The sequence below is a fragment of the Oryzias latipes genome, chromosome 7 (assembly GCF_002234675.1).
Source record: "Oryzias latipes chromosome 7, ASM223467v1".
NCBI lineage: Eukaryota > Metazoa > Chordata > Actinopteri > Beloniformes > Adrianichthyidae > Oryzias > Oryzias latipes.
In genome coordinates, this window is record NC_019865.2 from 22,044,932 (window position 1) to 22,184,089 (window position 139,158).

The 139,158-nt window shown below is 38.7% G+C and overlaps 12 protein-coding genes across 26 annotated transcripts; 6 read left to right on the forward strand and 6 right to left on the reverse strand.

Annotated features, from left to right (window-relative positions):
- The first annotated feature begins 716 nt into the window (after positions 1–716).
- On the forward strand, positions 717–7,703 carry LOC101156325 (transmembrane protein 198). Of its 5 annotated transcripts, none has more exons than XM_011477524.3 (6): positions 717–945; positions 1,178–1,296; positions 2,047–2,343; positions 5,982–6,557; positions 6,655–6,776; positions 6,851–7,703. In XM_011477524.3, exons 3-6 carry the CDS (start codon positions 2,190–2,192, stop codon positions 7,019–7,021), a joined length of 1,023 nt encoding a protein of 340 aa, XP_011475826.1. In that variant the 5' UTR covers positions 717–945; positions 1,178–1,296; positions 2,047–2,189; the 3' UTR covers positions 7,022–7,703. The 5 variants fall into 5 exon arrangements, with proteins under 5 accessions (XP_011475826.1, XP_011475824.1, XP_011475822.1 ...); XM_011477522.3 differs by having other exon boundaries at positions 718–990; positions 6,652–6,776; XM_011477520.3 differs by having other exon boundaries at positions 718–945; positions 6,652–6,776.
- A 156-nt stretch (positions 7,704–7,859) lies between these two features.
- On the reverse strand, positions 7,860–11,707 carry LOC101156575 (matrix metalloproteinase-19-like). Its single transcript, XM_011477527.3, has 9 exons — positions 10,878–11,707; positions 10,331–10,419; positions 10,115–10,245; positions 9,830–10,042; positions 9,492–9,737; positions 9,308–9,409; positions 9,036–9,200; positions 8,773–8,900; positions 7,860–8,689 (listed from the first exon to the last, which is right to left on the reverse strand). Exons 1-9 carry the CDS (start codon positions 10,968–10,970, stop codon positions 8,450–8,452), a joined length of 1,407 nt encoding a protein of 468 aa, XP_011475829.1. The 5' UTR covers positions 10,971–11,707; the 3' UTR covers positions 7,860–8,449.
- A 5,286-nt stretch (positions 11,708–16,993) lies between these two features.
- pym1 (PYM homolog 1, exon junction complex associated factor) lies at positions 16,994–20,908 on the reverse strand. Its single transcript, XM_004070873.4, has 3 exons — positions 20,652–20,908; positions 19,262–19,355; positions 16,994–17,962 (listed from the first exon to the last, which is right to left on the reverse strand). The coding sequence occupies exons 1-3, from the start codon at positions 20,680–20,682 to the stop codon at positions 17,464–17,466; spliced, it is 624 nt and encodes a 207-aa protein (XP_004070921.1). The 5' UTR covers positions 20,683–20,908; the 3' UTR covers positions 16,994–17,463.
- A 779-nt stretch (positions 20,909–21,687) lies between these two features.
- On the forward strand, positions 21,688–38,947 carry LOC101156818 (spermatogenesis-associated serine-rich protein 2). Of its 4 annotated transcripts, none has more exons than XM_020704858.2 (14): positions 21,688–21,803; positions 24,010–24,284; positions 25,004–25,065; positions 25,152–25,231; positions 25,796–25,904; positions 26,295–26,344; positions 26,542–26,764; positions 28,302–28,478; positions 28,670–28,805; positions 32,407–32,465; positions 33,825–33,934; positions 34,054–34,156; positions 35,410–35,555; positions 35,644–38,947. In XM_020704858.2, the coding sequence occupies exons 4-14, from the start codon at positions 25,187–25,189 to the stop codon at positions 35,896–35,898; spliced, it is 1,413 nt and encodes a 470-aa protein (XP_020560517.1). In that variant the 5' UTR covers positions 21,688–21,803; positions 24,010–24,284; positions 25,004–25,065; positions 25,152–25,186; the 3' UTR covers positions 35,899–38,947. The 4 variants fall into 4 exon arrangements, with proteins under 4 accessions (XP_020560517.1, XP_020560516.1, XP_011475830.1 ...); XM_020704857.2 differs by lacking the exon at positions 25,004–25,065 and having other exon boundaries at positions 24,010–24,105; positions 24,222–24,284; XM_011477528.2 differs by lacking the exon at positions 25,004–25,065 and having other exon boundaries at positions 21,688–21,807.
- Positions 38,948–43,386: 4,439 nt separating this feature from the next.
- pan2 (PAN2 poly(A) specific ribonuclease subunit) lies at positions 43,387–56,691 on the reverse strand. The gene is made up of 26 exons (XM_004070974.4): positions 56,606–56,691; positions 55,888–56,197; positions 55,628–55,797; positions 55,362–55,482; positions 53,379–53,456; positions 53,023–53,293; positions 52,584–52,929; positions 51,468–51,564; positions 51,193–51,312; positions 50,974–51,093; positions 50,773–50,901; positions 50,489–50,688; positions 50,262–50,410; positions 50,052–50,158; positions 49,870–49,968; positions 49,678–49,769; positions 49,455–49,599; positions 49,252–49,389; positions 49,110–49,169; positions 48,938–49,028; positions 48,688–48,845; positions 47,082–47,225; positions 46,581–46,760; positions 46,401–46,494; positions 44,198–44,389; positions 43,387–43,756 (listed from the first exon to the last, which is right to left on the reverse strand). Exons 2-26 carry the CDS (start codon positions 56,170–56,172, stop codon positions 43,722–43,724), a joined length of 3,621 nt encoding a protein of 1,206 aa, XP_004071022.1. The 5' UTR covers positions 56,173–56,197; positions 56,606–56,691; the 3' UTR covers positions 43,387–43,721.
- A 6,753-nt stretch (positions 56,692–63,444) lies between these two features.
- Positions 63,445–74,685, forward strand: LOC101173704 (ORM1-like protein 2). 2 transcript variants are annotated; one of them, XM_004070874.3, is made up of 4 exons: positions 63,445–63,568; positions 65,462–65,635; positions 67,237–67,388; positions 74,291–74,685. In XM_004070874.3, exons 2-4 carry the CDS (start codon positions 65,462–65,464, stop codon positions 74,424–74,426), a joined length of 462 nt encoding a protein of 153 aa, XP_004070922.1. In that variant the 5' UTR covers positions 63,445–63,568; the 3' UTR covers positions 74,427–74,685. The 2 variants fall into 2 exon arrangements, with proteins under 2 accessions (XP_004070922.1, XP_023812588.1); XM_023956820.1 differs by lacking the exon at positions 63,445–63,568 and adding an exon at positions 63,635–63,727.
- Positions 74,686–75,838: 1,153 nt separating this feature from the next.
- LOC101173940 (nuclear envelope integral membrane protein 1) lies at positions 75,839–81,611 on the reverse strand. Of its 2 annotated transcripts, none has more exons than XM_011477530.3 (9): positions 81,460–81,609; positions 79,907–80,028; positions 78,331–78,547; positions 78,043–78,115; positions 77,858–77,951; positions 77,649–77,763; positions 77,174–77,399; positions 76,776–76,964; positions 75,839–76,459 (listed from the first exon to the last, which is right to left on the reverse strand). In XM_011477530.3, the coding sequence occupies exons 1-9, from the start codon at positions 81,566–81,568 to the stop codon at positions 76,318–76,320; spliced, it is 1,287 nt and encodes a 428-aa protein (XP_011475832.1). In that variant the 5' UTR covers positions 81,569–81,609; the 3' UTR covers positions 75,839–76,317. The 2 variants fall into 2 exon arrangements, with proteins under 2 accessions (XP_011475832.1, XP_023812587.1); XM_023956819.1 differs by lacking the exon at positions 75,839–76,459 and adding an exon at positions 76,466–76,650 and having other exon boundaries at positions 81,460–81,611.
- A 4,630-nt stretch (positions 81,612–86,241) lies between these two features.
- cd63 (CD63 molecule) lies at positions 86,242–94,794 on the forward strand. The gene is made up of 8 exons (XM_004070876.3): positions 86,242–86,383; positions 86,991–87,067; positions 92,285–92,473; positions 92,566–92,640; positions 92,725–92,823; positions 92,998–93,141; positions 93,945–94,028; positions 94,257–94,794. Exons 2-8 carry the CDS (start codon positions 87,002–87,004, stop codon positions 94,320–94,322), a joined length of 723 nt encoding a protein of 240 aa, XP_004070924.1. The 5' UTR covers positions 86,242–86,383; positions 86,991–87,001; the 3' UTR covers positions 94,323–94,794.
- letmd1 (LETM1 domain containing 1) lies at positions 94,678–105,811 on the reverse strand. The gene is made up of 9 exons (XM_004070975.4): positions 105,670–105,811; positions 105,237–105,403; positions 103,844–103,959; positions 100,805–100,887; positions 97,700–97,886; positions 96,414–96,515; positions 96,157–96,309; positions 95,974–96,070; positions 94,678–95,671 (listed from the first exon to the last, which is right to left on the reverse strand). Exons 1-9 carry the CDS (start codon positions 105,783–105,785, stop codon positions 95,595–95,597), a joined length of 1,098 nt encoding a protein of 365 aa, XP_004071023.1. The 5' UTR covers positions 105,786–105,811; the 3' UTR covers positions 94,678–95,594.
- Positions 105,812–109,514: 3,703 nt separating this feature from the next.
- Positions 109,515–114,982, forward strand: LOC101174426 (gametocyte-specific factor 1). 4 transcript variants are annotated; one of them, XM_020704860.2, is made up of 7 exons: positions 109,515–109,601; positions 110,856–110,959; positions 111,211–111,317; positions 113,229–113,352; positions 113,544–113,627; positions 113,787–113,844; positions 114,663–114,982. In XM_020704860.2, exons 2-7 carry the CDS (start codon positions 110,887–110,889, stop codon positions 114,742–114,744), a joined length of 528 nt encoding a protein of 175 aa, XP_020560519.1. In that variant the 5' UTR covers positions 109,515–109,601; positions 110,856–110,886; the 3' UTR covers positions 114,745–114,982. The 4 variants fall into 4 exon arrangements, with proteins under 4 accessions (XP_020560519.1, XP_004070927.1, XP_004070925.1 ...); XM_004070879.3 differs by having other exon boundaries at positions 109,516–109,637; positions 114,005–114,982; XM_004070877.4 differs by having other exon boundaries at positions 109,517–109,637.
- A 6,552-nt stretch (positions 114,983–121,534) lies between these two features.
- On the forward strand, positions 121,535–124,579 carry LOC101175159 (gametocyte-specific factor 1). Of its 2 annotated transcripts, none has more exons than XM_004070881.4 (7): positions 121,535–121,640; positions 122,100–122,208; positions 122,277–122,374; positions 123,432–123,552; positions 123,629–123,712; positions 123,914–123,971; positions 124,053–124,579. In XM_004070881.4, the coding sequence occupies exons 2-7, from the start codon at positions 122,118–122,120 to the stop codon at positions 124,120–124,122; spliced, it is 522 nt and encodes a 173-aa protein (XP_004070929.1). In that variant the 5' UTR covers positions 121,535–121,640; positions 122,100–122,117; the 3' UTR covers positions 124,123–124,579. The 2 variants fall into 2 exon arrangements, with proteins under 2 accessions (XP_004070929.1, XP_020560520.1); XM_020704861.2 differs by having other exon boundaries at positions 121,548–121,640; positions 122,086–122,208.
- Positions 124,580–133,116: 8,537 nt separating this feature from the next.
- On the reverse strand, positions 133,117–137,699 carry nr4a1 (nuclear receptor subfamily 4 group A member 1). Of its 2 annotated transcripts, XM_004070882.4 has the most exons (7): positions 137,587–137,699; positions 136,071–136,863; positions 135,838–135,967; positions 135,431–135,594; positions 135,137–135,339; positions 134,867–135,045; positions 134,221–134,477 (listed from the first exon to the last, which is right to left on the reverse strand). In XM_004070882.4, the coding sequence occupies exons 2-7, from the start codon at positions 136,851–136,853 to the stop codon at positions 134,221–134,223; spliced, it is 1,716 nt and encodes a 571-aa protein (XP_004070930.1). In that variant the 5' UTR covers positions 136,854–136,863; positions 137,587–137,699. The 2 variants fall into 2 exon arrangements, with proteins under 2 accessions (XP_020560521.1, XP_004070930.1); XM_020704862.1 differs by lacking the exon at positions 137,587–137,699 and having other exon boundaries at positions 133,117–134,477; positions 136,071–136,853.
- Positions 137,700–139,158: the final 1,459 nt, after the last annotated feature.

Below are 139,158 nucleotides of genomic sequence, written 5' to 3' on the forward strand. Positions count from 1 at the left end.
CCTTCACCCAACTGCCTACCTATGTAGCCACAAAGGGGCCAGAGTCTGGGTCCCCCTGTGTCTGTCCCCAGCCTGGATAAAATACAGGGTTGTGTCAGGAAGGACATTCGGCGTAAAAATCTCTGCAGAAGCAAACGTGTGAATCAGCTCTGATTTGTTGTGGCAACCACTGAAGGGATATGTCAAAAGGTGGACAATGTTCAGAGTGACGGCCTGACTGATAATGGTATGTAGAGTGAAACAACAACCCAGTGTACCTGGAAGTAGATTCCTGGATTGAAACTGCACCAAACCTTCACTTACTGTATCTGCCCTTACAACACTTTGGATCCACATATGAAGGGGGAAAAAAACTGCAAAATACAGAGAAGCTACAAAAGCTACAGCTTTTTTTGTTAATTTTCTGCAGCTGTGATCAAAAAGTCACATCAAATATGTATATATGTTTTTGAATGTATTTTTGGGATTTTAGCTCACACTTTCTTTATTTTTGAAGCTGAGACGTTCATTTATTATGAACAGAAGACCTCAATAAAGTAATTAAAGGATCAAGTATTTGTGCTGCACCTCAGAGGTCAGACAGCAAACCCAAGCTTGAAAATGAGATAATCAGTTTAAACTGTATCCTGTTACTTTAAGCTAAACGAAATTAGGCTAAAAAAAAGTGCCAGCAGGCTTCAACAAGGTCATAGGCGTAGGGAGAGTTAAACTCGGCTGACTCGGCCTTTGGACTTGACCGACGCTGGGGGCAGATGGCCGATCTCTCAGGCGTCAGCTGTTTACAAGCACGGATGAAAGACTCGGTGTGTTGGACACTGAGTCTCACGCACAGCTCACAGAGAGGAACTACACTGTCCACAGAAGATCCTCAACAACTCCTCACTCATAGGAATTTGTGGACTTTTGAAATTTGACGTCATTTTTCGGAGATATGAATCGCTGGAGGTAGACCACAACTGTTCTTGCTGCATTGCAAGCTCATATGTAAAGGTGTTGCTGCCTTTCAAGTTTTGGTATATTTATAGGGTGTTAATCCAGTTGCAGCTGCAAAAGAAAATTACAGAAATGATTTTATTTGATAGAAAAATAGTCTATTTCTGTACTATAAGAAGCATTTATACCACATAGTCTAAAATGTCTAAATCTAAAAAGGCTGTGTTGATTAACTGACTTACAGGGAGAATATCGAGTTCTCAGGAGAATCACTCTCCTGCTAAAGCTCCTCTAATGCCATTTGCTGACTATGGGATCCACCTTGAACAGCTTAAAATGTCGCAACAGTAGCACATGCTGCAGGTAAACAGTTCTCCTATCATCTAAGATCAGCTCTGTATTTAAACGTAGTTTCTGCCTATATGCAGATGAGTATTTCAAATTTAGTCAAGATCAATAGTTGAACTTTATGCTGCTTCAGTATTTAGTTTAAAACTGATTTAACTTCTTTCATTTAACTCTTCTTAGGTTTTCTTTTCTATTTCTTTGGGATGAAATTCTTGTTTTTCTAAATTCTATCTTTATATTTTAGTCAATAAAATTATAGGTTCATGTTAAAAAATGTGAATTTTACATGTCAAATAGTAAATTTACTTAAATGAGGCAACAGTAAATAGTTCCCTGGTAAAATCCCTACATACTTTTTTTCTCTCTCTATATATATGGGAACTTTTGAAAAGTTTTATTGCTCGCTTCATTTTTGTTTTCATCATTTTTATATTTTCTTCGAAAATGATGCAATCTGTTTTTAACTTTTTGTCTGGATGCCGATGATGTAGAGTCAATAGGTTGTTTCCTCATCTGCATCCTGTTCTGGAATCAAAAGAGAAATTTGGAGGAGATCCCGAATTTCCTTTAGATGTTCCTGAACAGGGAAATTCGTTTTTTGTATCCTGTCATGTTTCCTGCTAAATGTCAACCAATGAAATTCTAAGTGGCACGTCTTTGGGAGGAAAAGCTAAAAATGCCATCAGAAAATGAGAATCCTGGCAAATAAGGTAATATAATTTCTTTTCTTTTTTATCTTTTGAAAGTGTCTTTTTCTCTTTCCAGGTGCAAAACAGGAAACATTTCAATGCATACTTCCTCTTTTCCTGGTCCTCACATGAGGGACGTTCCAGTGTTTCTCGTCCAGTAAACTGAGCAGGCTCATGAGCAAATCACCTGCCCAGCGAAAAAAGCAATAATCCTGTGAGATGGCAGTCACTTCATTTTACGTTGCTGAGGAGACAGGAGCTGGCTCAACGGAATTGGACATCTGCACTTCTGGGATTAATATACAACATGAAGCCCTCCCCTCTTTTGTCGCCTCCTTTTGCCTTTCATTTGGCCTCATCTATTGCTTTTTTGGTACGTATGAACAACCCCACCGGGTGCCAGAGCGCTTCAATTCAGTTCTGTTACACCTAACTGCACCAACTGCTTCTAGTGTTTATTGAGTCATCTAATGGCTTAAATCCTCAGTGACAGGTGTCTGCAGGCTGCCAAGAGTTTAGTGTAGATAAGCTCAAAGCTGGAGGTGGCAGGCGGGCTCTGTGTCTTCATTCGACAGCATGTATGAAACACCACCTGCTACTGGGAGCTTTTCTCATTGATGTCATCGTTTCATAGCTGACAGCCCCTCAAAGTGGTTCAGATGGGGTTTTTAAGACACTACATTGGAAACACAAAATTATTTATGCAAAATAAGTGTTTTTTTCTGATGGAATATGTTATGGTGAGATAAATTCAGAAACTTCTAATCAACTTCAAAAATCGATGTTTATCATGAGGAATTTGAAAGTAAACAGCAAATTCTGAGGTGAATGTTAAACCAAGGCACACAGGAGTGAATAATGTGTAAACATAGTCAATTAAATATAGGTAAAGGCAGAAGCATTTAATAGATCCTTGTGCTTATTATGTCTGCCAGGCAAGGCTGCAAGACATTTTTTCTTCTACTGTCCAAAAGATGGAGTTATCCCAGAGTGTTTCCAGCACATCTGTGGGGAAAATGTTGCTTGTCCAGCTGTGAGACAACTGTTAAATGATTGGACAAACCCAAATGCAAAAAGAGAGGGGCTAACAGAACCTGGATCAAATTGATATTTAGTGACTTTCCTTTTTAATTTTCTCTGAAACCACTTAATTAATAAATAACAAATGCTTAACATCTGGTTATCTCTGCCATCTCAATCCCTGCCATTGTTCCTGCACTCCTCTTATAATGTTGTTGCGCTGCTTATAGTGCGATTAGCACCAGGACTTCAATACATGAGCTCAGTGTGAAGCAGGAAACATCCTGGACAGACAGTTAATTGCTCTCATTGGCCTGTGCCGGCAAGAAAAGGAGCTTCAGTCCCACACCTTCTTCTATCTTTGGGAGTCTGAAGTGATATTGTTTGAGGCAGGTTTGAAAAGTAAAGTTACTGGAGATGGGTCAGTTCACTTAGTTACTATGTGTCTTGTCAAACATCCAAGTCAGTCCATCTGAACCTCAATGCAAATCTTTGTGACAGAAATAAGTATCCGTGTTGGCGAGATGTAACCTCCATGACAGCTGTGTTCAGCACATGAACAGTTCAGAGCTAAAAAGAAGTGTGGGAACTACAAGCTTGGGTCTTCAGGATAAAAGTGAGGTTTATTCTGTCTCACAGCTGTACAGAAAACATTTGTTCTTCTATTAGAGGATGAACACGCCTTTACTAAGGCAGGTTCCACATGGTAACTGAAGCAATATCCCAGCTTGTGATGCTTGTCAGATTATATTGACAGGCAGAGAGTCATGGAGGGGCTGCATAGTTAGACAGAAGTTAGTGGTGTCTCTCTCTCTGGAGCTTTTATGAATTACGGTTGGATCAGGCTTTTTTAATTTTTTTTTCAAATAAATGTATATTTATAATAATAATAATACATTTTATTTATAAGGCGCCTTTCTGGGCACTTAAGGTCGCTGAACAACATGTATACAGTATAAGAAATACAATAAACAGTTAAAACAAAAGCAATTTTTTTTTTACTTGTTCTGTCCAACAACTGAGCAAACAGATGAAAGCTGAAGGCCTTTTGTGTTGGACAGGTTTTACTGTCACAAAAAGAGGTTTTATTTCTTCGAAAACCAGAGTGTAAATCTGTATAAACCCCTTTTTGTTTTTTGTTATTTTTTATTTTTTGTTACATTTAGTGTGTGTGGGGCGGGAGAGGGAAAGAATGTGAGGGGGGGATGGGGGGTGGAAGAGAATAAAACGAAGAGAGGTGGAGAAAGTGGGGGATACAAGCGCTGATTTGAATAAGTTATTATTTGAAGCTGTGTAACAATTATACCAGATCTGCTGAGACGACAAATATTACATCTGAAGCAATTTAAATACATACACAATTGAATAAAATGTATATAAAAACATGAAAAATGTACTGTTACAGTGAATAGGCCATTTGGAAAAGATGAGTTTTTAGTTTTGATTTGAAATGTGGGAGTATGTCAGTGTTGGGAGGGAAGGGACAGAAAACTGGATAGAGGAAGGGGAGTGGAGAGAGTGAGCAGGTATGGCGACATGAAGGAGGTCAGAGAGATATGGAGGTGCAAGTTTGTGAAAGGCTTTGAATGTGTAGAGCAAGACTTTGTATTGAATGTGGTATGGAATGGGGAGCCAGTGAAGCTGTTGAAGAAAAGGTGTGATATGGTCGATGGACTGAGTGTGTGGGATGATACAAACAGCTGAATTTTGAATCAGTTGAAGTTTATGGAGGGTTTTTTGTGGGAGACCAAACAGAAGTGAATTACAGTAGTCCAGGCGGGAAGTGACAAGGCTGTGTACGAGTACAGCAGTGGACTGAGGAGTGAGGGAGGGCCGGAGGCGTTGTATGTTGCGTAGATGGAAGTAGGCTGAGCGGGAGTTACGTTGTTCATGTGAGAAGTGAAAAGAGAGACTACTGTCGAGGATGACACCCAAACTCTTTACCTGAGGGGAGGGAGAGATGGTGGAGCCGTCAATGGAATGAGGGAAATGGTTGGTCTTGCTCAGGGTGGATTTGGTGCCTTTCAGAAGAAGTTCAGTGTTATTGCTATTGAGTTTTAAAAAGTTTGAGGTCAACCATGATTTGACTTCATTGATGCAGTCAACCAGCGCTAATGGAGGCAGTGTGGAGTTGGTTTGGTTTTTAACATGTTAATACTTACAGTACAGTTAATATGATACAAACTTGTGAATATTAAAGTTATAACAAAAATCACAATAACATAATACTAATTACAATGCTCATTGAGGCAGAAATTTAACTCATTGAAATAAGTCCCTTAAAAACAAACTGTAAATTGTTAAAAGGAGGAAAACCTTTTGCTTCATTGACTAAGCTAAAAAAAAAAAAAATTCTTAATGGGCCCCTTTTTTGCATTAGTATACTGTTATTTAAAATGAATGAATTTAAATGTCCTTTTTTGAATGTTTCCAGCACAGCCAACATCAGAATGCTGCTAACTGTCCACCTCTTTCTTGATTTGAACATAAGTTGTTGACAAAAAGCTGAGGTTGTCTAATAGAAACTCTCTGAAGCACCAAAAACAAAAGAAATATCAAGTTCTAAGGAAAACATTCATGTCTTGTTATAAATATAAGTCAAACTGTAGTTAAAACGTTTTTTTTTTTTTTTCATTTTTACCATGTATTCACAGTTTAATTGTTGTGGAAATAAAGTACTTTATAATTGATGTGATGCTCAAAACCTTTCAACCCTACCTTATCAGCCTGTCATTGAGAAAGCACACCTGATTTAAATAATCAGCAGCAGGTAGAACAGGGAAATCAGAGAAAGGACACCGGATCTCAAGGACTGCATATTTGTGCTTAAAATGCTTCATGAAAGACAATACTTTTTGTTATGACAAAGATTTAGAGACTAATGGAGCTCCGGAAAGACCAAAACCACAAACGTTTTAGTCTTACAGCAGACCATGTTGGACTTGAAAGCTGATCAGAAAACTGAACCTCTGTTCTTCTCACACTTCTCAGGATACAGATGCTTCAAGATGGTCATGTTCCTCTCGGGCTTTATGTCTGGCTCAGCAGCTGTGCTCCTCGCCTATTACATTGAGCCTGGATTAAACCCCCAGCTGGGGGAGGAGACGAAGGCCAGCATTGGCCTGGGAGTGGGGGGGCTGTGCGGACTGGTGACCATGATGGTGCCCACGCTCGGACTCCTCCTCTGCGGCCTGCAGCTGGGGAGCCTCCTCTCCCTGTCCATCCTGGTGGTCATCGCTCAGTTTCACAGCTTCACCCCGGTGTGGGTGCCTCTCGCCGTGGTCCTTTCTGCTTCCATCCCCACTGCCTTGTTCACGCTGCAGTGGCAGAAACTGTTCGGCATCATCTACACATCTGTGCTGGGAGCGACAGTTGTCATGCTGTGTGTGGACTACATGGTCGGTACATTTATGCTGCCAGATCAGGTGGATGAGATTTTCTGTCAAGCTGCCCCACGTCCACTCTGCTGGTACAACTGGGCCATCACTGGAATCAGTCCAGTTTTGAGTCTCATGGGTGTGTTGGTGCAATGCTGGTTGACAGCAAAAGGAGTGTCCCACAAAGCAAGTGAGTTTCAGTCGTTCTCATGAAGCTTGTGTTTTTATTCTTTATATTAAAATTGCACCAAAAACGTAATTGGTCAACCTTGGTTGTCTTTCAGCAGTGCATAAAAAACAGAAGAAAAACAACAAAAAGAACAAATACAGAGAGTCGGGAAAACCTCATCCGTACCGGCGTCGCAGGCCTCCAGTGCTGAAGCGTTACACAGGGGACGTCCTGGCTCCGGTGAGTCCCTGAATCTAAAATTTTGATCCTTTTGGTCAGTTTATGATTTGTTTGTGTGTGATTCTCGAATACAGAAGATCTTGTCTGTCCTCCAGAGTTATCTCCAGAGCCTTCAGGAGCGTCAGATGGGAACAGGCTCCTCCACCAGCAGCGTCAGCACCATCGCACACACTTTAATTGACTTTGACTTTGACACGGGTTCCTTGGTGCCTCTGACAGCTGCTTCACCCGTCTTCTCAGTCTGAGCATCAAGTTACTGTAAACTGAAAGTATCCATACAGCATTCTGTGACCTTTGAGGGATGAAATGGTCGTTCTGACATTTTCTCACAATTTGAATGTTATTTGTTAGAAAATTTCAATGTGAAAAGTTACAAGAAGAAAAAAGTCAAGCAAACCCAGTCATTAACTGCCTTTTTACATAATTATTCGAGCAGATTATCGTAGACTTCTTCTTAGACAGACTGGTTTACTTGACTACACTATGAAGAATGCGTTTTTATTCTTTGAATAGCTTTTAAGTTACTGGATACTCTCAGGGATTTAATGCATTTACATTTTTTTTGGCACTAATCAGCATTCAACCCAGCCGTACACAACACATAGTACAACACAATTGTTTGCAAGTCTTTAATTTTTAGGAAAGCATAGGTTTTCACTCTTTCATTTTCTTATACAAGTAAAGTCAGAATTCACATGACTGAATATTTCTACCACTGATGGTTCAGGTTTCCAGTAATCCAGTGGTCATTCTCTTCAAAAAAGGACTTTAAAATGTCATCAACCTTAAAGAAAACAATGAAGTTTTATACTAAAATTGCAAACTATTTCCTGTTTGCAGGTTCATTTTTAGATGTATTTAGCTGATGAACAGATTCAGTGATTCAGATTCAGAGATTTGATTGAAAATAAAGGTGCTTGGAAATTTTCAAAAGCACAGTTTTTGCCTAAATATGTTGGTAAATCTGTATTTGCTGTAGAAACAAAAGTCTTTACATACATGAAATTAACATGAGGATTGCTGTCCTACTAAAAAAGCAAACCGAAAGCAAAGAAAAAAAAAAGACAAATGCATGAAAAGGTACAACTTTTTATACTTCTTTTTTTTTATGATTCCATAACAGTAAACAAAGAAAATGCTACGTGTATATTCCTGGATCACCAGCTGACTGATCTAATCTGCCTGCAGGTTTGTTTACGCTCACGTGCCTGACTTTCTCAGCAGCTAATCCTCATCCTTTAAAGACTCTCAAGCTTCCCTTTTTTCACCTGTTTAGGCCTTTCCAGACACAACCCAAAGCAAAACACGGGTTATTGCTCTTGATTAACTCATAAAAAACTAGAAATGATTCTATTTGCAGGGATAAACACTTTCTGTAAACATCAGGAATACACTCATTGTATTTAATAAAGTAAGGAGTGTGGGCACAATGGCGCAGAACAACCAAGAAACGGGATAAAAACATATTTGTCACATTTCTGATGTCGTCAAATTCTCTTAAATAATCCTGAAAGTGTGGAGCAGTGAAATATCCTGACAGTCCAAAATTCTGTTAGCTAAATTTGATCAAAAGTGACAACTGTGAAAGCTTCTAAACTGAACACCTCCTTGAGGGACGTGAAGGAAGCTTTTTTTCCCCCAGATCTGGTAAGTCCCTAGTGGCCTCTGGTGGCTCAGTCGTCACACTGCATCCAGTGTGAGGCAGTGTCTTGAGGAGAGTCCTCGTCCACAGTCTGCCGCTGCAGATTCACGCGCCAGTGCTGTCTGCCTTTAAACAGATACAAGTAGCCATCAGTCCATGCCACAGCAGCATCGATGTTGCTGGGAACTCCTTGGAAGAGATGACCTATTGGTTTTGGGAATGAGTTGAGGTTTGTTGAACCAATTTCATCCCACTGCCAGTATCCAGAACCCTAAAAAGAAATACGTGTTTTACTAGAAGCTTGATGTTCATCTACTTTTACGGTAAATAAAGATATATTTTTTTGTTTCTTACTTTGAAAAATACAAGTTTTTTGTCTTTAGCGAAGTAAAAGGCTGAGTCGATATTTCCAGGTATGTTGGTCAAAAGTCTCGGGAAGCCACTGTCAAGCTTAAAGTCTGTGTATCTCCACACTTTTTCTCCTGTGAGAGGACACATGCAGAGAATAAATACTCCTGACACAGTGGAGTAAAAAAAATAACCTCCTGAACTGTGTTCATGCATCCATCAAGTGTTTTCTGGCTGGATTCATGTCAGCAACTGCAAAACAGATCTACCTTTCAAAAAGTAGGATTTGCCCGTCCGCTGAGAGTGAACAACTGCGTCCAGGCTGCCTGGCAGCTCCCTCCACAGTGCAGAAATTACAGTGGGAGAGCTATAGCTGGAGCTGGAAACTGTCCACACGTACTGCCCACTGAAAACATATGTCCTTCTAGATGGACCTGCAGACACAAATTCCAGTGGAATAGAGAAAACACTCAATATTCTATGAGGAAAACACAAAAACTATTATTTTTTTAGCTTTCTAAAAGCATCTGTGCTGTTATACCCAACATGACCGCATCCATAGAGGCCTTGCAAGGATCAGGCCTAACCCCTGCTGGCACTGGCTGATGAAGGGTTCCAGATGACAGGATCTTCTTTGGCTTTCCTGGAAGGAAACCATCCTTCAGCTGCATGAACAATACTTCACAGAGAAGTCATATTCTCATGTGCTAATATCCCAGCATTACCATACAGAGACTGAATCCCGTTTATGTCATCTGGATGCAGCTTGAAGTCAGAGCGGTATCCACTGTAGATTGGTCCCATCAGTGCACTGTAGTACTGGGAATGGGCCAGGCCCAGAGCATGGCCGATCTCATGAGCTGCCACAATCCTCAAGCTGAAGCCATGGCTCTTCCCCTCCGTCCATAGTTCATCTGCATCAAAGTGCACGATGCCTGACTCAGGGGCATCAGCGTGAGCTAAAACACGGCCTTAGGACAGAGCAACAATTCAACTTTAATATTAGAGGTTCACTTTTGGTTTAAATTTCCCTTCACAGCAATGGTCCCAGCTCTTCTCCTACCTCGGCCATCAAACGGCACGGGGCATGACTTGTCTTTTCTGTGAAAGGAGATCTTGATGTCAGGTCGTCCTTGTTGAAGCTCCTTGAATCTCAAAGGTGACACGTCACTCCATAATTTAAAAGCACTCTGGATGGCCTGACGGGTCTTTTCGAGACCCAGGTGAGGAGTGTAGTTGTAAATGCGGTACGTTAGCATTTTCTTGCGCCAGTAGCCTGTACAAGAAGACCTTAGGTTTACATGTTTCATCCCACAGTGAAGATACGCTATTACACAAAGGCACCCACCCATGACTCTGTAACTGAGAGAGTTGTCAATGAATGAATCCTCTAAGCCACATCGAGCTCTATTCATCATTGCCAGGGTGGCTGAATCCAGGTTTCCTGACATCTGCATGTTTGTCACTTTCTGAAAGATTCTGGTTTGAAATTTAGTCCAACTTAATTCAAGAAAACTATAAATGTTGCATAAAAAAGCTTTGATAACAGAATAAATGTGGTTACCTCAGAGCTTCAGCTATTTTTTCAGGTGGATAGTTAACATCTTTACTGTCCAGTGGGATATGAAGATACCCAAACTTTTGTAGATACTCCTGAAGGATGAGAAATCATTGTAAGGCAGGGTGAAATGACCGCTTTCTTTATACAAACTCTCCATTTTGTAAGGTTAATATTTATTCAAAAGAGTTGGAATTGCTGGTGAGCATTAATGTAAACTCTTGGTGTCACAGGTTTAATCCCACAGCTTGATCTCACTTAAACAACTCCAACGAGTTTTAAAAATAATCTGCTGATGCAGAAATGTCATTACCTATCCAGGTCAAACATTAAAATACACCATAAAATACAGCATTAAAAACACAGCACTACATCTATAACATTTTCTTTTCTCACAAGCAGTCCAGTTTCTATCATACTCATCGACGACTATAACCAGCATTTTCTAAAAACTTTTAGATTTAAAAAGTAGTCCTAAGAAATTACAATGATGCATAGAAATATCTGTGTAAACCTGTCCAAATTGTTTGAATCTGGGCTTTTTCTTTCTTACCACTGCTTCTGTGAAGCCCCTGCTGCTCAGGGCAACCGATGAGCCTGTTGACACCAAAATAAGAAGCACCATTAATTCCAGCTTCAACTCCATTCTCAAATCAGGCTTGTTTTCCAAAATTAAAAAATTCAAGAAATTAGCATCCAGCACAGTAAGTAGACATGCTCCTTTTCTATCTGATAAGCCAATCTCCTATCTTTGCAGGCGTTGGTACGTCCATCCTTTGTGTATTAAACCAAATATGCCTGTGCTGAAGCTGGTCTCTTGGTTTAGGCATTCAGTTTTTATAGTAAGTATTTAAGGCCATGCCTCAAAAACCACACAAATAACACTGTCGTGGAATGTGATATGTGGACCATAGGAAAAAAAAACTTCTGAACTTGCATACCAACTTTAGAGTGAATAAAAATAACTTTAAAGAAAGTACATTGATTAGGATTTAAGTCTGCAAGAAAAAGAGAAAAAAGGACTTTTAGGCTGTAATTTAAAGCATCTTTTTTGGGGTCTTTTTTGTTGTTCTGATGTGTTACTTGAAATATCATTGCTTCCTTTTGATTTACATTTGTTAACTTTGCAGTTTATTCTTAACATTCTTCGTTTTATTGTTTCCACTCTGGGAAGAAAACAAGTAACCGCATAGCCTCGATGGGACAACAGCAGTTAATTATGCTGTTTTTAATGTACTGCATGAGCCCATACAAAAAAACCAACAACGCCCCCGCGCAGGCATTTCAATGCAACAAATCATTTTGGAGTGGGGACAGGGGGGCGGCTCTCTTTCCTGCACTCCTACAGCCTGATAAAAACTGAATCAGTCACACGGCTCGTGTCTTTTTATGAGTTCAACTTAAAGATGAGGAACTCAATCGCCTGGTTCCGACCACTAGAGGGTGTCTCTTTTGAAACTTTAATTTTTTTTACTTCTAACAACGTATTGACTTGCTTTACTAAAAAAAGAACATTAAAATCCTCCTAATGATTACCATAAAAATGATCAAACCAAACACATCTACTTCAGTCTGTGAAGAGTCAAAGAGGAACAAAACAATGAGATCAACTCACACGACATAAGTTTGACAAGAGAAAAAGGCTTGCATGTTTAGAATGACTTAACACAGCAATCCATCTAACATGTTTTAAAACAGTGTGCCCACAGAGGAAACACACAGCGAAAGGCATTACAGACCAGGAATTTCCTGAAACCCAAAGAACAACACGAACAAAGCAATAATTCTGAGTTGTTTCTAAAAAAAAAAGCTCTAGTTTGTTGCTTTCTTTAATAAAATTGTTTTTAAAACTAACAGGTACACAGCAGACCAAATAGTTTACTAACGTTTTTGAATTTTTGCAAAGAAAAGAAAAATAAAACTTTCCACATCTAAAAGAAGATAAATCATGATTGAATAGCATATTCAAAACACAAAAATATGGACCATTGCAGATCTCAGTTTTTGTTTTTTGAAATGAATCTAAACAGTATTAGGTGAGTGAGGTGTGATGTGTTTTTTTCTATTTACTGCTGGGAAAACTGGGCTGCATGGTTGTGCAGTGGTTAGCGCTCTTGCCTTACAGGAAGAAGGTCCCAGTTCCAGTCCCAGCTGGAACCCTTCCGTTTGGAGTTTGCATGTTCTTCCTGTGCATGTGTGCAGTTTTTCTGGGCCCTCCGGTTTCTTCCCACTGTCCAAAGAGATGTTTCATAGGTTGATTGAGTAGTCTAAATTTTGCCTAGGCGTGACAGTAAGTGTGTAATTTTTGTGTGGGGGTGTGCCCCGCCTTCGCCCAACAATAGCCAGGTTAGGGTCTGGCAGCCCTGTGACCCCAAAAGAGATACAACATGGAAAGAAAATGGGTTGAAAAGGAGAGTAAAACCCCACATTGTTACTGTTGACATTGGGATTAAGGCTAATCCATTTTGTTTTTCAAATGTGGTGAAAATATTTTTTTAAATGTGTTTTCATTTTTTCTTCCAGATTTTAATGTTTCTAAGATAAAGTCATGTCAGTTGTCTAAGGTGGAAAGTACAAAACTTGAGAAAGGTTTTTTGTTTTCATTTTATTTCTATCTCAGACATTCTTCTGACTGGTTAGATGGTTAGGAGTTACTTTTTTAATGGTCCATTCCATTATTTTATTTTTACAAAACTCCAAATCCTGCCGAGTTTGAATCAGTCCATAAGGAATGGGTTTCTCTCTCCCTGACCCAAATTTCCGTAGGAGAGGAAGTCAGTCGTGATAAGAGGTGTAAGATTTTATGTTTTCCAACCATCCAGGGACATTCCAGTCCAGTGAGTTGGAGGAAGACAAAAAAAGCTGCAAAATCATCCATAAGGTTCTCTCTGGGATGTCTTTTTCTGCTTCCCTCTACCATATTTCTGTTATAAACCGAGTTTAAGTATTTTTTCCTATGGAAGAGATTATTGCCATGGCTCATGTTTTTACCACCATTCTGTTTGATTACAGTTGAAATACTTATTTTCACATTGTATTGTATATGTTTGAGTATTTTCTGTTCTTAACCTTTTCTTGATTAAATTTACTAAAAATGTACCAAAGATAAGAGACAAAATTATTCTACGAATCTCCGTATTTCCCACCTCGGAGATCATATTGTTTCGGTTTTTTTTAGACAGAGACGTTTTCTAGACCTTTTTCCTGGTATCTCCAGAATCCTTTACCCAGCATCATTACTGTTTCTCCTCTCAATATGTCTAAACCATCTCAATCTGCTTTCCTGCATTTTTCTTCCAAACGTCTACCATGACCTGATCCTCTGACGGATTCCTTCCTGATCCCATCCATCCTGGTCACTCCCATAGAGACGCTCACCATCTTCATCTCTGCCTCTCTTCTTTCCCAGAGCTGCTCTCACCATAGTTTTCCTCATCTTTCCTTTCATTCCTCTGAAAACGTTTTTGTCACACATCTCTTCTTCTCCTCTTCCCACATTCTCTATTGCTCTAAACTGTTGACCCTAAGTAATCAACTCCCACCAGTTGCTCTACCCTTTTCCTCTTCATCTTCCTTAGCACTAGAGTCATCTTCACACCATCATACTATGCAGTCAATCTATGTTCTCCACATGGTTTTGCAGTTGCTTATCTCTTGAAGATTAGATTGCACAAGATGTAATTAACTTTGTGCTTCTCCCTCCACGCTTGTACTTTATATTATCATAAGTATTCACTCACCTGCCTTGACTTACATTTAAACCGCGGTGCCATCCCATTCGTAGAGTTCAATATGATGTTGGTCCACCTTTTGCAGCTATTACAGCTTCAACTCTTCTGGGAAGGCTGTCCACAAATGTGTTCATAGGATTTTTTGACCATCCTTCCAAAAGTGTATTGGTTACGTCATACTGATGTAGGTGGAGAAGGCCTGGCTCTCAGTCTTTGCTCTGTGCAGGCCAGTCAAGTTCATCCACACCAAACTCTGTCGTCCATATCTTTAAGGGCCTTGCTTTGTGCTCTAGTGCACAGTCATGTAGGAAGAAGAAGTGGCCCACTCCAAACTGTTCCCACAAGATTGGGAGCTTGGAATTGTCCAAAATGTTTGGGCAGGCTGAAGCATTCAGAGTTCCTTTCACTGAAAATGAGCGACCAAGCCCAATTCCTAAAAACAAGCCCACACCATAATACCTCCTCCACCAAATTTCACACTCAACACAATACAGTCCAAAATGTACCGTTCTCCTGGAAACCTCCAAATCCAGACCCATCCAGCAGACTGCCAGATGGAAACTTGTGATTTATCAATCAATCAACCAAACTTTATTTATAAAGCACTTTTCATATAAGACATAACACAAAGTGCTTTACATTAAAACAAAACAAATAACAAAAAAAATAGCTTGAAAATTAAAATAAACAAGCATAAAAAATAAAAATAGAGCCCCCCTCCCCATACTCACATACAACCCCCCACTCCTTTCACACCTGAGCACGAAAACAAGATGTTGGAAACACTAATAATTGGAACCTCCCTCTCTGTAAATAAATGCATAGGCTGCCAGATGCAGCATCACAGGCGGGGACCAGCCTTGCCACAGCAAGGCGGGGATGCAGGTCCCCATCTAGAGCTGCAGCGGCTGCTGACCCAAAGGGAGAGGTTCCAGCTGAGGAAGCACCGGAAATAAAAATGAAAATAAAAGTGGGAATGCAAAAATCACTTTCATAAAAGCAAGTTTACTTCGCACAGTAGAAAAACAATAATGATTAATCTTCAGATTTGTCAGGAAAAACAAAGAAATAATTTCTAAAACCACCATTACAGCTCATGTTAAAAAACACCCCTTTAGTTTTAGATGGATTTATAGAAAATGTTGACACAAATAACAGACAGTGGTGCAGCGGTAGGGCGGTCGAGCCATGATCGTAAGATTGCAGGTTCGATTCCCGCCTTGCACGCCCATGAGTCGAAGTGTCCTTGGCAAGACACTGAACCCCACCTTGCCTCTGGTGGTAGGCAGGCGACTGTGTTTGGCAGCGGAGCCACCACCAGTGTGTGAATGTGTGAGTGAATGTGTGTGTGACTGGGTGAATGGGTCTGTGACTGTAAAGCGCTTTGGGCCTTGTAGGAAGAAAGGCGCTATATAAGTATACGCCATTTACAGTGCTGTTTATTAGTATCATGATGTGGGTCACTATACTTCTTCTTCAAAAAGAAAGTAAAGTTATGAATCTAAACTAAAAATAACTAAATATGCCTCACTTAATCCTCTATTTTCATATAAAGGAAAAAGCATTCTATGAATGTAAAAAAAAAAGTTTTATACACAATTATTTGGTTTGTGTCTTTTGTATTAGCTGATTCATTGTAAACATATGTGTAAAGTTTTAGTATTTGAATTTTTTAAACAAAGACAAGTTGTTCTTTTATTAACAGCAGAACAGTTGACCAATGTCACTGTGTGATGGCAGCATACCCTGCCACACCCACAAACAACATGGCGGTAACCTCCCTTCAGCATTGCACACTTTCTTTTTAATTTTATTATTTCAGATTCTTTATTCTTAAATAAATGCACACATTTGAGTTAAAATATACATTTATTTATTTTCAATAATTTCTAGCACATGGACACTTGTTTAGTTTACTTATTTTGGTTTGTTTAATTAATGTCACCTGTTTTTGAGTTGCCAGTGCTGAGGGGGCTACTGGTCGCTACGGGTGTGGCTGAGGTTCTGTTCCTGGAGCTGTGCTGTGAGGACTGGCAAAGGAGGAGCTCAAGTCTTCACAGCCTTTAAATACTCCAGCCAGGCAATTAGGAAGGCACCATCTACTGAAGCCTCCAGGGGAGAAACCAATGGACTTATTTAATGTTTATTTGCTTTGCTTCTGTTCATTATTCATTTTGTTCCACTTTTGATGAATTTTCTCTTCCACTAAGAGGCCAAGTTTTGTGTATAGTCTTGTCTTTATAGTCTTTGTTAAATGTCTTTTGTAGTCATGTTAGTTCCCCCCCATGTTTCTCAAGTGGTCTGATCAGCCACTATATATGTTCCCCTGTTGTGTCTTTGGGGAGGTCAGTTTGTTTCTGTTACTTGGTCTGTTTAGTTGGTTAAGTTAAAGTTATTGCCTGAGTTAATTATGTTTCTGTTGACCTCTTTTACGGGCCCAGTTTGTTCATCTTTTTACATTTTTTGAGAAAATTAAAATTTTCATTTTTGATAAACTTCTGTTGTCCTCTTTGGCTGCTCGATCCCTCACACACTGAAACAGATGAAATATTGCATTTAATAAATATTTTAAATAACAGATTACAGCTAAATCTGAAAACAAAACTAAACCACTTGGACACAATTTTTAAAGTCAGCATCCATGATGGAAGTAAACATTGATACGTCCCATTTTCTTACTAGTGTTTTCTCATTTGAAAAGCACAATAACAGTAATAAAGATCTGCTCAAACACTAATCCTTCAGTTATAAATCATACCATTAAAAACAGTATTTTATTAACAGTGTCTTAATGCATTTGTATCCAAGTGTCTTTTCGTATCAAGATCTAGTAATTAATCATTACTAGATTAATTACAGAAATAGGAGTTGAAATGGAAATTCTTTCCTTTCATGTTTGGCAATCTTGAATTTTTCATTTACAATCATGTCAAAGACCTTTATGGTGGAGTAGGTTTTATTAGGAAGAACTAGAAACACATGAAGTAGGGTGTGTCATGGTTAATAAAAATAGACATTTCTAAATACAGATGGGTAAAATAAGCCATTTTCGCTGAAACAGAATTTGTCTTTATTTTTTTACTTTGTGAGTCTATTTTACACGATAGGTAAAAAATAGGAAGAACAAACGAGCACAAAACTAATTACAATTTAAAATGCATTTATAAAAGATGGGCCTGGCTGCTGCAGCTGCAGAGATCACAATACTTCTCGGGTGTCTTAAAAAAAACAAAGTATTTTTTTTTTGTACTGTGCAGATGTGAAACTTCACGCAGATGTTCTAAGATGTTTGCGTCCAGTCTTCATGAGTGCTGAGAGGTGTAGAGGCATGTTAGGTGTCAAGCAAAGGTCCTTCTCCGGTTTGAAGTCTTTCTGCTCGGCCTGACTCGTCTCTCGTCCTGTACTGCTTTAAGAGTCACACTCCAGCTGCTCGAGCTCCTCTCGTAATGCCTCCGCCCGGCCCAGCTTTTCCAGCTGATCCTTTGTTGGCTGCTTTATTTCTCCAGAGTCCACTTTTTGCTGCAACTCCTCAACTTGTCGCAGCTTTTTTTTCAGGTTTTTAATCTTCTTGACCCTCTCAGCTGCTGTTTCTGGGGAGTCATGGAGAGACGGCACAGGGACTGCTGGCTCTGCTTTGCTTGACGGCTCATCTCTCTCCGAAATGGAGACATTTTCCACAGCGTTGCTCACAGCTTCCACTTCCGCCTCCCCATCCTGGTCCTGGTGCTGCTGTTTTCGCTTTTCTTTGCGCTTCATGTTGCGTTTGGCAGACTTGGACAGACCTGCTGCTTCGCTTTCCGCACTGGCGGGAGTCGTCTTCTGCTGCTGCTGAGCCGCTTCAGAGGAACTGAGTCCTGGAGGCAGGTCTGGTTTGCTCTTAAAAAACTTGACATACTTGTTTTCATACCTAAAATAACAGAAAGACAATAAAACGACAAATTTATTCACTTTGGATTATACAAGTATTTTCATGAACATACATTTGTTTTTCTTTCCGTTCTTACTTTGTGGACTTGTTTTACAGGCTTAAGGTCTGTACAATGAACACATGAGCCATGAAATGTGAGGAAAAGCCCACAGAGGGAAAGTTTTTAAAGTCCCAAATGCACCAGGATCCCTATGGTGTGCTCTTAGAAATGCCTGTGCAACATTCAAATGACTTCTGCTCTGAAAACTGGAAGTTTGCAAACTATGCACAGGCTGTGTGTGTCTGCACTAAAGTGAGAATGTCTTCTTTAAGTCTGATTGACGTCTTTGACCTATCCCAGCACATCTGAATAGTTTGATTGATTGCTTAAGATTGAATTCATAAATGGACATAGACACTCAGCATCTGCACCACGACTAAACACTGCAAGAAACCAACAGAAAGCAGGAAGCTTCACATTTTAAAACTAACAAAACATCTTTTTTTATTATTATTATAATTATTAGTTGGGAGTTTGATTATGTACCATTTAAAAACTGTTTGATTTAAGCAAAAAAACAAAAATAAAGACTGTGGGAATGATGAGAATAGAGAAAAACATTTCTAGCATTCAGACTTAATAATAAATAAAATAAAATAATAAAAAAAACAAAAAGTGTCAACGAAATGATCTGTGTTAATACTGGCGATGTATTTACAGTATGTCAACTGCAAACAAACACAACATGGGAATATCTCCCTGAAAAAATGCTTTTAAATATACAAATAAGGACTTTTTTGAAAATTGACCAATGAATGGAATGAGTTATGTATGAGATTTCTTCCATTTCTTTTCAATTTACTTTCTTTAAACATTCTCCCTTTTTTACATTAGCTTAAACACTCAAAAAGATTAGTTTTAAGGATATTTTGAGAAGATTTTCATTACATTTTTTACTGTATAAACATCAGTACAAATTTAGGAAAAGCTTTTAGGATCATTTCTTTTTCTGTGTCTTTAAATGATGGGGGAGGGAATATTTCTTGTTTCTTGTCTATTTGAATAAATGCTAAGACATCTAATAAAATCTAGGGAAACAATGTCTCTCCATATATTGAACTTTAGTCTCTCCAAGAGGCTACTTACATTAAACCACCAAGTTATGCATCAAATATGCAGCTTGAATACAAATTCTCATATCAACCTACACTAAATGATCAGCTCTTGGTATGAGACAGTTTCTGGCTTGGTCTGAAATCAGTCAACATGACTGCCACTTTTAGGGAAAATACACTTACACGGGGACCTCCTCCTGGGGAACGTAACCCTCTTTGACCCGTCTTGGCTTCCTCCATGTTCCATCGGGACGCTGGGTAGCAGCAATGTATTTTCCTGGACAGCAGTAGGTAGAACATCAGATACTCGCTCTGCTTTAGAGCTCCAGTTCCATTTAAGCATTGCCTCATAAAGCTTATGTCCATATGTTTTGCAGTTTCTCAAATCTACATCTAAAATCAATACAGATTTGCACCCAAATTGCTTATTAACTTGAAAATACTTGCAAGATTTTTTTTTTAAATTGCAAGGGCCAATAAAAATGTGAAACTCCAACCACAAAAAATATTTACATTGAGGTGTATAATCTGTTTTTTTAAGTCCTTAGTTAAGTTTTACAGGTCAGATGAGGACTGTGGGTTCCTTATTCTGCGTCAAGCCTAAAGTAACAATTTACGGCACGTCTCCATGGTAACGGAAACCCATTTCAACCAGCAGAGGGCAGCAATCTCAAATGTTTCAAACTTACCACAAAAAACTGCAGTTAAATATAGCATAATTTGCAAGGGGGAAGATTTGCGGGGGAAATAAAGATTTATTTCTAAAAACAATTTTACAATAAAAGAATTGTGTTGTAATATATATCTATATGTAGTTGTAGTAGACGCCTAATTTAATACATAAAAAGGAATAATATCAAGGGAAATTTTTATTTATAAAAGTTATTTTTGGTAAAGTAATTGCATTTGTTTTCTTATAAATAAAAGGCCACTTAACAAAGCCCTAAAAACATACTAATAAAAAATAACTCAATTTAAAACTATAATTGGAAGCAGAACACGAAAAGGCAATTATTTTTTCATTTAGAATCCAGCGAACCTCAATGCGTTCATGTACAGACGCAGAGAGAGAGGAAAAAATAAAGGGGTTTGCTTAAAAATAATAGGTTTGATGGAGCTCTAGCGGTAGTAAAATGTCGTCATAGTTTGTTTGCTGTCGCTTTCGTCACATTAGTGACAATGCTAATGCTAGCCTGCTAATGCAGAATCAGGCAAATAACTGCACATAAATAAAGGCGAAAACTACGCTTTAAAAACAAACAAAAACACATCTGTGGCCACAAAAGTCTTTCTTTTGAGTCACTAATGGTTATACAAAGCGTTCAGTTATATGTAATAAACCTCGAGAGCGACAGCAACAAGCTAACTGTCGCTCGATGAGAAATGTTAAGTTAGCAGCAACATGAGCTGCTAAAACAGCAAAACACTAGTAGAGTCGACTGCATGGCGCAAAATAACTATCGATCCGCTGATGAAAGAATAAAAAAAAGCTGAACTAAGAGAGTAAAATATGTGAATAAAGTGGATTTAGATTCGCTTTAAAATAGGTTTGCCACCTGCACCACTGTCTTACCAGATTCATCTGTGACATAGGGGGTTGCCATTTTGGTGTAATAAATGTGCTGCTTCGCTCCCCTCAATTGGACCCTACGTCCCCAAACGTTCCCTCACTATTTAATCCCTTGCAGCAAAAAAGCTACAGGTTTTCAAACATTAGCTCCGAGTTTGTTCTAAAGAGGAGGCTAAAGTGGAAGGGAGATAACATGACTGCCCTTTCAAACAACTAGAAAGGTAGCTGGCGGAGCAAGGAGATAAATCGAGCGGACCCTGGTGTTTTACCTCGGAAATGACGACGTGGACCGTGAGTTGCCAGATATTGCTTGAGAAGCGTCTGGGTCACTGTTAACGCTGGATGCTCTATCATATACAGTTAGTATTTTACATAAAATAAACTGTTTTAGGAAATATGAAACTTGTAAATTTTAGCAATAAATAATCCAGACAGAATCATTAATTAAAAGAGTTGTAAACCTTCTTTTAATGATGTCTTTTCTATAGGAATAGGTTTTTGAGAAGAAAAAAACCCAAATAAACTTTTGAGCTCAAAAATAGAATTTTATTGAGAGTTCTGCATACATTTCACACTCCTATCTGGAATGGACACCTTAGATTATAATTCTTCATCCAGAATTTGCTTGTTAGTTTATAGAACCATCTATGAAACAAAAATAAACTCCCCAAATTAAATTTAATGCCACCATCGTACAAAATAGATGTCACTGTCACTGATTTTTGTTTAAACTTATCATAGGTTATGTATTATTTTATACTTTTTTTACTTTTCATACTTAATTTATTTATGGTTGAATAACATAAAAGAACCATGATTTTTATTTTCAGCTGAAATCTATTACGAGCCAAGTGAAAAAATATAATTAAAAAACAAATTTAAGATCAAAAGTTGGGAGTACATTTCATAGGTTATCTTAATAAAATAAAATAAAATAAAATAAAATAAAATAAAATAAAATAAAATAAAATAAAATAAAATAAAATAAAATAAAATAAAATATTTTGTGAACCCAACCTGGCAACCGCAAAGGGGCCTGGTCGAGGAAAATAATTGGCCACAGCAGCAGTCTGCTTGGCATTAAAGACGGCTGACGGTTGGATCTGCGGTAACCGTTTTTCCAGAAGCTACTGTAGACTTTGTTGCCAGCATCAAGTAGGTATTTCATTTAATTTTATTTATGTATTTAACTAATCAATACAAAACTGTCTGTTTTAAGCAACTGGATAAAAGCGCAGCAGATAAAGGAGTATCTTTGTTATTTTCCACTAAAGTTGAGTGTCTGATCCCAGCCCTGACCAACAGAGCAGCCAGCTAGCTCTGCGCTAAATAATGTATCCGAAAAAACTGCATTCGTTTATTTACGCTGTTATGAAACATCTGTAATGTGTGTTGCACTCTGTATCGCATTTTTTTCGCTCGAGTTTTAAACCCGTTTGTTAAATAACGAGCGAAAACTGCGCTGCGTCAGGCTAGCGTTCGTATTGTTTAGCATGCTAACGGTAACGTAACCTCTGGACGGAGGAGCTCAGAAGGAATGGGGGGTTTTACCCAAATAAAGGTCTGAAGCAGAAACGGGGATGTGGCCGTAGCAATTCGGGGAGGGGGGCTTATTTATTTGTTTATTCGTTAAAATAACGACTACATTGTTGTCTTAACGACGCAAAGTCGCACCTCCATAACGCAGCTTAAAGTGTTGGTTTGTCAGTCACAGTGTTTTAATACTAGCTGTTTGATGAGCTTATTTTTACGTTTGCAGAAAATGTGTATCTAGCGGTGTCTTTTTTCTTTAAACATCTCTATTTGAGATTTTTACCAACGGACGCAGACGTCGGATACATTTCGGGAGATATTTTTATCTGGAGAAAGGGAAGAAAGGACCAATATGAAGAACACCAGCATCTCTAGCACTAGCAGCTTCCTCTTTTGATTGACTTGATATTTTTAAGTGCATGTATCACCTATATATATTTACGATTTGTAATTTTAAGGAATTTCTACGTAAGCCGATTCGACGGCAAGCAATGTGCATCACATTGCTGTTGTACGTGAGAGGATGGACTCGGAATCTCTGGAATCAATCCAATCAGGATGTAATCTTAGCAATCAAGGCTAAAGTCAATATTGCAAATGTGACATGGCGTTTGTTTTGGTTGTTAAGGGGGTGTAGGTTCTTTGAAGGTGGCAGCCCTGGAGCAGCTCTAATATTTGTAATAAAATTCAAATATCAATGTATTATTATAAAGCAAACATCACCCTTTCTACTCAGTGTTTTCAAGCTTTTCTTTTTTTTTCTTGTCTGCTTTTTTCTTATTTCATGAGGCGAAAGCAGAGTTTTTGTCTCTAAAGAAATAACCTTTGTTCACTTGAAGTTTTTGTTGAATTTACTCAAGTGTAGCTGGCTCTCTTAAATTTTCAAGCACCATCCCTCTTGATAAACAGAGTTGGTCTTAAGGGCTGCACGAATGCCCACTGTCGCGTCAGCGGCCGGGGTTAACCATGAGCTTGACGTCTGCAAAGGTGTGGTGGAACCGGGACTGTGACATGCCAATTCCCAATCATGAGGGTGTTGGTTTACACAGCCTTTTTTAAGTTTCTGTTTCTCGAAAACTGCAGGAGAAAAGCAAACCTACACGAAGACACAGCTGATTGGGGGGGGGATTTATTGGTTGCATATCAGCCGGGACCACTGCATTTTTTTTCTCCCCCCCAACAAGATTTTAATTACATTTTTGTTATGAAACCACCCGGAGTGCTGCATTTCATTACATTTCCAGTTTCATTTACAGCAATGAAACTGAGTTGCAGCCAAGTCCAAAGTTCATAACCCTCTTTTTTTTTCTAAACAGCTGACACCATTAAATGTCTTCCAGTTATCAGTTAGACCACTTTAATGCACAAAAATATCAGTATACTGTGAAGCTTTGAGCTTTTTTTAAACACATTTCTCAAATGTTTGTCACTGACATCAAGGCAACAGGCTTCGATGTCAGTGACATAAGCATTCAAAACGTGGTCGCTCGCCATTTTTGCCACTGTGGGGTTTTTAAAATGTAGTTCAATTTAGACTTCAATATTCATTAGATGCAAATGAATTGATGAAGTGAAGATTTTGTTGCGATAATTTGGTTAGGTGGAAAATATCTATATATAGTTTAGTTCACATTTATCAACAGAAAAGATCATCATTTGGCTAGCATTGTTTTTTTGTTTACACATGTATCTTGGATAACTAGACTCAGCTGTTTGTTGATGAACAAAGGTGGCAAGAAGTAATATTTTAAATCACAAGAATGTGTTGAGATGGTGTTTTTATTCACATATTTATTCATTTCTCTGTTTCTTTGCTTTCTCCACGCAGATTCACTCCTTTGCAGGAAGAAGGGAAAAGCCTCCATTTGTGCCTAAACGCTTTGGCCTGGATTTGACCTTTGTTGTTCCATTCTTCCTGCCAGTTGTGAGCTGTTTTTCGTTGGCATCTTCTTAAGCAAAGACGGTTCAGCTACTCAAAAGTGGAACCTTTTTTGTTTTTGTTTTGTTTTTTTCTTCAAACACTTTCGCATATATTTGAAGGATAAAAACAGGCATTCTGGATCATTCTGTGTGGCAAAATGGCAAAGAAAAACAGCCAAAAAGGTACGTTTGTTTATTTTTCATACCTTTTAAAAAAGATTTAACATGTTTTCGTAAGATTTATACTTAACCTTATATCCAGTAGTCAAATACAATTGATTCAGATCATGGTTGTAAAATTTGACTAAATGATGAATAATAGTTGTCATATATCCCTAGATAAAGAGTGTTGCATAATGGATGGTAAATTGAAGCTCTGGGTGTTCACCGTGATCCTGGCCTGTTTTTTATGATTGAGAAAAACAACTTTTACAAAGGCTCAGCACTTTTCTTTGTCTTGTTTCTAAACTGCTACAGATTAACTTCGGACTGTGCTCCGATTCTACATAACAGCTGTGCTTTTTTGCTTACAAAGGGAAGTCCTCAAACAGGAGGAAGACATTTCTCCTCTTGGTTAACCTGAACCCTGCTGTGTCATGAGTTGACCTGCTTTATTCTCTGATTTAAAAAGCCTCGAAGTTGATTGGCCTGCAAGAATGTCTGTTTGGAGGTCCTCGTTTTTTTTTCTTGAATCAAAAGCAGATTTCAGACGGTTAAGGCACATATGTGATTAAAGGGTTATCTCATATCTGAAGTGTAGCTTCCTTTTTATGACATTGTTTGCTCATATTCAGAAGATACTGGATCATGAATGCTGTCTCACTTATCAGTCTCATTAAATCCAAATCTGCTATAAAATGTAATTTAGAGTCATGTGTTGCTGCAGTTTTTTTTTCTTGTAGAAATCTGAACTTCCTGGCAGGTGTTTTGTTTTGCAAATGATGTTCTTCCGTGGCTTTCAAAGGCAGGTCAAACTGAACTGACTGAGCAGGCTGACACTAGACAGCACTGATTTGATTTTATCGTTTATTTTATTTTTTTCCCCCCCAGATACATCCAGCGTGGTGTTTGACACTCGCTCAAAAATGGCCATGTCGCAAGGGGGAACAGCAGAAAAGATGAAAGAGAAGGTAAGAAGCATGTTGCCCACTGCGTGAAATGACAAATTGTAGGTTAAATCAGTTTCCAATGTGTAACACGACGAGTTTTTACATCCACTTGAATGAATGCCAGATTTAGTCAGCAGTTTAGATAGAGGCTATGCTTTTGGCAGCAATAAACAACTGGGTTGCTAAACTGGCTAAAGACAAAAATGCAATGTAGAAAATGAACTCCTGATGGATTTACATCCATTTTTTTTAAAGTAAGCTTGTCAACTAGACATTCACAGGCATTAAGACTACATTATCTGATTAACTATTTATTCTAGTGTTGGTAATTTAACATATTAGAATATGTCAGTAAAAATGGTCTGGCCATTTGCTGTGAATGTTATTTATTTACTCATTTGACAGATTTGTTGGATGCATACCAAGATAACAGGCCAAATTCATTCTATTGTCTGCGATCATGTCAAGATGTTAGTCTGAAGTTTTCCTCTTTTGTTGTGTGTGGGAAGCTCTTTGTTGAGTCAGTCAAAATGTTCTTACGTGAACGTTGACCTGTGATAACCCTTTTTTACATTTCCTCTCCAGATCAGTGCTGTCAGAGCTGTTGTTCCCAACAAAAGCAACAATGAGATTGTGCTGGTATTGCAGCATTTTGAGAACAGTGTCGACAAAGCCGTTCAGGCTTTCTTGGAAGGTATGAAAATGTCCTTGTTGAAGTTTTGTCATTTGTCATTCCCACCTTGTCTAGAAACTAAAATTAGATTATTTTTTTTCCCTTCAATTTGCTACTGTCATCCTCCATATTTTCAATTCTGTTCACTTTTTTTTGTTTCCTTTTTAACCAGTTTTCTGCCTCTCCCATCCTTAGCCGCTTTGATCCTGTGTGTCATTCTTTAAATTTACGTGTCAGGCGTCAACTATGTGGCTTAAAATAGAAAAGGGCTGTCCCCACACGTCACACTGCTTTGTCCTCACTTAAGCAGTATCTAGAAAATGCCTCGGGCGTTCTTATAATTGGGCGGTTTTGCGAGGCTTTGAGGCCTGACACACGTCACTGACTTGTTGCCGTGGTTTTGTGTTGTAGGAAGCGCAGCTGAGATCTTGAAAGAATGGAATGTCACAGGCAAAAAGAAGGTGAGACTAAATGCTTTAAATGTCTTTGTCAAGTCAGCATTTTTGTGTCAACCTGTTTCAGTTCATTAGTTGAAATTCCAAGCATTCATTGCGAGTTAAGACGAGGCCTGTTGCTAGAAATGAGACGTTTAATTCACTTGAAGACATTTTTTTCGTCATTTTGAACAAATGAAAACTGACGTGATCTCAATGTCTAGCCCAAGAAGAAAAAGAAGCCCAAGCCTCAGCCGGAGCCCTCAGCCGAAGCAGTCCAGCCCGAGGCCGCCATGTCCGAGGAGGGCAAGGACGAGATAAACGGCTTTCATGCCAACGGCTCAGTGATGGATGGAGAGTCTCTAGATTCACTGAGTGAACAGTTGGACTCTGCTTCCTTGGATGCGGCCGAGCTGGACTCTGAACCCGCTACATCTGAGACTACAGGTAAACGCGGCGCTGTAGCTAAAATGTGCTGAAAGGGGGCGGACAGTTGACGGGAAGAGCCAAATATTTGCCTTTAGGAAGCTTTCCTGACATAAGATGACACAGTCTGTTTGCTTTTGGTGTCACAATTTTTGAATAAAGCTCAGAAAAACAAATCAGTCTTTAAAGCAAGAGGTCCAACAAAAAGCATTAATACCTGCAGAAATAAATGCTCAAACTTTAACAATGGACAGACTATCACAAGTATTTCAACGACATCATTAAACGTTTAGTAATATCCTATATGTAAGAGGTAATTCATATTTTTGTATTAATATTTTAATATAAAAACTTACAACATCCTAATGTCTAATCCTGTAAATTTGACTTTCTATCACATTTTATTTTAAGTAATAATATTATAATTACATTTTCCATCTAAGAGTTGTCCCTCAGGCAGCATTCACATGCAACTTTAATGGACAAGAAAACTGAATCTGGAAGTATAAGCCCCGTCTTTTTAAGGAAAACGTGATGCATTTCTGAAATTTTTTATATCTAATACTTGAAAGAAGCTTTGTGAACAGAAGTTTTATCTTTCAGTCTATAAATGCTGGCTTTGAAAGTAAACCCCCCTCATACGCACAAGTAAAGCTGTGCAACACAAAATAAGCGGAAAAGTGAAAGTCAGAGATATCTCGCCAAACCTGAACTGAAGACTAAAGAGAAGGGAATTTATCTTGGACATACATACTCAGTTGTCCATGTATGCATGTATGTAACCCACTTTCACGTGTTCGGAAGGATGCAGTCACTCAATACTGTACTCCCTTCATCTAAGAAAAAATGCAGCAAACAAGAAAGAGGAAATATCTGCACTGAAGGACTATTTCCTTTTCTTTTTTGTCTTAAACTGCCACAAATGCACAGTGCCCTGTATACGTCTATAAAGTCTATTTGATAAGAAATGGGTTATTCTGTCATTATTGGATTCTTTGTAAACTATGCTACCGAAAGAAGCCTGAATTAGAAGAGCTATCAGATTAATAATCTGCTCTCATTTTAAAAGTCCCATCACCTGATCTCTGAATTTGAGTCTGGAAATGTTCAGATGGTAGATGTGGCGTTCAGGTTTATGGGGCTCTGGGCTCAGTTGGAAACCTGTTTGAAGCGTGCATAAGTCACTGGCGTAGTCATCACTTTTGCACAGAACATCTGAAAGCCACTTTGAAAGCTTCTTGGGCTTCTATTTCTTTGAAATATTTACTTTCCCCTCCCTTTAGACAGGAAGTGATCTCTGAAGCTCAAGGATGTTACCTAATTCTGTTCAATAGGTTGTGCCACCTTATAAATGAGCGCTCTACAAACAAGTGCAGTTTTGTTTGGCATGGCACCACAGTTACCAACCAAACCTGCCCACACTGAGGTGGATGAATCTATGAAGTGATGACCTTCTCAAGACGAACTGCAAAAACAGTTCCAGCGTTCCCCTTTGTTCCTTTTTTTTCCTGATGTATTTTTGCGTGAACTTGGTTCTAAATTGTCTGTTTTCTCCCAGGTGCAGAAGCAGAAAGTCCAGGTAGTGCTCAAAGTCCTGCCTCTCAGCAGGGGGGGAGGAATCACCAGGGTCCCAGGGGCAACAAGTCCAGACACAGGCTAGGCTCAAATTCACATCCCCCCACCTTTCCAACAGCAACCAGCGATGACCCAGGATCATCAGGGGGAAAGAAAATAGGTTTGGTTTTCTACTTATCTTCTTCTTACAATGACCCTTAACAAAAAGGGACACTTTAATCCGCTGCATTTAGTAACCTGATTAACAAAAGTGAAAGATTTACTCTCAAATGTAAATTTAAACATTTGCACACAGACTGAGGTTTTGCAGAGACTCCCGTGCTGAAGCCAATTTGAATGTCTCCCTCTCAGCTTCCAACATTGACCGCTCAGTGAAGGACCTGCAGAGATGCACAGCCTCCTTGACGCGCTACAGGATGGTGGTGAAGGAGGAGATGGACTCCTCCATCAAGAGGATGAAACAGACTTTTGCTGAGCTGCAGAGCTGGTATGTCTGTTTTATGTCAGAACCTGACCACGCTTACCATCTCAAACTATTAAGTGAAAGGAGGGAAACCTTTTGTGAGGCTGCAATCAACACATGAAGATAAAGGGTGCCTGTGCAGAGATTGCACAAAAAGTATCAGTGTCGACCGTCACGTGTTAGAAAATCACAATTTCCTGTATGACTTTCCTATTTGTTTACTTCAACTCTTATGGGTTTCTATGTAGGTTTTCTTATTCCTATCTTTTTAGCAACTGGTTGTTTTCTGAGCTGGTGCTTCTGCACGTTTATGGCTGTAAATGTACAGCAGTGTACAGTGAGTGAAGGGCATTTCTCTAACCTTTGTTCATCTTATGTAATGTTTATACCCAAAGCTCACAGTATTTATTGTGCTTAATGATTTTTCTGGAAATCCCTCCTTCGGCCCTTAGCTGTGCGTTTGTCATCATGGGTTAAATAAACTGAAGGTCAGACGGTTGATTAGTTCCAGATCTGCTTTGTAGACATCAGTAAGCAAACAAATGCAGTATATCTGTAACATGCTGCTCCGTGCAGAGGTGTGGGTGTTTTACACCCATAGATTACTTTCCTTTTGATATAAAAAAAATGTCCTCTCTCCCTCTGATTAGCTCCTTTGTTCCTTCATTTGATGCTGCGGCCGCCACGGCTCATCCTGCTTCTTTGACACTCTTTAGAAAAAGACCACGATTGGTTAATTTTGACTGATGTGATAAACCCTGAGCTACAATCCAGCTTGTGTTATAGTCTCACACACTCACACAGGGGTTGATCTGAACGGGTGCTGCAAGTTTTTGAATTGTCCGGGCCGGTAAAGGGTTTTAGAGAGGAGCGGCCGTATTTTAAACGGCGCAGGCGTGTCAAGTTCCCTTGAGGCTCGGCGGCCACCTTAAGTGACATGAAAATGGAATTCATGATTGTCACGCATAGGTTTGCACGTGATACGCAAGTGCCTATAGGACTCCTTTAGGCTGCACACAGAAACTACACTCTCATAGCCTAATATCCTAAGTACTAACAGTCAGTCTGCGTGCAAGGAGCCCCCAAGGGGTTATCCCTTGAAGAGCACAATGGGTCCTTTGCGCAGTGCACAGGAGTTAGTTGAGTTGGAAAATCTGTGTGACATGCCCGTGTCTCACTTACTTCACTTATTACCCTTACATGGTAAGTATTCACCTGTCTCTTGCAGCATGCCTGTGCCGCATACAGGTTTGCCCATTTTTTTGCCCGCATCCACCTGTAAGGGCAGTTGTGACTAAGGCCTTAACACAGAACCCGATTTCACAAGATTCAAGTAAAAAACGTAAAAACAAGTGAGACTTCATAGTAGAAATCTGGACGCCTCAAACAATTGGAAATGTTCAGCGGTGCCAGCCTTTAACATAAAGCTACTCTAATGTCTGGCCTTTCTAGCCTGTGGTTTTTTTATACAGACTTTACTGTTTAAAAAAAAATCTTCAGTTCTAATGAAGCCCTGTAAGTTTTTCTGTTTGAGAAGAGGTGAAAACTAATGCTTCTCATCCTTTGCAGCCATTTGGTCTTTTTCCCAGCTAAGTAGCAAAGAACTTCAAATTTGACTTTAACAGGCGTATGTGTGGCATTGATGGAGACAAAGCACTCCAGACGTTCTTCCTAAAAACCAGACTAGAACAGACATTTCCACTCGCTTGTCTGTTAAGCAGCTTACAAACTCTGTAAGCCCCATTTATACAGCATATTCGCTGCTCTTTTATTCTGATCCATTGCGGTGTAGTTTGTCCTTGACGCCACACAAGCCAGAAAGATGAAACGCGTCATTCATCTCAGAAGTTATTAGATCTGATCTCCAAGTACAACCATTTTTGGCACCGCAACTTCTCTTTTTGCTCCGTGCGAATTGGTAAAACGGAACGATGATCAAACAGAAACGTCTTTAAGTCTGTGTGAAAACAACCTCAGACTTTAGAGAAACGCAAGGATCTGCTAATCTTAATGATACTCAGATGAGCCGCAATAATCCCTGAAACATCAACTGGAGGAAAAGACTTTGTTCTTAAGGACGGAAAAAGTAGATTATCCTGCTTATAAATGGCAAATTAGTAGATTTATTTTAGCTTCTAATCTTTCTTTTAATCTTAACTTTTGTGTCTTCTAACATGTTTTAATATTAAAAACAGGTTTTTTGTTGTCCTTATGTGTTAATGGTTAGAGCGGGATCTCCTGAGATTGTGTGTCATCCATGCCTGCAGTCATGCTGTAGCTGCATGCTCTCACATGTCATCTTATACAAGCATTTTTCAGCTTCAACAAAATTACATTCTGCTGGTAAAAAACGATCAACATTGATTAATCAAATCTGATCAATCAATCCATGAACGCAGTGCTTTTTCCAGATAAACAGTAGATTATTAGAATCTAAGGGTATAGATTTTTTTTCTTTTTTGAAATTGATAATTGCATGAATAGCGTTAAAGAAATCAGATTGAGAAAGTATTTTAGCAGTGAAACCCAGTCCTAATGAGGATTTTTACTGTCATCTTTCAGCAGGTAAATGAGCTTTTTAAACTTCTAAAGGTTAAACCAAACCCTTTCTATGACCATTAACCAAAAACCAGAGGCTGCTGGAAACTAACAGCATCCTCTTTAGCAAAGAGCCTCTCAATGGATGGAAGGAGTTCAGCACACCGAACAGAAACGCCCACAGTGGTTTTGACAAGCGGCTTGTTCTGACAAAATACTAGATCTAACAGCCAAGTACAGCAAGAACTCACAAAAGGAGCATGAACAGGATCTCAGATGTTTCAGTGTTTTCTCTTTGTCTTACTGGAAGTTCAACTTCTGACTCACTTTCATTCTTATTTATTACCAGGATGTATTTTACGGATAACTAGTTAATTGCATCTGATGGAGAGGACAGATGCAGCACTTCAACCAAACAAGATTTACGTTTGTGGGGTCAGATCTTTTATAGAAATGTGAAAATAAGAGAAAAGAAAATTTGTTTATTGAAAATAATCATTTAAGCTTTTCCTCTGTCTTCAATTTATTTTACACACTTTAAATTTTTGTTTGTTTCTAATCAGTAAATCCTAATGCTATTTTATTTCTTAGAAAGTTTGTTGAGAAACTGGATTTAGATGGTTTCCTGCTCCATCCCTATTCACTGTTGGTACCTTTTGGGTTTTAGTTTGTCTTTGTTAAAGTGGTAAAGCCATAGCGCTCTATAGGTAGTAAGTATTACTGCTGCCTGAGGGATGAGACATCGCCTCTTATTCAGTGAAATGACCCCTCCCTCCTGAAAAAGTCATGTATTGTTTCGGCGGAATCATCAAATAGTTCTAGTATTCCTTGATGGCAGGCATTGAAGAGTAAACACAAAGATTTAATTTAAAAAATGATAAAACTGCATCTTTTTCTTTTAAATTATCCCCTGAATTTATTTCCAACCCCAAAAAAAATCTCATTTGTTTTTGCTTGTGGTTTGACGTTTATTTGTTTCAAGGGGTTAAAAGAAATATTTCAAGTACCGATTACGAATCTTTTCTAGATCTCCTATATTGTGTATCTTTTCCTGTCTTATTTTGTTGTCTCCTTTGTTGTGTTCCAGTTTAATGGACAGAGAAGTGACTCTTCTTGGAGAGATGGACAAAGTAAAAGCAGAGGCCAGTAAGTATTGCGGTTTTGTGTTCCCTGCGTGTCACTTACCAGCCAACACCTGCTAGCGTTCTCCCATAAAATCCTCTCCTGACCGAACAGCCTGGAGATTCTGACCTAAATGAGGAGGGGGGGGGGAATAAAAGAGATTGTTGTGAAACAGCAAGGCCCAGTTTCTCCAAAAAAAAACGTCAGCAGTGACCTCCGGTTCCTGATAGACCTGCAGCGTGTGAACGTGCACGGATATGTAACATGACAGAGCAGGACTGCATATTTGCACAAGTAGGCCATTCTCTCTTGTTCTGCCCTCTCAGGAGGCAGAGGCTTGTGCTCCAGGCCTGGAAAAAGTGAATAGTGTCAGGTGTCGAGGGAGACTCAATGCCGTCTTTGTGCAAGGTGTGTGATGAATTCAGAGGAAAGCAAATAAACTGTAGCATCTTTCTGCATTAATGGGTTTATTTCAATTAAAAATCAAAGCAAAACTATAAATGTTTGTTCTACTGTTTTGTTCTTAAGAAATCAAACAATTTGTAGGTTTTGAACCATATAAAGTCCAGAATGCCAGTGGTTTTTATTCCCATCTGTGCAGCTATATAATCCTGCGGTGCTGAGACCGAACATGTTCAGTCAACTGACAGTTTTCTTTATAAAAGATTTTGTAAAGTCTGACATGACTTTGAGTCACGGTGACATTTTTCCAACAAAATGCCTGAATAGCCGTGAAAAAAACAAACATAGGTGACATATTAGAGCTGTGCAAATGGAAGGGTTTTGGATTTAAATCCTTTAACTGTTTAGGGAAAACTTGCATCTTTGAAAACCTGGTTTTGTTTTCATCTTGGAATTTGGGATTAAATCAGGATTGTGATCAGTTTTTTTTTTTTATTATTTAAATGTTGTTGTGGCATTCTTTTGATGATGGGGGACATACATTAAGAAAAGTGAGTTAAAAATGGGATTTGTAAGTGCTTCTTTCTTCATAAATGCTAAGGTGGGGTGAAGGGTTGCTCCATAGCAACAGTCCCGCCCACAACTCCGTCCATGTCTGCTGAACTCCTGCTGCTCTTCAGAAATGATGTCTTAGAGACGGATGGCATAATCCTAAATAAAAGACCACTGGGAACGCTTTGAAAATGGATGAAAAGATGGTCGGAGTGGGACTTAAATGTTTGGATTATTTCATGGTGCCACAGTACCTATGAACACGTTAGTCACTTTGTGCCTTTACATTCTGCCAATGCTTTAAAAGGTACGAGATAAAGACGTGAAAGCAAACAGCATTTAGAATGAATCACCTCCAGCCAGTGGGAAAAGTGTTGCCAAGGCAAAGCTTCAGTGCTGTCTCCAAAGGCTTGTGTTGGTGTGCTGCAGTGTTGATCCTGGATGCTCGGCAGAAGAGAGCAGAGGAGCTGAGGCGCCTGACGGACAAATCTGCCTCCATGTCAGAGGAGCAGCTGACTGAACTTCGTGCTGACATCAAGGTGTGCCGAGAACTTCAGTTTAGCCTTTGGTTCACGTGGAATAACCGGGGAGGAGAGCGGAAATTTAGGTTTGAATTTCTGACTTTCTGATAGCATTTTTTTCAAAATGTTTCTTGCAGCACTTTGTGAGCGAGCGTAAATACGACGAGGACCTCGGCAGAGCTTTAAGATTTACATTTGAACTTGAACCACTGAAGACGAGCATCTCTGGTTTTGGATCAGGTACTGTTGAATTTTTGCCTTTTGTCACGTGTTGTTTGTTCACAAAATGGGAAACTTGGTGGATAGCCATCTCTAAATTCTGCCAAAAATAAAAAGTTTAGTCCCACATAACCGCTTTAAAAAGCCCTGAAATCCGCCTGTAGAACTGCTGCTCATAACAGCTTTGAAGCGTCACAGATATCGGTTGTGTGAACACAAATCTAAGACGTGGAGCCTAACAGAATTTTCTGTAGCATAGCATACTGTAGATTACTGCTGTAACAATTGAATTTCCCCAATGTGGGATCAATAAAGAAGATCTTATCTTATCTTACAGAAACTAAAACTAAGGGTTTGTTCAAGAAACTGTTGGAAAAATCCCAAATGTCTGGTTAAATAAATAGGAATCATCTAAAAAAGAATCGGAAGCTGGTTTGATAAAACCTCGATTAGACGCTGATGAGCAACAGACTGTGATAAGTGAAGAGGAAAATAGCTATAATAAAGTGAAATGGATAATGAAGTCCGGGTATTGCCGTCTCTGAACGTAAACATGCAGATATGAGAGTTTTTGACTCGAGGTGACAGAAATATGAACTTTATTCTCACCATTTCTACGTGACACTTATTTACTGGGACAAGTAGTTCCGATATTCCCAGGATAATGAGAAGCCCCAGTTTCAAACAAACAAAGAGAAACTGTTTTTTTGTTATCGAGCTTTTAAGCCCTTTTTAAGTTGCTGTGTAAACGAGTGCAAACACTTCCTCTTGAGGCTGATCCATGTCCTCTCTCCAGATTCCTGCCTTTGACAACTTCCAGTTTTCAATGTTGTGGACACTTTTAGGGTGGACGGAGTGAAATGGAGGCTTTTGTTTGGCCACTTCTGCTCCTTTTGGTTTTAAGTCACCTCACAATTCAGTTTGATTTCTCAGTTCAATGTGGTTTGATTTAATCTGCTTTCCCTAAACCTCCTGTCCCTAGAATTTAAATATTCTCCTCCCAAAACGGCTCTTTGGGGCTTTCAAATCTACTTTTTGCTTAATGAGTGATGTAAAGACACAAAATAAGGTGGACCACTCAGAATGAAATGATAATTCTTATAGCAAAATCCTGAACATAATGTTTTTTAATGTGATGGATAGTTGATGCATTTTCTAAATGAATTTGAATGAATGGTTTTTTTTTTTTTTGAACTTGTGTTTTATGTGAGTGACTGCTGGTCCTGGGGTGAGATGCTGGTTCTGACCCATCAGCCACTTGTCTTGCTTTACAGTGTACCATCCTCGGACGGGCTACTCGAATCGGTCCCGTTGTAGCTCCACGTCGTCCTCCATCGCCGGCCCAAGTCAGATTGAAACGCCTCCTCCCACCCAGGCCCAAAGCGCCCCCAGTGAAACCCGTCCTCCCCCAGCCAAACAGGTCAGCTGGAAAACTCTTCTTTGAACTTTTTGGATTCTACTTTTTGAGTCCTTTTGACCTCCTCTTTCTTCATTTTTCTTGTCTTCAGATTTTCCAAGGAAACAGGCGCACGTTCCACGGACAGGGTTACCACTCAGGCGGGCCGCGTCACAACGGCAGTTCTCACTATGACAGGAATTCTGGCCGCGGGCGCTACCAGAGTGACGGGGGCTCCTCCGGGCCAACGTCGCAGCACTCCGCCAGCTCCAGAGGCCCCTCCCATTTGTCCACATCCTCGCACCACCAAGACCGACCCGCTCAAAACGGCCTTCCTCAGCGGCTTCCTCGAACACACGGCCCTTGACATTGGAAGTCCCCTCTGTTAAATCCATCCACCCACCCCGTGCTCCCCTCCCCGTCCCCCCGTCCCTCAACCCTCCCACTAACTCTTTTCAATGAAGAATAAAATTCAAGTTTACATGTTTCAGTCAGTGGAGCTGTAGTGCCGCCGCTCTCCATCATTCTACATCCTTCCGACTTGAAAAGCTGTCACACTTCTGTAATCGCTCTCTTTTCTATTCCTCTCCTTTTCTGTCCCGGGCCCCTCGAGAGCCTCTGCTACCGTAGCTGCGTCTTTACCTTTTACAGCAAATCAAAGGGCAGACCCGCCTGCAACAATCTGTGCACTATTCAGGCTGAACTCCTGGTACTTTTTTTCTGCCGTGGCGCTGACAGGTTTCTGATTTAAGGTCAGATCATGTTTATTGTTTTGTTTTCCAGAACCATTTCAATGCCTTCACTGTTGTAGTGAACGTGCACAGCTAGTTCTAGCATTGACTGGTATGTTTGTGGACAGAAGAGCAGACATGCAATCAACACTACATCTTAATCTTTCCGGTGACAGACATATCGGATGGGAAACCAGTCGTTTTTGGGGCTTTTCGTAAGGCTGCTACAAACTGTGGGAAAACGTGGTCACGTTTGGCTGCAAAGGTTTCCTCGGAAGAGTTGTTCAACTTTTGCAAACGCACTTACTTCCCGTTTCCTTCTGAAGTTTTTTTTTTACAATCTAATCGTGCAACAGAGAGGAAGTTGGATCCAGACGCTGCTCGACTTAAGAACAGAACGTCTCCTAAAGCTCTGCAGATGTTTACAAGCTGCCCTCTAAAGGTCTTCGCACCAAAACCTGACGGGATTTTAAATGTGAGGTTTTTGTGGCGGTTTAAGGTGGAGCGGGATTTGCTGTGAAGCTCATTTCGGTCTTCTCGCATCAGCGACTAGCTTTAACTTCATGACTACCAACCTGCAGGAGGAAGTAAGCGCTTTTGCAAACTTCTTTAGTTGTCCTTCTTTCTATGAAGCAGAGATGTAATCCCCTCCCGTTAGCCAATGGGCTTCAAGTATGCTGTGTTTTTTGAGAGAGGGCTTATTCACTTTTTTTTTTTTTGTGCACATTCTGTTTCATGTCTCTGAACATTTATCCAGCTGTTTTCTTTTCTCCCTTGTTCCTTGTTATATGCACACAAATGGCATCTTAATGTCATGCTTGCCTTTAGTCACAGACTTCACATTTGCCTTTCTACAAACATGGATGTCTGCATCTCGACTATTTTTTTTTCTGTAAGTGGCTAAAGATCAGAGAACAAATGTGGGATTTCTGAGAGTTGGCTCCACATTTTTCTCTGGCATCCCCACTGACTTCATTCAGTCAGAGCAAAAATAAGATCAAAATGAAGAATGCATAGGAGGCTTGTCGGGTTTCACAGATCTTGCTGTCGTTGGGCCCAGTTTGAGATTTAAAAAGCGTTTTTGTTTTTTGTGTTTTGCTCTTGGCTCCTAACAAGGGACATGGACCCCTGGTGAATCATCCTCATCTCGTAGTCCTGCACATAGGCTGAGCTGCAAAAGTGTAGATGGGAAAACAAATTGTGTTACATTATTGCTGCATAATGTGTCTTCCTAAAGTGTTGTCCTTCTTGCAGACTTTTAGGGGAAAGAACAAATTATAAATTGTTTAACTTTCCTGTTTTTTTTTTTTTTCTTTTTCATGGCTTTCTGTCAATAGAAAGTTGTTTTTTTTTTTGTTCTGGTTTGACATAAAGAGATTTGCTCTTGTAGTTAAATTAGTTAATATTGTGGAGAAATTAGTGTTTTCAGGCTTTGGTTAAGAAATACTGTTGAGATTTGACTGAAGGAATAGTTCAAATATTTTGAAGAATATGCTCGTTGGCGCCTTTTGTCAACTGTTCGAATACATATAAGGTCATTATGGGGAATCTGGTGGCTTGGTTTGACATAAACCGTCGTACGGTAACCTGGTTCAGAATGGTTTCACCCTCATTAGTTGACGGTCCAGAGAGAAGCTGGGATGTGGTTCTTTGTTTATTGTCTAAGCTTAAGAAATGCAATTCTTTTTTTGTTGTTACTTTTCTGCATCTTTATAGTTGTGGGGTTTTTGCTTTGAGCTTCTTTGTGTCATTCTGATGAGTTCAAAGCACAGCTCCAGTTGGTAAGCTGTGTTCTGTGCGTGAGCAGTTAAACCCAGAGCAAGCAGGAACGTCCTGAAACCTGGCCTAAAGTTCTCCTGCATTAACACATCTGTGTTTAAATAGGATTCATTGTTTTTGTTGGACACTCCTGGAGTCGACCGGTGTAAACGGACCTGGATTAACATGGTGTTTGAAGTGTTAGCTGGTAGACTTTGGTGTTAAGTTGCATGAAGCCAGGCGTGCACACGCTCAGAACCAACCTAAAAATCCAATCCAAGCAGGCTTGATGGATAAAGATGTTTTCCTCCAAACGTTTGCACAGTTTGTCTCAAAGAGGCTCAAACTTTCTCAAAGTACTACTTTTTTTCTTTCTTTCTAAAAAGGCACAGCTTTTATCCAAACCAGCTTTTGCGAATTCCGTCTGTTTGCAGTCAAAAACTCTTGTTTCAGCAACATTTTTCTGCATCACATTCTGAGATTTAAGGCCTAGACATGATCTCATTCTGTTAAATCACTTTTTTTCTCTCTCTTAGGCTGTTAAAAAAAACAATGACCTCCAGGGAAAAATATCATCTTCTCTTTCCTGCTTTCCACCCCACTCCCGGATTCCTTCTGTGTCTGTAGCTCGGACTTTGCGCTCACATTGGGCATTCCTTTTTTTTTTTTTTTGTATGTGATATTAATACTAAACAGGATGAAGTCTCAAACATCTCAGTCATTCATTCTTCCACTTATGTCCTCAAAGCTTGTGAGACGACTGTAAACTCAAGTGCCTTCTCTTGTCTCCCACTGACCCCCAACGACGTTTCCACCAGAGTTTGGACCAAAGACATCAGCCATCCCTGACCACCCAGGCCTCTTTCTCCCCCCCCTCACTGAATGGCACACTTTTCATTTACTAAAAATAAAACAATTTGCAATACAGACTGTGTTCTCTTGTGTGTTTTAAAACAAGCTAGTGAAGATTCCATCATCAAAAACTGAAACGTTCTTATACAAGTTAAATTGTAATATTGCAATGAGGAAAGTAAAAATCTTGAAATGTGACGATTCTGATTAGATGTAGTGTCATACTAAAACTATCCAACAGGTGGCAGTACGGAGCCTATTAAGAGCGCCTGGTTTCCTGAAAAGTTCTGATATTTGGCAGTAGTTTCAGTAAAGACCGACACTTTTTTGTATTAAGAAAAATAGATCACTGGGTTGGTCTCGAAGCAACAATCTAAGAGCTGAATGTTACCTTCTGTTACAGCTTGAGTCACTAACGGATCTAAAGCTTCCTATTGCCAATGCGTCTCAGAAAATCTGAAAGGAAGTTTTGAAAAATGAAATAGGATGCAAAAGAGTTGGTTATTCTACAAAAGAAAAGAAGGGGGGGCAACTTTAGGAAGAAACTTGGAAACCTAAAGGGTTCCTAAGATGAGCATTGCATCTTTTTGAGCCTTGTGCTATCCAAGGCACTTTAATGTTGGGAGTTGGGTCATCTAGACCCACTAGACAGTGCGCTGAACCTTTTTTCTTCAATGATTTGTGAACCTCACTGGTGTCCATGGATTACATGAAATCTTTTTACCTTTATCATGATAGGGAGAGCACGTGGGGTCATCTGGACCCCATAAGGTGGCAACAAGGGATGCATTCTGTTGTGAAGAATTCTTAAAGAATGCAATTTTATAAAATGACCAGCAGGCGTCTCAGTTTGACAGAATGTAGCCACTGGGATGAAAGAGACCCTTCAACCTTTTGTGAGTCTGAACAGAAAAGTCCCTAATTCACTGCTTTGGGACATTTTGATTTGATTTGATTTGATTTGATTTGAAATGGTTTATTTCAAGCAATCAAATAAGAATACACAAAGCAATTCAATCATCAGTTATACATTCATACAAAGACGAATCAAACTTAGGATAATTAGACATATTAATAAGTATTGCTTGAAAGGGAGAAGAAGGAAGCAAACTTATATAATCCCACCCCTGTTTTACCGTAACCATTTTATTACATAATTTATCATTATCCGGTTCCTAGCTTTTATCAGATAGAATTAAGAATCATAAAGTATCAATAAAGCACATGACAAAGATGAATTACTTAATTATTATGTAAAAATAACTATTTCAGAAATCAACATGGCAAATGCAGATCAGTTATCCAAAATATATGCAGATTTGGTTACTAAAAAGGTCATTGATATGATTAAAATCTGTTACTTTGAACATTTATTTAAACAATACAAATCACTCTGTAACTATAGTCACTTTGTTAAAGTGTAAATAGTCTAATATTTAGGACTTTGTGTTTATGCCTGCTATTGGAATAGATTATTATTGTAATTGACCCTTAACTTCTGTTCTTTAACAAAAACTGTTCATTGACAAAAAGAATGCATTATTTTTACAAAAATATTGAGATTACAAATGTTTAAGTGAATTTAGGGAAGTGTGAAAAGATGAATGCAATGTTAAGAGTGCAAAATGTCAAGATTAAGAAGCATGTGGTTAGTTTCTGTTTTTTTAATTAGAATGAATTACAGTTAATTCTAATGAGTAACAGTTTGACTTGCATTTTCTAAGTCCAGTTACTTTCCACTGAAACGTGGTATTTTACCCCACTACAGGTTTCCTGGTGGTTTTAAACACCTACTGTGGTTTTTACAGTTACAGTTACAGTTACAGTTACAGAAGTCCAGTAAAAAGCACCATTCAAATCCAATTCAGAGAAGGGGTTTTTCAAATCCTCTCTCTCCTGATTCTGGACTTACCTGGTACATGTGAGCACAAATGACAGACTAGATTTGTCTCTCAACCTGACAGCGCAGAAAAGTCAAGAGGCCCAAATTTACAGTTCCTACTAAAGCAAACCTGAGCGAAATGATTTTTGCAGCCCAAAAAAATGCAATCTTACAAGGCAGTGAAGGTTTTACTCCCAGAGGCTTTACACTTGAGAAGGCAAGAGTTTGGTACCCAAACCTAAATTACAAATAGTTAACTGACATTGATGAAGTTTTTGAGGGTCTCAATAAAGCGAAATATATAAAAATAAAGACAGAAAGGGAGGGAAATAAATACAAGTTAAAACACAGCCAGAATAAAGAAGTTTATAGGAGAGGTTAAACAACATACTGTAGGTGGAGGATTTGTGGGTTTGTTTTACTTCCCTTTGGGGTCCAAAAACAAGTCCACTTTCCATCTTTGTGCCCCTTTAACCGTCAAGCATGAAAAGCAACATTTCTGATCTGCATACATGCAGAACTTTAAGGCACAAACCTTACAACAAGGAGTTACATCAGGAACAAGAAAGACTAGCTGGAGCAGAGGATGGATGATTCTGTAGCCACACAGTAGAAAAACCATCGAAGACCTTGATAGACAAAATACCTCAATGTGCTTAAGAAGAATTAGTTTTCCTATTGATCACAGCAGAAAACGTCAAGATCTTTGCTTTTTAACCCTTGTGCTATCTTAGATGACCCCACCCTCACATTGACGTGTTCTCCCTACCATGACAAAGGTGGATTGAGGTGGAAAGATTTCATGTAATCCATGGACACCAGTGAAGATCACAAATCATTGAAGAAAAAAGGTTCAGAGCACTGTCTAGTGGGTCTAGATGACCCAACTCCCAATGTTAAAGTGCCTAGAATAGCACAAGGGATATTGGGGATGTTGGAATCACAGAATCACAAAAAGTTCATCCATTTATTTCATTTCAATTAGCTTTAAAGTTTAAAGCTTAAAACTGTTATTCCTTGTTTTTATCCAGATTGCTGTTTGCAATGTATTTACCTTTGCCTGCTGTTTGACCTTTAAACTACCCAACCAAGACAAAAAAAAAAGAAAAAAGTTTTTCTGCTATTATTACCTTGGGGGAGTAAAACACACAATCTATTTTTTCAATAAACTGTTTCCTGGTTGTGTTGGCAGTGACAGGGTTAAGACATTTTTCATGGCAAAGACAATTATGGAATCTAATGATTTATTGTACCATTTATTAAAATATTTATTCAGTACCCAATTTAACAAAAAAATTACAAATATTTTTGGAAGTTAAGAGCAAAATAAAAACAAATTTATGTTTTCACCTGTTTTTATTTATACTAATTGCTGTGATAGAAAATATGAATAGGTTAAATAAATGTATCGCTTTTAAAATATTTCAGGTGGAAAGAATTGTAAATCACGAGATTTTGCATACAATTTTTTTTACAATTCTGTAAAGAATTGCATATTAGATTTATAAAGAAGTAGAGTGAGTAACTAAAATAAGTAATTAGGTTTCAATTAAGATTCTTACTGAAAATGGATGGATGGATGGATGGATGAAATACTGTACCTTCAGCTTATTGACATTAATTAAGCTGAGCAGAAAACTGCTATCAGTTTTGTTCTATTTAAATTTAGAAATGATTTCAGTTTTTCCTGATTTTTTTTCCAAAGTGCTTTGATCTTAAATTAATGTTCACTAATATAAGGAACCAGCTCCTGGACCTCCAGGAGAAGCTGGTCACCTGACATCAGGCGCTGGGCCTGATGTCAGCAGTTCAGCAATGCACTTAGAAGCAAATGAATAATCTTTACATGGACTCTAAAATGAAGAGGCAGCAGTGCAATGGAGCCATGGTTGGTGGGATTTGGTCCCTTTATCCTCAAGCACAGGAAGTACAAGGCAGATAACCAGCTAATACTTTTTTTTTACATCTACCTTATAAACAGTAACTAAAAACATAAAAATGGGAGGATGCAAGGTGTGACTTTTTCCCGTCTTCATCCGTGGAGGGAGTTGAAAGTCTGTTTCCCAGAACATCACAGCTCTTGAGAAGATCTGCAACCTAGAACGAACCAGAATAGCAGCTACAGTGCAAACCTGGTGAAGATCTACCCGAAACCTTTGACCTCTGTCATGGGTAACCCTTGTGCTATCGTAGGCACTTTAACATTGGGAGTTGGGTCATCTAGACCCACTAGACAGTGCTCTGAACCTTTTTCTTCAATGATTTGTGATCTTCACTGGTGTCCATGGATTACATGAAATCTTTCCACCTTTATCCACCTTTGTCATGGTAGGAAGAACACGTCAATGTAAGGGTGGGGTCATCTAAGATAGCACAAGGGTTAACAAGGAAGACAACTGTTAGTCAATGTTTGGACACGGTTCTGCAGGCTCTCATAAAGGCTGCATTTTCCTGAGCCACTGTATTTTTTAAAATTATTTTCTAAAAACATTATCATCCTAATTTAAAGACCACTGGAAACGCTTTTAAAATAGATCAAAAGATGATTGGAGTGGGACATGGTAGAAAATTAGCTCCACTAAAACTACTGAAGGGGTTCAATTTGGACAAATGAATGAATTCATACATGTGCAGTAATGAATCTGCTTTATACTTCATACTCACTTCTCTCATATCAAACACCATTTTACAACAGTCATGCTGCCCTTTATTTATAAGCATCAAAAAGCCCACAAGTAAAAAATACAAAACCATAAAATACAAAATCTTTAAACTTAAAATCTTTAAGAGAGGAGAAGTGTGGATGACAAGAATTGGTTTGTTGGTGATGGAGTCGTCGGGGGGGGGGGGCTAGGCTGTAAATTCCAGACATCCATGAAAATTATGTAAATAAGTATAAACCAGAAGAGTGAATTAAAGAGGAGTGAGTGGGAATGGATCCAGAGTGACGGCGGATCTCGGGCCGCCTCACAGGCCCATCACAGAGGGAAACACAGCAGCGCCTGCAGGCAGAAGAACACCTCTGTTCAGCATCATTTCTTAAATATTTAAAAAACCGGGTCAAATGCTGCTCCCCCAGAAAACAAACATGAAAAAGTCCATCACATTAAATATGTATGCAGGTAATCAGCTCATTTCTGCAACCTAAATGCTGATGATTCTTGTGTCAGACATGAAATGAAACAGCTGAGGAGCCTCATTTATTGTACCTGAACAGGTTCAATCTCACGTGTCAAATTCCACGCCAAGAAGCTTTCCTAAGACTCATCTGTAAATCAAAAAGGTTTGGTCCTTTCTGCAATCAGACTGCTTTTTTCTAAGCAGCTGCTACTAAATCTTGGGAGGCTTTTTGACATCATGTTTATTCGGATGGTGACTTTTCTCTGGGAACAGCATAGTGCCCAGATGAACACCTGTATGCATCACATCACGCTTTGTAGTACCTTGACCGTCTCCCGCGTCCGATTCTGGTACTTTCCAGTCAAGCTGTCTGCCTTTTTCATACAGTCCCTTCAGGACCTTTCTCATTTCATCTTTCCCGGCTCCATGGCTCAGTTCCAGGTACTTCTTGTAAAGCTGCAGAGCAGTGCGAGCGTCCTCTATGCTGTCATGGGTTTCTCCCTGGATGTTGAGATCTGCAGACATCCCAAAGTCAACAAGAAATGACTCGTTTTCAGAATTCCCATGGCATCGTTCCAACTCCTGCGCAGTGCCAGTGTTTGGCGAACAGGGAAATAAAAGCAGCTAAAATCAAGAGCTGTGCTGACGGTAAAGCGACATTTACAAAATACAAATTATTGATGTTGATGCGGAATATTCGGACTTCCTGCAGTTTGAAGTGGCTGGATCTGTCCTTCCGGGATATTTCCTCAAACTCAGAGAAAAGAGGTTTATTGCTGCCTTTGTACTGTTTTTCTTCAGGAAATGTCAGATCATCCTTCACTTCATGATCCTGCTTTAATATATTATTGTTATTGATGTGGAATAAAAGGAAGCCAGATATTCTGAAAAGGTAGATTAAATGAAAAATGTTCCCCCCACGATAATTGTCTTGCACCCTTTTTCCTCAACACTAGGATGGATTTAAGAACTATGAAGGAAATAATGCTAAATAGTTTTTGTTTCCAGAATGCAATCAACCATCTGTAATAACTGATTTTGAGAAAAAGCAATGATAAGCTTAAACATTAGATTAAAGGCTTTATCAAAAGTTCATTATTGTTGTTTACTGAAAGGAATAACCTTCCATTAAAGAATTTTTCAGAATCTATTTTGAATGCAGATCAAATTCACTGTTTAGCTGCTGTTTGATGCTAAAGGTGAGTAAAGACAGAACTCTTTAGGTTTTTGTTTATCCACTTCACACTTCTGTTTCAAAGACTGACAAACTTAATCAAACTCTGCTTCACCTTTTGAGGTATCGGTGCTATACCAGAGGTTAAATATTTGTTGAGGGAGGACAGATTCCATGTACATTCATGCAGCTCAGGTCATAAATCAATCCTTTTCTGCAGCAAATCCTGCCTGCAAAGAACTGAACTACCAAAAGACGTCAACACTGACGACAGAAACAGACTGGCAAGCTTTTAGACCGAGCTGATCACTCCCTCTGTTGTTTAATGTTTGTCTGTTTGATTTTTTCGTTCTTAACCTGATATAACCATTTGTTTTTTATTTGACACAGGCATTTCTGAGACTTCCATCCCATTAGCGTGATCCAAACTTTCTTTAAAAACCCACTGTATAGAACCTGGTCCATGTTTTCTGACCTGTAGTTCACCATTATTCCGCTAGGGGCAGTAGAAGGGCTTTTAAATGACTTAAAATGACTACATGCTGTATTGATATTTTTATTGTATTTTTATGATATATAGATAATATTATTATTCGTGGGTGATTTGGTAAGTTTTTTCTCACAACTATGTTAGTTTAAGATGCAAAAATATTAACATGAGTGTGCTGGGAAAAAAAAATCATTATTTACCCACCGACTCAGATTTGATTCACACGTTTTAACGTGGTGTAACCGTTTTATAAAAAATGAATTATCAACATTTTTTGCATTCTGTCAATACAGCAAGTAGTCATTTAAAATGAATAATAATAGATGAGTTGTTCTCACCATAAAATTTAGAAAGTTTTTTCGGCAAAAGTGGAAACACTACTGCCCCTTGTGGATTGGTGGTGAACTACAGGTCAAAAAACATGGACCAGGTTCTATACAGTGGGTTTGTAACCCTTGTGCTATCCTAGGCACTTTAACATTTGGAGTTGGGTCATCTAGACCCACTAGACAGTGCGTTAAAACTTTTTTCTTCAATGATTTGTGATCTTCACTGGTGTCCATGGATTACATGAAATCCTTCCACCTTTATCCACCTTTGTCATGGTTGTGAGAACATGTCAATGTAAGGGTGGGGTCATCTAAGATAGCACAAAGGTTAAAGAAAGTTTGGATCATGCTAATGAGATACAATTTAAAACGATTTTGCAAAGTTGTTTCATCAAAGCGTTTAAAAACATCATTTAAAAACCAAGACTCTCTGATGTAGAGGGCTTTACAGGGTTGAACACATTTTCTGAACTAAGACAAAGAACGATTCTCTTGCTACCATTACTGTGTGATTGAGGATCTTTGAAATTTACCCAGAAAATACCAAGCCAGGAATCTCAGAGAAATCATCCTCTTGCGGGGCAGATGAAACAAGTAGACGGTGTCGACAACTTGGTCTTTTGGAACCTGTCCAACATCAGGTAAACAGCATATAATGACTTTACCTCTGCAGAACCTTCAGCTGAACAGAATCTGAATAAGGTTCAACTCACCAATAAATTAATGACCCGAAAGTCTTTCTGTAAGCCATGGCCGACGAAGCGAACCCCTGTGTCGATGAGGAAGCGCAGCTTCAGGTAGGTGGACTTCAGTGTGGTCAGATGCTTTGAGGAGATTTTAGCATCCAGGTCTCCTGGTTTGATGCCAGAATACTGTGTTAAGTAGTCAACAACCTGGAAGAGCAAACATCAGCGTTAGCTGTACAAGGGATCATGTATCGGCAAACACTCCCTCCCTTCATCTGCCAAGCTTTACTCCAATGAATGCTCATTTTCTGCATTGCAGTTTATCCTGCTACGTTTGTGTTTATATTTTTATTCTGCTCTATGAGCACGAAGGCAACAGTAACAAAGCAAACACATGACAGACACACAAACACACACAACTGTGGACTGAATATCAGGACTGAATACCAATTAGGTAAAATTATCAATAAATACTTTGTGAATTTGACGTCTTTCCTGTAAGCCGTTTATACTTTTCCTCTATCTGACCTGCTCTTGAGTGGAAATGTAGTCATCAATGAAGGGAATTCCCTCGTTGGCCCCCTGGCCCCTCACACATGTGATCCTGGCCACAGACATCTGACTGGGTTTAATGGTGGACTTGGTGCCGTCGCTGCGCAGCTCTGCCTCCTCCTGCGGACGCACAGTCAGCGCATTTCAACTCAGAAACTTACCACCTAAAGGTTAGGCTCGGTGTCATCTGACCAGATTAGATTATGTGTTGTTTTACCAGAGAGCAGAGCAGAGATAAGAAAAATCTAAGATAAAAATGGAAGTCAAAAAAACATCTTTACATAAAAATAAAAAAAACACAAGTATTTAATACAAAGAGGTCTAATGTCGTGAACAATGACGTCACTGTGTATTATAATTTTGTCTTCTATTGATCTAGAAACAATATTTTAACTTTTCTTTTTAACCATAATCACACTGAGGATACATAGTATTGTGTTTGCAGGTACTGAGGTTTGACTGGCTCTAAAAACAGTTTAGTCCTGAAGTTTCTTCATTCAATGTGACAATGAGAGGCTTTGTTCACTCATTTACATTCAAGGGGATGAAGAGAGCCAGGTTCTGCAGCTCTCTGCCCTTTTTACTGCCATTACAATGTTTTTTTCATTCAGCCTATCACAGTTAATAGGTGCAAAATGGAGACTTTATTCTTTGCACTAAAATTCTTTACATTTTTGTATTATAATTAGCAAATAACAGATAGTGATTTTTTTGTTACCCTGACCATCTTTTGACCTATGGTAAAAGCATACCTACTGATCTTTTAATTATGATGTTTTTTTTAAGCCAAAACAAAAAAAAACCTGTGACATTTTCAAGGACAGTTTCTGCAGAGCAGCAGCAGTTCATTAGAAATTCAACTCTGAGCTGTGGGCGAGACCTCCACATCCCGTCATCCATCTGTTTACGAGCTCTCCTGCTAGCTTACAGCCCTCACGACCCCAACCTAACAAAACCTGTCAGCAGCAGCCGTACAGCTTTGATCCAGATTCCAGCTCAGACGAGGAAAACAAAGACGTACGTGAATCTATCTGTCTGCAAGTGGATGCTTCAGAATGGAGCAGAGCAGGAACCTGCTGTTGTAGTTTCTACATCACTGCTACAGTCTTTTTCCAACATCATTTATTGTCTGCTTTTGATTCACAATGATTTGAATAAATAGAGAATTAGCAATGCACATTTGAGCTTATTTTTCTGTAACCCTTGTGCTATCCTAGGCACTTTAACATTGGGAGTTGGGTCATCTAGACCCACTAGACAGTGCTCTGAACCTTTTTTCTTCAATGTTTTGTGATCTTCACTGGTGTCCATGGATTACATGAAATCTTTCCACCTTTATCCACCTTTGTCATGGTAGGGAGAACACGAGAATTACAAATAAAATGTATTATTAGTACTAACTGAGTTTTTAAACTTGTTTATTGTTTCTTGTTTCTCAAGTGAAGTTTACAAAACCAAACAATTTTTATTTTTCAGCTGCCCCAGCTCTTGCAAGATAATTGTAGCTGTCAGATCGCTGCGAGTTAATTTGTTAGACACGGAGTAAAAGGCACATCAGATTGAGTAAAAGTAGAAGACGGACCTGATTAAGAGTTACAAACTCTGCGTCCAGCCCCACCAGGTCACCCGCCTGGGGCATCTCACTGACCATAAGAGGGATGAAGGTGGCGTGACTCTTCCTCTGCTTCCGAGCCAGAGAGGCCTCGGTCAGCAGCACGCTGGCATCTATAGGATTTTTAACTGCACAAAACGAAAGAAAGCATGGAGGCCTGAAACACCTGAATGTAGCAGAGGAACTTAAGGAAACAGTGCATTTGAGACCCTCAACTCACTGCGGAGGTCGTATTTGGTGTGATAGTTCCTCTTGGCGTAATACAGGATGGCAGGGACCTTCCAGCTCACATCAAACTGTGCAACTTCAGTCTTCACCAAAGAAACAAAAAAAAACAACATTTTTTTTCAGCAAATGCATTACAAAACTTAGAAAAAAGGGCAGATATTTACCTTGTCAATGGGCTCAATTAAGAAATCGTTGAAGAGGTACCACTGCTGATGTGTGACTCCCTGAAACACATTTATTGTTCTGGAACTCAAAATCATTGAACAGAATAACATTTAGGATTCTGGTTTCTAACTCAAAACCCACCTCTTTTCTTTGATGGTAAGTCTCACCAACTTTGATATGCGCAACCAGGTTTCCTCCTGTACGTCCATCCTGAATGTGAGGCACTGTGACCACCAGGTCATACAGAGAGGCGCCCTCCTCCTCTTCAGTAGCACTTAACTAAACAGAAAAAGTGTCAAAAGCTCTTTAAAGGGACGTCAAACTCAGGATGAAGCTCTCCTTACCTCGTCTCCCTCAGAACAGCTGCTGATCTCCAGACCCTGACTCTTGCTAATGGACATCTTTAGCGTTAGGGGGATCCAAACATGCCGCAGATCCTCTGCCCGGGTGTCAATCGTCAAGCCCTCCATGCTGCATAATTCCTCCCCACTACACCAAAATGACAGACAATTACATCTGATCTACAAAGCTGATAAAAAAAAGACATAAATTGAAAAGAGATCTTACTCCAAACACCACTCGCTGGGCATGGGTGGAGGAGCTTCATCAAGTTTTGAAGTATCCTTTGCCTCTTTCTGCATGGCCTTATTGAATGCATACTATCAAAGTAACCAACATTTCAAATTGTTTCGATTATTCATGAGTCCAATCAGCAATAAAGATAACAAAAGATTATGTGACGGAGTGAAAAATCCTTACCTCTGCCTGAACCTTCCAAAATTCAGCTTCTTTAGCGCTGTTCACCTCACAATTGATGACCAGAACGTCTGGCAAACATCTGATGTTGCGTGTTTGCACCTAAAGAGAGACACATGCTCATTGTCATCACACTACACTTGTGTTTCAGCTCCCTCTATGTGTGAGTACAAGCTGTCACTCACCGTAGGCTGATACTTCTCACAGTTCTCACACCACGCCTGAGTGCTCTGCTCCAGACAGATGCTCTTCTTCAGGATTTCAGCAAAGTCATGCTCCTTTATCACTTTTTCTGTAGAGTCAAAGGGAAGGGAAGTTGAGGAATTGTCATGTTCTGTTGGCGAACAATGGGAGGATTCACACCTATGAATTTGAAAAAAGCACCTTGAACTCACCCTGAGAGTTCTGTTCAGGGTAGTGCATGGTAAAGAGCAGCGTGAGGGATGAGCGGACCGTTTCCTTTGCACAGCGGCACAAACTGCTGTTCTCCACCTCACAGCCGAACAGCTTTCCAATGACGGATTCCACGGAGGAGCCCAAAGAGCTGCAGAAATAAATACAGCGTTTATTCTTGATCCCAGAACGCCGACGGCTCCGGTGTGTTTCTGGAGTCTGCTCAGACCTGCTGCTAGCTCCCCGGTAGGCCTGTGGACCCTCCTGCTCCTGCGTCTCCTGGTGGAGCTGGGTGAGTATGAAGCGATTCCAGCTCTGGATGAGGCGACCCAGTTTGGCTTTGCCCGTTTGCTCATCGGAGTCCGAGAGGATCAGACCCAGAGCTGAGGCTTCAGGGATGGTGCGAAACGCTCGGAGAAAGTTACTAGCCTGAGCAAAGAATTAAAAAACTGACATGACAAAGCGACTGAAGTGTTTAAAGGTGATTATAGCAAAACTAAAATAAATAATTACCTGACAAGGGTTTCCTCGAGACAAATCTAACATATGGAAGAGAAAGCCAAGCTCACAGGCCAAACAAAACTCCTTTTGGCATAAATGATTCTGCACTAGACACCGGATTGGCTCCAGAAAATATAACACCTAAAGAGGCCAAAAAAAAAGGGGTTAATCAACTGGCTTCTCAAATCAAATCAGGCTTGAAAATCGCTGTACCTGAATCATGCAGTTACAGTATGCATTGGGAATGTGAGGCTCAAGGCCAGCAAATAAGGTTTTGTTGTAATGTTTGAAATCAAAGTCCTCCAGTCCAAGTTTGGAATATTTAATTGTGACCTAAGAAACAACAGACATCCCCGTTAGACAGACCCAAAAAAATCAAACATGACGTGACAAAACAGTCATTTTTTTGTAAAAGGAAACAGCAAGCACAACCTTTCTGTACTTCTTCAAAACCATGCAGAGGTGTGGCTCCTCGTCGCGCCCAATTGGTGACTCGGGGACCTGCTTGTAATTATCGTAATCAAGCTCTGCATCCTTAATCTTATAGGGAACCTGCAACCACCAAACCATGTTCCAGTTAACCAATATAACACAAAAATATTGCCATTAAAAATTCATTTAGTAAAAAGATTACTCAAATGTCAAGATCAACTATGAAATAGACTTTTAAATGGATGATAAAAGGATGAGTTAAATGAAACTCCTGCCTGGTTCCGAAGACGTGTCCGAGGATTTGCTGCATAACCGATGAACCCGACGGTTTTCATAGTTCGCAGGATTTCCGGGTCCACAGGGGGAGCTCGCCTGTTGGAAAGACCAAGATTTTTTTAAGGAAAGTTTAAGTGAACACTGCAACAAAAATAAAGGCCCTCTGGCATCTAGTTGGAATTTTCACACGCCACCGTTTTCGGTGGAATACAAAGAGAAGGTGGTGCGGATGACTGTAGCTGAGCAAAACATTGGAAATGAGATCCTGGGACAGAATGTGGAACTCACTTCTGAAGAAAACACATCAAAACCCAGAAAAACAGTACTGTGTCGATGTGTTTTCTTCAACATCCTGTTCCAAACAACATCTTCATCCTCACTGCACCTAAAGACAATAACACTGAAATCCAACACGGACAAATCTGTGCATCAAGTCTCTATGCTGACCTCTAGCCCTCATCATGACACTTTTCCCAGCTCAACAAGAGTGATGAGCTTCCAGGCAACAATTAAAGGTTTTGAAAATATTCAGCAAAAAAAAAAAACGTAAGCATTTGCAGAACAGTGCAGTGATTGGTTTATGACAACACTCAGGTAGATAAAACAGAAATGAAGATTTGTCTTACATACCTTATTATTACTACTGGTGTAGTGTTTGAGTCAGGTATAGTTCAGTTTTTTAATCACAAAATACGCCTAATGAAGGACACATTTTATAACACAAATGTATAATCAATGACATGTGTGTTAAGTGGCAGTGAAAGCTACAATACTGAGTGGAGTGAATGGTAATGAGACAATAAATGTTATGAGTGAAACATTGTTTGGACTCTATTTCTTTCTTGAGTGCATCTAAAAAGCATCTAAACTGATTGAGTGGAAAGTTTCTTTCTTTTTTTCTGCTTTTTTCGCATTAAACAGAAAACAAAAAGAACATCAACGCTGCTGTCTGCGCTTTAGTTATTTCCCACTTCCCTTATATTTTCCTTGCACTGCAGTCTGTAGTTCCAGTTTAACGTATCTATCAACAGGTCATGAGTACATGCTTTCAAAAGAATATTCAAATTCAGCTTGGGGTTCAGGACAAGTATATGCTACCTTTCTGTCTGTGTTACCTGGGACGTGGTGCAGCCAGAGATGTGGGCCAGTCCGACAGTAGCGGCTCAGTGCTGGTCAGGGGTAACGGGATGAGGGAGAGGGGCAGTAGGTCGTGATTCCAGTCCAGCTGGGGCAGTGTGTCCACCAGGCAGGGCAGAGCAAACTCCGTCTCCCGAGAGTAGTCGTTGAAAGACACCTCTGGAACATCGGTCCATAGATGCACACAGCCCCCTGAATCCCCAAAGCCTAAGGCTTGTTTGCTGGACGATACGTCAAAACTCATGAGCAGCTGGCCGACAGTATTGACGTGAAATATATCCGCCACATTAGCAAGTCCAGTGGGCTCACAGAACTGACACTGACCTGCAGGACAAAGAAAGCAAACATGATCAGATCACCTAAAACTGGTTAAAAACTAAACATCTAAAGATCGTCATAAAATCTTAAGTGAAAGACCTGTCTGTGAGATGATCACAAGACGTGAAGTGTAAGTGGGGATAAAGCGCAGGAAAAGGGGATCCACGTGAACTTGAAGCGGAGTAACAGCCCGCATCATCCGAAGGTCGTAGACCATGAGGAAACGGTCGCAAGATAACCCGTTCAATCCACGGCTGGAGAACCCACATGCCGCCAGAAGGTTCCCGTGAACGTCAAAGTCTGACAGGCTTCCGGAGAACGCATCAAACTCGTGTTCCATCTTGAAAGTGCGAAGGTCACGAAGGGTTACCTGTTTCAACAGGGGTTCAACATGAGTGGGAAGTTAAAAAAAAAGGAAAAAGCCTTAGGAAGCAGATGTTTTGATACTTCCTTACTTTGCCAGAAGTGTGGCCGCAGAAGAAGAAACGATTGCTTTGCCGCATTATGGCCACTCCGGGTATGTCCACGGTGAACTGGAGAGTAAAAAAAAAAGACAGGGAAACACATTTTGACCTGAAAATATTTGACCCATTCTTGTAGAAAAGTAAGAAACCTTTGATGAAGAAAAATATGACACTGCAATTTCTATATTGTGGTAAAAAAAAACTCTCCAGAATACAGACATCGTCCATCCACTCTTTCTGTTTAGGGTCACTGGGTTGCTGGAGCCTATCCCAGCTACTGTTGGCCAAAAGCGGGATATACCCTGGACAGTTCCCCATGCCATCGTCTCATATTCACACCAAGGCACAGTTTAGAGTCACCAATCAGTCTAAGAAGCATGTTTTTGGACCGTGGGTGGAAGCTGGCCCAGAGAAAACCCAAACACACACAAGGAGAACGCCGTGCAAACTGTGCAGACACCTTTGGGTAAAATAAAATCCCTTTTGAGTATCAACATATTAACATATCACTGTCCAGAGCATTAAGGTCTGCATTAACACATTGACAGGAGGGAAAGCAGCATTTACTTAAGGAAAAAAATAAAATTCATGAGAATCTATTAAAGGATTGAAAAGTTATTTTCCAAACAACTTTGATTGCTTTATTTTACACCTAGAAAGATATTAAGAAGTTTGTTCATCGTCCAGCAGATTTTTAAACCACAAGACAAATAAACAAAGACAGCTATGAAAAACAAATATTACAGTAATTTTACAGGGCTACTGATGAAAGCGTAATTTTTGCGGCTTTCTTTTGCATCTCGCCTGCAGCTGGTCCAGAACTCTGCTGCACGCCTTTGAACGAGAACCAGGAAGAGGGAACACATTACACCGATCTTAAAATCTCTGCACTGGCTCCCTGTCAGCTTCAGGATTGATTTTGAGATTCTTTTAATAGTTTACAAGAGTGTTCATTGTCTTGGTCCTTCTTTTATATAAGATTTGCTTTTAACTTATGAACCTCCCAGAGCCCTTAGATCCTCAGGCGGGCTGCTAAAGATCCTAAGGTCAGGAAAAAAACCACAGCGAGGCCTCATTTAGAAACTACGGGCCTCGTCTGTGGATCAGCCTACCTGAGGATGTGAGGGCCTCATCCACTGTCAAGGTTTAATTCAGCTTTTAATTAGTCAGAAGCGCGGGGGAGACCTTCTCCAGGGCAGAAGGCGGATCCTCCTTAGGGGTTCACTTCCCCGTTCGGACCCTCAGATTCTCCAGAGCGGGTTAAGAAAGAGTCAATAGCATTTATTCTGGGGGAAACCTTCTTTAATTCTCGTTCTCCTTCCTCCTTTAACATACAACATGAATGCGCGCCCCCACTGCCCCCCTCATTCTCTACCTCGCTGCACGCGCTCTGTCCTGTCTCTTACACACACACACACACACACACACACACACGTGTGCAGCCCCAAACACATACACATCCCCTTTACACAACAGAGGATACAGACGATCCCGGCTCCAATGCCTTCTTAAAATGAGAAGATTGTAATTGTGCTGGCTCCTTTGTGAAAATAAATGTAACAATGCAAAAAGAGCTCCGCTGTTGATAACACTGTTGTTGAAATTCCATTGTTAACGTTAGCTACTTCTGCAAACAACAAGTGACGTCGTTCACCATTGAGAACTCTTCTGCGCATGCGGGTCACTTCTGGGTCATTTCACGGTCACACAGGAGATCACAAAGGTTCACATTTAATTGGAAATGTGAACAGCCTTGTAAAAAAAAATCTGATTTTTTCAAAAAATCGGAATTGAGCATTAAGCCCTGGAGTGTGAACGTAGCCTAAGTTTCTTAATATATGTCATCCATCTGATAAATGTCACAAGAAATTGTAAAAACAAATGACAAAAACACAATTTTCATCGGATTTGGTCTTTTAAGCAGGTCCTGTTGCATATAGCACTTAGGAACTAAAAAGAAAGTCTGTTACTCACCTTTTGAGTTTCTTGAACCGTATTCAAGTCAACTTCAGCAACATAGTTTTGCAGCCCACCCATGAGGAGCGTGTTGTTGCCGGTCATGAGGAGACTATGCATGTCCGCTCCCTCCTCCATTCTGAACACAAATGTTGTCTGCTCACTTAAATATGTACATAAAAATATCTTCTAATACATTATGACGCCAGGCTGTTTCCAGACTTACGTGCATAATAAATATTTTAGTTACCATGTTAATGTTACACATCCACACATCCACTTACGGATAATCAAACATAAACAGGCCGCCACGCGTGTAGCATTTGAGGTTGGATTTGGAAAGGAAGAGCACTCCTGTTTCCAAACTCTGTATGTGCCGGATGTCATCTGCAGCGTGCACTTGGAAAGATGAATAACGTCCCATTGTAGGCCCAAAGAACGATGTTACATGACCCTAAGAATACCAGAAAACAGTGGTAAATCAGTTCAGTTTTAGAGCCGAGTTCCTATAGAAACAATGTACACAGTTTGCATATGCGCTCACTCTGTGGTTTCCCATCCAGAGCATTTCTTCCTGGTTATCAAAATGTGTTGCAGTGACTGGGATGCCCACTTCTGACACAACACTGTGGAGCTCAGAGAAAATTCCCTCCATCATGTGCACAGGCTCGGGAACCGTCATGGTGAGGCCCTCCGCTTCCAGCTCCACACCCTGGAGTAAACTGGGGTTTAGGTGAGGGTCCATGGAAGGCTCCAGTCCCGCGTCAAGAGTCCCGTGAAGGTTTGGTGGGAATTCCCCCATCCCTGCATCGAGACCTTCAAAGTTCATGCTGGGGAAAAGCTACAGCAGCAACCTGCAAATGAAGGTCAGATTTACACATTGATCACGTCGTGCGTCAAATAAAGGCGAAATTCCCCACCGGGCGCTGCCTCCGAGAAAGCTCAACCGAACCTAATTCACAAAGAAATCTTTAGCTAAAACAAAAAGAGCTCAAATAAATCGTACTATATATGCATTTATCAAAAAGAATTAGGCGTTCGCGCCTAAACTCTTAATGTCACATCAGAATAATCTAGCTAAGGCTAGCTGTGAGTAACGGTTGGTTCATTTCGCTAAAAGTTAGCATTGTTGGTAAAAATAAATAAATAAAAAAATGCTTCCACCGTCCGTGTTTACACTAAATTCACACAACGCTAAGCAGATTTTGTCATATCTTTAAAAATGGACTCATTAAAAATTCGTGTTTAAAGTATTTTCTAACCTTTTGTTGGAATGTTTTGGCGCATAGGTGTCCATGCTCACCATTCACAACAACAACGCACAAGTATTTCCGGAGCAAACGGCGGTGAGTTCAAGAACGGCTGGGTTTCATGAGCTTCTGTTCTGGGTAAATGGCCCCACAGTGACGTTTGTCTTCTGTTTCGGGGCACAGTGCTTTTTTTATTGTGTTAAACAGTAATAATACTATTCTTTTAAACGCATACCACTTTGTTTAGTGAATCTGGTTAAGTAAATGGAGTGATCGAGGAATGAGTGATCCTCAGCAACGCAGTGACATTAAAACCACCACCTTTTCAAATATTTTATTGGAAATCCATGTTATAGGGCGTGTTAACCTAACCCAAATTTAAAACCATCTTCTGCTTCAATATCCATTTGTATTTTCGTTTGAATTTACTTTTGTTTTTTATTTTTTATTAAGAAGTGGATTACTGCCTCGTCTGTTGATTATTTCTTTCTATGTTGGACCCCCCCCCCCCCCCCCCAAGTATTACACCAATGCAACTAAAACACATAAAGTGTCACGTTATTTTAAACAAGATTATTTTTACTCAGGTTATTGTTTTGCATGTTATTATCTTTCAATGGCATATTAACCATAAAGGTGTTGCATCTTCTATAAAAGTAGAGTAATAGTTACTGAATCTTCATAACTGAAGAACAGTGTAGAATCAGAAAAACAAAAACAACACTAAAGAAGTTTGCACTTAAACTGTTGAGTCTTTTTTACTTTGACTTATGTGCAAAAACAGTGTAATTATTGGTTAATTTCCACTTAAGTTCTAAAGGAATTCTTTCAAGGCTTCTTTCAGGTTTACAATAAAGTCCTTGATTGCAAAACATTCCTGATTCTACTTAAACGAGTAGGAGGAACAGTTACTTCTTCCGACTCATTGATAAAATACTAAACACAATTTATGAAAGACAAAGGAAGTATAATATTCCACTATTTGTATTGCTTCCTGTCTTTTTCACAGAGACATTTCATGGGAAAGATTTTGGTCATTTTCTCTGGTAGACAGGAGGGACAGGAGGATTCCCATGGCAAGTTTTTTTTCCAATTAATCAACTTGGCAAAACGTAAATGTTAATCTCACTTCCTGGGCACTGCCATTGTCATGAAGTGAAACTGAGCTAGTTCACACTTACCTGCACACCTGGACAATAATGAGAGGAAACTCCCACAATTCCCACCAATACTAAGATCATTTCAAACCAACAAAAGTGATGATAAAAAATATAAATATGTAATTCTACACGCATAGGCTACCGCATTTTTAATGTTTGTTTAATTATTGTAAGTTTTTGGTCAAATGTGTGGAGACTACTATTTCACTTTCAAACTCTTACGGTTTTTCTTATTGTTTGTTTTGTTTTACTTGTCAGTTTTATTGTGGATTTTATGTGTTTTTGTGTTGTTGGCAAAGCTACACTTTGCACGCTTCTTGGCAGACAACACTGGCATATTTTACAGCAATTTTCATTTCTGTGCAACGTTTCTGTTCAAAGAAATAATACATCCATAAATACCCGTGTGCGCGCGAGTGCACGCAGTAATAAAATGTGTCATTTTATGGTGTTATCGAGAGTGAATTACTTCTATTTTTCTCTTCATATTAATTTGTAAACAATTAGCCCATCTGAAGACATTGATCTATGGGCATTCCGACAGGCAGTACCCGGACACCCATTCAGAATTTTCCTGCATGACACACAAACTTAGTCAGCAAGTTTGTCCCCCCCCAAATAACACAGTATTTAAAGAGCTCTCTTAGATCCATCACTTCAGTCACTTTGATCACAAGTAATACATAAGTCAAATCAACAGAGGGGAAATTAACTGCTCAGCATGAATTTCAGAGCTCTGGTGCTTCTCTTTGGATTTCTGAACGCAGCTCTTTGCGCTCCTTACGGCGTGCAGGACGCGTGTGGGGACGTCCGCATCAGCTCCCTGGGACTCAACCACCTGGCAAAGAACGCTCTATTAGAGGTGAGGACCTTCGCTTTTTATAAAAAAAATATTTTTGTGCAAAACTACATTTACACATCTGGATCCAAATAAAATGGATTCTGAAAGCTAAAGCCGCTCTGGTCAAATGTACGGATATTTTCAATCTGAAAAAAACTAGATGGTTATTTAACTATTTTATCAATTAAACTATGAAATTATTATCCACAAATTTTGGTTACATTAAGAAGTTTGTTAATAGGTTGTGATGGTTTACAGGCTCGAAATGGATCAACTGACCAGGCCAGTTTTTCCGGCTTATTTGCTTTTGTTGAAGCTGAAGATATGTGTGATCCCCAGAGCCTCACGCAAAAGCCTATGGTAATCCAAACATTCACACGTTTTTTTAATTTTTATTATTTAATTTGTCAAAATTGTGAAGCACTCTTTGAAAGTGTTAATATAATTTTGAATAAAGTTTCTTTTTTGACATTTCAGCCTTGTGTTGGAAAGATATTCAAAACCCTGATCAGTTACAGCTCTGCAGTAAAGAGGATTTCTGGATTTCAAAGCTGCATGAAGTCTGCCAGAAAAGTGGGACAGGCTCTGGAGAAACTGCAGACAGACATGAGAAAGTGTGTGGAGTCGCTTACCAGCCTGAGTCACCTTCACCTGGTAAGTTCAGTCATCTTGTACCATCTTGAGGCTGGATGACAGACATTTACAAGAGCTTATATGTCATTTCAAATCCCAACAGAACTCAGTCAGCAGTGAAGAAGACACTTGGCCCACTGAGCATTGGTATGAGCCTTTTCTGTGCAGCTACACTTTGGACAGACTCTTCTCCTTCTCCATTCTCAATGCTCGAGTATTTGCTGCTGGAGATCCAGCTCAACACACAGCCAGCTCAGCACAGAAATGCATGTAGAGCATCTTTTGTCATTGATAGATGATGTGCAATGGCTCACTGTAAGATCACACTGATCAGAAATGTAACACTGTACTTAAAGCTGAAAATGAGTGGGAGAGTGTTTCCACTCCCAACCCTGCATTATGCATGGAAATTGTATTTCCAATGGAACTGCTGTTTATTTATTAAGATAATATTTATTTATGTATTAAGTATAATAATATTTCTTTGTATGTTTTAGAATAACATTTATTCTGAATTATTTGTTATTTATGGTGAAGATTGATGTTTTCCCTAAATCTTTTTTCCCAAAGAAAATATGCTAATACTTTCTTGTCAAATAAAATATTTTTAAATCCTGCTTAGAGAAACTTTCTATAGAAGTCTTTTTGAACACAAGCTGACTCAAAAAGGAAGCTGTGCTTTCCTGAAACAATCCTTGCTACTCTTTCAGATCCAGAACTTCCTGCTAGTTTCCCAATTGGGCAGAAATGTTTTTCTGTGCACTCTATGTAATGTTGATCTGTGATTCAATGAAGAAAAAGAGGAAAGAGTCACGTTTTAAGAGGAAGTTGCTGTGATCAGATGTGAAGATTCCCTTCCTGGCTGATGCCCATAATCACTATAAGATTTTAAAAAAATAATATGAATCATGAAGTTTGCTTATCAGGTTCCTAATGATTATTTCTCACTATCTTAATCAAAAATAGACAAAGTTACCTAAAAAAAATAATTTATGAACCACATTTTTTAACGCCTAATGTGAGGGATTAAAAATATCAAAATCCAAGATCACTTAAGATAAAACAGAAAACAGCAGCATTGCATGTATAGAACATGTAGAAAATTTAAAAAGGTCCAGTGACCTTTTATTGTTAGATTAATTTTTGTCCAGGAAAAACAACGTCCCAAAGGGTGAATGAGAAAATGTATTTGATTAACATCCAAAATAATGTTTTTTTTTTTTTTTTTAATTCTTTGTGCTCTTTTGGTCTGACTCCAAAACGTCATTCCGATTATTCCCTATATTCTAACATCACAAACAACAGATCAGAGTAAACAACTAGTACTATAAAAGTGAAAGTAGAAATTCAAAAAAGCAAAAGATGTTTATAAAAAATTAGATGATAAATTAACATAATAAATTAGGAAATGTAGGACTTTTGTTCATGGTTTTAATATACTTTAAATTTATGCACAGACAAAAAGCAACCCCAAATAGTAAAACAAATTTTATATTTTGAAGAAACAGAAGAATAGGTTTATGAGAGCAATTACATAAAACAAAACAAGCAAAAACAAAAAAAGAGGACTAACTTGAATGTAGCACCAGGCGTGGACTGACCCAACTGTTGTACAGTTTGGAACAAAGGCAGACTTTCACCTTTCAGTCCCACTGAAATATCATCTCTGTTGATTAGACTTTCACAATATAAAAATAACGTGTGCAGTGGTTCAATAGAATGATTTATACAAAAATATTTTCAGAAGTTTTTTACTGACTGAAAACAATTGATTGAATGGTTCTTGAATGTGAGGCAAGTGACATGTCATGGCTAAGGATCAAGAGCTTATAAATCCATTGTTATTATGGTACATTTTGGATACACAATATATGAAGGCAACAACAATTAAATCGAAATTACCAGTTGTTTTATGCCACAGTACAAAGTAAATAAGGAGAAAAGGGTAAAGAAAGTTGAAGTTTTAGATCCTTGCCTTCGAACTTGAAGGTAACTCATCTCCAGATCTGCCTCTGAGTTGAGTGTTACTAAGATCTACTCATTATGCACATTATAAGTTTCCTCTTATAGTTTCATCAAAGTCTTAAACTTTCAGTGTCAGGCTCTGTTTGTGTATGAAAAAATAATTACTTTCATTGTAACATCAATGAATTAGGATGATTAAGTTTTCACCTTTTTTTTTTTCAAATTATTTGCATTTTTTTTGCGTAAACAGTTTTTAAACTCAATGATATTTTTATGACAGTCTAAGTCTAGATGTGAAATATGAACTATAAATATTGCGTATATATGCTCAAATACATTTAACACAAAATTAAAGTTGGTCTCTAAAAACAAAAGGGAAAAAATGTTTATCAGAAAGTAAAATTACTTATTAGATATAACCTAAAGCACGAATAAAATAGCATGAAGTAAATCCAAATGTGTCATTGTACTTTACAGTGAAAAGGGACAGGAGGTTGACTTCCCCCCCACCCCCGTTTTCCCCTCTCTTGCCAAGTGGGCATTCCGCCTCCGCGCGTCACTGCTATATAACACAGTTCTGCTCTCATCACATCCACGTTCAGCCGGCACGAGCGCACAGGAGGAGGCAGGGAAAAACAGCTCACTTCAGTGCCTTTGAAAAACAAAACAAAAAGACAGTCAAAGCAGTGCAACGGGATGGATTTCTGCCACACAACGGTCGTGATTCTCTTGGCGGTTTTGACCGCATCATCTGGCGCACCGTTCGGTGCGCATGACGCGTGTGAGGTCGTACGGGACAGCTCTCTGGTCCTCAGCTACATAGCAAAGAACGCATCAGAAGAGGTGAGCGCTTCATCTTTCTGCAAGTTCAGATATGTTTACATTGCAGATGATAACGTCACTAGTGTTTAGATTTTGGGTATTTTTAATTCTTGTCATCATAACATTTTGTCTCAAATAACGTCTAAAATGTATTGACGCTGGAATGATATTATATACATGTTTGATGGGAATGTCATCATTTACTTCGCTTAGTACTACAATAACTTGACCCATAATGCAATGTATTGACAATTTGTTTGCAGGTGAAAAAAGGATCAACAGATCAGGCCAACTTCTCCAGCAAGCTTGCTTTCATGCAGGCAAGTGACATGTGTGATCCTGACAGTCTCAGACACAAATCTATGGTAAGACAAACTATAATATTCGAGGTAGTCATATTACTTTATGTTAAATATTGTAATTGTACACCAAAACTTTATTCTAAAACCATCTGTGATTAATATACTCATGTTTTAATGTCTTTGTTTATATTTCAGCCTTGTGTTGGAAAGATATTCAAAACCTTGAAAAGTTACAGCTCTGCAGTAAAGAGGATTTCTGGATTTCAAAGCTGCATGAAGCCTGCCAGAAAAGTGGAGCATGCTCTGGAGAAACTGCAGACAGACATGAGGAAGTGTGTGAAGACCCTTGGAGGACTGAGGGATTCTCTGGTAAGTCCAGTCATCTTGTGCCATTTCAAGATTGGATGACAGACATTCACAGCAGCTAATCCCAACCGTGTTTCTACAGAACTTGGTCAACAGTGAAGAAGACACTCAGCCCATTGAGCACTGGAAGGAGCCTCTTCTGTGCAGCTACACTTTGGACAGACTCTTTTCCTTCTCTGTTTTCACTGCTCGAGTATTTGCTGCTGGAGATCCCGCTCAACACACAGCCAGCTCAGCACAGAAATGCATGTAGAGCATCTTTTGTCATTGAAAGATGATGTGCAATGGCTCACTGTAAGATCACACTGATCAGAAATGTAACACTGTACTTAAAGCTGAAAATGAGTGGGAGAGTGTTTCCACTCCCAACCCTGCATTATGCATGGAAATTGTATTTCCAATGGAACTGCTGTATATTTATTAAGACAATATTTATTGTATTTATTTTGTATTTATATAAATGAAATGGGAAATAAATGTTTTGGATAAAAGTGATCATTATTTTACTTTGTTGGATAGCAGAAACATTTTTATTCTAAACTTCATCGCTGTTTTTAGGGGAGCATTAACTTTGTAGATTTAGTTGTAATTAAAGATTTTTCTAAGGTAAAACTATGGTAAAAGTATCATGATACCACAAAAGTAACCGTCTCGCGCACAAATCGGTTTTAAAATTAAATCAGATTTTAAATCTATTAAATCTGGAGGTTCAGGTGACGCATGCGCAGAGCCGTCGCCACATTGGAAGGGTCTACTCGTGCTGGGGTAGCCTCTTAACTTACTGCAGTCAACATAGAATTACAACCATGCCCGTTGTTTGTATAGCCTTTAGAAGCAACAATTAGTGCTATATTGAGAGCAGAACACGTGGAATTACTGTTCACAAGTAAGTTCTAACAATATTTTTGTTATGAGACTATAAGGTGCTAAACTTTTGCACCAAGGAGGAACAAACCAATCCCATTCATACGGGGGCGGGGTTTAAACATACAAACAACCAAAAAAAAAAAAGGAATTTCCTGGTGAGCTACCGCAACACAGGAAGGTAAAGTTTGTCCCAGATAAAATATTTTTGTTTAGCACTCTGAAAATGTTTGGAGCTGTTCTACACAAATACAGTTTAACAGGCGGTTTTAAACCACACTGGCAGAAACGACGTCTGTCAATGATAGTTAATTTCGATATAACTTTTGTTAGCCTGACAACCAGATGCTAGCAAGCTGACGAACGTCGTTTAAAAAGCTCACTTTTTGCAATAGCAATGAAAGTGATTCGAGAACTGAGTAACTATGAACCGTGAGACTTTTTTATAAGATATAATTGATATAGTTTATGGGATATATATATATATATATATATATATATATATATATATATATATATATATATATATATATATATATATATATATATATATATTTAACTCGAGCAGTAAACAAATGAAGCTAGAGCTAAACTTGTTAGCCGAGAGATGTTGGGTAGTTATGTCTGAAACTGGAGCAGCGTGTTTTCGCACACGGCGCACATCGAGCGGGCGGAGATGTTTCTCATTCTACTTTTAATTGATGTAAACGATCAATACTAGATATTTTTTAATGTGTGATTTAGTGAAACAGTTGACAAGTTTTAATCAACTTCATTGATTCCGCCGTGGGGAAATTCAATCATTACAGCAGCTCTGGGGATCAGGCATCCGCCGGTGTAAAGCAAAAAAGAAATTCAAGGTGAAGGAACAATAAAATAATATAATACAACTCGTCACAATCTCTCATCATAAAGAAACACTGTAAATGCAGAAAAAAAAACCCACCATATTCAGAAGGAGCTGTACTGAAACAGTACTTCCCTACTTACTGTAATTTTTTGTTATAGTTTGTATAGTTAGGGGCTTTAAAAAAAGTTTACATTGATTGGTTTTACTGACATTTGCGCATCCTAATAACTTGTAATATTATCAAAAAGTATATTTCTGCAAATCAGTTTAACTTGCGTCAATTAGTTGCACTTCAAGTTGTATTTCAAGTGTGTATTTCTTCAATAGGGATTATGAAGTACAGTTGTTACACAGATAAAATTCGCCAACTCTGAAAAAAATAATGGATTACTAAAAAGTATGAACTTTTGCAGCATTTACAGCAGCAGTGTGGTGTGAAGGTGATTAGACTGCGTTTAAAAAAGCCCAGGTTACTCTGGTAGCAGCCTTTAACTCCTCGGCATTCTTGGTTAGTCCATGTCGTTGCAGTACCACAGCGATTTTCCCGGGGGTTTTATCCAGTTGTCTTTATGGTTTGTAATTGGGGCTTTTGGCAGCATAGTTAATGTAACCAGATTTCAGTTCGAAATGCAAAGTTTATTGCAATTTGAACAAAAGATGTTTTGGAATCACAGTGCTGCAATTATATTAACTCTATTTGAGAGGCTTTAATAAATGATTAATATTCTTTACTTTATGGTCTGAGGTTGTCCACATTTACCTCTGTGAACAGGGTCTTCATTAAGACTAACCCACTCCCAACGTGCGTAACCCCTTGTGCTATCCTAGGCACTTTAACATTGGGAGTTGGGTCATCTAGACCCACTAGACAGTGCGCTGAACCTTTTTTCTTCAATGATTTGTGATCTTCACTGGTGTCCATGGATTACATGAAATCTTTCCACCTTTGTCATGGTAGGGAGAACACGTCAATGTGAGGGTGGGGTCATCTAAAATAGCACAAGGGTTAATCTAATCTGTTAGTAGCTGTCAGAGTGTAAACTGTATTTGTTCTTCCTCCTACAGATGAATGTTGGCGTAGCTCACAGTGAGGTGAACCCCAACACCAGGGTGATGAACAGCAGAGGGATATGGCTCACCTATCTCCTATTGACTGTCGTGTTGCACGTCGTTCTACTCAGCATTCCTTTCCTCACAGTGCCGCTTGTCTGGACCCTCACAAATGTCATCCACAACTTGGTCAGTCCAAATTGTTCAATGTTAATTTTTTACAGTCAAAAAAGTAAAACGTTACCACAATCACATCCTGCACAAATCTTAGTCTACCTACTCTGAAGCATTTTTTATTTAATTGCAGAGGAAAAAAATGAAGCTGCTCTCTTTATTAATGTTTATTCATCCATTATTTATGTTCTTATTTTTGCTTGTTGTAAACTGAGGCTGAAAACCTTCCCAACAAGTTAGAATCTTTAGAAATATTCAATTAATTAAAAAAAATACTTGTGTAATCACACGCTATCAATACAATTCCTTCAGACATCTGATCAGAAAGATACACGTGTTCAGATGAAGTACATTAAGCTCAGAATGTAGTAGCTACGGAAAAAACCTGTTTTGTGATTCCTGGTATGTTGAGTGTATTTTGATTGATAATCAATTATTTATTTATTTTAGCTTTAGGTTTTTTTGTTTTGCCTGAAAAGCAGCTTTTCTTCTAGGATTTCAATTCTGCTAAATCAGATTTCCATTATTTTTAAAAGTTTGGATTTGCTACTACAGTGGTAGAATGATTTCTTGGCTTAAATTGTCAACTTTGATTTCAGTCTATTCAGTAAATCAGCTCAATTTTAACAGTTTTCTACCATTTTGGGATATGATCGGGAGGTTTGCTAGTTTTTAATTGTATTTAAAAACGCCTTGCACCTTACCGCCATTAAGAATCAGTTGGCATTTTTGTCAAGTTGCAAAAAAATAAAAGTCCCACTCCAATCATCTTATGATCTATTTTGAAAGTGTCCCCAGTGGTCTTTTAATTACAATAGCGACATTTTAGTCAAAATTTAAAAAAAAGAAAACCTGTGTCATTTTCTTGTTCATTAAAAAATTCTCCTCTAAGTTGTGGGTGGAACTGTTGGTGCGGGCTAAGCCTGTCCCCGTTTCCCATAATCCATCTATTTACACTGCTCTCGCTAGCTTACAGCCCTCAAAACCCCAACTTAACATTAGTGGTGCAACAAAATGATGAACAAAATTATAGCAGTCCAACCGTACAGTTTTGATCCGGAATCCAGCTCAGACGAGGAAAACAAAGACAAACATGGATCTATTTTCTCTGCAAGTGGATGCATCAGAATGAAGCAGAGCAAGGTCATCAGGACAGTTTTTTAATTCGAAGACACCTTAAACTTAAAAACTAAGCAGAAAAAAAAACTGGTTATTTATACTTTTTAATTAATGACCCCTAATTTAACAGGCTATTTATGATAACTAATCCTTTTTTTGTTATAGTAGAACAGGACATAGTTCATGAAATCTGCTGCTGCAGTTTACTTAAACTTGGCTGAGAAATGTGGTTTTCTTTACTTTGGTCTATTTACTAAAGCCTTTTGATTAATTTTTTGTGTTTGATATGATGTTCATCTATCATACTTGATTATCCTCACCACTACCACAGGGGATTTTTACCCTATTTTCAAATATCAATGCATTTTCACTATATCCAAAAAAAAACCCTTACAATTAGTTTGTTTCTAGAGAATGGCTTTTATAATGAATAACAAGGTTGAAAGCTGAGCTGCCTCCACATTTTAAAATTGCTGCACATCTTCACTTCTCTGCAGGCGATGTACCTGTTTCTACACACAGTGAAGGGGACCCCCTTCGAAACCCCAGACCAGGGCAAAGCTCGGCTCCTCACACACTGGGAACAGATGGACAACGGCATCCAGTTCACTTCTTCTCGCAAATTCCTCACCATTTCACCCATTGTACTGTAAGCACAAATTTTCCTCACGTTGAAAAGTTTTCTGCATAACTGGCAGGGGGTTTTACTTTCAGTATGTGGACCAGATTTGCATTCTGTCGAGGGGGTGTAGATTGTTGATAGGGAGGGATTTATCTCTACAGCACAAAGAAGCAACATATTCTGCACACGAGTCAGGCGGCAGACACAGACACGCAACATGCAGTTCAGGACAGACACGGCGGGGAAGTTCCTGGAATTAAAACAGTTTTTTAATTTATGTTCACGGTTGCACTTAACCCCAGCGAACAGTTCCCAGCAGGATAAACAGAAAAGTCCCTTATGTACCTAGTCAATGACACAGTCAACTGTCCCAAAGGTCCTTTTTCTGCATCTCAAGTTCAAAAATACCTTAGGTTTCCTATGTGCTGCAAAGACAGCATTTATCTGTCAAACAGAGTGTTGTCTTTGTTCGCATTGAAGAGCCATATTTTGAAGGAAAAAAAAAGGTGCATTATCCTTAATTCCTCAGTGTTTCGTGTGTTTGGCCAAATAAATCATGTACTGCACAGTGGTGTACACTACTGTGGTCCCTCGTTACATTCTAAAAATAACTTCTAACAAATGTTGGATTATAAACGTTTGAAGGCTGTAAAATCCATTTTTCACACTTTTCTCTCTGGTTTAAACTCTCAAAGTTTATATCCTCATGGAAAAATAAGTCCAATGTTATAGAATGAAAACCAAGATCTGTTCACGATTGAGGATTTGTGTAAATGTGGCAAAATGAACACATTCTGTACCGGAGACATGGCACAGAGGAGATTGATAAGGTCTGCAGCACAGAATACATTGTGCTGTACCAAAAAAAGAAGAACATAACGCTGAAAAAATATGCGAGATCATGAAAGGTGAACCGTGATACATTGAGGGAACATTGTATTTGTTATCCAAAACGCAGTCAAAATGCAGAGACAGTGTCTAAAATCTCAACAGACCCTTTTGGCCTCCTAAGAATAAATGTAAGTAGCAGCACTTTTGGATTTTTACCTGTAGAGGTTCTGATTCTTTGGCAGTCTGCCGAATTATTTCAATTCAACTAAATACAAATTTGTCAATCCAAAGGGGAATTACAATGAGTGGTAACTCATTTTCTATTCTTGCGAGAGTCTTTGTTAGTTGTTTGAGCTGTGGGTAGGAAGGACATCCTTTAGGGGTCGGGGGTAATTGCAGGTTTGAAGAAAGCTTTGGCTGAAGATACTGCTCTAGAGTTGTTGTTATGAAGAGCAAGCTCCATGTTCAAAGTAATGGTTTTCGTCCTCCTTTTGATCATCAATTTTAGAGGTTCCAGAGCAGAATCTCAGTTTGTTCAGCCTCTTGCTAGGAATGATGCTGCTACCTACTGCCCACTTTTCACAGCAGACCTATAGAAGATATGTACTGTCCTGCTGTAATTACTGAAGGACTTCAGTTTCCTCAAGAAGGACGATGTACTTTGTCTCTTCTCTAAAATAGTTTCAGTTATGTTTTAGTTTAGTCTATTAAACCCCACCCCCCTGATGAAAATCATGTTTGTAAAAAATGTTCTTATGGCATTTTTCTGATGGAGGGCATATATTAAGAACATTAAGCTTAAAATTGCATTTCTGAGTATTTTTTTGTTCAAATCGTTGTGAATCAGGAGCAGACAAGATAAAATAATTTGAAAAAAAAAGAAAGCATTTTTGTGACATAAGCATGCCAAAAGCTCATTGCTCCGCCCCCCCATGCGCGCTCACGCTCAGGTGTGCATGAGGAATTGAAAGATGATGAAGAGTTAACACCTATGTGCTGTAGCAAGTTGTAGTGCCAAGAAGAGATATTTAGATGTCAGCATCTGCCTCAAAACTGGATGATATCGCTCGCCATTTTTGTTGCACCTGTAATGTTAGGTCGAGGGTGGGAGGGGCTGTAAGCTAGCTGTGTAAACCAGGAGGGGTCTCAAACTCACGGTCCGCGGGCTGTGTGCGGCCCCCAAGATAATATATTGCGGCCCCCGCCTTAATATGAAAGTTTAATGTTAATGCGTCCCGCCAGTTTGTATGAACGACACTTTGTGTTTGTGCGGAGAGCTGACAAACTAACCAATCACAGTGGGGTATATGACTCTTGGGGGCGTGACATTGACCGGGCTTGAAAGCAGGAGAACATTTAAAGCAGGAAACCTGACAGCCCCCTCCCCAGAACACATTTAGGAGTTCCTTACTTTCCTTTTTAGAACGTATTTATTCGCATGTAATTTTCTAAATACATACAGTCCATGCTGAACTTTTTTCTGGGTCGCACGGATCCAGGGGAGGGTTAAGGTTATGGTTACGGTTAGGCGCGCGGTGGCGTATCAACCCCAACCAAACTGTTCTCGTGCGCAGCTGTTTACTGCAGCACACCTCTCCCACGGGTGATGGGTCACTGCGGAGAATAAATGTCCCACACCTACATGCGTGACAGCTAATGGGGCTTTAACATTAAACACGTGCGAGCAACAGCATGTAGTGACACACTAAAAAATACGTGTGGGAAATGCATTGATAGATGTGTTTGAGAGGAACCAGCGCCTCGCCTGAAGTCAAAGCTGCAGCGAGACTGAAGGAGATCAGGAACTTGTTGTCCTTAACATTCAATTTAGTTTTAGTATGCCTCTCCTCAGTATGATCTGTGTTATTATATCTTTTATAATTATTTTAATGTTTGTGATGTATGTACCGGTAGCCTCTAATCAATAGATATTAGAAATTATTTTAATTGATCACTAACTACAAAAACCATCAGGACACATTTCCCATAATGCAATGTTTCACAAAATATCACCCTTTCTGGTGATATTTTGTGATGATTGACAGGTGATGTTAGAGCATAAACAAAAACACATGTCACACACCAGGTGATCTGCGCAGCGTCGCGTCCACCTGGGTGATCTCAAACACGCTTATTGTGCATCTTGGTTGCACCTATTTGGTGTTGCCAACATGAATTTCCATCCGTTTTTGAGCCTTTCTTTGATCTCAGATATCAGTAATGATTGTTCTGATCTCCACTGAACAGCACCCATTCTATTAACCACAGTTCGAATTCTAATATGAAAATATAGGAGTGGGTGACCGGCTGCTCTTCAATTAAATTTGCAAAAAGTCATAAGAAAGAAAATCCAAAAATGGTTACTGAATTTTGTTTCTCCTTTACTGATTTGTGGTTTAAAGAGTAAACTTTAAAAAAACATTCAACCGAGACTCAAAATTGGGAGCACATACTCTCTTATCATCCTTAAATTTCAATAAGTCCAAGTACAGTCCAGATTTACTGACGATCATCTTTAAGCCACACTGAGGGTCTGCAGAACTTTAATGCAGTTATCATCACATATCCACTAGTAATAATAATTATTATTCATTGAGTTTGTAACACCCTTCAGATTCGATCTCTGAACCTCATAGTGCTCAAGTTTAAAAGAAAATTAAAAATATTAAAAGCTTTTTGAAATCAAAATGTGTTTAGTTAGTCCTCTGTACTTAGTTACTTCTCTATCTCTGATACAGCCAAAATCCTCCCAGTATTTCTGCTGATGAGATTGTTGTAAAATTCTGAGGTGTTCATGGGGGAAAATAAATGAGAAAATAGTTTTAGTGTCACTGGGCTGCTGATGACCTGATCAGACTCCATCCTTCAGTCTGACAAACTGTGGTCTGTTTGAAAGGTTGTTTCTAACCCAGGTGGTGATGGAGGTGTCTGTGTGTGTCATTTGGAGTTTATTACACACTAAATGCAGTGGAGTCATCAAAGGACACGAAGCTCACTGTGCTACTGCTTTTGTTAGGATGACGGTGAGTCTGTTTCAGCAGATGGCATCTTCAGCCTTAGCTTTATGGCAATCAGGAAACTGCATGACGTGGGATGTTTAGGGCAACAGTTCTGTGGTTGTTGTTAGGGTCAGAGATGAGATTTCTTAGGACAGTGTTTTTTGACCAGTGTGCTGTGAGAGAAGGTCAGATGTGCTGCGGGAAATTATTCGTTTTCACTGGTCTAAAAACATTTACCATCATCAGAATGTCGGCTTTGTGTTCATCAAAAAAGGCGCACTGAGTAGTTTGCTGACAGCTTTGTGGAGCTCTTCAAAAAAACACCGGACCTCTCAGCATCCTCTGTGTCTTTCACTAGGAGGGCGAGAAAAACTTTTGACAGTAGCTCCTCCCACACGCGACGGGTATGCAAACACACTTTTGGACAAGCGTCAAGCAGCGGCTTTAACGCAGGTTAAAACTACAGCAGAGAATGCGAACTTAATGCGAGAATTGTGTTTGATGTGAACGGACAAGTGACTTAAATGAAACACACGGGACGCGGCACACGTCTGTGGAGAACCGGGGCTAATGATCAGATTGCAGATCATCCGTGCCCCCCTAGTAGCTTCCCACTGGATCCGGTCTCAGAGCCTGCTTTACACTTCAACTCCCATGATGCATTGGGATAATGTGACAGCGTCTCTTCCTGCACTGTCACGAAGACAACAGATGCAAACATCTGTTCTAACAGTTGTCAAGTCTTCCTGATGAAATCAGGAATACAGTTTATTTCTCCTTCAATTTTGTGTTGGAGAACCAAAGAATTAAAGTCAGACTCCAGTGTTTGGTCCAAGTCCTCTTTATAAAAGAAAGAAGTGGTTTCTAAAAATGTCTGGATTGAAGAACAAATTCGGTTTCAGACTTAATTCACTTTTGAAAAACTTGAAGATAATATAAGTAAGAAAGTAAAATAAATTACATTACAGTGAAGTGACCAACTGACCAATTTAACTAAAAGGAAACCTTAATTCAGCTAAAAATAAATACACTTTTTGTTAAAGTTACATTTTTGATTTAGACAAAAGGAAAAGGATTACAACTTTTTGTTTAGTTACAATTAAACTTACAAACATGAATAAAATGTTGGCCTTTTTTGTCTAAAATTCATCAAACATGCTGTGATTAAATATGTATTTTTAAATTGCTCTTGCACAAATTATATATATTTTTAAGAAATGACTGTTTGGAACGAATATAATTTTTTTTTTGTTTTTTGTAAAGTTTACATGAAATTGCTTTTTAATAAACTGGAGGGAAAAACAACTACCTGAACAAACTTTCAACTCATTTAGTTGAAAAATTATAATTGCTAATCATCACAACTTTTAGGAAAAACCGCTTCAACTTAAAATGTTTGTGCCTCTATTATTTCAAAAAGTGCTTGTGAGATCGTGGCGGGCCAGTACATCAATACAGACTTTAGAGTTTTACTTTTTATATTTTTAATCAACATTTTTTAGCCAAAAACGGTTGAAAAACACTGTTAGGAGTTGGGAATGATGCAGGATGCCTTCCAAAGCACTGGAGTCTGTTCTATGGCAGGCTAAGGTTGCAGAGGTGCAGCAGATGCCCACATCGCTGGTCTGCCTTCAGGACTCTGGCTCTAACACCATCTGGACCTGTAGTTTCATTCCTCTTCTCTTGACTATTACACACAAACAGGCTGAAGGAGGAGATGGAGACATCAGCACCTTCTTGATGCTATTGGAGAGAATGTGAGATGATGACTTAGGGCTGAAGGTGGGAAGATGAGACAGTTGAGGTGTGACAGGGAAGCTGTGGGTCAAGAGAGCAGGAGGCTCAGGCCCATTTTAAGGAACCAAGATGTAATGATGTCAAAGTAAAAGTTTGGTCATCCCTTTATGTGAGAAAATGTTCACAAGGCCCATTTGCAGACAATGTCCTGTTTGTTTATCTGCAATGAAATTTCCAAGGAAAGCATTCAATAGGGTCATAAAACAATTCCACTTGGTTGAGTCACCTCTAGCTTGTAGGCAGCTTCTCTTGGAAAAGTTCACCACAAATCCAACTTCTCTCCGTTTGAAGATAAGGGCTCTCATTGTGGTTCTTTGGTGTTCCAAAAACTTTGAAATTGCTTTGTAAACTTTTCCACACTGATGCTTGTCAGCGACTTTTTTTTCCACAGCATATGTTCCTTCAATGATTCTTTAGTGGACTTTTCCTCTTTGGTCTCAATTCTAAGCAGTACAGCAGATCTCAGTGTTCAAACCTTTGTGACTCAAATGTCCAAACACATTTCGATTAAACACATTGACTGTATGTGAGAACTGGACTGAGTGACCAGTGCCGCCCCCCCACCCCCCCCCACACCCCCACACACACACACATTCCAAACAGGAAGTACCTGCTGGCTCCAAGAAGCCAAAATCCCACAGACGTCTATAAAGAAGTAAAAGCTAGCCTATTACTCCGTCATTCTATTTGTCAGAGTAACCATTCTTGATCTGATACATTTTTTCACACGTTCTTGCTAATTCAAATTTTTTAATATGCATTTCTTCTGTCGTTTTTCTGTAATTTAAGTTATATACTGACCAATCAGATGCCTCAAAGGTATGTAGTCTCAGGTCCAACATTGGAAACGTTTGACAGATTCTCCAGAGTCCGCTTTCAAGTAGTAGGTGTGTGGATTTCCAACACTTAGACCAATTACTGCTTACTGATGTTGTCTGGCTCCAGCATGGCAGAATACGTATCTAGAAAAAGCTGCGACTTAATTGACTTTCATTTGGTTGGAGCCGGCAGTAAACCATTTTCTATGGGTGACGTCACAGTCACTCAGTCCAGTCCATCTTTTACTGTCAATGATTGATGAACTCACTGAACTTAATATTTCATGATTAGGAGTTTACCTTCTCACAGGGACACCTGGGTTTGAGCAGCTTTGTAACCTTAATGTATTATTTGGGAACAATTATGCAAAAAAAAAGTTTTTAATTCTCATTTTTATCGCCAGTATTTTTAAACCTACAGTTTTGTGTCCTTTTTTGTCTAAATGAGCATCTAATTCTATTCTGTTGTTCTCTTTCCTTACAGGTATATTCTCACAAGTTTCTACACAAAATACGATCCTACGCATTTTTTCATCAACACCTGCTCCCTTCTCAGCGTTCTCCTCCCCAAGCTCCCACAATTCCATGGTGTTCGGGTATTTGGCATCAACAAATACTGACAGAAAGGAAACCTGGATTCCAACACTGGACTTTTACATTTCTGTTGCCTTTTGAACTGTCTTCAGTTTGGGAGATGAGAGGAAAGAAGAAAGTGCACAGCTGTGCTTCCATGAAAATGTGTTTATTTATGTCTGACATTCCTGTTGTTAAATCCAGATGAGGCTTGTGTTTGGTTGCTGCCCAAAAAGTGAATGTTTTGTAGCAGGTCCTTCTGGTTGCATGCAGCATGTACACTCCTTGAATAAACCCTTATTTTAATTTTTTTTTTTTTTTTTTGCTATGATACACAGTCCTTTCCTATGATTGACTGAAACGCTGCTCATCTTGCACAGTGCCATCCCTTTGAAGCCTCATGCTACAATTCCCTTTGTATTGAGGATTGATGCAGCAGCTGATCTCACGCAGGTCAGCGGGGAAATCCAGACACTTTACATGAGCCTGTGTGAAGAAGGGGGTGTCACAATGTTTGCTATATTCCTGAAACATCAAAGGGGTTTCCCCCCTTCCGCTTGTGATGTATTTGTTTGCAATAGTTCGAGGTTTCCCTGTTTGTGATGAATGCTTTAGGGAAGTAGTTTAAACAAATGCGAGCGTTCTTACGCCGAGCAGGACCTGGGAAACACATGCAAATAAGTTCAGCTGTATCAGCGGTTTTAAACCTGTTGAGTCATCCCCTGCAACCATTTTCTGGTGCTGTTGTTGGGTTGTTCCCACTTCCAAACGCCGTCAGCACCGGTGCAAACAACGGAGCCTGTGGAGGGACGAGGTCAGCTGCTGGAGTGGAAATGCCATCACGTTGAGAGATCAAAGGATAGATTATAAAAAAAATAATAAAGCGTCCTGCCAGTTTAAATATGACAGCCTCAAAATCGAGTTAAATGTCAATGATATACCGCCATTTCTACCAGTCTCTTCCACTTTCTGGTGCTTAAGTGAAGTCCAAGAATAAGCTGCTCATCCTTTAAAGATAAAACAATTACATGCCTAATACTGCAGAAATGGAAAAGGTCAGTTTTTTTTTTACCGACACTTTGAATATCTCAGTCCCAAAGGACGGCAACTTATAGTTTTTAAAGACGGTAACTCTGTTCTGTCTTAAGATAAGAGGAAATTCCACCGGTTCAAGGTCTTTTCTTCTTCTCATTATGTAAGGCAACTATAAATGTTACTGAAACCAAAAAGTCAATTATGATGAGCATATCTATCTCTAAGTCATTTGCCCTCAATTTGACTCATCCTCACAGGTAAAGATTTTCAGATATATTTCAAAAGCATCACTTTTTCTTTTGGGTTTTTGAAATTTGAAATATCTTTGAAAATAAAAGACAGTTTCTAATTTGCTTTTGGCAACTGTGCTGCAATCTAAAAAAACAATCTGCTTAATATTTATAAAAATGATGCTGAAACAGTGTCGGCACTTAATTACAGACATTTTTAATCAAAATACACAGATAATCCATTGGTATGACCAATAAAATAGAAAAAAAACAGACATTTCCCTGAAAAAGATGAACTGCAGCTGCATGGAGGGTTCAGTGGGTTAGAAACCCAAATGCCTGACTGAAACCAAAGAAGTTCTACAACAGAAATATGATAGAAAAAGCCAAGGACACTCAAGGGAGAACACAGAACCAAGGGGTCTTCTTTAGAATATTTCTGCTCTTGGTTTAAAACACCTGTTGTGCAATCAATAAATACTAAGCAAATCGATTTGCATACCCCTGACTCTGATCCTTTCTCTTTGGATACAAAAATGGTTTAAGTTTGAATAAAATCCAGTTTCTGTAAGCTGTCAGTATTTGCAAATATTTATAAAAAAAATACTTTCCCCAAGACCGTTTCAATATAAAATTAGTATTTGATTTTGCATGCTGCAAATTCTGGGCTTTTTCACTCCTGTTTTGATACAAACTCAGGCTCTTCTTCATCATCTGTGTCGAAAAAGTCATCTTCCAAAAAGTCATATTCCTGTGCGTGAACAGACACCTCGTTTGACATCAAATGAGGAGATCCTTCAACAAAATCTGCAAACCTGCAAGTTGGGAAACAGATATTTAAGAATATACAGTTCTCTCACCAATTTTTTTTTCCAATATTACAATTTCCGTAATGTTTTAACCATATTTACAAAAATGTCTAAAGATTCCAATTCTAGGAAGGACTTTGCATTAGCTGCTCTTTCTCCACCCTGCTGACATGTCGTCGTGATCCCGCAGGTTTAAACTAATACAATACAAACAAAAAGGGATTTAGTGGAAACTAAAATCCCTCTTGAGTGAGTTATATTGAATCAGCAGGAATTGCTATTTCTAAAAAACTAAAAATGTGGTTAAATATTTTTTAATTACCTTTTAGGGGACTGAAGCCTGGACACCGTCTTCCACGGACTGAATTCTGGACTGTTACAGTATTTACGGAGCTCCTCCAGAGCGAGCCGAGTCTCTTCCTCTCCCTCCCTCTGATACTCTTCCTCAGTCAACAGGCGACGAGGTTGTGGCTTCCAATAAAAACGTCCCTTTATTTTCCTACGGACAAAACTACATTTTTTTTAAGGTTAGACACTGCTGGTAAATATTTGAGACAATTAGATCCTTAAAAGCAGAAAGACGTTTTTAAACAGTTCTCTACCATAAAAAGAGATTTTTTTTTTTAATTTAGGTGTAACTTGAGCTGGTGCTGCCCTACAGATTTTCTGTTTTACCTGCACTCTTCTGCCACCTACTGGTAATGTTCCAGAAGTGCATACCTCCAAGCTGCTACTGCCAGAGAGACAGGGTACTCCAGGTTTTTGGCGAGCAAAGCTGCTACAATGATGGCGAAGGCAACTTGGTAAAGCTGAATCCCCAGGTAGATCAGAAGCAGACCGATCAGCTGCAGTGTCCACGACAGGATATTTATGCTTTTGTCGTCCACCAGAGGACCGTAGCGATAGCAGACGGCAAAACAGATGAATCCCACCACCACCACATAACCTGGAAGAAACAGCCAACTTACTTTCAAAGATCTTTACACATTAGATTTATTGATACATTTCTAAATGATTTCTGATGTTCTAACGCTTTTTTTCCTGAGTAAGGGTCGACTTTACAGTTTTGATTTAATTTCTATATGGTTTTCTAGTTTACTCTTCACATGACAAATGCCTGTTAGCTATGATGATTGGAGCAACTGGCCTTTATGAATCCAAACAAGTTCAGTTACTGTTGAATAGGTGTCTGTACCTAAGACTAGATGCCAGTGTTCTCGCAGGATTGTGCTGAGGTTCCTGCAGACCAGCTGGATGGCATACAAGGAAAAGGACCAGCCGCCAACGATCAGAATGTAAAAGGGACTTTTCTGCAAGAAAGGAAACCCAAACTGTGATAACAATCCACTCAAATGACCAAAGTGCTTTCAATAATTGACATTCTCATAGAATTGATGAATTTACCTTTGGCAAAAAGCGTGCCAGAATAAAAAACAGCACTATGAGAGATGCAAACATGCCTGTGCTCATACCAGCCGAGTAGAAAAACACTTGACTCCTTCACACAACAAGAAGAAATATACAGTTAATAACACTTGTGCTTTTTCTACAAATGCAATAGTAGGACGTTGGTTTAGAATAACAAATACCTGCTGAGCGAGTCTGCAAAAACAAACAGCAGAACCCCACAGAGAAACACCAAAAACAGGTAGATATCAAACCCTGAAAGAAAGAAAGCACAGTGAGCACGTGTTATATGTTAATACCAACATGCCATTCTGTGGTCCATCCCAACACCCTACTGATCTGAGGAGTGTTGGATGGAATTCTGACAAATAAATCACCAGGCTGGATAAGAAGCAGATGGAGATTGTTGTAATAGATGCAGTTCAGGAGAAAAAATCAAATTAAATTTGTGGTTCTCGTTTGGAACTTACTGCGGGTGGGTTTGACAGTGTACGGAGTGTTTTCAGATGGATCGACCTTGAAGCAAATCTTCTTCTTGAACAGACTGATATTAATCGTGGTTTCATTGTGCTGCTCCCGCAACAAGCTCTGAAACCAGCTCCACAGACTGAAGCGCTCCAGCTCCTGCAGCTCCTCCTCACCTTCCACTGTCTCCAACCTGAATACCTTGGAGCTCCAAACTTTCACCTGTCAGAAACAAACAATCAAACCTAAAAACTGCAGTTTTGCCTGCAAGGCCTAAGCTCTAGGAAGCTCAATCTGAATTGGCTTTTACCCTTGTGGTGTTTTTTCAAAGGGGACGTTAGCCTGTTTCAGTGCTCCGAGGTTAAAATCTGGCCATTTTAACCTCAGTAATGGTCCTCATTTAGGCGTATCTGTCAGAAAATCTTACTTCACAAGTTTGTGTCCAAAACGGATGTTTCAAAATACATCTTATTAATCTGAGGGGTTTAACAAAGAAAGGAAACATCTACGGCAAGAGAAAGTTAAATCAACCCAGGCGGAGATGGCTGGATGACATGCCAGTAGTTTGGGAATACACCGGTCTTTGTTAAAGATCTAAATTTGAGAAAACACTCGCAAAATGCTTTATATGAAACACAGCAGAAGAATAATTGAAGAGATAAGACAGATTTTTAAGGTCTGAGTGACTTTAAAGTAATTTAGACTGAAAAGCTGCCATTGCATGGGAAGATCTAATATCATTCTGATATTTCAATGCACTGTTATTGGTGTGCCCCTTTTGTTGCCATGGCAATGGCTTTCCAGACTTCTTGTTAGCTAAAAGTACTGTAAAATTCTTCTATTTGACCGATGAAAAGTTCTGGGTCCACAGCTTGGTCTCAGATGAACAATTGTTTATGTTTTGAGCATTTCAGAGAAATACTAAATTGTTCAATCCACAGTGCATCTGTCCTTCTCAACTAGCAGCTCCTTTAGAAGTGCTTCTCTAATGCCGTCTCATATCATCTCAGACTTGTAATTATTTTACTGTAATGTAAAGGCAGGGCTAAAAATAAAAACTTGATGTAGCATCTTGGAAAATCTTTTTAACACTTCCCTCAAAATCCTTTAGTTTGCCTTTTTTGTGTTTTTTTTATCTTACATCTTAATTGAGATTTTATTGAAAAAAATCAAAGAATGTCTACATGGTTTATTACTGCACGAAAACTAAAAACAAGAAGCAGAAAATGTTAACTTTTTATATTAAAAAGTATCCACGCTAAACAAATACATCGAAACGTTAGTCTTTCCAAATATCTTGACTAAATGAACTTAAAATACATTGATATAGTTACCTCCTACAGGTTTATTTATGCAATCAAGATTATATTTTTAGTTAGTAAAGTGTGTAATAGCAATAATGCAAAAATTGAATTTAAGATATAGAGTCTAATTCCTCATTTGGGATTTATGCATCCTCCCTCTGGTGCAAACTAAAACCCCTGTTAGAAAGCAAATGCAGATAAATGGAAATTTCAAGTTCAAGAACATCCTAAACAAAAAGGAAGACAACAGTTCCTGTGGTAAAGTGTCATAACTGACCTGAATTCTTGTCCAGGTTTGCCTCCAGGTGGGAACAATCGAGTTTTTGTAGCAGAACCAGTCAGGTCCTGACTTGACGAGCTCCTCTCCGTCATGCAAATCAGTGACTGCATACTTATTCCCTGAGTTTGACAATCAAATACGTGAGTTATGCTCTTACAACACTCCAACACATCTTTTAAAATAATCACCACTTTTGAGAAGAAATAACAAAAACCACAGTGTGTCAACTAGATTATTTAGCTATGCATATGCCTGCTTATGTTATAGTCATAGTGGAATTTTGCACCATACAAGACAGTTCATTCCCAAGCATCTTTAGCTACCACTAAGTGATCTAACTGCCCTTATGTAAATGTATTACCGTTTTTTGATACTTGTTATTGGGAGGGGGGGGGGTTCTAAAGCTGTATTTTAATCTTAAAAGTTACACTATTGTTCAATTAAACAAAGTGTTCATTACATAAGACATTTAAATGGAGATATGAGCTTGTGTTCATTTATAAAAGCAGGAACGTGGTCAAGGTTCTGATCACTGAAAGGTTTTAGTTCATGTGCAAAAATTTAATAACCCAGATATTTCTTAAAATACGATCTCTTACCGGTGTTATCAGTAAAGATAAGTAATCATAAGAATCATTTGGTCCCCTAATGTTAGAGATATTACACACACCCACACCCACACCCACACACACACACATGAATATTAGCTTCTTTAAAAAAAAAGACACACAATCACAAAGATCTCAACAGGTTTGATTAGAAATGCATTCTATTCCCTAAAGGTCTGTAGTTTAATTCCTGACCCTATGTAAATAATGATAATTTGATTGGGGTATTTTACAGAAAACAAATCCAAAAGGCAAAAAGGTACTAAAGGAGTTAATGTTGTTTTACAACATCACAAATCCAAGAAACTAACTGCACACCAGCTGGAATCCACTTCCAGTATTAGTGATTTTTGAAGAATAAATTGTGTTTTTAGGATTAAAATTTTAAGGGTTTTACACACTTTAATAATGGTAAAGGTTAAAGGAAAGAGTTAATAAATTGGTTTAGTGGTGCATCTCCATAGAGATACAGAAATATTCTGTTAAAAATTAGTTTATGGAGGCTGTTCAAGATCTGCATCCTTATAATGAAAAGTAAAAGGCTAAAATCAGAAAGGAAATTTAAACATGTTTAAACATTTGTGTTTAGCTAGTTAACAATCAGACAAGTTGTTGCATGTTAAAAAACGTCTTTTTTTTTTAAACCAATTTTTTATCATTAAATACAGCAGCAGAATTAAGGAGGGGTCAAACTAAGCGTTCAGGTGATAAACAAAGCCACAAAAGAAAGGTAAACAAGATCAAACAGCATTAAATATCGATACGAACTCACACAAACATCACTGAACTATAAGCATTCACCGACAGCGAAAAAAAAATGTTTAAAAAAATAATCGTGTTCAAAAAATGACGTTAAATTAAACAATGGCTAACATTAGCTTAAGTTTAAAAGTTGTCTGTTGACACACGGTTACTTTCTCTGTGTTGTAACCAAATTCTTACCTGTATTCTGGAGTGTAGCTTCGGGTAAAATAATAAAAGTGACGATAAAAATGAGACATTTGGAACTCTCTGAGACAAAACCGTTTGTCATTTTCATGCATCCCGCCATGATAATCCCGCAGCAGTCCCCCTCCTCGCTGACACACTACCCCGCCCCTTCCGCTGCACAATGCATCGTGATCGACAGGGCATTCGGCCAATAGCATAGCAAAAGGCTGTGACGTCACTTCCACCGCACCGTGAGATCGAATTTACTCCCAAAAAATGTGTCAATTATATGAGTACATTAAAAAAAAGCAAGTAACACTGGAACAATTTGTGCTTTTTTGTTTGATATTTATCCCCTCTTCCAAGAAAACTTTCTATTGTATATATTATTAATTTTTTGTACTCTTTTTATATATTTTAAGATACTCTATTTTCCTACCAGCAAGCTCTATTTTGAATGTGTTTCTGCTACGTTTATTTCTTGCTGTGGTTGAATAAGTTTGGTATTATGGCATTGGTTGTTGCGGCTGATGATCTATTTGCTTACTTGATGTTGTGTTTTGTACTTTAATTTTATGTTCAATAAAGCTGAAAAAAAAGTACTCCAAAAAACTTATTTCTATTTCCATTTCTATTTTTGTTTTATATAGATGTGTACTTGATACTTTAAATTCTTCTCTTATTGCATACAGGAATGTGAATCTCTGTAAAATGGCATAATGTGTGATAAAGTTTTTTTTTAACTGCCAAAAACGCTGAAAACAAAAAATACAACAATAGCAACAATGATAATATTTATTAATAATAATGATAATAATAAGGAACACAAAAATGAGTGTAAAAAGAAAGAACGAGCACAAAGAATGACTGCTCCACCAAAAAAAAACATACCTAGTGTAATCTCTTTTATTGAGTTATATAATAACAGTCATCAAACACATTAGGCCTTCAGGTAAGTTTGTTTTTCATATCGAACAAATTTAAAATTACAAAAATGTTTGATACAGGTAAATTACAATCTGAAGGAAAAGAGTGAAAAGGGTACAGTGGTGTAAATCATTCTGCCACTGGACTCTTGATTAGTGGAGACGCCTTCTGGAGTGAAGAATCAAGCTTTCCCATCTGGCAACCTGATGGACGCGTCTGGATTTGGAGGTTTCCAGTAGAACGGTACATTTTCGACTGCATTGTGCTAAGAGCGAAATTTGATTGAGGAGGAACTATGGTGTGGGGTTGTTTTTAGAACTTGGGCAAGGACTTAGTTCCAGTGAAAGGAACTCTAAATGCTTCAGGATGCCCAAACATTTTGGACAATTCCATGCTCCCAACCTTGTGGGAACGGGTTTGGAGCGGGCCTCTTCCTCTTCAAACATGACTCTGCACCAGTGCACAAAGCAAGGCCCTTAAAGACATGGACGACAGAGTCTGGTGTGGATGAACTTGACTGGCCTGAACACGATAGAACACCTTTGGAATGAATTAGAGCGGAGACTGAGAGCCAGGCCTTCTCCACATACATCACTTTTGGAAGAACAGTAAAAAATTCCTATGAACACACTCCTCAACATTGTGGACAGCCTTCCCAGAAGAGTTGAAGTTGTAATAGCTGCAAAAGGTGAGTCAACATTATATTGAACTCTATGAATGGGATGGCACCTTGGTTCACATGTGAGGCAAGGCAGGTGATGAGTGAATACTTTTGGTATTATACTGTACATTTATGAGAGAAACACTGTTTTCCTATCTGCAAAAGTTTTCAAATTATACTGATGTCCTGATACAAGAAAAACCACTTTAGTTTCTAAAATTTAGAATATGTCAGAATTTTTCTCAGTGAAAAGAAGTCAAAGGAACACCACCTAAAATAAACGTTTTAATGCTCTTGTTTCTTTTTTCTCATAGGTGTAATAGAGTTAAATGCTAATAACATTTTTCTGAATATTTCTCACTTCTGTAGAAAACAAAAACCTTTTATCACATAGTTTTTAATGAGTTTTTTATTGTTGTTATATTTAATTTGGAGGAAAAATGTATTTTTGCTTGATTTGATTTTCTTTTTACATTTGACCTAAAAACAACATTGATTAAAGAACAACAAATCATGTGCCTCCAAGAGACTTTTGGGATAAAAAATAATAAAGTTTTCTGTAGTGGCGGTCACAGACAGACTCCTTACATTTACATCCACACATAATTATATTATTGGTGCAGAAAGCTGTTCGTTATAATTCTGTTTCTGAGGAAAGTTGCTTCTTGCTAAAAGAGGGTTTTCTCCTGTCACCCTTCAGTCACACTGTAAACAGAGAACTCTTGTTTTTCTTTGCTGTGCTATTTGTGGTATAAATGCAGTTAAAACAAGGTGATCAGACCAGACTGGGATAAGAATTATTTACATTTGAATCATTTCAATATAATGAAATGGTTGTAACTTCATTAAACTACATTAAAATGTAACAATGTGTTTTTTATTTTATATATTTCTCTGAGGGAAGGACATTTACATTTCCCTCTGCTTGATGCTGTCAGTGTGTTCACTCAGGATCACCAATGTATGTTATGGTATTTTCTAATGATAGAAACAATGTTGTTCTCCCCATGCATGTGTGGGTTCTCTCCGGGGTCTTCGGCTTCCTCCCACCGTCCAAAAACATGCTTCCTAGGTTAAATGGTTGCTGTAAATTGTCCCTAGAGGTGTGAATGTGAGTGTGCAGGGGTGTGTGATCTGTGGCCCTGCGACAGACTGGCTGTCCAGGATGTCCTCTGCCTTCGCCCACGAGTGGCCAGGATAGGCTCCGGAAGCCCCGTGACCCAGAAAGGGACAAAATGGGTTTAGAAGATGATTGAAAAAAAAACAACAATATTACTATTTTGTGAATTAAACCTTCCGTGTTTGGGTCAAGTTATGAGGACCAATTTAGATGCAGATTGATGTATAGGCTTTAGACCAGGTTGCAGTGATCTAAAATACAAATAGAAACAACAACAGTGTGCTGATCTCAGGATGTTTCCAAACTTGTAGACCTTTTGCAATAGTTTTTGGTCAAGACATTTATAAATAGGAGTGTTTAAGGGTGTTCTGCGCATTGGCACTCTCAAATCAAAGCTTTATGGTGGATTTTCTGTGTGAAAACTACAATATTTCATGTGTTGTTTGTTTGTGGCATGAACTTTGAAATCCCCATCACTCCATTAGTATGAAGGTCGTCAAACAATTAGCGCCCTCTTGTGGATAAATTTAAAATAATAGATTCCTTTTTAGTTGTCGGAGTGATATTATAAAAAAAAAAATCACACATTTAAAAAAAAAAAATTGTGATGTAGCTGAGCTGAAATAGAACATATAATGTTCTGATGTTTTATCTCAGTGATCCTGCTGCTAAAGTGTGACTCTTAGTCATGGTGTAGTGGACAGTGACGCAACAGTGATGATCATTCAGCTGAAAACTTCTGATTCATGAAGAGCATTACCAGAAATGAGTTAAAACATTACACCACACGTTGCTATTCTTAAACCATATAACGTTTAATTCATGTCCCTTGTTGTGACTGGTATGCAGGTGGGTCTTATGAGAATTTTTTTTTTGGGCAATTGTATTTTTTCTTGTTACCATGCATAAGCATTCTGATATACTGTAGTAATTTCTTTCCCTTTTTAGAAATAAATGATATATTTTTTTTTAAAAACAGCATCCAAGTTAAAATACACTTTAATGATTGTTTCAGATACACAAAAAGTTAAAACACATTACAAAGTATAGATATATTTGCCTATAGATAGAAAAGTCACTTAAGTTTAGTGAAAATGCTTCGGCAAATCATTTACTGATTCTTGACATGTCATTTGAGAATCTCCTTCTTGTGCAGTAACTTTACACATTTCATGTGTAAAGTTACTGCACAAGAAGGAGATTATTCAGCAGATGTTCAGATGTTATACTTCGTTTGAAAGAGGAAAAGGAAAAGGGACTGTTTCCAAACTGACAAAAAGTTTAACTGCTGTGTCCCAATCTGTATTCGAGGCACGACTTTATTAACTAATTATGTAAAAAAAAAGGAAATGGTGTACATGTTCCGATCTGCTGTAGATATAAACACAAAATAGTATATTTATTTAATGCAAAGATTTATCAAATTAATAAGGATAAAACAGATGTTCCACATGATGTTCTGGCTCAAACAAATGTGAGAAAAATAAAGTTATTCTGTTAAATAAATGGGTATTTTTATCTACTCAAAAAAATTATTTATCGCTTTGTTTACTTACTTTCATAAATGAAATTCTCATATGATGATTTTGAATTATTACCGGTATATCAGATAAATAAATTAGTTGATTAAGGACAGATGAGCATAAATCTTAAATATAATCTTATTAGGTGGTAACAAGTAAGACTTCTTATTTTATTCGTACGTTTTTTTTAAATGAAAACTTGTATCTTTGTAACGATGGGGGAAACAGGCTTTAAGGTTTTTACACGGGCATTGTGTTTTTTAAAATGTTGGTTTTAATAATTAAATAAAGAAAATTTGATGTTTAAAATTCAAAATGATCTTTACCCAGGTAATTAACGATGTTCTCAAGGTTTAAGTGGTCTTGTGATTAGTTGAAACAAAAATAAATGTACTAATAAGAAAGACATTTAATTACAAGGCTTACTTAAAACGGTGCAAAAGTTCCCCTTTTTAAGCCACATTAACGGATCTACAAGTAGTTTCCCGCTGACCTGTTGGGCCATTCAAGTGGAAAAAGCCTATGGTGGTATATATTACGAGGGTCCTTGAAGGCAGCACAGACACCTGATAAAAGCAGAAGGTCCGCTCAGCAGGCAGACGGAACGGAGTATCTGAGAACGAAAGGGTGGCAACGTGAAAACTTGGTCAACAACTTCGACGCTCAAGTGCTTTTACAGGAGGTGAAAAAAACTTTGACTCAAAGGTAAGTACAGAAACGGGAGTTTTTCAGAACCCTAACCCGCTTTATTCTACCCAATACTTCACTGCAGACAAAAAGAAGAACCCCTCAAAATCAAAATGGGGGGCATTTTTTTTTAAGACGTAGGTCATAAAAAGTATGGAGTGTTTTCATTTTTTAAAACACAATTAGCTTTACAAACTACGAAGTGAAATACTTTGGCAGTAAATGAAATTTGGTTAACTGTAATTAACGGTGTTGGGTGCGAAAAGTTGGACGGGCTCACTTTGTTTGTTCTAAAGGGGTGTTCAAATTTACATCATTTTGTGTAGCTTATAATGAAACTAAAGACCACACATTTCAAACAACTCAACATCTGGTCATTTGTGAGTATTTAGCTACAACGTAAGTGATATTGTTTGTTTGTTTTTTTAATGGGATTTTCTGTGCTTCTAAATATAAACCTTTCCTTCACTGACTCACTCCTTGGTGACTGAGACAGCTAGCTTCCAGCTATAAAAAAAGTCATTTTTTTCTATTGTATTCGGATTCTACTTTTGTATATATTACAACATTGCTGTCTTCTAATTCTGCTGCATTTGTCTTCTGTTTTTTGTTTTTTTTCATGCAGAATTATTAACCATGGGCGTTGAAGGGGCTATGAAGTGTGTCAAGTTCTCACTTGTCTTTTTTAACTTCATTTGCTGGGTAAGTAGCTGTTAAGTCCTGTTTTTAAAGGAACAAAATAGATGTAGACCATTATTTGGAACAAAAAAATGAGGAAAAACGGGTTATTCCTTTTAACTTGAAAATAATCTTGATATTTCTGGGAGATTTGGAGCATGACTTTGACTTTGTGGGCCCTGCATGTGACTAAGCATGAAATATAACTCAGTTCCACTTTGCTAAGCATTTAAAGCCAAATCAGCTGCCCAGCACACAAGCTCACAACCTGGGAAGCTCCCTCCTGTTGTGGACTTCCTGAATCCTTGAGGAGTGTTTGTTTGCTATCAGATAAATGAAATCCTGGAACAAAAGGAGCAGTTCCTACACGGTGTCGGTTTGCAGTCCTCTCTCTTGTGTTTGGAAGTTTCAGAGGTGGAAAGGATGGAATTTTAATCCTGTGACCAGATTTTGACGTGGAAAAAGAGTCATATGACACACGCAGATGGAAGGGAACTCATTTTTTCCTGCTTTGGTGACGCATTACCACGAACAGCACTTGACCGTTTTGTTTGCACAATCCTTCCAAGGGTGGATTTCACCAGAAATTCAACACTTCACTCTGTAGGAGGATTAGATAACACTTGAGTTTTTATCACTTTTTTCTCTAAATACCGGTAGTTACAAATAAAATAGAGCAGAAACCAGTGATAAGTGAGCAAGGATGAATAAAGTGTATTTTTATGAGACAACATGTCGATGAAGGTTCTGATGAGACAAATCATAGAATTTATTTCAATTCTTGCCATTAATTTATTATTATTGTATAACTGTAACAAAAATATGTTTATTCACGGTTCTTCCCTAAAATGCTGAGGCTTGAGATAATAGATTGTTAATACACGCCCTGCATTACTCAACAGTAAAATCAAATTTGTTAATCTTGTTTCACACTTAAAATTAAACTGTAAACAACAGAAATACTACTAATGCTCATTGCAGACGATACCAGTAACCAAAAAAGACATATTCTCCTAATATATTTGTAACAAGAAGGGCTAGAAGTAAATTAATCACTTCAAATACAGAGGGTATGGTGAAAATCGACTTGTGTTCACTATAATCCAGTATTTTAACCTTAAGAGAAGAAAAGGGAGCAATAATGGAATAGTTTATGAACTGTTCGAGTTCTTTTACATTTAATAATTGATTTGCATTTGATCAAATATCCGGATTAATGTGAACCTGCTGGTTCTGTTTGTTTGATCGGTTCGCTCTTATTTTCTTCCAATGTAGACAATAAGTCAGCTGTTTGGCCCTGGTTCAAATATTGACTTTGGCGTCGCCAACATGGATAGACTTTCAGCTACGACCTAAGCATAATTGGTTTACATGAGAACATTTTCTGTGAGGCTACACATCAGTAGCCACACAAAACCTACGAAATTGTGGTCAAAGCCATCAAGTGGTTAAATAAATTAGGAACAAATGACGCATCTTGTCTTTAAATATTTTGAAATCGAGTAGATCTATTTACGCATGCGTTTTAAGATGTAGACTGCACCCACACAGATGTCCAAACAGAGAGATTATCTTGTTTTAAAGGGATATGTTGGTTTTTAGGGGTGACTGACTCAACAGGTGAGGAAAAGGTGAATGCCAGGAAACCTGGGAGACTGTGTTAATCCAGCTGGAACAGATCCAGGATGGGTCACAAAGTTAGCAAACTAGCTCATTCACAGCAACAAAGACATTTTATGTCAAGACTGGAGTGTTACTTTACCTTTTAAAACTAACAATGTAGTGATGAGAGAATTCATCGACGCTGTGCTGGTGGAGATAAAAAAGTAGAAGAAAAGTATTCATCTTCAGAACCTGCTGAATCCCTCTCAGGGTCAAAATACGTCAACAATGAAAACTATTGTGGTGTGGATTTATTAATAAGTTACTTAAAAGTAGCACAGTCATTTTTAATGTGTCAGTTTAATGTAACAAATGTTTATGAACAATGAAGCAAGCAGAGTTTTACTGAGGCACCAAGCTGAAGATCAAAACGGCAATCTTTCTACCTGAATGAGTCTGCTTTCGCATATATAGGAAGTTCAAAGGCCAAATGAACGCATTTACTTTATGCTTCATTGTACTGCATGTATTTAACCTTTACTATCTAACAAACAAGCAACACACTGAGTCTCCAACTCAGGTTTTAGCATCTTTCTATAAATGTTTTTTTTCAGGAATATTTCCAATTAAAAATCAACAACTTAACCATCAATTGTCATCCTCGTTTTTGTTTTTCTGATAAACTGTGAAGGCAAGCCGGCAGTAGGAAACGTAGCTGCAAAGGTGACCAGGGACCAAACTGGAAAGTAGGTCAAAACGTTTTAGATTCAAAAGAAAGTGGGAACAGGTGTGGCACAAACAACTGAGGAAACCGGTGTCAGTACGGGACTAAGGTCAAAGAGGAAACAGAACGCGCTCTAACGCTGAACACCCAGAGACAGCTCTTAATACGCTGAAGTAAGTGAACTACAATGTAAGCAGCTAGGACGGCCCCACCGAGAACCACAGGAAGGAGGGGGGCATCCGGGTGAAACCACGCCAACTTCCACAGAAACAAGCCTCGGAGCCAAACGATAAAAGCAAAGACGAGGACCGAAACACAAACCATGCCGAGGAACTATCACAGAATATCATTAACAAGACCAAAAAGTTGTAATCTTTTTTTTTTTATCCCCGTCATAACATACGTCTATAATCGTACATCTGGGTGTGCAACATTTCCTCTCCTCATTTGACCCATTCCTGACAGGAGCCGCACTCAGGAACTTAAAAACCCTCAGTGTCACACAGGATGGCATTGGGTTGCATTTCTGTAATCTTTGGTATGACTCGACCGTGAATGTGTACCCACAACTTCCCAGTCTTAGGGCAGACACTGACCCACCGGGCCACTGAGCTGCATTTCAAGCTTAAATTAGCTTGTTTTGTATTTTTGCGTAAAAATTGGCAAACTCGATTTCTTTTAATTAACACCAAAAACCCTTGAATTAGTTTTACCTGGATTCTTAAAATCATCTCTTTTTTCCAGCACACTGGTTAGATAAATCAATAAAAATAATGAACCTGTACGAAATTTCAAGAATAAATGTAATACATTTATAATGCTAGCTTTGAACTGTTCTAATGTTTTACTGCTCAGGTAACAATCTACTAGTCACTTATCAGCAGCATAATGTCAATGAGAAGTATTGTGTGTATTGTTTGACTGACTCTCATCGTGACAGTTTGTCCTTGAGAAACCTGATGAAATAGAGTTGAAGCAAAGTAAAGATAATTTTCTGATGTTTGCTTAGAAGCAGGTTGAGCTCGGCTGGTCATAATCAAACAGTTCAGTCACTTTGTGTTTGTAAAGGATCTAATGGACTGCTTCCGTCTCCCTCCAAGAGCAAAGAGTGTCATAACATGTGAGAAATCTGTCTCTGTGCTCAGGAACTGAGCAATGTTGCAACTTCCCCTCTGCACTTAGTCATTTTGACTGAATGACACCGTCCATTAAAACTCTAAATGTTTAAAAGCATATAGATTAGACTAGAATAAAATACAATAGAATGCCTGTATTGTTATTCTAAACAACTTATATCACAACAAAAACTCTTTGAGGTGCACTTGAAAGAAAAGGTCAATTTAGTTTTAATTAATTTTGGATTAAGAACAAATCGAGAAAAAACAGTTGAGATAAATAAGGAAAAAAATGCAATAAAATAACAGTAAAATTCAAAATACTGTGATCAGTATTATACAGGGTCGAATAAAAAAGCAAGGTACACATATTGCACAGGATATTGCACCATGGGGAAATGTTATGTAATTGTAAAGTGTGGAGCCATATGACTATAAATGTGCAGGTTAACCCATGTTAAAAGTGTTTTTGAGTCTGCTTGTTTGGGTCTGGATGCCCCTGCCAGAGGGTGGTAGGCTGAGCATAAGTGGATCGGAGTATGAGGGGTCTTTGCTAATGATCTGAGCTCTGCTGAGGCAGTGTAGATGATGGCGGTTCTTCAAGAAGGGAAGGACATTTGAATCCTCTATTCCAAATGTGAAAATTCTCTTCCTGTCTGACTCCTCGCAGTTGCAATATCGTGTAAGAAGACTCTCTATCACAGAGCAGTAGAAAGTCACCAGCAGCGTCAGCTTCCAGTTGGTTTCTTTAGCTTTGTCAGGAAATGATGGTGCCACTGTGCCTTTTCAAAGATGGCTTTGATATTGGAAGATCACATGACGTGGGCAGAAAAGAGCCCTCTCCATCTTTGTTGACGTAGAGGAAAGAAGCTGAGAAGGATTTCCTTTGTTTTGCTGTTGCCAAGTTCTTGGCAGAACACCAGTCTGACATCCGTAAATTTGATGATGGTGGTTGTTGGCTGGGCGACAGTTGGGTACACAGGACAATAGGCCTGATAGTTTTCTACAGGCTGGGTAGTGGCACCCTGACTAAGAAGGTGTCTGGATGATCCTTGGATCCCCTGTTAGATGGTGGAGTGGGTTCTGGGTTCCTCCTGATGGACAACAATGCCTGACCTACATCCAATGAAGGGTTCGTAGAGTCTACTGGGAGATTTTTGTCATATTTCAGTGTCACTAGGCTGCACCTCAGACTGTCTAGGAGCTCAGTTGTATCCTGAAGGAGGAAGCCTGGAGCATTGCCTGTTCCCTCATTGGAAGCATGTCGGAGACAGTCAAGACATGCATTTAAGCACAGGGAGGGCCTACAAGCAACTGAGTACCATTCTGAGTTGTTGTAAAGACATTTCAACGTAATAGACTAACTTTTAGAATCATTTTTACTGTAATTCTTGGGTTTATTAGAAACTCTGTAACCATTACTGCAATGTTCATGTGCATCCTCTCATTTCTAACACATTACCCATCATTGCAGATGTCTAACAAGTTTCTAACCGTGTAAACCAAAGCATCGTGGACTCAGAGTTTTCTCTTAAAAAGCAGCTAAAAACATATCTTTTTAAAATGGCTTTTTCTTAATTTCTTTTTAACATGTTTTTTTACTGTGTTTTACTGTTGTTTTATCGTGTTGTACTGTGAAGCACTTTGTGATTTTTATCTGTTATCTATTATTATTATTATTATCGTGTTCATGACTCCACATACATTGCTTTAAATTACCAAATAAATAACAGTTGACAGTGTGTAACAAAGACTGAAGATGTGTCCCATGAAACGTCTTTTCCCTTCTTCTTCCTGCAGTTATGTGGCCTGGCATTGGTTGTGGTGGGCATCATGGTGCAGGTGTCTCTACACAACACCTTAAAGATTAAAGACGTTTCGATGTCAGGAATTCCCATCGTAATCATTGCAGTTGGAGCGCTGATTTTCTTCATTGCCTTCTTTGGCTGCTGCGGAGCCTGGAAAGAACACTACTGCATGGTCACCACGGTAACCAAACCAACATGACATCCAGAGCATTGTAAATGACAACCCATGCAGGGTCCCAGAATCTTCAAGTTGATGTGTTTTCTCCATACTAGTTTGCTGTCCTCCTCACCCTGATCATCATCATTGAAATTGCAGCTGCGATTGCAGGATTTGTCTTTAGGAACAAGGTAAGTGCAGTGCAGTCTTTTTTTCATCTTCTGTTCTGAACGATGATCTTTTAACTTGGACTAAATGTTGTGATTCTCGAGCAGATCTCACCTATCGTCAACGAAGGTCTCACTAAAATGATTGAAAATTACAAAAACGGCACAGACGATTTCAAAGCAACTGTGGATCAAATACAGGAGAACGTAAGTTCCATGGAAACCTTTTCAGTTCACAGTCATGTTTGAGGAAATGCTTCCGGCTTGTCTGTCCTCCAAGTAACACCATCAGTTAAAACAAGCGTCCTTCTTTCATTGTACTTGATGGACAGTTCAGCCTGAAATTCGTTTTTAAAAGATGTTGCATGGATTCATTTGCAGTTGAAGTGCTGCGGTGTGAACAGCTCTTCTGACTGGAGTTACCTGGACTCTGATGGGAATTCAGTTCCGGACTCATGCTGCATAAACAAGACTAAAGGATGCGGGAAAGGGAGCATGAAGAATGCCGGCACGGTGTATCAGAAGGTAATTCACCACACTGACTCAACTCTCTGAACACAAACTGAACATTTAAAGGGGTATAAAGCAAAAGGTAGTGTCATCTCAAGAAACTTCCTTAACTAAAACCAAACATAAGCCTCACACCAAACCGATGCAATGCAAACAGAAATATGACGCTGATAACACTGTCACTAAAACAAACATATTCCAGACGCAAACAGGCAAAGCAACAGGTCAGAGCCATCCGGTTTCTGTGAAACGTCTTCTGTTCAAAAATTACCGTCGAAGGACGGTTTTTGTAAGACAAGAACCTTGCTTTATTATTGTTTATTATAATTTTCCCTGTTGTGGAAGAGACCCTAAAACAATTCTATAGAGAAAAATGTTAGCTGTAGCCCTAAGTCAGCATCAAAAGAAGATGTTTAGAGGAAGAAGCTTGTGAATCATGACAGAAAAATTCAGCAGATTATGTTTCACACATGGAGGTCTGGCGTTTGTTGGACTTAGGAAAATTATTTAAAAAGTAATTCACCATGGAAGTCATTCTCCACCCGTCTCCTTCTGTGCTGTGGGCCTCAGTGAGGTGCAGCTGTCAGTTCCTAAGAAGCTACCGTACCTGCTGGCTTCCACAAGTTGACACCTTCATGATTTTAATGGCTACACATGCTTTTTTATTTATTTTTTTACAAACTTGTTCACTTCTAATTCCTTTGGCTTCATTGATATTATAAAGAAGTCCTGCCACTTCGAAGACACAAATCCTTCTGATATATGAATAAGTTTAGTTTTTTATTGTTATTATTTGCTTTTTTTGTTGTCTTTTTTAGGGTTGCCATGATGTCATTGAGAATCTCTTGAAGACAAACATTCAGTGGGTCATCGTTGCAGCCATCGTCATTGCTTTGGTGCAGGTAAAGCACATCTTCAAAATATGTCCGATATGTTCTGTTATTTTTTACCCAACTTTAATTCACTTAGAGCTTTTACAACTAAGGTAGAAGTAAGAACTTTTTAACATTCAAAAAGTGGAAACGTGTTGTACTAAAGGGAATATTTGGTTTATTATGGAAAGCTTATAAAACAACAAATGTATCATCATGAATAGGAACCACTAATGCTGTTTCCTTTCCTCCTTGCAGATTTTGGGTGTTGTGTTCTCCTGCTTGCTGATGAAAAGCATCAGAAGTGGCTATGAAGTCATGTGATCTACAGCTGAGGAGATGAGCGCTTGGCCGCCGTGTGCTGGGATCTCCACTTGAAAACATATTTTAAACCTTCTTTCATTGTACACAGAATAATACATTTCTCTTAAAGAAATAGTGGGTTACATTTCATAGATGAGCAATATCTCTGCTTTGATATTTTACATTTCTTGTTCAAAATGTCAGACAAAATGATGGTCTAACAATAGTATATGTATTTGGCTAAGAAGTCTAAACACCTCATGCTTGTAATGTTAATTGGGAATCTCTTTTTTGAGGTTTTTGTTGTTTGTTTTGCTGGGTTCCATTTTTATTACTGTTTAAAGGACATTGAATTTGTTTAAAAACCACTCAGACATTTGGCATGAAGATGTTTAATAAAATCCTTATTCTCTAATGGTGTAGAACAAAGGAACAAAACATTCAGCATTTTTTTGTTGAGCAAATAAATTATAAAATAAAGATGTAAAGAAAATACGTTGTAATTGATATTTAGGCAATGTTGCACCAATATTTGCAAAAGGCACATAAAAAAACAAATGTAATAAAGTACTCAGAGAAAACAAAACTCATAGGTAAACAATTAAGTGCCATCAAAACTGAATGCGATCATGCAGGCAGCTCAGAGAGGGTTGGTTTGTGTGCAACAGGAATTTCAGCTTCTCACCAAGCAGGAAAACGGGCCAGTTTCCACACATTGCTTCAGAACCAAAACCAGCTTCCGATTGTTTTCTGATGATTAGCATTTGTTCCCTTTTTAACAGAGAATCATGTTTCTAATGTTCTCAAAACCAGCATAAAGCCAAATAGAACAAGCAGAACACAAAGAGACAGACGACAAAATGAGAAGTTTGATGACGTAAAAAACAACAGAATTCATACAGAGCTTATATGTTTTATATATTATTTGTCTATGATTGTCCTAAAGACATATTTCTGTTTTAGCTCAGATGGGACCAGATGATGTAATTTGCAGGGCAACAAACCTAATAAATATTTAATATAAGGGCTTCATTTAAACACATGTAACAATCAAAACTGCACAGCAACACACCTGCCTGAAGACACTGCAGTATATTTTTGTCAAAATAGGATTCTTTTAACTACAAATGTTTAAGCCTTCTAAGCATCTTTTCAGTGATGTCTGATCACTTTTTCTCTCACACTTACAAAAACTTGGTTTTTCCCCCCTTCATCAAGGTACTGTTGAAATTTTTGAGGAAGTTGCGCTGTGCAGCGCCCCAAAGGCCCTAATTGCGAGAGCCGTTTGCATCGTCAGCAGCGTTGAGGAGACTTCGGGTAGTTTGCAGAAAGAAATACGATGCAGTGCAAAAGCAGCGACACCTCTGAGTCTGTTTGAAAGAGATACGGAGAGTTCATAATCAGGAAAAGTGCAGTTTTTGGAAATGTTCTGCTTTAAAGAAAACTTTAAAAAGATTTTCTTAAAGTTTCTGCAGCAAAGAGTGTACAAACATTTTAAATTTTAATTTTTTTTTTTTCATGTTTAGAGAACAATCATTTCTGTGTTAAAATCTTTCAACGTTAACATTTCACAAATGGAAATGAAACTTTCCTGACATGCAGCGGTCATTTAATATCATGAATCACTGAAATGTTTAAATCGTAAATCTTACTATCTCGTACTACATAATACCTTTCAGAGAGGAGGACACCTGAAGCCAGCGAAACAGCCACTCACGGCACTGGTTAGTACCAAGACAGTAAGAGTTGATACCCCTTACATAACAAGCCTGAAAGAGAAATGGGTTTTGCAATCCTGTATTGAAACATTAAGTGAAAGTGTTTTGTCGTTTGAAATGGAAAAGCAAAGACAGACCTGTCTGAGTTCAGACTCATTCAGCTGATGGAGGCCCAATCTGCTGAGGGCTCGATCCAGCTGGAGCAGCTCCAAGCCATGGGTGTTCAGCCTTTGGCCCATCAGGAAGCCCGGGAGGTGGGGCGTCAGGAAGAGCAGGGGGCTTATGTGCCGCTGGTTAAGCACAACCAAACAAGGACAGAGAAAAGGTTGTTTTGAAGGCAGATAGATGTGGGGGCACGTGGTGAAGTGTGACTACGGATTGGAGCTTTACGGACCATTTGACCAACGCTCAATCTCTTTATACCCAAAGGTGGTCCTACGAACAGACTGCGAACAGCCAGGATGTCAGAAACCTGGGGGTTTGCTCCCCTTCTCACCTAAAAAAAAGATGCACAGTCATTTTAAAGCACTTAAATGAAGAACTCTGTCAAGTGGTGACATTTTAAGTCCCACTCTTCCTTAAAATGTCTCTCAGTTAATTCTCAGTGGTCTTTCAATTATGATTATGCCATTTATAGCTAAAAAAAATTTTTAGGACATAGTTTCTGGAGGAGCAGGAGTTCTTTGTAAATTCACCTCTGAGTTGCGAGCGGGACTGTTTGTGCAGAGTAAGCCCACCGCACTTCCCATCACCCATCGGTTTATAAACTCTCCTGCTAGCTTACGGTCCCTCACATCCCCAGTCTAACATTAGTGGTGCAACAAAAACAGCCAGCAATATTGCAGCTATCCAGCCGTACAGTTTGGGGCCAGATGCCAGCTCAGACGAGGAAAACAAAGACGTATATGGATCTAGTCGTCTACATTCATCAGAATGGAGCGGAGCAGGGAGGTTGTGACCCACCCGCCATATTTTCTATGCCACCAACAAGCTCTTTTTCAAACGGCATTTTTTCATCTGCGCCTGATTCACAACCATTTGATTAAAGAAAAAAGGGCGAATAAAAAAATATTCAGAAATGCAATTTTAGGCTTAATTTTCCTAATATATGTCCTTCATCATGAAAAAAATACTACCTGTACAAGAATATAGTAAAAATGGCAAAAACCCAATTTTCATCCGACTGTGTTTTTAAGCATTTAAATATTCAAAGACTGACACTGTAAGAGCATTAACGTCCTGATCCAGCTGCCCACCACACACAATGAATGTTATGCCAACTCTATGGAAATGACAGGACACTTTCTGAGATCACACAAACTTCAAACAATCGGCCTTGATTTCTTGCAAGCTTCCCTAGGAAATTTTGATCAAGCACAGTTTTAAATTCAAATATGTAATGAGATTTCATTTTTCTTTTATTTATTTTATGATTTCTATTTGAGCTGTAACAAATGGACGGGAAGCAACATAACCAAGTTTGTAACTGCAGTTTTACAAATTTGATCATATTTTCTATGATCATTTCAGCCAACAGACTATTTATCCAAAGGACTTTTATAATTATATCAGTACATTAACCGTAAATAAAAAAGTACAAGTGAGATCAAAAATACGGAAACAAATTTCTTTCTGACTCATTTGTAAACCTGGCAGGCTTAGCTCCAGACATTCACTTACATCATCACACAAGCTTTTAAGACAAGCTTGTGCTTGAACATTTTTGACACGATGACTTGCAACCTCGAGCTCTTCTAGAATCGGCCGGTGGTTCCGGGTCCTGATGGAATGATACAAACTCCGAAACTCAACCTGCTGCTGAGGGTTCCAGAAGTGAGGGATTAAAAGCTGGCGTGGGAAAAAGTACCTGAAAAGGGGGGGAAAAAAATTGTAGCCAGAGAACATGAGAACAACGGGCATGAGAAGAGAAGGAGAAATATTCTCACTTGTTCCCAGAGTGCCCTTTTGTATAAAAACATCATTTCCACAGAGGCTTTAGATCGGTAATAATAATAATAATAATAGATTAGATTTATCTGCGCTTTTCCAGATGCTCAAAGCGCTTACAATGTGTCCATTATTCATGTATACTTGGTGATGGTAGAGGCGTGGCTGCCAGTACGCGCCAAGGTCCCACTGACCTCTGATCACCGGGACATTCATACGCATCCACACAGCAGTGGAGCCACACTGATATGAAATGTTTTCTGATTAAAGGTTTTTTATTAGTTCTTCAAATTTTTTTTAAAGGGAATCTGGTTCTGCTGTCTCTGTTTTTTGTACTTGTGTGCATCAAGTACTTATTAAATGAAGCAGATTTTTTGCATCTTGCTGACAAAAGGGCAACAACACTGCAGCACCACTCTGTTGCTTGAACATTTCTCACATTTTATGCACACACATGAAACACAGAAGCTATAACGACCTTTATTTTGAAGAAAAAAAAACAATATTTCAACAGCAGAAGATGAAGAGAGGACGGCGTAAACCTTAAAGAGCACATGAAGTTAACATCGGTTTGAGTGTTAAATTTCTGTACCACTAAAATCTAAGAGCACGTGATGAGTTCAGGATGTGAACATGTGTAAAACCAATACTGATCCATACTGTCTCAAGGAGCGTATCAGAAGGATCTACACTTACTGTCCACTTTATTAGGCGCATCTGTCCGGCTGCTCGTTAAGGCAAATTTCTAATCAGCCATTGACATGGCAGTAACCGCATTTATGCATGTAGACATGGTCAAGACGATCTGCTGCAGTTCAAAGTGTCACCAGAAGGGGGAAGAAAGGGTTATTGGTACCAGACAGGCTGGTCTGAGTATTTCAGAAACTGCTGATCTACTGGGATTATCACCCTCAACCGTCTCAAGGGTTTACAGAGAATGGTCAGAGAAAAAGGAAAAATCCAGTGAGGGCAGTTCTGTGAAAACCACTGGTTACAATTGAGAGCTGCAGAACAGCATCTCTGAGCATCCCATCTCTTTATATACAAAGAAATGTTTCTAAAATGTTGTTATATATTCTTTGTTGGCAATGACAGCAGTCAAGCATTTTCTGTAAGTCTTCACAAGCTTTTCACAAATTTTAGCTCGTATTTTGGCCCATTCCTCCATGCAGATCTCCTCTAGAGCAGTGATGTTTGGGGCTGTAGAATCAAGAATCAAGTTCAAGATCCTCCTGATAACTTAAAAGGCCTTACATGGTGTGGGCCCATCCTATATTAAGGACCTCATAGTCCCTTACCATCCAATAAGAACACTTCGCTCGCAAAATGCAGGACTGCTTGGTTCCTAGAGTTAATTAAAGTACGGTTGGAGGTAGAGCGTTTAGCCACCAAGCCCCTGTTTTATGGAATAAGCTCCCAGCTCATGTAAGAGAGGCCGACTCAGTTTCTACATTCAAAGTTAGACTGAAAACATTGCTCTTTGGACAGGCTTATTGTCAGACTAGTTAGTATTCAGAGATTATTTAACTTAATGTTAATGTGTTTAAATTAAACTTAATAAAAATAACTATTTGTTTTTAGTAGGCTGCTAGAAGTTGAAGCTGGGGTAGCTATGGTGCACTGGGGTTCTGTCCTCTTTTCTCATCTACTACTACCCTTCCTCTCCTCTATTCTTGATTATTATTTATCATTTAGTTCTCCATGCCTCTGTTTGGTGCAGTGCAATTCATGTAGTGTCCCTCTTTCCCTCTCCCCTCGGGGTGAGTGGGAGTGCTTCCAGATTCCAGTTGGCTCATCCGTCCTCCTGTACCTGACCGTGTACCTCGTCTCTGGCTCATCTCTGCTCTGTACCTGACCGTGTACCTCGTCTCTGGCTCATCTCTGCTCTGTACCTGGCTGTGTACCTCGTCTCTGCTCCTGCTCCTACACCTGGCTGTGGATCCTGTCTCCAGCTCGACGCGCGCCCCTGACTGTCCCCCAACTCCATCTGGATGAAGCTCGTCTGCTGGAATTTATATATGTAGTTGTAGATTTAGATAAGTTAATTCTTCTCTAAGAGTTCTGGTAAATCGCCTGTCCGTCCTGGGGGAGGATCACTCCTTCATGTGGGCACCCCTGAGGTTTCTTCGTTTTTTCCGGAATCCGTTTTTTTTAGGAGTTTTTCCTTACCGTGAAGGGGGGTCTAAGGGCAGGGATGCCAGTATAGCTTAGTCAGTTTGTTAGTTCAATTTAGTATTTTCCTAATGAATTCTATGTTTTCATGATCCTTTGAGTTTGTTTCACTTTTTCAATTACCGATAAAAAGCCCATCGAGATGACTGTTGTTGTGAATTTGGGCTATACAAATAAAATTGAATTGAATTGAACAATGTCGTCTGTGTTTGTTTTTCAAATAATTAACCAAACCCACTCAAAAGAAAAAGAAGGAAAAGCCCCTCCCTACTTTTCCAGTGTGAACAGCATTGGGGCTCAATGTGCGTTCAAGAACACACTTTTAGCGCTAATCAGACGTACACTGCAGTATAACCGTCAAACGGCCGATGTCTTTGTGGCTGAAGAGATTAGAAAAGCATCAGCGTGAAAAACATGTGTAAGAGAAGACCACTGCAAACATAAATACAATGCAGTGTTTTACAGCGGATTCTGTTTTATCGAGATGTTTAATTATGATTAATGGTTGCTATTGTACATTTAAATACCTGTGCATTTCTAAAAGTAAACCGCTCGATTTCTGAGCACGTACAGTCCAAATGCCTTCAGCACAAATGTTTGTGCGTGCCTCTAGACAGCAACATTTACTTCACTGAAGATGAATGAAAACATCAGAAAGAGACTTACATCAGGACGAAAACCAGGTAGTTGGCAAAGGGAGGGATGGATATCACCACAAGAGGGATGGCCTTGAACAAATCTCTACGAAACTAAAAAGAATGTTGAGTAAAGGCACCGTGAGTTTAACAAGAATGCATAGAGTCATAAGAACACAAGATGTCACATGGAAAAAACAACCATGATATAATGTAACTACAACAAAATCAGCATGACATTTGCATGCATCAATAAAAACTGTTGATTGGGTTTTCTTTTCCAAATGTGAATTTTAAAAAAGGTTCAATGGTCTTCATACAGACCTGAGATAAAAGTAAAAAAAATTGAAGCCAGACACTTAATCTGAATTTTACCAGCTTGTTTTCCCCTTTATAATAATAATAGTTTTTTATCTTTTATTGAATTTAACATATCAAAAATATCTCAACTAGGGTTGTGATTTAGGTTTTTAGCAATGTTTTTAATGTTTTTGACCTTTTTTACAACATTTTTATGCAGATGTGTAAAGACATATAAGCTGTCTGTATAGCTATGTTTGCACCGCCCTCGGTAACGCGCTCAAGCAGCCACTTTTGAAGAAAATTCTACCTAAAAACCCCTTTCGGCCTTCAGCGTTCAAAATAGTCACGTTCACGCATAGCCAAGCAAGTTTTTACAATTCATTTTCTAAATCCAAAATGTGCGGCCATTGAACATGCGTTAAAAGTTAAACCAGGCTGAACTTTGACCAAACAGGGACTTTGATTTGGTAGTGACGTATGGATGGGCCTCTTTTAATTAATGGAAGTGTCAACCGTTTAAACAATTGATCATGGAGAAGAAATTAACAGTTGCGGTTTGTCTCCGGCTGGAATTATATGACACTAATTCTTTCATATATCGGAATAGAGCTGTGAAAGAAAAAGCCTGGAGCAAGATTCACCAGATTTTCACTGCTTTGACATTTCACACAGAGCCTCTTCCAACTGTAGGACTGGCGCTAATAAACGGTAAAGAAGGAACAAGAAGATTACGCCCCTCCCTGCTTGTCCAGTGTGAACGCCATGGGCTAAATGAAGGTTCAAGAACTCCTGTTTTGTGTGTTCTTGAACCTGCATCACATGCCTGGTGTGCATACTGCTTTTTTCTTTAAAGTTCTGCAAACTGCCTCTGTGCGTGTTCACCTAGAGAGGTTGGGAACCGCTGCAGTGGAGCAGAAAGTTATGTTTCTTTCTTCTAGATCAGGACTGGCCAAAACTGTTCCTCAGGAGACACAACCCAGCCTGTTTTCCGGCTCTCCCTTGACTGCTTGATGGCGACTACCTAAATCGGGAGGTCTTCAGTCCATCAGGACATGGAATCACTTGAGTCAGCAAAATCAGCAGCAAGCTGGGCAGGTAGAACTGGAAAACAGACACAGAACTGTGTCTCCTGAGGAATAGATTCCTGAATAGGTGCTGTGGATCCCTAAAATGTTTGACAGAATTAAATTATTGGGGAATAACAGGCTGTTGGGTCATTTTTGAGTTAATTTTGCTGTTGGAACCTCCTGCACAGAACAGAAACAGAGTCCTGAGTCACAGAGCGTCTAACCTAGTCGTGGAAGCTGCTGCTTTAATTTATTATGTCACGGTTTATCACTAAGCTTCTAAATGAAGGATTGAAAAAGTTGGACTAACTGTCAAACTGTGGATTTCTATTTGGAGCCTAAAATCAACACTGTCTCAAAATAACACTCTTTGTTCTAAACAATGTTTTCCTTAAAAACAGCAATTGGGCAAAATGGTGGTTTACTAAAAAACAATAAAATTTGTCATGAAAAAGTCCATAGGAACTGACTTTGCTTAAATAAGCTATAACCTGAAAGAAAAATTAGACTTTAAAATCTTCATTTTTCAAATGTAGGTATTTTTGCTTTTATGACTAAAGAAACACAGCTAAAAATATAGAAAGCATTTGCTTTATTTCTACATGTGTAAAACAAAACTAGCTACTTTTCTGTGTTTTCTGTTGGAACTAAAGAAATAAAGAAGAAATGCCTCATCAAAGGTTTGCCTTTGAGTAAAAGACAGAACCAGAGAGAACTTTTTAAAGCTTTCAGGATGCTGAACTTTTTCAACTCAAAGCTCTTTTTGCCCCACAGCACTGAACATCCCAACATCTACAACCACCAAAATCTAACTTTATGATTTGCAATAAACACTTAAGGCTTGGGTGTTCTGTCTGCTGACGTGAAACTCTCCAAGCGCAAATCTAACAGCCTAAGCTTTTAAAACCCTCAGCTTTAAAAAATAAATATCCCAGAAGTGATGTTGCGTGATTTACACTAACACATTTGAGTTCAGAGGAAAGGTGAATTAAAGTTAGCTAAGTTGTTGTGTTTCTACATCAAAGCCTTTGGTGTAGAAACTTTCCACTCAAATCTGTCAGGTGACGCCAGGAGACGGTCTACAAGTTTTGTCATGTCCAACAATTTATTCTCATCGGCTGATCGTCACAGAGAACAGGCTCATTTTTGAAAGACGTCCGGCATTTGTTTGGATGAAAATGTGCTAGATTCAGTCCTGACATAAATCTATGACTCTCCAGAACAGGATTTAATTTGTCTTTGTGAGCGCAGGCTGGCCAACATGGCTTATTTAAGTGGTTGGTACGTTTGTTTCAAGGTGACAGTTTCTGTTTCTATTTTACATGAACACAAATTGTAAATAAAAGATTCAGCCAATGACTGGAAAGATGTTGATGATAATTATGCCTGGATTGAGTTTTCTATAAGCGAGGAACTTGATATGGTAAAAGCGTTCCCAGTGGTCGTTTAATTATGATTCTCGTTTTTAGCCCGGATCAAAAAACGTTTTCTAGGACATAGTTTCTGCAGAGCGGCAGGAGTTTATTAGAAATTGTCCTCTAAATTGTAAGTGGGACTGTTGACACTCCGCCTCCTTTTCCCGTCATCCATCTGTTTTTATGTTCCCCCCACTAGCTTTCAGCCCCTCACGGCCCCAATCTAATAATACAGGCACATTTCTGATGAACTCCTTGAAAGTGTTTTAGGAAAAAAGGACTCACCTGTCTTAGTTTCTCCATCTCCCTGTAGGGCAAGTCCTGATGCTTTACACCTTCATAAAGCATTTTCATTTTTATCCTCTTCACCTCTTTGGCATCATGGAACAACATTTTGAAGCCTAATGGAGGATAGCAATAAAAAATTTTTAATAAACACAAAATTTTTTGCAAACCTTATAAGCAAGCTGCTAAAAACAAATGCAACAAAACTTAACACAACTACAATCACACACACTCACATTCATACAAAGTCACCAATTAACCTATAAAACATGTTTTTGGACTGTGGTAGGAAGCTGGAGTGCCCAAAGAGAACCCAGGCATGTATGGAGAGAACATGCAACCTTCATAAAAAAGGTCGCAGCTGGGATTTGAACCAAGTGCCAATTTAGGACACATTTCTAGGAAGTAAAAGCGAGCCCACAGATTTTTTTCAAACATAGTTCTGGGGGGAAATGCCCTTCATGTGTGTTCTTTCGTGGTCTTGCTTCCTAGAGGTTGATAGTTTAAAGTTCAATCATCTTTTGATCTATTATAAAAGTGTTCCTGGTGGTCTTGTTGAAGAGGAGACAAGTCGTTTTCTAGGACAGTTTCCGCAGAGCGGCAGTAGTTCATCAGAAACTTTGTGGGTGGACTGTGGGAGGGATTGTTGGCACAAAAGTAAGCCTCTGCTGATATCCCTCTGTCCCATTGTTTATACTCTATCCTGCTAGCTTACACCCCCTTACGACCCCAACCTAACATTAGCAGTGCAATAAAAATGGTGAGCAATACCGGAGCTATATAGTCGTACAGTTTGGAGCCAAATGTCAGCTCAGACGGGGAAAACAAAGACGTCCATCGATCTATTTGTCTGCAAGTGGATGCATCAGAATGGAGCGGAGCAGGAAGCTTGTGGCCTGCCGACTGTAACTTCAACATCATTGCTTTTCCAAACGGCATTTTTACATCTGCTCCTGATTCACATCGATTTGAATTAAGAAACACTCAGAAATGCGATTTTGAGCTTAAATGTCTGAGATAGAACTGCCACAAGAACATGTTTGAAACACCAAAAGCACGATTTTCACTGAAGTGGTTTAAGTTCCTATGTGGGACAAATGCTCAGAAGTCTCCCCCACTGCCTTGCCATTGAGCAAGACCTGAAACTCTAATTGCTTCAATGAAGCTGCCTCAGGTAGTTACAAGCCAGTGAGCAGCTCCCTATATGAAACCACGAGTTTGAACATTGTGTTCTTGAACAAGAATGTGCCTTCAATAAATAATAAAACAAGATATATATTAAGAAAACAATGATAAAACAAAGGAAAACTAATCTAAAGTTGGACGTCTTCTGTCGTCAAATGTGATCATAAATCTATAGAAATGACTTCAGAGGTGACTAGAGGGAACTTACCTTCCATGAAAGTGTGATACAGCAGAAAGAATCTGGGAAACCTCCTTTTGAGGAAACTCTCATATTTTATGTTGGCTGTCTGGAGCTTGGAAGAAATAAAACGTCCAAGACCCCGTCTAACTTTGGATGAGGTGTAGTGTCTACACACTGTGTAACACAGAGGAGACCTGACAGAAAGAGGAACACTTTCATATAAAACACCACGAAATACTCAAATGACAAGTAAAACACTGTAATGTCTCTGTGCCGAGGAGTCCACTGATAGTTGAAGTTTAATTATAACAAATACAAAAAAGGTTAATTTTGTTTTGGAAAGGTCGTTATGTGCGGTCACACGTTTTCAAAATAAAACAGCTAGCTTAGCACATGCTAAACGAATTCAGTTAAGCTAAATCGTAAAAATGTTGACAATTGTGTTCTTTACGACCATTACCTGGACTGATGCGATAGACTGGAGAGATAAAAGCTAGGTGTCGAACTGCTGGTACCGACACAACACAGTCGAACCGGTGACAGGAGGCGGCACATCCTCAAACAGGACAGCGCCATGTCTGCAGCTCAGCGTCACTGCTGCGTTCACGGCGTCCTCGGAGAAAACTCACTTTCGACCCTTGTCAAAAAATTTGATCACAGACGTGTGTGTGGGAGGGACTACTCTCAGAAATTATTAACCCAATATTGTTCTTTATTTTTAATATTGTTATTTTATTATAATTTATGTGCTGACGTTTTTATTACTCCAGTGTTTCCTCTTGTGGATCCATCTTTCAGGAGGAACTACCGGCTCCGCCTGTAGGGGGTGCTGTTGCTGCGGCGCTCACTCATTGAGCCGGCTGGGGTCCTGTTCTGCGGTCTAATAGCTGTAGAGTGATGGGCCCTAGGCTGCTCTGTGTTGGGCGGGCGCGTGGTCGGCCTGGTCCTTGGAACATATGGATCCCCATGATCTCGTTTCTGCACAGCAGTGCCAAGCCAGACTGTCTCTTTAACCTGCAGTTCTTACTTTTTTTCCAGGGTTCTACTGGGGGGACTGGGTGGGTAGAGGGAGGAATCTGGTGAGAGAGGTGTCCCATCTGTGTGTGATTGTCCTGTGTTTTCTGTTTTAATTAATTTTCACTTTTTATGACTTTATTTGCTTTTATTTTGGGCGCTTTGTGTTTTCAACCGAAATGAAAGGTGCTCTACAAATAAAGTTGGGTTTGAATTATTCTGAATATATACTATATGTGGAATAACGCAGATATTCTACACAAAAACAAGAATATTTATTCTTGAAAATTGATTTGAAAAGAACATTTCTATTGTACACAACTGATTAATCCACAAGGTAATGATGTCATACGTTGAGTTTCTAATCTGCATGTCTCACCTACAGAGTTTGCATTGGTTAATGGAGCCATCCCAAGTGGCGTTAGACTTCTGTGTAGCAGTTCTCCTTCAAATACTCCATGTTCTCCTCCCATATATTTACAGAATTGTGGTTTGGAAAAATATGTTTTTCAGCTGGAAAAAATAATCAAAGCATCTGTTCACTGTTTCAAAGTGAGATTGCAACAAAACCCTGCAGTGGTGGACAAAAATGTTGGTACCCCTCAGTTAAAGAACAAAAGTCCTCAATGCTCACTGAAATGACTTGAAACGGTCAAAACTAAACAAATTAAAATTTATTGAAAATTAAATAATCAAAATCAGCCATTACTTTTGAGTTGTTGATTAACAGAATTATTAAAAAAAACTAATGAAATAGGGCTGGACAAAAATGATGGTACCCATAACTTAATATTTTGTTGCACAACCTTTTGAGGCAATCGCTGCAATTAAACGGTTTCTGTATTTGTTAATGAGCCTTCTGCACCTGTCCACAGGTATTTTGGTCCACTCCTTATGAGCAAACTGCTCCAGTTGTCTCAGGATTGACAAGTGTCTTCTCCAAAGGGCATGTTTCAGCTCCTTCCACAGATGTTCAATGGGATTCAGATCAGGGCTCATAGAAGGCCACTTCAGAATAGTCCAACGCTTTTCTCTTAACCATTCTTGGGGGTTTTTGGCTGTGTGTTTTGGATCCTTGTCTTGTTGGAAGACCCATGACCTGCAACTGAGACCAAGCTTTCTGACACTGGCACATTTCTATCCAGAATGCCTTGATAACCTTGAGATTTCATTTTACCTTGCACAACTTCAAGACACCCTGTGCCAGATGCAGCAGAGCAGCCCCAAAACAGAACTGAGCTTCCGCCATGTTTCACAGTAGGGACGAAGTTCTTTTCATTGTATGCTTCATTTTTGAGTCTACGAACATAGAGCTGATGTGCCTTACCAAAAGCTCCAGTTTTGTCTCATCTGTCCAAAGGATATTTTCCCAGAAGCTTCGTGGCTTGTCAACATGCATTTTTGCAAATTCCAGTCTGGCTTTTCTATGATTTCCTTTCAACAGTGGTGTCCTCCTTGGTCGTCTCCCATGAAGTCCACTCTGTCTAAAACAACGACGAATGGTGTGATCTGACACTGATGTACCTTGATCTAGGAGTTCACCTTTAATGTCTTTGGAGGTTGTTCTGGGCTCTTTGGATACAGTTCAAACTATCCGTCTCCTCCACTTGTCATCAATTTTCCTCTTCCGGCCACGTCCAGGGAGGTTGGCTACTGTCCCGTGGGTCTTAAACTTCTGAATAATATGTGCCACTGTTGTCACACGAACTTCAAGCTGCTTAGAGATGGTTTTATAGCCTTTACCTTTCACGATGTTTGTCTATAATTTTGTTTCTAATGTCCTGGGACAATTCTCTCCTTCTCTTTCTGTTGTCCATGTTCAGTGTGGTACACACCTTTCCACCAAACAGCAACATGACTATTTGTCTCCCTGTCTCCCTGTGATGTCAATTAAAGGACATACCTGAGTTCATCATGACCCCCTGGGCATTTAGTTCTCTGTCTTTTATGAAGGTACCATCATTTTTGTCCAGCCCTATTTCATCAGTTTGTTTTTATAAATTAATCTGTTAATCAACAACTCAAAAGTAATGGCTGATTTAGATTATTTAAATTTTAATACATTTTAATTTATTGTTACTTTTATAAGTTTCAAGTCATTTCATTGAGCATTGTGGACTTTCTTTCTTTAACTGATGGGTTCCAACAATTTTGTCCACCACTGGAATAGGTTTGGTTGTAGAATTTAGTGGGAAAAAGTTTGGTCCCTGCCCCGAAAATATTTCATCCCCAATAAAAACTAAAGACATTTCTTTCAAAATTATTCATACATTCCACCCTGCAAAACACTTTTTTTTAAAACCAAGTTTAAAAAAAGATCTGGACATAAACTGTTCGTTTTGTCATTCCTCACCAGAAACTGTGCCCCTTGTTTTTTGTTATTGCACTTTTGCTCAAACGTTTGACACATTTTATAACAACCCATCTATGTGAAGATGAATTATTCTATGAACATGTTTTTTTTTTTGGAGATTTAATGTAGCGAAAATTTATATAGTTAACTTACTTATAATTACAGATAAATATTTCATTCACAAGAGGCTAACAAAAAAGAACCAGTCTTTTGTGTTCTTCATAAAGAAATGATTCTGTATGTTAATAGTATTAAATCCTGCACTTAATAAAAAGCTGTTACAACAGTTGAAATATCGTCATTTTAAAACTTTAACAGATTCCTTTATCTTTATTATTTTTGTTTTATTTTTATTTTTTAACCTGTTTTATATTGCTATTATTATGGCTTTTTTTTTTTACATTTTTGTTTATTTTCCTGGCAAATGTGAAAAGTTTGTTTTTTGCACACAGTGTGGAATGCCAATGTTTGGTATTTTGTATGTGCAATATTTGTTAATAAAGTTCATTTTAAAAAAGTCTGTTAAAATGTAAAAAATACTACCTATGTCAGTCAAAACACTTTTGTTATTGTTCCACTAGATGTCAGTGTGAGACGTCAGATGCTTTAATTGCAATTTGAGTATATTGATTTGAACTGCATTGACTGTTCTTACTGCCACCATGTATCGGACCTTTGCTGCCAAATAAATTACAAGTTGGCTAATATCAACTAGCATCCTTATTTTTTCCAACACCTCCAACAGTCTGCTTACAGCGATCTACAACCTTACGTTTAACAGTAAAAGAGCCATTTGTGCTTGTTTTCTACTGATAAAACATAGTAGGAGCCGCAAAGTTTTGTTTTACCCTTTAAGAAAATTTGATAAAATGAAAAAACAAAAACGTTTTAGTAATGAATATTAATTAGATTTCTTTGGATTGTTTTAAAGGAGTGCATGCTGGTTGTTTGTCATCACGTGACTGTCCGTGAACCACTAACCCATAATCCAGGCCGAAACCTCAAATACAGTCAGTTGGACGAAGGTATTAAATTCCTTTTTCAGTTGGAAAAACGCCCAGGTAAACAGTTATTTTCACATATATACCATTTTCTGCATTTTTCTGTTGTTGTTTTTTCGTGGAGTTTTCCAGTAAATCAATATATCCCACCATAAAGTTCAGTTGATGATAGTTTTTGATAACATTTAACTAAGCTAGCTTCGTTTTGCTAACATCGGTTCACTTTCACTAATTCATCTATTTGGGGGATGCTTAAGTAAGTAAGTAGGTAAGTAAAGCTTTAGGTAAATACTAAAGGTTTTTTGTGTAAAATTAGTGCTAAAATATGCCTTTGGTTTTACCTGACGTCGTGCTTAGATAAAAATGTGTTCATTTTTACCATAAAGTGAAAAAAGTCATGAAAGCTAAGGATTATACTTGAATCGAAATCTAGTTTGCTGATGCACAGTGGGGCAAAAAAGTTTTTAGTCAGCCACCAATTGTGCAGGTTCTCCCACTTAAAATAATGAGAGAGGCATGTAATTTAAATTCATCACAGAAAAAATAATTCAGAAAATCGGATTGTTGTTAAAGAATTTATTTGTAAATTATGGAGGACAATAAGTATTTGGTCACCTACAAACAAGCAAGACTTCTGTCAGTCACAGACCTGTAACTTTTGTAACTCTGTCCTCCACTCCTTACCTGTATTTGGGACAACAATCCCAAACACACTGTTCGGGTAACAAAGGAGTGGCTTTGTAAGAAGCATTTTAAGGTCCTGGAGTGGCCTAGCCAGTCTCCAGATCTCAACCCCATAGAAAATCTTTTGAGGGAGTTGAAAGTCCATGTTGCCCAGCAAAAGCCCCAAAACATCACTGCTCTAGAGGAGATCTACATGGAGGAATGGGCCAAAAATACTGGCAACGGTTTGTGGAAAAACTTGTGAAGTCTTACAGAACACATTTGACTGCTGTGATTGCCAACAAAGGATGTATGGCAAAATATTGAGTTGAAGTCTGTTATTGACCAAATACTTATTTTGCACCAAATATATTCTATAACAACAATCCAAATTTCTGAATTATTTTTTCTCATTTTAACTCTCATAGTTGAGGTATACCTATAAAGAAAATTAGTGGGCTATCTCATCTTTTTAAGTGAGAGAACTTGGAAAATTGCTGGCTGACTAAACACTCTAAATATATTATGATCTATAATTAAAACCTACAAAATTAAAGCTTATTTTTTGTTTTGTTTTTATTGCCTTTTCACCTGAAGTCTTTTTCTTTTACACAGTTTGCTTGTTCACTCTGAACCTTAACAAGAAATGGAAACCACCAATACTTTTGGATCTGCCAGGACAGTAGTTGAAGAGAGAGAACAACTGTCTGCGGAAAATGGTAAAACTTTAAAACCTTTTATTAGTAGTAGTAATGAAAGGTAAGATTTAGATCTTACCTTTATCCAATACTACTTCACCTGGTCATCAAGATTATTTGGGGGGGAAAATCCACCTTATCTCATAATTTTCTCCTTTGGCTTACTGGATCTGCATTAAGCCAATTTAAAACACTTATAGTATGTCTTTTCCTGTAATCTAGTAACTAAATATGTGAGTTTTTTGCTTGATTAAAAAATGTGTCTCTTTTAGATGAAAAAGGAAACAGTGACCCAGAAAAACTCCTGCTGTGTCCTTTTGATAAAAATCACCTAATCCGCACCTGCCGCTTCCCTTACCATCTGATCAAGTGCAGGAAGGTGGGTTGAAAAAATTTGTTTCAGGGAAAAAGTAGACATTATTTCACATTATACCGTAGTCTGGGTGAATACTCTATTCTGATTGGCTGCTGGGTGTGGATTTAAAAGTAATAATGCGTGCCCTAAAAAAGAAGTTCCGGTCACCTAGCTTAAATGTTCAGTATCACTGCGCTGGCTTCTTTAAAACAAACTTTAGCTTCATCATCTGGACAAAAACAAGCAGTAAGAGGTGAACTTTCTCTCTGAACTGATGCTTTCTTTAAACCATCGTGACAATCAGCATATTTATTGCCTTCCTTTGGCACTGCAGTCGAGATCGGTGCTGGTTTGTGAAAAAGCGATCCAAACTGAAAAAAATAACAAGAATAAAGTACTAAACACTGAATATTTGTTTCTTTTGTAAGTGACCATGGTATAAGCGGGATAATGGTTGACAAAGAGTGGATTATCAGATTTTAACGCACTTACAGTTCAGGCTTCCATGGCGTGCGTTCATTTCTGATGATGCACACTTCAACGCCTGTTGTCCCTTACTTATTTGCTTGCTTGAGATCAATTCTGAGTACATTTTAATGTATTCTCAAAAGAGTTCTGGTGTACATCTCACTCTAGAAACAACTAGAAATACACAAAAATGTGGGTACCTTACTATTATTAAAGACAGAAATCACAGCAATTATAACCAAAAACTGATTAAATTAAAATTTATTGAAAGAAACAAAGATTGATTTTGAATTGTTTATTGAAATAATGAAAAATTCAATCTAATAAAAATATCTGGAGAAATCTATGTTATCCTAAGAATATATATGAGACTATTTGGACATGTTAAATTAAGGTGGGTCTCAAAACTTGAATTAGCCAGTTTGACAGGTAAAAAATAAAGAGGGTTGCTCCAAGAGATCAGAAGTTCAAGGACAAGCATGCTAAAGTAAAGACTATGCAGTAGGAACATCTCCAAGCAGCTTGATGTTCCCGTCATACAGTGGAGGAAACGAGTATTTCATCCCTTGCTGATTTTGTAAATTAAGAAAACTTTTTAAAGACCTGTTTTTGGTGTTTTTCACATTTAATCAAGGCTTTTTTTCTCATGATGGGGGACATGAATAAAGAAAATTAGAATTATAATTGTATTTCTGAGTACTGGTATTGTGTTCTTCAAATGGTGGCAAATGAGGAGCAGACGAAAAATGTTGTTTGAAAAAGTTTGTAGTTTCTACTTACAAACTACTATTGGCGGGCCACGAGCATCTGCCTCAAATCTGCTTGCAAGTTTGTTTGCACCGGTAAGGTTAGGTTGGGAGAGAATTTAAACAGAAGGATGATTGGAAATGAGTGCTGGCTTACCCTGACCCAACAGTTCTGCCCTCAGCTCGGGTGTATTTCTAATGAACTACAGCCATCCTGCAGTAACTGTCCTAGAAAACGACACTTTTTTTTTTGCCTAAAATCTGCATAACCCATAATTAAAAGACCATTATGAATGCTTTTACGAGTGATGATTGGAATGAGGCTCTTAGCAACACGATTAACCCTCCTGATTGCTGAAGACCTGCCTGTGGATGGATGTGTGGTTTGTGATTCAGTTGAGACCCAGCACCGTCAGAGCAGAAAGAGCAGCAGCTCAAAGTGTCACATGATGGTTTTTTTCTCTATAAGTCTGCAGCGTTTGCATGTCGGAATAAAATGTCGGAATAGAGTGACATCAGCTGGGACTTTTTAACATTAAAAGCACTTAAATTTTGTCTTTGTTCATCTTTTTTCAATGAATCGGTTTAATAACACAAAAGCAGTGTCTGATTTTTCAGGACAATTTTCAGCCATTTTTCATCTGTTCTTGTTTGAGTTTCAGGTTGTTTTATCACCTGTCGTGAATGTTTTGATGTTTCTTTAATGTCTTTCTCAACCAAGAATCATCCCAAGCTGGCCGCAGAGCTAAAAACCTGCCCATTCAATGCTTGCCACCTAATTCCTCCACACGAGCTGGCTCACCATACGGAGACCTGTGCCCACAGGGTCACCGTGGACCCGAAAGGTTGGACTGACAATTTGCTTTGTCTTCACCTGCATATAGGAGTCACAATGGTTGCAGTTCAACAGCATTTTGACTTTACTGATTTAACTTGTAATTGTATTATTTATTTTTTTGTACCTGTGCAGCACTTTGGATCTCTAGTAGATGTTAAAGCGCTTTACAAATAAAGATTATTTGACTGATTTGAACAGTTACAAGCACAGATGACTGTACAGGATGGGAGGTTCCAATCACTGCATGGGTGAATCCAGACATGACCGAGGACTGGGACAAAGGTTTGTTAAAGAACTACTGCAACTTTTTCAGCTTTAAACAAAAAATCTCATCTAATTTTTCTCATAAGTCATTGCAAATTTTCTTTAATTGTATTGCAAATAAAAAAATGTCACCCTATGGTGTTGATGCCAAAGGATGTTTGTGTCTCTTTTTTGCAGAAATAGAGGACAAGGGTATTGCATTTGTGTGGGGTGCTGATCTTGTGTTGAGACAAATGTAAGCCATCAACTTTAATCGTCTTTGTTACGGCTGTTGCCGCATGACTTTTGTTTTTTTCTTTTTATTCTGTGTTTTCTGTGTTGTTTTTCTGTATCAGAGTGGGACCTCTGTGTTTTTGTAGATCTTTGTGTGTCTGTCTGTCTCTGATTGTTTGCAGGTGTGGTGTTGAAGGTGTGGCTCCTGTTGGACCAGAGCTGATGTAGACAACCTTTAAAAGCACCAGGCTGGACATCCAGCCCTAGAGAAGGGAGCTCTGCATGACTTCAGTTCAGCTCGGCTCTCTTCTCCATTTCAGTCTAACCTGTGTTGAGCAGACGTGCTTTGTAGAGTTCTGTGTTGTCTTTGTGTAGTGGCCCACTCTGAATAATTTCTGTTTAGTGTAAGTAAAAAGTGAAGCTGTAGGGATGAATGGCCATTCTCTCTAGTACTCATTTTCTCCTGTTTATGTTGGTCCAGCGAGGTTAGTGGTTGTCTTTGTTTTCCCTTTTCTTTTGGTTCAGGTAAGATTTTTTTATTTTTTTCCTGGGGTTAGATGGGTTAAAGTTTTGTTTGTTGTTTTGGCAGTGGTTCACCCTGAAGCCTTTTTGCTTCACATCCTAAAGTTGATGTTTTATCAGTTGTCTTGTAAATTAATTGGACTCTGCATAGAGCCAGACTTTAGGTTTGTTTGGTTGTCTGGAATCGTTCATCTGGATCCCCTAGAAAGGGCAGAACAGTCTTTCAGCATTTTTACACTTTTTGTTTTTTTTGTTTTTTTTAATTTCATTTCTGGACACAGTTTGGACATGCATGACCTGTTTTTTCTGTATTTACAGGAAAGAAGCAAACCCTTCCAAGCATTTTGATCTCAAATTTGGAGCCACCAATACTCTCCCCTGGGATTCTAGCAATCATTAATTCTAGCATGTTGCAGCTTGTATAGTATGTAGTGGATTTTCTAACATCCAATTGATGCAAACATGTCTTTCTGTTTTGGTTCCAAGTTGCATTATTTGTGTTTATATGTGTATATTTTGATGATTGCAAATGCAAATTATCACCACCTGTTATATGCTAAGCCTACTTCACGCAGCTTCTGACGTTCTTGAATCCCTTTCTGGTTGGCTGTTTTGTTATAAAGATCTTAAACTGTTCAGTGGTTTACAGTGTTTATTGATGTGCATAACCTGGACATAATTGTTATCCAAATTGCTCAAACGGTAAAATTCCAGATTGAATTCACAACTGCAGTGCATGAGTATCAACTCTTTCAAATGAAAAATAGAATTCAAATGTGCTTGTCACAAAATATTGAAATAACTTAGGGTTTTCCATAACACAAATATTATGAGGTTTTCAAAAAATTAATAATTGAATTGCAGTCAAAATGTTGCTTAATCTAATCGGTATTTTTGAACAGTTGTGTAAAATGTTTTTAAGTAAGATGTTAAAACATTTTTTTTTGGAAAGTGCTACATTCCTGCAGTTTTAGAAAATAAAAGTTGCTATTGATGATCATGTTGTGGAAAGAATTGCTGAAGCTGAGTTCTTTGGAGTAACTATGGACCACAAAATCAGCTGGAAGCCACAATCTTAAAGCGAGCCAAAACTAAGCTGGTAAAGTGTTGGGAAAAACAAAGCATACACTCACCCACACATCACATTTACTACTATTACTATTTGTGGATATTACCATATTTACAGTACAGTGTAGACGTTTGGGACAATGCTTATAAAACAAGCTTACAGTCTTTGTACATTTAACCAAAGAGACTTATTTGAATCGTTCATGGTGTGGATTAAGGGACACGTACGAATGCACTTTTTTTAAAGTCGGGTTTATTAAAATTATGGGAACTAGTGAAACTTCAAACAGCACTCATGTTTAAAGACAGATAACTAACTTCCAGTATTCGTACAAAAAAGGACATGTCCAAGGACCGATATACGGGTTATAATTTAAGAAAACAGCGGAACTTCAAAAAGCAGTGCATTTGTGCTACAAAAAAGAGCATATGCTTATCAATTTGAGTTGTGGGTTGGATGAGGGCTTAAAATAAAGTAAAGCAATTAGGAGTCAGCAGACACAAAATCAAAAATATTAAACCCAAAGTGAAAATGAAACAAAAAGCTGCAGCCAAATATAAACCTGTGATCTATATGGTTTTATCCATTAACTTAAAAATTGGTTCATTTTCTTTCTTTTTTCTTACATGTTCTTTTCAAGTTGGATATAGCTTGAAAAGAAAATTAAAAATAAAACCTTATTTACAGGTGATTTGTGTCCTTTCTTCATTCTTTTGGACCATAGTTTTTGTTGCTGCTGTGTTACCCCAAATTTCAGAGTAGAGCGTGAAATTGGAAGCATTTTTTGCTGAAAAATCTGTTTATATTTACATAAACTTGGTCTGTGGAGCATATTCACCTTTAATTCACATTTTATTCACATTTAAAATGTTACATGCATGTTTTGAAGTTTGGGTCTCTGAGCACATGATGTCGCTGCTGAGTTGAATTTGTCCTGAAAAATCACATTTCAGAGAAAACAGCTGTTCAATGACTGAGCAGTGTGTCAGACTGCCTGCCAATGCAGTCTGCTAAAGGAAAGTGGCATGACTGATTTCATGTAATGACTGTCTATTTTGGTTATTGCTATTATTGGCAGTGGTCATGACGTCTCACTTTAAAGGATGTGGTAAAACCTCTCAACAGTGGGCTATCTCTTGGAGCTGTGGCCTATGTGGGACTCCAGTCTCCCTCAAGATGGGAAAATAATTGAATCTTAGGAATAATGTTTTGATTTTGAACTTTTGTGCCTTAAAAGTTTTGTTTTCACCTATAAAGCAGTTGATGGACTGAAATGTGATGAATAAAGCTCACAGTGCATGTTGTGATGCAGATGCCAGCAAGTGTGCACAATTTAAAAATCATTTGCAGATTAAAATCAAAGAGTTGAAGAAAAAAGGTAAAGGACAAGCTTGAAATGTGAGCATAAAACATGACAAATTGTAAAAGCGTGTTCATTTTGTCTGTATCTCATAGTTTATAATGGATGTCAGATCCACTATTTAAAAATTGGCTCTTTGCAAGTGTTCATTGTTCTGTTCTCTGTCGGTATTAAACACCGATGAAACCTCAGTGCTTGGAACCTTTTCACCTTTTGCTTAGCAATCTAAACTTAATCCATATTTACCCCCTTGGAATCCACAAGTGTAATGGAACTGGATGGCCTTGTTTACATCCTGTTCTTCACAGATCATAAAACTACATAGTCAGTAGGAACAGTACTGCCGAGATGTGTGAATGTCCCCGGAGATATGGTCAGAGCGGCCGTAGGCGCAAACTGCCAGCCACGCCTCTATCAATCTGCCCCAGGGCAGCTGTTGCTACAACAGTAGCTTACCATCACCAAGTATGAATAGGAGTGAATGAATAATGGTCACATTCTAAGCGTTTTGAGCGTCTGGAAAAGTCCAGATAAATCAAATCCATTTTAAGATGCAGGTGTGAGGAGGTAAACTGCATACTGTCAAGCACTGGAGATTTCTAAATCTTCTAAATAAGGTGTTCTGTGTCTGAGTGGATATACCCACAACACATCCTCTGAATTGTGATTATATTTAAGTCTGCTCAATAATTACTGATTAGACAATCAATCTTGTATTTCTCTTCTACTGTTTGGACATCTGTTCCATCTAGAGGTCAGTCTTTGTGTTACATGAAAGCTGTAAACGTGCACACTAAAATTGACATATTTTAGTTGGAAAAACCTGTTTTGGAGATCTGTTTGGGGCTTTTCTGAGAAAGTACCTCTACATATGCCGACAAATTGACTGGTGTAAGATAAAACCTGTAGAGAGATGCTCAAAATGCTTCCTGGAGAACCTAGAATAAGCCTCAAGGGCATGAACGGTGAACTCCATGCTAAAAGTACATAGTGAGCATAAAACATGACAAATTGTAAAAGCGACATAGCGACATAGCACCACTTGTCGCTGTATGAGCCAAAGTGGACTTCGTGCAATATTTTTATCAGATTGTATGTTTTTAGATGCTGAAATAAGCCAAAACAAGAACAGAAAACAGTCCGGCTGGGGGACAATAAGGGAGGCCTGCATGTGGCTCAGGTTGTTAAACATCTAAAGAGCTGAAACATGTCGTGTGGAGAAGACATTCATTAAACTTTAGCCTTAGGAAGCTTCAGTAGTTCGTTAGCAAGAAGTTGGGTGAAACTAGCTGTTAGTAGATCAAGAAGTTTCACTGACATTTACAGAAATGGCAGGGATTATCCTTAAACAGTTATGCAACAAATGATAGACATTATTTTCCAGGCTTATTTTTTCAAAGACCCACTCCATTTTTAGCATTTTTCTTATGATGGAGGACATATGTAAAGGTAGTTGAGCTTAAAATTGCATTTCTGAGTATTTCTGTGTTCAAATCATTGTGAATCCGGAGCAAACACAAAAAAATGCAGTTGGAAAAATCTTGTAGTAACGTACAAAATACAATCATCAGATCATAAGCTCCCTGCTTTGCCACATTCTGATGCATCCACTTGCAGACAAATAGAATCATATCCGTCTTTGTTTTCCTTTTCTGAGCTGGAATCTAGCTCAAAACTGTACGGCTGGATGATTCCAATATTGCTTGCCATTTTTGTTGCACTGTTAATTTCAGGCTGGGGTTGTGTGTAAACAGATGGGTGATGGCTCTGCGCCAACGGTCCCACCTACAACTCAGAGATGAGTTTCTAATGAACGACTGCAGGAACCAGGTCTTGGGAAAAGACAGGTTGACTGTTTTGACTGAAAACTGCATAATCATAATGAAACGACCACTTGGAATGCTTTTGAAATAGATCATAAGATGCTTTGAGTGGGACTTTAAGTCTCCTGAAGAACAGTTTAATGGCAGTGTCGGTTTATTGTGCCATTATGGTCCTCGCCTGTGGAACAGCCCGCTGGAGAACCTCAGGGCCGCAGAGACTGTAGAGGTTTTAAAAATAGAGACTCAAGATCCACCTTTTAAATTTTGCTTTTTCCATTTTATGTTTTAACATACATTTTATGTATTTAATTTTAACATAACAATATGTTAAAATATTTTATTAGTTATTAATTATGTATAAATATAATAATTTTAGTGTTTGCAGCCTTACAACTGTGAAGTAGACCCCAATGCTGTCCAGGTCTGGGTGGGCACTTTGTCAATGTTCCTGTGTCTGAGCTGGCTCCTGGTATGAAGAGATTCCCAAATACTTTTTCCTAACAGTAGAGCCAAGCCTTAACCCTTGTGCTATCCTAGGCACTTCATCATTGGGAGTTGGGTCATCTAGACCCACTAGACAGTGCGCTGAACCTTTTTAATTCAATGATTTGTGATCTTCACTGGTGTCCATGGATAACATGAAATCTTTCCACCTTTATCCACCTTTTTCATGGTAGGGAGAACACGTCAATGTAAGGGTGGGGTCATCTAAGATAGCACAAGAGTTAAGTTTGGATTTGGAAATGGTTTATGTCAAGCAATCAAGGAGACGCATCCAACAAAGGATAATTAGTCATCAAATCAAAGATTGCTTGAAAGGGAGTGGAATGAAGTGAATTTATAAAATACCACCCCGTTTACTTTACCATTTTCTTTTCATGAATGATCATTATGTGGTTTATAACTTCTAATCACATTAAACCTCCCCAACACAGATTTTCTTTTCATGAATGATCATTATGTGGTTTATAACTTCTAATCACATTAAACCTCCCCAACACAGATTCAGGTCATTGAGAATCCTTAAGTATTTTTTCTTTGTGGGGTCATGGGTCTGTTAACAAAGAGGAGGTGGGGGTAAAGGGTGGGTTGGGTTTCAATTGTGATACTGTGAATGTTTTTTTGTTTTTAAATGTAAAGCGCTTCGAGGTGCACGAGAATTGCTTTTAAAAAAAATAAAGTTTGATTTGGTGTGATAAGTTTGTTCTTATTCATCACATTTTATTAAATATGTTTTAAAAACAGATCGCCACCAACAGTTTTTGAGAGAAGATGCTGTTTGTTGTGTAGGAAGATATTTCACTTTTACACTTTTTAATTAATTAAAAAAGCAGGCTGTTTATCATATTCAATTTATATATTTTGAACTAGATTTTTTCCTGCTTTTGGTCAGAAAGTGCCAATCTTTTTGGTCTAAAGAAATGGGTCATTTTCCTGCCAAAAAGTTTTTGTCGTTTGTCTACATCTTACGTCACAACTCAGTAAAGTTTGCAAAAAATGTTAATAATATACTATAAAGTAACAAGTAAAAAATTAATTATCATTTGTGAAGCCATTAAGTAATTTTTTGAAGACTAGCCTACATACACATAAAAGAAAATGTATTATATATTGAAACAAATAAAACACTGGATCACAGGAAAAACTAAATAAGTAAAATAAATAGTCATTAGCTTGACTGACGTCAACTCGTTTTTTTTTTGTTTTTTTTTGACTGAAGTCAACTCTTTTTTTTCTTTATTTTTTTCCCTAAAATTTTTTTATTGAAGATATACAGGATCATAATACAAAATGGAATCGGCTTTAAAGTTAACAGATAGAATAATGAGTAACAAAATGTGCCAGGGGAACATAAAGAACAAAGGAAAAAAGGATTATAGCTTTGGGGTTAGAAGAAGATTTTTTTGTTCTGGTATATTGGTTTAATTCATTCATAAAAAGTTTGAATAAGGGCTTTTTTAAAGAAAATTTGCATTTATGAATGTGAAATTTGGTTTGTATTATTAAAAGGTTAATTACGTTATTAATGAAATTTTAACCTTATAAAACCCAAATAATATATCTTTGTATATCAGATCAAATGTTTTATAAATTTTACATTGAACAAAAGAGGTGAAGTCTTTCCAAAAAGTTGCTGTTTGGGGGCATTTCCAGAATAGATTTATGATTGTTTCAGTGTCTAATTTAGAAAAGGAGCAGTTTTTATCAGTGTCTATGTGTAATGAGGATTTGGCTGGGTAGCATCTGTGAAGAAGTTTAAAGCAAACATCTCGGGGTTTATTTGAAATAAAATATTTCGAGGATAGAGACCAAACTTTCTTCCATTCAATATCTGGGGCAAATTTTCTCCAATAGTGGATCACAAAGGGTACAACTGCAATATCTTTCTGAAACAAGGATCTTATTTTTTTTATTTTTTGTTGAAGTTCTCGTAGTAAAGCAGGTCTTATCAATATTGGTTTAAAAAAAAGAGACTGAACGTGAGGGTACAGGGTGCGCAAGACCCTTAAATAACATTACAATTCCTTCAGGAATAGCATCCATGACTATTGCAAATTCTTTTGGGGGAACTGGAAAATACAAGTGGTTAAAAATTGATTGTAGGACATTAAACACCCTCTTGAGTCAAAAAGTTGATTTACATATAGTATATTATTTTAAACCATTGAAGGAAGAATAAAGATTTATTTTTGCATAAAATATTAGTATTATTCCAGATATGAAAGTTGTGAGGAGGAAAATGAATGTTTATACATTAGGGACCAAGCCAGAAGCATTTGCTTGTGAAAATTGGCTAATTTGATGGGCAACTATTGAATGTTAGAATTAGATTGAATAAGAAAACGGAGGCCACCGAGTTTAGAAAATAAATAGTTTGGAGTAAGACTGAAGTCAACTCAATTCAGAATTTTTACGACTATTTGACGTCATAGTCTCGCGTGATTTCGTGCAAGGATAAAAAGTTAGGAGCCGTCAACAATTTCAAACAATCGGATTTTCTCGGTGAGGTCTCTGTTAGGGCAAAGGTGACGTTTTTTAAGGGGGTAAGAATCTTCACTTTCAGAATTTTTAACTTTTATTTTTAAAACACTACAAGCCTTTTAATATACATCACAGTTGTAATTATGTTAATGTTTGGTGATGTTTAAATTCGGTTATTTTCAGGCTCTCGCTCGCAAAATTGCCAGCGAACGATTAACGAATCACCGTTTTTACTTAATGAGTGATGAGAAGGCTTCGTTAACAGTGCTGTAAAATCGTAATTAGTAAGTGTGTGCGCGATAGTTGAAGTCTTGTTTAGTCCAGTTGCAGACCATGTGTTTAATTAAAGCGTGTTAATCAGGTGTTTAAAAAACTTCTGACTGACTGAGTCCTTCTGGGAAACGTTTTGCTGGATTCCTTGTTGTTCCATTCCAAACTTTTTATTTTACAAAACGTAATGATGTTAAATAACATTTTAGTGTTTTGGCATCATTCAAATTGGCTCAGTATCTTGAATCCAGTGCAAGTCTCAGCAACAAATGGAGACCAGGATCAGATTTGGATCATCTACCAGTCCATGCAGGATGAGCCATGATGAAGATGGGAAAGAGCAGCTTTTGGAGGCAAAAGGTAAAACGTTTTTTTATACTTTTTGTTTTGTTAACAAATAATAACTTCCCTTTTCTTTAATGACACAGAAAACGGTGACCCAGACGAAATCGTGCAGTGTCCTTTTGACAAAAACCACCAGATCCGCCACTGCAGGTTTCCATATCACATTCTTAAATGCAGGAAGGTGAGTTGATGATCTTGTAAATCTCAGTTTTAGTCATTGACTGTAAAAACATTGGACAGCTTAACCCCTCTCTTCTCGTGTTCCAAAATGGGATGTTGAAACCAGTCGAAGGTAGTTGGTCCAAGTCGCTCTGAGTCATTGTATCAATGACGGCCACTGTCGCCATTGCCATAGATACGATGATTTAGAGCGACTCGGAACAATCACTGTCAATTGGTTTCAACATGGCAGCGCCCTTATCGGGAAGCAAAGGGGAGGGATTTTGATTTGTCCATTGTTTTCACAGTCATTGGTTCTATTGACAATGCACACATGCCACTGCTCAAGAACATGTGATGAGCTATTTCAGGCCTCAAAGGCTGCTGTGACTCCAGGCTTTCCAGATCTCATCGGCTTACTTATTGCTGATTACATTAATCAGGTGTGTCAAGCAAGCTGAATCATGCCAAAGCATGTTGGGAAAACAACCACCAATGCGATCTTTGGTACCCGCCAATTGCTCAACAGTGCCTGACGCTGCATACACAGCGGCCATGTGTGGCGCGTTCGAGAAATCGCTTAATGGGTATTTTCAAACGCGCTTCTAGCATATGGTGTTCACACAAGTCTGTCGCTACCCAATGCGAGGAAGTGGCCGGGGAGAGGGAAGTCTGGCCATCTCTGCTTAGACTGCTGCCCCCGTGACCCCGTCCCTGATGAGCGGAGGGAGATGGATGGATTACATCTCAACAGTTTGCTCTGTTTTAATTTAAATGAAAAAAACAGATTTCAAAGTTTAAATTCTTTCATTTCTCTCATTGTTTCTTCCATTTATAAGATCTTTATTTTACATCCTGTGTTTGCCTTTTTTTGCACTTGGTTCATGTAAAGCCCCTTTTTGATTACCATACATGGAAAGTGCTTTAGAATGAAAGGTAATGGATTCATTGACTATACCAACAATTAGATTCTGAACTTGCCTCCTACAAGGCAGAATTTTTTTTTTTTTTTTCCCACAGTTGTCCTGTTGTACCACAACCACAGCTGCTTGCAGAAATGTCTTTTCTCTTTTATCCAGAATCACCCGAAGTTGGCCGAGGAGCTGAAAGCATGTCCTTTTAATGCTCGCCACCTGATTCCCAAACAAGAGCTGGCTCACCATGTTGAGATCTGTGAGAATCGTGCAGACCCTACAAAATGTGAGATTGATCATGTTTGACTTGCACATTGAGTTTCCACAGCTTTAGTCTGATCACCTTCATTTTCTTTGAACAGCTGAAGGCAAAGATAAAAACTGTGCATGGTATGTTCCTGTTGTTGCACGGGAAAATTCATGCAAGACTGAGGACTGGGACATGGGTACGATTATCAACATTTTTTTTCACTTCTTGAACTGGACAGTCTTTGTATTGCTTCTTACGTTGCTTATATTTGCAGAAAAGCTGCTGATTTTTATTTTATTTGTTATTGACAATAGCATTTAAACTTTAATGTGAATGTTTAGCCCTTATCCTCTTCAGAAACAAAGACATTCATGTTGAACTAATGTCCTTCCTGCAGAAGCAGAAGACCATGCTGTTCCATTTGTGTGGGGCGCTAACCCCCAGCTGAATGAACAGTGAGAGTTCTACTTCCTCCTGCCTTGAAACATATTGTATTCACATTTTCCCCTAAACAGTTTTTTCTTTTTTCCTGTTAGGCCCATCAACAATCTTCCTCCACGTTTTGAAGCACCCAATGGCCTCCCCTGGGCATCTTTTAGACAGTAATGGTTATTAATGCAGACCTTTTTATAACCATGCATTCTTTAACCTCGGTTATAAAAAGTTTTAATTAAAATACATTTTAAGTTTGGGTTCAGCATTCTATTGAACTTTTTCTTTTACTTTTGTTGGTCAATTTTTCAAAGCATCTTTTATACTAGATGTGACCTGAATGCAGACGAGCCTTTATTATTGTCTTTTATATCTCTGTATTGCTTTGTTGTTGGATGCTTAAAAGGCTTTATTGCAAATGTTTGAACAAATAAGTGCTGAATGCAGTGGTCAAAATGCAGCAGGTTTTTATTTTTATATATATATTTTATTTTTTTAAACCAATTTTTACTGTTTTTTTGTCAAATTGGTACTGTTGTTGAAGTAATGATGCAAGTGTTATTTTATTTTATTTTTTACAGCCCTGTTTATGCACAACGCAAAATAAACGTAACAATTCGAAGCAGAAAAAGATTTCTTCATTACATAGATTTGAATTGTTTAATTAGGGGTTGCAAATGTTAAAGTTGGATGGTTGTCACTAAAAGCTAGTTTTAAACTAGAATGTTTGGGTGGAATAATCTTTTAATTATGGTAATCAAAAACCATTAACTGTATCTCCTTTTCCATATTTTTTTCCCCACAGAGTGGTAATGCTCACTTTGTTTTTTTCAAAGATTAACTATCGAAAAGACTAGCTCTGTATTTCCCCCCGCATAACACATGTTGTGTATCAACTCAATTCAGCTTTATTTGTCAAATATACTACACAAGATATTTAGGATAGAGGAAATTTCTTTCCTCCTAACCCACAGTGCAAACAGCCTATGAAAATAGTAATTACAATAATCTAAATAGGTCTGCGCAAATGTGGCAATGAGATAGTCTCTGTGTTAACTGAGGCCAAAATATAGTATTTTTTACACTTTAGAGAAAATATAAAGCAAGGGAATAAAAAAAACTTTGCAATAAATTGTCAACAATTACATACATGCATTGTAACGGTACAGGCAAAGAAATGAATCAAAAGCAGATTGTATAAATGAAGTAAAACTAGTTGAACATCTCACATCAAAGAATATGCACGTCTGAATCATCAAGAACAACGACTTAGACCAGGGATGTGTAACCTTTAACACTTTGGGCCGTTTGAGTTTACGTATCACTGACCACAACCCAATAGAAGCCACTATATCTTTAGGAAAATAAGACAATAGTTATTGTTACTAATATAAATATAAACTATTGCTCTCTTTGGTGTTAAAAAAGAGAAAATTGACTTTACAAAATATGGACTGGATTATTATTTTTGACTGGGGTCTAATGACTATCTTTCAAAATAAGACACCTTGTCACATTGGATCATCTTAATGCAGTAAATGTAGTTTAGTGTAATGTCAGCAGTAAGTCTAAAACATTTTTACTGTTTGTGGTGCATCTAAGCCAAAAATGGACAAACATACTAAGATTTAATCTGACCCAATGACTTACTGTGTTTGTCAAACCATAAGATGCACTTTAAATCCTTGAATATGTTAAAAAAATAGAAAATCTGCCTTATAATCCAGTTTGTTGTCCACAGTGCACATTAAAAGACAATGAGTAAAAAACAGAAACTGACATAGTTTGCAAGAAACCAATTATCTACTTCTCGATCAATTTGTATGCTTTTTTTTTTTTACCAACAATCTTGTTCATATCTGTGGTTGTCAACCAATGCTGCTGTTATACATTTAATTTGATCTTAATTTACTTTATATATGTCAGCCATCAGGAAAAGCCTACAAGAACATGTTAACAGTTTTCATCTGAGTGGATCTTTAAGAAGATTTTCAGAGTACTTAGGCAGTTATGAAACAAAACAGCGAAAAATTGTCCACAGTAACAAACTAAATTAAGAAAAAGTACACACATTTTAATATGATTATTAAAATAAAAATTCCTGCACTGTGAAAACAAAAGACTTGATGAAAAAAACAATGCCGTGATGGATGCAGTAGATATGACCACAGATGTGGATAATAATAAAATAAATCAGAATAAATGTTTTGTCAAATCCGGAGCCTTCACATAGAGCTGACCACAGGGTGGCGCCACTCACCAATTTTCTAATTAAAGAGTTTTTAACAAGGCTGCCTACTTCCAGGTGTTTGGTCACTTTAGAGTTTATTTCGTTTAAAATTCTTCCTTTTCTGGAAAAAAAAAATAAACAAAAAAAGAATGGGGTGACGATGTGCTGGAGTGGAAGTTCATCTCCATAAGACCTTCTTCACTGTAAGCAGCTGTTCAGGACTGGACTCTGGGTGGGAGTGAGGGAGGTGGGGGGTAATGTCAGTGTAATTCAAGTGTGGGCACAGCCTGCCAACTCACTCTGTTATATCAAAGTGGCATTATTGATTTCATGTGATGACTGTCTATTTTGGCTACAGCTATTATTAGAAGTGTACATAATGTCTCACCTCGAAGGATGAGCTATGGCTTCTCAGCAGTGGGAACCTCTAGGAGCCCGGGCCTATCTAGGACTCTAATCTCTTTCAAGGAGCTTCCACATCCTCATTGATGGACCTAATGCTGCAATAGAAGGGTTTGTATGTTGTTACTTGGACCTTAAACGTGTCTGTCCCCTCTGACGTGCAGTATTCCCATTGGAGGCATGTTATGATGCACGCAGCTGGGAACGTATTTGATTACGTGTTTTCTTATAACAACCTTAAGGTTGGTAAAAAAGGGAAAACGTTAAGCTTCTGCATTAAAAAAGAATTAATGACGTTTAAGTAAAAAACATCCATTTCACTCCTGTCCAGCATTCCTTAGTGTTTCACGTTCATCCACAATTTACAGGTGTCCCGTGTGCTGGCTTTCCTTTGTGCATCAGACAGTAACTAAACATTGATTGAAACCCTTTTAATTCAGGGCTGAAACCTAAAACCAAATCTATATTCACTCTCCCAGCGTACAGGAGTGTAAAATGAAACTGGATAGTCTTGTCACATCTTGTTCCTCACAGGTCATTAAAATACACTGGCAGGACTGGCTGTGTTCAGAGTGAAGAGAAGAGCTGCATAGTGGTGTTCACAGGAGAAACCCATTCCCTTGTTCTAAATACAAATACATTATTGTGTGTAAATAGACTTGCCCGCATTACAAAGCGCCGGCATTAGTTGTGTCTAAAACTGGAGCCCATGAACAGTCTTTTTTTTCCCCTTTTCCTCCATAGTTTTCTCTTTTAAAGTTACCTGGACAGGAAGAAAAATAGGATTTCATCTGTAGGAGGAGGTTTAAAAAAAGTCTGCACAGTTGTATCATAGTTGAGATTTCAAAGCCTGAAAATGTATGCACCAAAAACAGTGCAGCTCCACTTTCAGACTTCCCTACAGAACTTGTACACGAACACATCAGGTTAACCTCCACAATCCATTTCTATTTGATTTAACACAAAGTTACTTCAAAGGCATCTACTGCAAGAGAATAGATTCTTCTCTGTTTATCTAAAGACTTTTGCACCACGTCACTTTTGCATCACAGTTATTTACCTAGTCACTACTTTTCCTTGACCTCTTGATCCCGATACAAGCTCCAAAAAGCCCGGCCATGTTTCAGCGCAACGTCACAAAAACGACTATGTCATGCAGATCGAGTCCCAATTAATTCCTGTTACTAAAGTAAAATTGTACAACTCCACAAAATACCACAAATGACTGCGAACCTTGAAATTTAGGTGTTGTGTATGTGTAGCTGATAACTGAGCGCCCTCATCACGCTTCCTCTCTGCAAATAGAGCAGTTGGACTTTTTTCTGCTGAAGGTAGGACTGTATGCAGAACTTTTCATTTTAAAATAAGATATTAAATGAAAACATCCTGGACTATTGCCTATTCATCTCACTAGTGATAGTAGAATAATCTCATGAAACATTCCTGAACACTTTTTTTCTTTCAAGAATCCCTCAGATGAAAGTGCTGTTTTTGCTGTTTTTAACATGTTCTAGCAGCATTTTTCTCATGATAAAGGACATGTATAAAGACAATTAAGCTTGAAATGGCATTTCTGAGTATTTCTGTCTTCAAATCGTTGTGAATCAGCAGACGAAAAAATACTCTTGGATAAAGTTTGTGGGTGTTACGTAGAAAATCCGCTGCGAGAGTCGCATCTCTCTGCTCCGCTCGCATCTCTCTGCTCCGCTTCATTCTGATGCATCCACTTGTAGTCGACTAGATCCATTAACGTCTTTGTTGTTCTTTTCTGAGGTGGTTTCTGGCTCAAAACTGGAGCTGGATGGCTCCAATATTGCTTGCCCTTTTGTTCCACCAGAAATATTAGATTGAGGTTGTGAGGGGCTGTAAGCTAGCAGGAGAGTGTGTGCACAAATGGATGATAGGAAATGGGGTTGGGCTTACTCCGTTCTAGTTCCACCCACAACTCAGACGCAAATTTCTGATGGACTACTTCCACTCTACAGAAATTATGTCCTAGAAAACACAGATTTTTTTCAATTTTTTTCAAAAAATGACAATCATACTTGAAAGACCACTGAGAGCACTTTAGATCAAAAGATGATCAGAGTGGGACTTTCAGAACTCTTCCCATTCTATGTAACATCGTTTAACAAGGTTTTGGAAACATCTCATAGAAAAGCCTATTGGGGCACAGTGAACTCATCGTCAAGTTGGAGAAGCTAGTTTGAAGTCAGTTGAAATCTGTGACGTGGATTTTTCTGCCAGGACCTTCCTAATCTTCATCCTAAAGCTAAATTTGATCTTTGACAAGTCCTTTCCTTCATGACTAGATTTCTAAATCCATTAGGTGTCTACTCTGCAAACTGAGCTGTTGAACTCTGGGAGCCAGTTTAGCTCGTGCTGGTTTGCGGCGCCTTCCATCCGTGAAACCAGGGTTCGACTCCGGGCTGCTCCCTGTTCCCTTCTCTTCCTCTGCCGGTCCCAAGCCCGGTTGCTTTGAGAAGGTTGCGTCAGGAAGGGCATCCGGCGTAAAACATTGCCAAATTTACCATGCGACTTGTTCGCTGTGGCGACCCCTGATGGGAAAAGCCGAAAGTGGAAGAAGAAGATTAGGTGTCTACTCTGCAAACTGAGCTGTTGAACTCTGTTGGAGTGACAAGAACAACTCATTCTGTAAATGATGAACACTTGGTGATATTGAGACTCCTTTTTTTATTCGTGACATTGTTAAAAATGACTGTAGATCTTGACACAACTTTTGTTCAAAGACCTCAGTGTGGAGAGTTCATGCTGCTGGTCCGATGTGACCCTGAACTTCAACACCTGACCTGAAAGACACTCTGCAAACAAGCTTTAGGCACGCCTCTGAAACCAAAGCCTCTCAACCACTCCAATACTGCGGCAGGCTCTTCTTATTTCATATAAATCCTCCACAATGTGGAGAGGACAGTTTGGGCTGTGAAGCTGGCCTTCTAATCCCTCTAGGCTGTGTGAAGCCTGTGATCTTCTGTCAGCGCCAGCATTTCTAACAGGGACTCCTTGTGTTGTTTCCATTTTCCCCCGACTGCAGCAAGATGATAGCATGATCAGAAGCGAACGTCTTTCACACCATATCCTTCGGTGGATGCTCGGTAATCAGGGTGACTGAATTACTGATGCAAACTGTCAAGATCCTCTTGTTGCATAAGCCTCACGTACACAGAGATGTGAAATCTTCAGACGGGCATGTTCAATTACTGAATTAGCAGCAACGTTTCAACTTCAGTAGGTCAAGAGAGAGACTAGAAGTTGTGGGCCATGATGGGTGCAGTGACAGGCCTGTGGTAACAGCTAATTTATTTTGTGTTTTTACTGCTTGTTTTATGTCAGGCTGTAATTCCACTATCTTTAAATATTCATGCTGTGACACTTTTAGGTAATGTTAATCTTTGAGTGTCTGAAAGTGAAGTGATGGAGATTACCACAATTGAAAGGCAGCGACTTGTAAGCTGTAAACACTCACCTCTTACATTATGTAGTAGCTAGCTGCGACTTATGATGCCGTTTAACAGTGTTGCAGTAGTATCTTATTTCTTTACGTATTATTTTCAGCACTACACCTTGACCCTTGACTCACGGGGCAAATGTAAAAGTTGTGCAATTGCTTTTGTGCAATCATATGAGAGCTAATAGTGCCCTGTTCTGTGTTGAAGGCAAAGGTCTATCATGAAGTACGGCAAAAGTAGTCAAACTAGAAATTTAAAAGACGACTTTTTGCATAAAACAAGGATTGTATGTTTTAGCAAGGTAAAGTTTGAAAACAAAAAACTCAGTAAATTAGAAATCTGTTTTAATCCATGTTAAACTAACAGGATCACTGCTGATTTCTCTCACACGTGGAACAGAAACATTGTAGAAGACTACATATATCTGAGCAGTTGTGTACTGTCTTGACATCTTGGTGTGCAGCGCTAGCATTTGTCACCCCCCATTCCCCTCGTTTTCCTGATCTTTCACTACGGTGGCCCTAAAGTGCAAATCTCACTAACAAATCACTCGACACAAAAACAGGAAAACAAATAATAAAAAAACAACAATACAGTTAAGAAATCAAAACACAATTACAAAAAAATGAAACAAACCAAAATTTTAACCTTTTGGCAAAACAGAAGTAATTTCCTGAAATCAAAATGAAAAGTTAAAAAATAAAACACAATAAGAAATCTGAAAAGGTTCATTTTATAGGACATCACTAAATGGGTGATGACGTGATACCCCATAGAATCTACCTTTTCTGGTTTCTTGTTGTATTTTATTTCATTTTTATTTCTGGAAATTACTTTTCTAAAAAAGTTCTTTTTTTGGTTTCAATTTTTTAAGTTGTGTGTTTTGGTTTCTAAAATTTAAAGTTGTTTTTTTTATTTTGCTTTTTTAATTGTCAAAGTGATCTTAAATTATTTTGTGATGAGTGCTTTGTTGATATGACTGGGTCTTCAGGACCACCGTCCTTTTGACGTTTCGTTTTTCTCATCGTTTGATTCTCCATTTTCAAGGACCAACAGTTGGGAAGGTGCTAAAATGGGACAAGAGTTTACAGCTTTATTTAGAAACACAAATACATATTCTTTAAAAAAAAACAAAAAAAACAATGTTAAATAAACATTGGGAGTTAAACGTTTTAGAATCCATAAAAAGAAACCCTAAAAACAGCACCTGCTCCAAAGATCTGCCCAAAAGACAGCTACTAGACAGCGAATGCCCACGTTCCCTTGTGTTTGTATTTCTTTCCTGGCTGTGCAGGAGCCTCACTTCCCAGCAGGGTTCCAGAAATGGCAGTATCACATATAAGCACAACACTTTGCATGGCAGAGTAAGCTACAGTGAAACTTTCATGCAGTAACCTGTGGCTGATCCTTATTAGATGTACATGTTGAAGTTGTCTTGTGATTGCTGAATTGATTGTGGAACAACTTAAATCACTTCTACTTCTCAGGGATTTAAATTTCCATGACATTCTGTGAGACGTGCCCCTGTTTCACTTTTGCTTCCCCTTGAAGTCTTTGTATTCCTGCTGACTTTGTCGATTGCAGGCCGCTGTGGTGTGGGATCTGCTCCCACATGCTCCTTGTGAGCAAATAAAATTTCTTAACCATCAACTGTGGTATTTTCCAACAAAGAATAATAGTTTGGGTACTGTTTGGTATGCATTCATGTGATGCCATTCACATGTGTCGCTCATGTGAGGGAGCGGCATTGCACTGTAGTGGTCTGGGCTATTAGAGACCAGAAATGGGAATTCCACCACCTTCTAAAATGGGACCAGCATGCAACTGGGAGGGATATCGTTTTTCAGCAGTTATGATCTGTAGCTGGTCTGGTCTGCAGCCAAAAGAGGAAGCTGCACTTGACCCAAGGTGCTGGTGCAGCAAGAGTCTCTGCTCCGCCTCATGAAAAAAAGAACAATGGAAAAATGTTCGATGGAATAAATTAATAACAAAAAGACTTCCAAATTAGATGAGCCAATATTCTATTCAGCCTCCCAACCGTGCCCCCCCCCCCCTCAACACAGGAACACACACCAGTAAATGTCAATGAGTGCACATGAGAACTTGACTGAGACTGTGATTTCACCCATAGAAAAAGGTTTATTTCCTGCTCCAGTGAAATGACGCCAATTCAGTTACCTTTTTTTGCTATATGGACGTCGCCATGTTGGAACCAGTCATCAGAAAATATTGTGAAAAAAAAAATGGATTAGCAAGATGTTTAAAAAAAAGGTAACAGAGCAAGACTAGTTATTTTGACAAGTAGTATGACTGAGTAGCTGTTTATTTTTCTATAGAAACCTATGGGATTTTGGGTTCTTTGAACCAGAGGGTACTTCCTGTTTGGAATTTTAGGGGGTCACTCAGTCCAGTTCTCTTCTACATTCAATGGTAAAGGTTGAAAGTGGTAGTCGTGCCTGGGCACCGGCGTTTAAAAGAGTGAGTGAGGCCACAGGTGGCGAGCAATTAACCCACTGAATCTGGTGTGTCTTTCAATGAAAATTTCCCCAAAAAAAAAAACCAACAAACCCAAATCTCGAGAAAGACAAATCCTAAAGTCCGGCGATTTATAATTGTCAATAATAGAAAAAGAGATGTAATGCCACAGTAGTATGCTCGTCCTATCTGAGACAGAGACAAGTCCTGTCTTCGCAGAGGTGAAAACATTTGTGTAGGTGTTCTGTTATAAATAAAATATTGGCTCATGTAATTTGCAAACACACATTTTATATATATAATTCATTTCAAATTTTAAAGGCTCTGTATCATGCAAAATCTTTTGTTTTGAGCTTTTAGGTGTAATATATTATCTCATATATGGATATAGTTCACTCTGAAAGGCTTAAGAAAAGCATGATATAGGCCCTGGAAGAAACATCCCAATATTTCTCTTATTTGGGCTGTAATTAGAGCAATGTCTGTTTACAAAGACCACTAATGACAGATGGTCTTTAAACCACAGTAAACCTTAATGTTGTATTTCAAAACACTCAAATCACTCTGCTTATCGTGTAAAAACCACAAATGCACTGCAAATAAAATGTTTTTTATTTTATTCCACATTGAACTATGGCAAAATATCATCTCAGTATGTAAAAACAAAACCCCACAACAATTCTCCACACTGTAGAATACAGCTCAGTTGGAGCTTTAAAAACCATTCACAAACAGGATCTTTGAGTAAGACTGGATAATAAACAGAATATTAGCTGCTCAAAAACAATTCATGATACATGAATGATACCAGTGATCAATTCTGAAGGTTTCACCTATGGCTGGCTTCCTGCTGGCTCATATATAGGGCTGCACAACACCAAGAAAACATGCAATTTACTTCGTCTGAGCTGAAAAACAACTCAAACTAATACTCTGTCACTCATATTTGTTAGTAACATACACTTTAGACAGTGCATAACCTTAATGGACACTGAACTGAAATGTGAATTGGTTGAGATAATGATACTGATGTCAATAAAGGGATACTGTGCAGCCCTAGCTCAGTCAACAAAGAGGAAGTTTTTAAAAATGCTTTAACCCTTGTGCTATCCTATGGGGTCAAGATGACCATTGACGTGTTCTCCCTACCATGACAAAGGTGGATAAAGGTGGAGACGATTTCATGTAATCCATGGAAACCAGTGAAGATCACAAATCATTGAAGGAAAAAGTTCAGCGCACTGTCTAGTGGGGTCTAGATGACCCAACTCCCTATGTCAAAGTGCCTAGGATAGCACAAGGGTTATACAGAGCTTTGATGAAGATTTTTTCAATACTCGAGCAGCAGATCTGGCAACGATGGGGGGTATTTCCATAATTTGCCCATTGTTGCATGTAAACACTCACTATTTGGTCCATGAGCTGGCCAATCTTTTTCCATCTGAAGACAACACACTTTCCCAGAAAGTCAATAAGGAAGAGCATTTGTGGCTCTAGGTGTGTATTTAACTATTCATTCACTTTGTGATTCAGAAGTGCTCTCCTTAACGCTGCAGAATCCCTTAGGATTATTATTATTCTGTTAAAACTCTTAAAGTTTTACAGGTATTGTGCAGTGTGAGCACCAAGTCCATTGTCTTTGGCATCCAGATAAACTACTCATGTTTTTTTCACAGTTGGTCTCTTTGCATCTGGAACTCAAAACGGCAGAGTTTCCATAAAGATCTTCTCCACGATTGGTGGGGGAGGAACCAGATCTTCTAGTTTGAGGTAAAAGATGCGCTGGAAACCTTGCGTGCACAGAGTCCTGAGCTCGGGCAACTTGCCGAGAAGTCTAGACAGATAATTGGGCCGTAAGGACTCTGAACCACAGCTAGTCACATGGTCTTTCAGGCAGGTGATGAGCTGGTTCTGTAAATCCTCCACCCGTTTGGGCTCCTTCAGGCCATGTCGATCTGTTGAAAAAAGCAAGACACTGTCAAATCTCATTTTACAAAATAAACACAAATAAAAGTACTTTCCACCTCTGAGTTTATCTCATTTGTGTGCACACTGTTGTATACTGTTTTTGTACAAACACAAAGGTCACTTAGCTAACCTCTCAAAGTGCTGTTACCTTACAAGCCTTGAGTCAAAAATAAAACCTTCACTCTGTTTCTGTTTAGGTCTCCTATGCCATCTTTACTGTGCTGTACGTGAAGTTATGCTGCTCTTTGTCATGCACCTGTCACATCGGTCTCTCATGGTTATGCTGTTTAGTGTCCCTGACAAAGAAACACGTGCACACTTTTTTGACTATAGCTAGTGTTAGTGCAGAGAAGCCTGAGACCAACAAACATCTCACCTGTGATGAGGATCAGGGCTGCAAGGCAGGAGAAGGAGGAGACATCCAACTTCATGCGATGAAGGCTTTGAGAAAACTCCAGGATGGAGTCGATCCATTCCCCAAAGCCCCGGACACACTGTGTTTTATGCAGGACAGCTCCGTTGCAGAAGATGAGCTTCTCCATTTTAGGATTGGACCTTTATAAATGGTAAAAAAGTATGTGTTGTTGTTTTTTTTTCAAACATTAAGAGATAAACAGAACAGAAACCAGAGGAGAATGGCACACACCGATAGGCAAGACGCAGGATAAAGAGTTCAACGAATGCAGATTCCACCAGCAGTTCCTGATCCTCCAAGCAGAAGTCAGAGAAACCTGGGATGTCCTTCGCCCACTTTCTGATAACCTCTAAAGAAGCCGTGAGGAGGTCGTAAAACTGCTTTATGTCACTCACGTCTTCCTTCTGGTTCGCGCTGACTTCCTTCTCGAGGTACTAAGAGAACATAAAACAAATGGGAGTTTAGCTTTATTCAAAGTATACAAAAACAGAACTACAAAAAAAGAGGAACCCTGCTTTGGCTTACCTTAGAGTAATCCAGATTTCCAACAGCAGGGTTTGAGTCAATGTGGGCCCTGACCAGCGACGCAATCATGCTCACTGGGGATACAATGGGAGTGGCATCTTTGACACCTTTAGGCTTCGATGGTAAGCGACCCCTCCGTCCTTTCAGGCTATCCGTTCTAACAACTGTAGAAAAAGGTGACATCAAGTGTTAGTCTCAAATTATTCATCTTCCCTGAATCTCTCTTCTCTATATTTGCTATGAAAGCAGACTCTTGTTTAAGGAAAAGAACAGTCCAATTGAACATTTTAAAGCTTGATGTAGAATCTATCATGTTTCATTTATGCTTGATATTAATGTTGCCATTAGCTTTAGAGTTGTTATTTTCAATAATATGATAGTACAATGAGGTATTGTACTTTGCATACCTTCTCTGACCATTCCCACTGCCAGACACTTCTGGAAGCGACAGAACTGGCATCGATTTCTCCTCCTCTTGTCCACAGGGCAGTCTTTGTTGGCAAGGCAGACATACTTGGAATTTTTCTGAACTGTGCGCTGTGAAAAAGAAAACAGTAGAGGAATTAGTTATTTTACCTTTTAAATTGCTATGTTTCTATGAAGCGACTAAGCCACTATGGACTGGTTTGTCTTTTCTTACCTTGAAAAAACCCTTGCATCCCTCACAGGTGCGGACCCCATAGTGCTGACAGGAGGCATTGTCTCCACAAACAGCGCAGCCGCCCTCACTTCCACTTTTCAGCTTGGGCGATAGACTTCCATCCCGCTGTTCAGCACTGTCGAGACAAAGGGCCTGTTCCATCCCCATAGCGGGAAACTGCATCGCAGATGGGTGAGGTTGAGATGCGGCAAAGGGTTCCTGCTCTCGGAAAAGTGCCTGACCCAAATGAGACATGTCCTCCACAGAACCTGAGCCAAACATGAAAAAAGATGGAGTATGTGGCCCTGAGGTGTCCTCAGTCATCCAGTATCCTTGACCAGGGGAATATGGCCCAAAAGCTGAATCCCAGTTAGACACATTCTGACTCTGGAACCCAGGAGTCGAAGGAGAAGAGGCGGACGCGGGGCTGCCAAAGTAATCCGAGCCACTGGGAGACACAGCCTCATCTGGGTAACTCAGAGTGAACGCTCCAGGGTAGCAGCCATAAACTTGGAGCTCGTCCAGCTTGAAGGGGCTTTCCTGGCCTGACGCTGAAGGTACATGGGCAGGGGTTGTAGTGAACTGGCATGAGTACGCATCAAAAGATCCCGTAGGTGTGCCCACCAAGGAGCCGATGCTTGGCAGGGACGGAGTAGAGTGGTGCTCCAGGGAGCCACTCATGTCAACGGCCAGCCTGGAGAGAAAGTCTGCATTCTGAAGCTCAGAGCTGCTGAAACTGCTCTCAGTGGGCTGACGTCCATGTCGGGGGTGTACGCAAGTCATGACTGTGAGACTGAGAGAGAAATGAACATGTTAGCTTGGATTTTAGGTCTTCAATGAGCTTTCAAGAACAAGCTTCCACTCCAGAGTGAAATGTTATACATAATGTATACACACAGCTCAGTGGAGCAGCTTATTGTCAATCCTTAAGATCCTGATTCAATTCCTGTGTCTACCAATGGAGCATCAGTATTTGGCTTTTCAAACTTCAATTTATACAAATGTTTTACTGATATATCAAATAAAAAAACCAAGAGTACCATAATTACTGCTGCTGTCATCTTTGTATTGAAAGTATTGTTTATCACAACCCTTTGACACAGTATCTCTGTAATTTAAGTGAATATTTTTAACTTGAATTTTCATGTTTCTTCCCTGTCAACCTCCATTTATAAGAAAATCCTAGAAAGTCGTGCTTGTTTGTTGGAGCAGTCATCAAATCCCACTTTATCATTTCTCATTTCCTAGTAATTATAGTAACGCCTGAAAAGTGCAGCGGGGTTGACTTTCACTCTGGAGTACACTGCCAAAACACGCATGTGCAAAATTAAACCAGCAGACTACTAACTTCAGAAGACTTCATCGACTTTTTAAACACGTGAAGCGATTTCAAAAAACATTAAACCGCATATGTGCGTGCAGCTGTAAAAGTCAGATGATTTGTTTTCCGTTCAAAAATAAAAATAAAGCAGTTCAAATAAACACTATAGGATTGATTTACTAAGATGCTTCTTACCTGTCTAGTCCGTTAAAGTATTTTTGTGAATTTTCTCCACTTTACGAGCGACCGTCTCTCATGATCAGCGTCTCCCAGCTGACAGGTTCTCCGTCCGGCTCCTCTGGTCCTCCCCGCCTCTCTTATACTTTTGCTCTAGCGTAGCACTGTCCATGACGTCATTTTCCATGCGTGTCAAATGAGTGGGCGGGAGATTTCCATGGTGCAGCCAATCACAGCACCTTTCGAGAGAACAGCGCTTTTGTGACGCACTACGGGATTCCGTTGACGCTCGTACGCCCAGAACCGCAGCTTTGTCCGACTTGACAGACACGTGCGCACGGGCGCGCGCTACTGATATCTAGGTAAAACAGAGTAGATCTGAATAAAAGTGGGAGGTTCTATTTAGCAAGTGTTTATTAACATTGAGCAAATGGAAATACAGGGATCTAACCCCTTTAATAACAATAACTCAGTTACTTAAAAAAACGCCTAAGTTTGGGTCAATTCAATTGCAAGTAAAAGCAAGAATAGAAAGCCCTGTACAAAACATTTAAGAAATTGTTCCCTCACATTAACAATTACCATATTATGCACACAATGTAGCATTCTGTAACCACAATGTAGCATTTTGTAACCACAATTTGACATTATATGGGCACAAGAACATTTTATTAGCGTTTTGTAGCCACACAAATTAAAGTTTTGTGTGCCACAAATTAGCATTTTTTTGAGCACTTAATTAGCATTTTTGTTGCCACAAATGAGTATTTAATGCTACAAATTATTAGTGGGTATTGATACAAAAATACTAATTTGTGTGGACAAAAGGCTCAGTTCACTGTGCTAAAAAAAAAGCTAATTTCTGTCCACGAAAAATGAATTCATGCTCACAGAATAATAAACTGTTGCGACATTGCAGAGATAAACATTTTATATGGGGGAGGGGGCGACTTTAGAAGTGTGACAAATGAGAACACGGGCAAAAGAACATATCTTAAACAGTTTCCTTATTCTTACTGTTGTTAATATTAAAACAGCAGTTCTTTTAGCTGAGGTGCCATTAATAAAGCCTAAAGAATCTTTTAGGATTTCTTAATATTTGTCAACAATGATACTTATATTGAGTCAAGGATTTGGGGGGGGGGGCAAGGCTTTCTGCTGTAGGGCGTACCTGACCTCCTAAGCTCCAACCCTGCCCAAATTATTATTTTGAGGGAACAATTCTTTTTTTAGGCTCAGTACAAGAACAATCTAAATAGCCATGTCAATACTGCATAGCTTCAAACATCAAAATAACGTTAAAGTGTTGAAGCAAAAGAACCCCGACAGGATCAATAGGTTATCATTGCTGCTGTTGCAGGTTTCTGTTTGAACTAGCCTGTGCTTGCTGGATTTCAGGTTTAAGTGGCCGAATCATTTTTGGCTTCCTAGCAAACAGTAAAGGGCAGGGGGGTTGACTTTCATCCATGGCAAACGCCCCCTCTTAAATCACAAATGCTAAACAACATTTAAAACGTCTTCAGAATTTACACCCACATGCACCAAAGTTGTGGAGTTTGGGTTGTCCTGGCATTCACAAATGAACATACT

Excerpts from the sequence above, each read along its gene's own strand:
- LOC101156325 (XM_011477522.3), top strand. The coding sequence starts at position 2,190 with ATGGCAGTCACTTCATTTTACGTTGCTGAGGAGACAGGAGCTGGCTCA. Across the intron at positions 2,344-5,981 it reads CCTCATCTATTGCTTTTTTG|GATACAGATGCTTCAAGATG; the intron begins GTACGTATGAAC and ends CACACTTCTCAG. Across the intron at positions 6,777-6,850 it reads CAGGGGACGTCCTGGCTCCG|AAGATCTTGTCTGTCCTCCA; the intron begins GTGAGTCCCTGA and ends TCTCGAATACAG.
- LOC101156575 (XM_011477527.3), bottom strand. The coding sequence starts at position 10,970 with ATGGAGTTGAAGCTGGAATTAATGGTGCTTCTTATTTTGGTGTCAACA. Across the intron at positions 10,043-10,114 it reads TCTCAGTTACAGAGTCATGG|GCTACTGGCGCAAGAAAATG; the intron begins GTGGGTGCCTTT and ends CTTCTTGTACAG. Across the intron at positions 9,410-9,491 it reads CGGGATTCAGTCTCTGTATG|GAAAGCCAAAGAAGATCCTG; the intron begins GTAATGCTGGGA and ends GTTTCCTTCCAG.
- pym1 (XM_004070873.4), bottom strand. The coding sequence starts at position 20,682 with ATGGCAACCCCCTATGTCACAGATGAATCTG. Across the intron at positions 19,356-20,651 it reads CTATGTCACAGATGAATCTG|GAAAATACATTGCTGCTACC; the intron begins GTAAGACAGTGG and ends ACTGCTGTCCAG. Across the intron at positions 17,963-19,261 it reads CCCCAGGAGGAGGTCCCCGT|GTATGAAAACAAGTATGTCA; the intron begins GTAAGTGTATTT and ends CTGTTATTTTAG.
- LOC101156818 (XM_011477528.2), top strand. The coding sequence starts at position 24,260 with ATGGCAAAGAAAAACAGCCAAAAAG. Across the intron at positions 32,466-33,824 it reads CAAAGTAAAAGCAGAGGCCA|TGTTGATCCTGGATGCTCGG; the intron begins GTAAGTATTGCG and ends GGTGTGCTGCAG. Across the intron at positions 34,157-35,409 it reads CATCTCTGGTTTTGGATCAG|TGTACCATCCTCGGACGGGC; the intron begins GTACTGTTGAAT and ends CTTGCTTTACAG.
- pan2 (XM_004070974.4), bottom strand. The coding sequence starts at position 56,172 with ATGAACTTTGAAGGTCTCGATGCAGGGATGGGGGAATTCCCACCAAAC. Across the intron at positions 50,159-50,261 it reads CCCTGAACAGAACTCTCAGG|AAAAAGTGATAAAGGAGCAT; the intron begins GTGAGTTCAAGG and ends TTGACTCTACAG. Across the intron at positions 49,600-49,677 it reads CCCAGCGAGTGGTGTTTGGA|TGGGGAGGAATTATGCAGCA; the intron begins GTAAGATCTCTT and ends ATTTTGGTGTAG.
- LOC101173704 (XM_004070874.3), top strand. The coding sequence starts at position 65,462 with ATGAATGTTGGCGTAGCTCACAGTGAGGTGAACCCCAACACCAGGGTG. Across the intron at positions 65,636-67,236 it reads CAAATGTCATCCACAACTTG|GCGATGTACCTGTTTCTACA; the intron begins GTCAGTCCAAAT and ends ACTTCTCTGCAG. Across the intron at positions 67,389-74,290 it reads ACCATTTCACCCATTGTACT|GTATATTCTCACAAGTTTCT; the intron begins GTAAGCACAAAT and ends CTTTCCTTACAG.
- LOC101173940 (XM_011477530.3), bottom strand. The coding sequence starts at position 81,568 with ATGGCGGGATGCATGAAAATGACAAACGGTTTTGTCTCAGAGAGTTCC. Across the intron at positions 77,952-78,042 it reads TTTGCAGACTCGCTCAGCAG|GAGTCAAGTGTTTTTCTACT; the intron begins GTATTTGTTATT and ends TGTTGTGTGAAG. Across the intron at positions 77,764-77,857 it reads TGGCACGCTTTTTGCCAAAG|AAAAGTCCCTTTTACATTCT; the intron begins GTAAATTCATCA and ends CCTTTCTTGCAG.
- cd63 (XM_004070876.3), top strand. The coding sequence starts at position 87,002 with ATGGGCGTTGAAGGGGCTATGAAGTGTGTCAAGTTCTCACTTGTCTTT. Across the intron at positions 87,068-92,284 it reads TTTTTAACTTCATTTGCTGG|TTATGTGGCCTGGCATTGGT; the intron begins GTAAGTAGCTGT and ends TTCTTCCTGCAG. Across the intron at positions 94,029-94,256 it reads TCGTCATTGCTTTGGTGCAG|ATTTTGGGTGTTGTGTTCTC; the intron begins GTAAAGCACATC and ends TCCTCCTTGCAG.
- letmd1 (XM_004070975.4), bottom strand. The coding sequence starts at position 105,785 with ATGGCGCTGTCCTGTTTGAGGATGTGCCGCCTCCTGTCACCGGTTCGA. Across the intron at positions 97,887-100,804 it reads TACCTGGTTTTCGTCCTGAT|GTACTTTTTCCCACGCCAGC; the intron begins GTAAGTCTCTTT and ends CCCCCTTTTCAG. Across the intron at positions 95,672-95,973 it reads GGTGTCCTCCTCTCTGAAAG|ACTCAGAGGTGTCGCTGCTT; the intron begins GTATTATGTAGT and ends TCTTTCAAACAG.
- LOC101174426 (XM_020704860.2), top strand. The coding sequence starts at position 110,887 with ATGGAAACCACCAATACTTTTGGATCTGCCAGGACAGTAGTTGAAGAG. Across the intron at positions 111,318-113,228 it reads ATCTGATCAAGTGCAGGAAG|AATCATCCCAAGCTGGCCGC; the intron begins GTGGGTTGAAAA and ends TTCTCAACCAAG. Across the intron at positions 113,845-114,662 it reads GATCTTGTGTTGAGACAAAT|GAAAGAAGCAAACCCTTCCA; the intron begins GTAAGCCATCAA and ends CTGTATTTACAG.
- LOC101175159 (XM_004070881.4), top strand. The coding sequence starts at position 122,118 with ATGGAGACCAGGATCAGATTTGGATCATCTACCAGTCCATGCAGGATG. Across the intron at positions 122,375-123,431 it reads ACATTCTTAAATGCAGGAAG|AATCACCCGAAGTTGGCCGA; the intron begins GTGAGTTGATGA and ends TCTTTTATCCAG. Across the intron at positions 123,553-123,628 it reads TCGTGCAGACCCTACAAAAT|CTGAAGGCAAAGATAAAAAC; the intron begins GTGAGATTGATC and ends TTCTTTGAACAG.
- nr4a1 (XM_020704862.1), bottom strand. The coding sequence starts at position 136,853 with ATGACTTGCGTACACCCCCGACATGGACGTCAGCCCACTGAGAGCAGT. Across the intron at positions 135,968-136,070 it reads GATGCAAGGGTTTTTTCAAG|CGCACAGTTCAGAAAAATTC; the intron begins GTAAGAAAAGAC and ends TCTTTTTCACAG. Across the intron at positions 135,340-135,430 it reads GAAATCTGGATTACTCTAAG|TACCTCGAGAAGGAAGTCAG; the intron begins GTAAGCCAAAGC and ends ATGTTCTCTTAG.